Source organism: Thermobia domestica, chromosome 4 (assembly GCF_964235325.1).
Source record: "Thermobia domestica chromosome 4, izTheDome1.hap1.1, whole genome shotgun sequence".
Taxonomy (NCBI): Eukaryota; Metazoa; Arthropoda; class Insecta; order Zygentoma; family Lepismatidae; genus Thermobia; species Thermobia domestica.
The window spans coordinates 278,066,821-278,205,773 of record NC_137457.1 but is presented as its reverse complement, the minus strand read 5'-3'; the positions used below and the strand labels follow the sequence as shown (position 1 = coordinate 278,205,773).

Sequence of the window (138,953 nt, the reverse complement as noted above, 5' to 3'; positions counted from 1 at the left end):
CGTTATGAAGTTTCCACCATTCCCCATTCCCGTTCCTCTTGGTCCGAATATTTCTCTCGGGATCTTGTTCTCAAATACTTTCAATCTATGCTCTGTACTCAGTAAGCGTATGATTATCGTTTTATACATTTTAAGCTTCAAATCCCTCGACAGAATTCGCGACGACAAGAGATTTTGAACTGAATAATAACACGAATTCCCTGTTTTTAGTCGACATTTAATTTCTTCGTGAATATGATTTTCGTCTGTTAATATTGATCCTAGATGTTTGAAAGTATCCACTTTATCAAAAGTATTATTTAATATTTTAACACATAAATAATTTGCCGTATTACGGTCCCGACGCACTTCCATGTATTTAGTTTTCTCTGCATTTACTTCTAAACTCATGTCCATGCAAACGTGTCTAATAAGACCTCTGCATTTCTTTTTTATTTTTCTCATATCAACCCCTACTAAACTTACATAATCAGCGTACGCATAACCTGGTGAACACCGTTCAGCTCTAGGCCCTGGTTGCTATCCTTCATCTTCCTTATAGCGTATTCCAGGACAAAGTTGAATAATAATGACGACAACACATCTTCTTGTTTCAGGCCATTCTTAACGTGAAAGCTCGTGGCCAAAACTTTTCCTACCCGGACTTTACTTTGGGATTCATTTAAACATGCCTTAATTAATCTAATTAGCTTTTTCGGTATTCCAAATTCTGTAAGAACGTTGTACAATGTTTCTCTCCTAACCGAGTTATAAGCCTTTCTAAAATCAATAAATAGTTGATGTACCGGACTACTGTATTCCCGTTTATTTTCGAGTATTTGGCGAATGGTAAATATTTGGTCGATAGTTGATCGATTTCGTCTAAATCCACACTGATAATCTCCAAACATTTCATCTGCGTATGGGCTCATTCTTGCTAATAGAATGTTTGAAAGGATTTTATAGGATGTTAACAGAAGAGAGATGCCTCGATAATTATTACAGTCAGTTTTGTCGCCTTTCTTGTGAATTGGAACAATGATTGATTCTTCCCACTCTTGTGGCAATTCTTCCTTGTTGTAGATAAGGAGAATGAGTTTGTGTATCTTGTTCCACAATTTTTTGCCTCCAGCTAAAATTAACTTAGCCGGAATTTCGTTTGCACCCGAGATTTGTGTTTCTTTAATTTCTTTATAGCGAGTTTTACTTCTATTCGATTGGGTTCTGGAATATATGATTCTGCCGTGTGTATCTTTCTTTCTCCACGCACATTAGTTTTTGGCTGCGTGTTAAGCAAATCGTCAAAGAAATCTTTCCATCTATTTAAAATGCTATCTGTATCAGTGAGAACTGTTCCATCAGCTTTCTTTCATATATAAGAACGAGGTTGATAGCCTTTCTTAAATTCGTTGACCCCTTTATACATGTCCCGAATGTTTTTATTTTTACTATCTTCAAGTTCCTAAATTTTAGCTTTCAAAATATCGCGTTTTTTTTGTTCTAAAAGTTTTGGAAGTTCCTCGCCTGATGTCTACGAAATTTTGTGTAGTTACTTCATTCGGATTTTGTAGCCAACGTAATTTTGCCTGTTTTCCCTTCTCTGCTAGTTCGAACCATGGTTTGTTCCTACGTATTATTTCCGCGTGTCCCAATTTTTCTTTTGAGAGAGGATGTTTCGTAAGCAAAGAAAAGAATTCAATTGCTGGAATATTTTTCTCTCTAATCTTAAGGTTACATCTGTTAAGTAAAGAGTATGACATGCGTCAGATTTCTGAAACGATTCCTGTAATGTTATTGAGATTATAATCATTTTGCTCAAAGAGTAGTGTTGCGTCACACATAATTGATATTCTTTCTTCATAGTTTTGGGGAAGTCGTCATTTATATTATTATATTACTATAAAACAATTTTAACGTGGATCTTTGTGGATGCCTAATTAGAAACATACCAATTATAAATATGCATGTATTCAGATTTCAGAATGTTTTCACGGCAGTGATTTGTAATACTGATATGTACTACTACTTCATCTACATCACCTAATATATAATATACTCTACAACAGTTGATCAGATTCATCTACCGTAATATGAGTTTCATCTCCCTTATCTAGAATAAGCCTCAAATCTGCCCACCTTCCAATGTTGAAGACAACCAATGGCGTATTTAGGATTTTCTTTTGAGGGCTATGCCCAATACAAGGAAGGAAGTGGGCAATTGCCCACCTGAGTTTGAGAATTAAATATATTTTAATTTATGCATAAATTGAAGTTATAATGACAAGAATTACAGATCGATAAATCCTATATGATATGACACAAAAATTTAAAAGTGAATCTAACCCTTTATTCTATTCATACAAGAAAAAGAAAGCATCCTCTTGGCCGTCCTAATTTCCCGGGCTAATTATTCCCCCGTTTTGATTTTCTTTAATTCAAACATTTCCTTCTTTTAAAAATAACTAAACGATATAATTGTTCCTTTGTTATAATAACTAAAGTCCTGTCATGTTGATATCCGCGCATGTTGGTGTGGAACACTAGTTTCGCTTATCAACTCCTCTTAGTTTTGGTGTTACTGATGACGGCCAACTTGAATCACAACTGACAACGGTCGATAAAGTATGATAGGCGAAATGAAAGTAGTAACGTCAAGAAAAAGAAACAGAAAAATAGAAAGGATGACAGAAAGAACAATTAAGGACGCGGTTCTTACATGGAATGAAATTTGACAAATACAGTATTATTTCTAAACAAAAAGCATAAGAAAATGGAAAGTCAATGACATTCTTAGAAATGGTAAGAAGGATTATTGTTGTACGTGGAATGCGTAAAACTAACAAATTATTTCGAGGGGAGAATGAGCCCGATAGCCTCCTAAATTCGTCACTGAAGACAATTCTGCTCCCCTGATCCTTCACAGCATTGTTTTTGAACTTCATAAATATTTTGAACATCGCTTATATATATATATATATATATATATATATATATATATATATATATATATATATATATATACGGGACCATCTTACCCGTCCCCCCCAATGTTGAAGACAGATTTGCGCCTTTGGTATCTGACGATTGTGAATCACCAGTATTATCACAGTACTACGTACTTCCACCCCCTCCCTGTCTATTGACAGTCTTCAAAAATTTGCCATCAATAGGCAACAAAGAAAATGGACTAAAGTCAAGAGACAAACAGATAGAGGTAAAAGTAAAGTGGTCTCCTTTCAAAGTGGTTGATGCTAGCATAGCGTCTACAATTCTTAGTCCTCACATTGTACAGTATTCCTTTAAATCATTCCACAAGACCAAATGTTTCTAACTTTAAAGAAAGTTTCAATATGGGCAATATATATATTTGCCCATACTGGCAAATATATCGGGTGTTGCAAAATAAGTGTTACAACTCTTGGGAGGTGAATCCTGCCACAGAGACAAGAAAAAAAGTTCTCTTGAACTTTCGGCTATCGGACATAGTTTCAGATCTACAAGGTGCCGAAAGCGTGGGAAAATGACTTTCGGACGCCAATAGTTCGGAAACTATCCAACGTAAAGAGGGCGGGTAAAAAATTCACTGAAGAAGTCAAACCTGCTGTATTGAATTTTGCATGTTTCACAATCCTACCATGCACGCGCAAGGGATTCCCCAAAGGAACGTAGGGAGTCCCGGATAATGTGCTAAATAAAAGTTGGTCTAAATGGATATGAATTGATGGGGTTTCTACCAGGTAGCAATAATTCGTTTGTATTAAGTCGATATCTGGAACAAATACAAAATGGCGAACACCTTCATGCTCGTTGTGTGTGGTTGCATAATCGCCAGGTACGGATGCTGGCCAACAGTGAAGTTCTGAGTATGAAGTGTAGCGAATTTTTGCTCAAATGCTCTAGAAAGACATCTGGAGTGTCGGTAGAGCACAACAGATGGAGCAGGGTGATTCACATGTGTGGAACACGTAACGAAAATTGCCCAGAAATGCACTCATATTCAGTAAACGTGAGTTCAAAGCGTCGGAAAGGTAAGGATTAGCGTCAAGAACATGAAAACCAATTCACCAATAATGTTCCGCAATATGATGTGCACGGTTGCATACCAATAAGGATGCAACAACTGAGGCCAAGTTGAAATTGTGCAAGGGGACTCACTAAAAAACTGGGTAAACTAAATGAATGTCTCTAGTGGGATCACATAATCGATATTGAAATGCGAACAATTTTTGTGTTGACATCGATATGTAGCTAGTGGAGAAATGTTAACATATGCCACTACTGCTGGGACACCGTCCCACGTGGGAAAAATAGCGTGGGCTGCCAGTAGGACTGGAAACTGCGACCACGCGAGCGAAAGCGAGCGCTCTAGCCCTGAGGCTCGATGAAGCCTGACTTTCTCTGTATACATTTCTTTGAGGAGTACCCACTTTGTTTGGCAAGCGCTCTTGTACAGCCTCCCGACATGCTTGTGTGTTACATTTTGTTACTCCTACTGCACAGTTGTAAACAATCAGAGCTTTAAGACGTTTCTTCCTATTTCTCATGTCGTTTTATTTTCCATGTGTATGGTGTTCCAACTGTAGTGTTACATGTGCCAAATCGGTTCATTTTCGTCTTTCTCTTGGCATGTGTACTTTGTGTAAGATACATTTCTGGAGGTATTTTGATATCGAATACGTCATATGTCCCAGAAGACGTGAGACATGATACAAGTGTGTTATTTTCACGCTCTATCACAATTTGAACCATGGATTAAGAGATTTCTTTCCATATGTGTCGACTGTGGGACAATGTACCTAACAAAGTGGGACATTGATACAATCTAGTTCTAGTTACGTTCTACCAAAAAGTGCACCAGATGTAATAGCAGAATGTACAACGTTATTTTCCTAGTTTTCGCATGTGAGACGGTGTCCCAGCAGTAGTGGCACATGTTGACATTTGTCCATTAGCTACATGTCGATATCAACACACACATTGGCCACATTTCAATATCGATCATGCGATCCCACTAGAGACATTCATTTAGCTTACCTAGTTTCTTAGTGAGTCTCTTTGCACAATTTCAACTTGGCCTCAGTTGTTGCATCCTTATTGGTATGCAACAGTGCACATCATATTGCGTCGGTTTGAGGAAATATTATTGGTGAATTGGTTTTCATGTTCTTAACGCTAATCCTTACCTTTCAGACGCTCTGAACTCACGTTTACTGAGTATGGGTGCATTTCTGGCCATTTTTCGTTGCGTGTTCCATACATGTGAATCACCCTGCTCCACCTGTTGTGCTCTACCGACACTCCAGATGTCTCTCTAGAGCATTTGAGTACAAATTCGCAACACTTAATATCCAGAACTTCACTGTTGCCCATCATCCGTACCTGGCGATTATGCAACCACACACAACGAGCATGAAGGTGTCCACCATTTTGTATTTGTTCCAGATATCGACTTAATACAAACGAATTATTGTTACCTGTTAGAAATCCCATCAATTCATATCCATTTAGACCAACTTTCATTTAGCACATTATCCGGGACTCCCTACCTTCCTTTGGGGAATCCCTTGCGCGTGCATGGTAGGATTGTGAAACATGCAAAATTCAATACAGCAGGTATGACTTCTTCAGTGAATTTTTTACCCGCCCTCTTTACGTTGGATAGTTTCCGAACTATTGGCGTCCGAAAGTCATTTTCCCACGCTTTCGGCACCTTGTAGATCTGAAACTATGCCCGATAGCCGAAAGTTCAAGAGAACTTTTTTTCTTGTCTCAGTGACAGGATTCACCTCCCAAGAGTTGTAACACTTATTTTGCAACACCCGATATATATTTAGTATTTCTGAGCACTAAGTGAAACTTATATAAAATATAACTAAAAATACGCTTTTATAATATAACGAAATACTTTAGTTTGTATAATATTTACCTGTACCGTGGGCAAAAAGTGCTCATAAATATGTAATATACTTAGTAGAATGTTCATTTTAAATTAACAGAAAAGAAGAATGTTTTTAATATATGTAAGAGATTATTATGGGATAGTTGTGGCTATGTACATGTTATGTGTTGACCTAGTCAAGTGAATTTATGTATTTCACGGTTTTAAAAAGGAATATTTAAGACATATCAAGCAATAAAGGTGAGGCTAATGATCTTTGAATATCTGAGTTGATTCTTGCATAAAGAAAAGTTATTATCGCTTCGTAACTTATACTTTACCAGACGGACCAGGTTGACGACGCTTTTCTATAGAGTCGTTATAAAAATTTGGTTTACCAAACCCGGGACTTTTGAAAATTCAGTTCCCGAAGAAGGAAAGTAGGGCTGAATTTACTTGGATATTACCATTTATGAATACGAACTTAACCGTATTACGAAGCGGTAAGGTCATCAAACGAAAAATGGATAGTGAAATAGTGCAACAGGAATCTAATACCAGTAATCCAGGTGAAATTAGTGCAACACCAAGTTTGTCATCTGAGGATCGACTTTTGTTAGCTGTGCAGCGACAAATTATGCAAATGACGACTGAGATAAAACAAACCATGGAACAGAAGTTCTATGAAGCTAACCAGACCATGGAAAAGAAGATAGAACTGAAATTTAACGAAGCTAGCAAGCAGTATGAAGAATTAAGTAAACGAATAGAACGGATAGAACTGAAATCAGACGATACGAAACAAACAATCGTCCAGGTGATGAACGACATATCCTCGCAGTTTGAAGAGAAGTTAAAAAGGTTAGCCGATGAGTGTCAAGAAAAGCACGATCATCAAAATCATGAAATCTGTGCTGTAAAAAAGGATTTAACGTTAATAGAATCTTCCGTTAAACATCAAAAGATCCAGTTGGCTACTATGCAGGAAGAAATTAAAACGTTACAGGCTAGAGACACCATTTATCGCAATAATCTGGGCAGTGATCGCTTCGAGTTTCCCCAATCACCGGATATAAATACGCCTTCGCCGGAATCTGAGGAGGATATTATATTAGAGGAAAATTGTCCGAAGATCACTGATGAACGAAATATAAATGGTATCATGACACAGCACGCTACGGACCGGAACAATCACACCACAAGAACGAGGAGTGAGAAAAGAAAGGTAAAGCTAAGTGTCAAGATGAGCGAAATCAAAGCCATGAGTAAATTTAGTGGTAAGTGCAATGAAAATGCTAGTTCTTTCTTAGAGAAATTCCAAGACGAATGTAATATAATGTCTATCGACCGATCACAATACATGAAATTAATACCCCATGTATTACTCCCACCTTGTTCCTTATGGTTTAAGGCAATACGTGATCACATTAGTACATATGAGGAATTTAAAGCGGCATTGATCGCGAATTACGAAAATGACTTTTTGCTGGCAAACAGAGATGCCACTCTTAGAAATCAACATTTCAATCCTCGATTGCACAAATCTATTGTAGAGTTTGTTATAAATGTCTATAATGAATTAAAGGTTGTTAATCCCTTGCAATCGGAATCAAGAATAATTGCATCGATTCGCAATTTGCTTCCATTTAAATTACAGCAGATCTTATTTTCCACACAGTGTATGAGTTTCAGTCATTTATTAATGCTTGTACAATGCTACGAAACTCAATACCATGCTATGAATCTAACACAATCAGGAATGGGTAAAAATAAGAATAATTCAGATCATTTGGTCCCTGTTCGGAATTTGAATATCCGAAGTGTGAATAATAATGAACCGAACCTAAGACGAGTATACTCTAGCAATCAAAATGAACAAAATAGACAAGGTTATGTAGGGAATCCGCCTAACCTAATTAATCGTAATAATTCCTATGTTAGACCATATAGTCAAAATAGGTTTAAAAATAGACGAAATGTATGGAGAAATTCCACCAACGCAGCGAACTACGTGGATAGAAGTAATGGAAGGATAAGAGATGGCACTTCACATCAAGATCCAGGTATTGAAGTAATTTCTGTACAAAACAATAATACAGGACATAATCATGATTGTGCTGTACAGTGTACCCTATTGGAACCCTACTCGAGTATGAATTTAAACTAATTGCGGCTGATATGGTAGGGGTTAAACCCATGTCAGCTGTAGGTTCTCATGAGCATTTATCTAAAAAATTTAAGCGATAATTTCTATGAACATTTATCTTCCAATTTACCGGTTCATGCTAATTATGAAAATGATCTTTCCTATGATTCAAACGTAGGTTATGTTTAATTTTTATTCTTTCTTATTAATGTGAAGAATCATAATTCAATTTATAATTAGTTAAAGGCAAAAAAATTACTTTATATCAGATTGATTTGTGTTTAATTGTCAAAGATTATGTTAAGAATAAGATCCATTCTATAAAATCCATTATTCAATAACTACCTTGAATGAAATTCTTCTTTATTTATGACATCTTAGTGCTACTATGTATACATTACAATTGCAACATCTAACTTATTTGTTATACAATGCGCCCGAAAAGAATAAATATTATTTGTCACATCATCGTTTGTAATAATGATCGAAACTAGTAATCTTGATAATTTGTGTTTCACCCTCGTTAATTATATTTCAAAGCGACGATGTTTTTAATGATAAAGAATAAATAATAATGTAATAAAAGAGAAATATTAATGAAATCAAAGATTTATTGTAAATGTATTTATGTGAATGATAATAACTAATATTTTATATATATATGAGGGTTAACCAAAAAATAATGAAGATATATACGAGGTGTGATCAAAATATAAAGAACATATGTAATGTACGAACATTAATCTAATCAGACCAGTGGTTCTTGAATATAAAAGCCAAGCCTACTCATGACTTTTATATTCAGTCCCTTTGGCGGGCGACATTTTCTATAACGAAATACTTTAGTTTGTATAATATTTACCTGTACCGTGGGCAAAAAGTGCTCATAAATATGTAATATACTTAGTAGAATGTTCATTTTAAATTAACAGAAAAGAAGAATGTTTTTAATATATGTAAGAGATTATTATGGGATAGTTGTGGCTATGTACATGTTATGTGTTGACCTAGTCAAGTGAATTTATGTATTTCACGGTTTTAAAAAGGAATATTTAAGACATATCAAGCAATAAAGGTGAGGCTAATGATCTTTGAATATCTGAGTTGATTCTTGCATAAAGAAAAGTTATTATCGCTTCGTAACTTATACTTTACCAGACGGACCAGGTTGACGACGCTTTTCTATAGAGTCGTTATAATAATCACTCCAGGCTCAAATATGCCCTAAAACTGAAATACACTTCAAATATGCGTTTACGATACATGATTTAATAAAAACAGTATTTTCATATTTACAGAAGTCAGAAATGTATTATATTTAATTAGACATTTAAAAAGATACCATGATTTAAAAAAATATGACGTCACGGAAATCCAAGCTTTACTTACTACTTTCCCATTAATTGCATTATGAGGAACGTTATAAACTAAATTTTCCATTTATATCATCCACGAATAACAAACTATGTGTGATTTTTCGATTTTGGAAATCTATTCGCAACTTTGGTAGTATAATTGTTCTATTGCTTTCTTTCGAGTCATGTTGTAGTACTTTTTTTTTTTCTTACTTCTTCAAAAATCGTACAAGACATAATTGATTCCGAGAATGCAGTCACCTGACAATAGTTAAGCTATTTAGCGCCTGTCTATTCCATCTGTGCTCTCGGAAAATATGTAAACTATACTTCGGCTCCACCCCGCCACCCTCTGGCGGATGAAACCTTCCCTTTGCTTAGGGAAAAGAAGTTCCCAATTTGTCATTCAGTCGTTTGGTCTTGACGAATGAAGATCGTGGGCTACTTAGAGTGGCTAACAAGACAGAGCACAGCGAAGTCCGTGAAATAATTCATTGTGGCAATGCTTCCGCATCCAACAATTGAAAGATCTCCTTCCATTTTCGAGTGAGGTACGGGAAATCACATATCAACAGCAGCGCCAGCAAGGGCATAGTTGAAATAGAAAAACTCTAACAACAGTTTATTCTCCTGAATCTTTAAATGTGATCTAAATATACAAAGAGTCTTTCAATTAACACTGACAAACTTTGGGAGGAGATTCCTCATATGAAAATAAAGTAAAAATCTACACAGTGACAAGTGCTTTCATTTGGAAATACAGCTCACTAAACCTCTGTCTCAAACATGAGACAATAACTACAATTCGGAAAAGAAGTATCAGAATAAAATCGGATAAAAAGGGAAAATCCACTTAGTCGTGGATTCCATTGGCTTCTTTACAATGAAATGGGAGTTTTACATAAAAGTATTATTTATGTAACGAATCATTTACCAGAAAATAGTGAAAAAATCATATCAATTAACTCTGCTAAGACAGTAAAGAGGATCGCACACTAGAAGTTTCAGTTTCGTCCTGTAGATGTCAACCGCTGGAGGGCATTTGCTGCCAGCTAACGGTGAAATATGTAACTTCTACTACCTTTGTTTCAATACTGCAAAATGAGTTATGGATAACTACCATTAAATACACCGTTACCCATGAAGACGTTAACGGATTGAATCCACTAACGAACCCAACCGAGATAATCGCTCTAGCTTATTACAACAAACAAAAACAAACAAAAAACAGAATTCAAGAGTTATCGTGTGAAGTAACACGGACGTACTAACATTACAACAGAAGTCCCAGTTGCTGTGACCCTAATAAGGTATACTATAAGCACTTTCGCTAAACTCTTCATCTGATGGAAGGAGACAGGAATAACGAAATATAAAAATCTGAGAAGCGTCGAGGTGGGCGTCATGTTGAAATACAATATCAAGAAGTTACGTGGTGATGTTACCCACCGTGCTGTTGTTATATAGCTCGTATGCTTAATCCAATTTTCAACTTACCTGAGGCCTATTTCTCAAAACTACTAGTCTTGTAATATTTTATTTATATCTATTTAAATGCATATATATATTTAAATTAAGCATAAAATGTCGTGAAGCAGATATACTACAATAATAGTAGAAGTATATCCTAAATGCTAATTCTGATACCTCTAATTTATCTTGATTCTATGATATATATACAGTTGTTAAATATTTTATTTTGAAAAGTGTTATATTGTGAAGAAGGCGAAATGTAAACATGTATACGTATTTCATAATTTAAAATGTTAAATTATAATTTAAATGGTCCAATTATATTTGGAACAGAAAAAAATCATCCCGGTATCTCAGTGTTCACACAGGATAGGATTAAGTAAGTGTCACTACCGATAGTGACATTTAGCCACCCTGTCTCGAAAGAGTTAATCGAAAAATTCAACGTATCTTATCCTCCCTTGACGTGAGATCTTTATAGTTAGAACGTAGACTTTAAAATTAAGAAAAGAAAATGAAAGTGAACAAACGTTTAAAGATTAAAATGCATGTATATTTGTTCAAGATATAGGCACAAATGTGAGAGAGTAATGATTTCTTTTGTCGCTATCTTTAGACGTGATTTTGAGAGTGAAGCCGGCCTGGGATCGATAGGGACTTTTAGTATGTTTTAAGGTTTAGTTTGAACTACCAATACTGTGAAATTCAGCTTTCATTTAATTAGTCCGACACAGAAACATATCTTTCCTGGGCTATAGAGATAGTTAATGAATCTTTAGAACCAAAAATGTGTATCCTTTTTCTTATTTCATAATTTCACTCCTGAAAAATATATATAGTGTTTACACTGTTTACAGTGGATTCGAACCTTCAACCTACGATTTATCACTTCCTTTATTTCCACAAATTTTGCTTGGATTTTTTTTTCTTTCTTTCTCATTAATATCGTTCTGTTGATAGTTCAAGTAGATAGACTATGAGTACAGCTTCCAGTTCGTCAAAACCTGGGTCCATTTATATATGAATGATTCCATTTCAAATCGTCCAGGATGGTCCACACGACTGTCTCAGATTTAGTTTATTTTTTAAAATAAGAAACTACATACAAAATTATTAGACCCCTATTTTTTCTTTTTGCTGAAAAAATTTTTTTCTTCGATATACAGCCTTCCAAAATGGCTGCCCTCCTCTCGGATTGCTTGAAAAACTGAAAAACATGTCAAATTAAAAGTTCTATTGTAGAGAAACGAGTGTACTTAGTAACATAATCGCAATAGCAGGAAGAGTACAAAGTTGTATGTTTCGGTGGAGGGCCAAAATTCGTCTATTGGTCCAATAGGAATCGCGCAATTCACTCGCAATGTTGCCAACTTTGGTGAAATTTTTGCTAACTTCAAACATTTTTTTTCTGTCCTCACGAGCAATATCAACCATCTGCTTCTAGCATCGAAATCTACTCCATAAGGTCTCTTGAAAATATAAAGGACTTACGTTTCTGATTATTACATTCCACGTTATAGTATGATGAAAAGCTGAAAATTTCATTAAGACGTCATGTTTGGACGCCATTTTCTCAAAAACTCCACCTTTCAAAAATCGGATTTTTTTACAACTATTGGAGAAGTACCTAAGTATTTAATATCCGTTAACCGTTCATGCGGCTACAGCCCCTAACATTCGCAATTAATTATTGAAATTTCGATTTTTGTACTTGAAATGTAAATATTTCCTATGAGCATTTGTCCTATACACAAGGCGAATTGAAAGGGAGTATGAAAATTTTGAGAGATGAATCCTGACTCAAATCCAGTAGAAAAGTTTCTATAAACATAAGTCGAATTCCGCTTCGTTTTCGAGTTACAGGGTTCCCAACTCGGGACAAAATCGGCTCGCGACAATGGAAAATAAAATATATATTTCGCGTTAAAGCAGAAACTGTGTGTTAAAGTTAAGATGAAGTTTAGGAAGTTGATTTGTATCAATATGATAATTTTTACGTGCGTTGCAATTCGGTTGGCAGTGTTGCCAACTTGGTAGAATTTTTACTTGTTTCCAAATGACACTACGTGGTTTTTTATTTGATATTTGGTATTCATTAATGATTGTAAACATCACATGAAGCACAGTTTTCCCCACATCACCAGTTTTCGACAACTTACATGTGTTTCATTAAAAGGTTTTATCTCGTGCGTTATTGATAGTTTGCTACATTGAGTGTGAATTTTACTTATGTTTACTGCATGTCAAGTAAATGCCATGGCACTTATATTAAACTTTCTGTATGAGCCGCAAATGAAAATGAAAAAGCAACATATGGTAGACATGTAGGTCTCATGGAATATAGGCAGCCTTTACAGAAATTTTGCTGTCGGCCCCGCGGCGATTCTCTTGTTAAAAAGAAAAAAAGATAACTCGCCAGGGACGTAGCAACGGGTGGATTCTCGAGTCTAAACTCCTAGAAATAATAACTTTTCTGCAAACTGTGTCTGATCTTAAGGGCGATTTTAGAAATTTTATTACAATTTGTCCTCATATTGAATTTGGTACCACCGAAGAAGCTTTCGATCCCCCCGAAATAAATTCCTGTGTACGTCCCTGGATAGGATGACTCACATGTTACCAGGAAAGAGTAGAATCTTTTCAAATATTCTTGCTGTTATCCTGCTGATTTCGATATATTTTTCATAAGTTGCTCCTTAGTTTAGCGTGCATGAAGCTAACTGGGCAAGGTCATGCTTTCGGGAAACTCGAATTTGCAGTAAAACAAGAAACAAAATCGTGTGAAACAGATGGTTAATCATTGTAGTCTATTTTCTGCTTCTATATCGGTCTTTTTCATAGTTCTAGATTAAAAATATAAATCATATAATACATTTGCGACTTAAAATTACCGTATTTTCTCTGTATGATATATATATATATATATATATATATATATATATTATCTACACGTACAGGAATTAAAATTATGCGTTCAGTAATATTATCGTTTAATTTCCAGCCCTATGTGCGACAAAAATCCAGAGAAAATGAGAAAGACATAAAGGAAACTCGTAAAGGTAGGATCTAGGTTGATCTTTTCTTTTTTTCTTTTTCTTTTTTTTTTCAGGCCATCTAGGTTTTTATGACCAGAACTGTACCACAACCCAAAATTTAATAGTTATCTTCTGACAATGCTATGAATTTAAACATGGTACAGAACCATGATATGTGCGCATATTCTGATGCCCATAGCAATATCAGCCTTTTATTCAAATTTTTAGCTTGAAACCTGATAGGTAATTATTAAAATCAATTGATATATATCAATACTAAACCTCAGCAATTTAGTCGCGACTCAATCTAAAATCATTGGTTGATCACACTCATTTGAACTGTATTATTGACTCTGATTAATAATTTTACAAAACGATGCAAAAATATTGTCATTGCAAAACTTTTCAAACTAAAAAAAAAAAAAAAAAAAATTAAACTAAAATTTTTAAATAAAAATTTTCAAAATAAAAAATTCAAACAAATTTTAAAGAAAAAATTTTCAAACTAAAAGTTACAGTGAGTGCACGCTTTCTAAAAAAAAAATAAATAAATAAAAATTTCAGTGGGTGCAAAAATTTTCAAGCAAATCTTGAACTATAAAATTTCAAAAAAGTTTTTCAATCATGAAATATCAAACAAAAATTTTTAAACTAAAAACATCAATAAGTGCAAACATTTTGAAACATTAATTTAAACCAAAAAATTTCAGACGAAAAGTTTGGAAAACAATATTATCCAAACAAAAATTTATAGAAATGTTCAAACGAAAGTTTTCTGCAACTACTATTTTTTTTTTTTTTAACACACTGTCAAGTAAAAATATTGCGATAAGAAAAATGTTTAACAGTCAACTATCAAACTTTATCTGGCTTTTAAATATTCAATTAACAAAATAAACTTTTTAATTATTTGACTACACCAATGATTAGACTATGAATCTCGACCATAAATCCTAATGTTCAAAGTGTGAAATTGATATACCAATTTAATCGCTGTACCACTTTGCCACCACTTCCCTTAGCCACTTCAAGTGGGCATATCGGGCACAAAAATAAAGTTCAGTACGAGACACAGGGAACAGAAACTACCGTAATCATAACACGAAGACTCAGCAGAACTGAGGAATAAGTCACAGCAATAGCTTTTACTTAAATGCCACTAGAGTACCAGAATTTTCTTTCTTGCTTTACAACAATCAACACCAGTAAGCTTACATAAAAAGGATGCCGCGGCTCTGTTGCAAACAGCTTGCTGACTATCATTCAGCTCTGAGAAATGTTGTGATATACCAGTACAAATGTGACAAACAATGGCTTGCTTTATAGCAGGGATGGCCAAGGTATCGACCCCGATCTACTTGTCTACCGGCAAGTTATGAGGGGTAGCCCGCGATGGAGTGTAAAAAAAAAATGAAATTTTTTTTAAAAAATAACGTCTCACAATTATGCCCTTTACGCTAAAAGAGACGGATGATTAATCAAAGTGAATGGTTGTGCAGCTAAATTCCATCGGAAATTGAACTTGAGACCACGTGCACCAAGCAGTGGTCTCTGTCATACTGTCCGTATTGAATCACTGTTACTGCTTTATGATTCTCTTTAGCAGGCTAGTGAACAGATGTAGTAAACCACCAGTGATTACTAGAATGCCAAGTAGCTCTAAAATGGCCACCCCTCGTTTACAGTTACCATCGATTTTCTTTACCACCAGTACAGAATAGTCATCTTATTTGTATTTTAAAATATTAATGCTTTTGGATAATATATGCAAATGTATTGATTTAAATCATACCTGTTAGGAATGACCCTTTTAATTTTTGTAAGAAAAAAATACGAGGACTATCCAGAAAGTATCAGACATTTTGGCCCATCACGGCTGTGGAAAGGGCTAGAGTCGCCATCTTGTTGTCAGAACGTTACCACACTCAGTATGCATCCAGCTGTGGTAGCATGAGGACTGTGAAGCTCTTACTGTGCTTTCCGTGACGTGTTAGAATGTGCGCCGCAATATAAAATCTCGCCTCTTGTAAGATGCAAGGTGCGTTCTGTGATTAGGTTTTTGTTGGTAGAAAGTCAGAACCCAAAATTGAAATCCATCGAAAACTTAGCGCGAAGGTGTTTTTTCACGATAACGCACAGCCAAGCGTACCCAAGAGCTCTTTGATGGTTTTGGATGGGAGATGTTCGATCACCCACCATATAGCCCGGATTTGGCGCTGAGCGACTACCACTTCTTCCTAGCGATGAAGACATGGCTCGCTACACAACACTTTGGTACTGACACTGAATTGCATGCCGGTGTAAGCCAGTGGTTGAAATTGCACGGGGCAGATTTCTACTGCGACGGTATTGAAAAACTAGTGTTACGGTATGATAAGTGCCTTAATTTGCAAGGCGATTATGTGGAAAAATAGCTTAAGAGTGTACCTTTCAAATTAATGCAATTCAGTTTGTTCATTCTGTTACTTATTAATTTCAAAACGTCTGTTACTTTTCGGATAGCCCTCGTAACAATGACAGTGTACAATAGAATAACTGACTAACTCACTCTATGGCCTATGGAACCCGGAGGTTCAATGCCGCGTTCACAAAAGCTCTCCACTGATTTCTATCCTTAGCTAACTGCATCCAGTTTCTACTTTGTATTCCAATCTCTGCGGGATCCATCTTAATATTGTCTTCCCATCTGCGCCTAGGTCTTCCTAATGGTCGTTTTCCGATGGGTCTTCCAGTCAAGACTTTGAAAGCGTTTCTACTTTCTTCCATTCTAGCTACTTGACCTGCCCACCTAAGCCTCCTAGACTTTACGACCCTAACAATGTTGGGTAAACCGTATAAATTATATAGTTCCTCGTTATGAAGTTTCCGTAATTCCCCATTCCCGTTCTTCTTAGGTCCGAATATTCGTCTCAGGTTCTTGTTCTCAAATACTTTCAGTCTATGTTCTTCCCTCAGAGTAAGCGACCATGTTTCGCAACCATACAGAACAACAGGCATGATTATCGTTTTATATATTTTAAGCTTCAAATTCCTCAACAAAATTCGCGACAACAAGAGATTTTGAACAGAATAGTAACACGAATTCCCTGCTTTTAGTCGACATTTAATTTCTTCTGACACAATAAGAATAACTGACAGTTAAATTAAAAAATAGGGACGTTCTCACTTCCCAACAACAGTTGAAAAAAAGCCGGAACTAAGATCAAAATCAAATGACTGTCCCAACTAAATCAGGACGTACGGTCTCTTAACGATTACTAAGAAGTTTTTGAACATATACGATTTCATTAATGAAAAAGATTTTAACACAAAAATGCATGTTAAGTGAGATACAATAACACACTGAGCAAGGCTGTGATAATATGTAAAAAAAAAAAACAGTATCACGTAATAGTTTCAACACAATAACTGTGTCTTCATCAGATTATTGCTCAGTGTGTTATTGTGTATTAGTACAAAATGGAAACAAGGCCTGATAGAATAGTAAATGAGACACTAAAAATTCACCAAAACGTAATATTTTTTCTTTATTATTATATGTTATTCCTCATTATAAGCTGCATTTAACATAATATTACAACAAACTTTTACAAGCAGTTCTGCACATATTTTAATTATTACTATTTATCTTCACACTAATCAACACACGAAAATGCTATTCAACAAATGCAATCTTTTTTTTTCTTTTTTTTTTCAAACATATGTATACAGCTACAACAAATAAAACAGAAAAATTAATAATACCGAATACAAAGAAACAATTCATTCACTTCACAAGCTGTTCACTCAAAAATCACGCCATTTTTCTTTTCATTAATGCAAAACGAAAATCATGATTAAAATTTCAAGCATACATTGTCCAAGAACTAGAAACTACTACCACCAAAATAGATTTTTGAGTTGATTTTAACGTTCCTTTCAGCAGCGAGGCTACATGATACGGGACCTACTGATTGACGTGGAATCCGAACCACATGAACTCCCGCCGAGAATCGAACCCAGGTCTCCCACGCCAAAGGCGCGTACGCTAACCGATTAGCCACGAAGGAGCTGTACTATCAAAATGGAGTGGCAAAGTTCTCTGTAATGGTGCTTAGTTGAGAAATGGGTCAGAGCATGTTATGACGTTAATGAGCCAAAGTACGTTAATGATATATTTCTCCTGAGTAAAGAAAACGTCCGTTGGAACGCTATTACACTTGCATGCTATTCTGTCAAGGCACAAACTTCCTGATACTGCTGGAAGTCAAGTGTATCTTATATGGAAGAATAATAATTGACGTGCGCAAATAAACATTTATGTACTGAAATAATAATTATTGAGCGAATGGAAAACATTGTAATAATTAATTGATTACTCACCCAAATAATGTTCCTTCCATTTATATATCTTTTTCCAATATTTCAAATGCTTCGCTGGGGCATGTTTTGTCAGAACTACAAGGCTTAAGGTTTTATTTTATTATTTTTTTAATGCACGGTTTTCATATTGTTCATGTATCTCAACAGTGGTAAAATAATGAATATTGCACAATATATTTTGTGAATACTAGTTGTTTATCTATTTGCAGAGAGAAATTATTCTATTTATAAATTATGAAATGAAATGAAAGTTAAGTTTTACGTCTCACAGTAATGCCGGCTGGGTTAAAGGAGACGGTGATGATGAGAAATGAATGAAAATGGTGAAATGAAGAAAGTGAGAGGAAACGGGAGAATCCCGAGGAAACCCACACACACAGCGTTTGTCAACCACCAAGCTCACTTGGTGCGAGCTGGGATCGAACCCAGGACCCCACGCACAGAGGTGAGTTCATAAGCTATGTAACAACTGATATGTGTAAATTTAACCTTAGTGCATTAACTTAATTTCTAAAAACCTGTTAATTTTTAAGGATCCTCTCAACTAAAATCGCCTTAAACATGAACATTCATATATATCCAACTAACCGACAACTATTTCGAATTTCTGTGTGCACAATGTAGCCAGATCAAATAGTGCTTCCCAATTTTGGTAATCATCTGTAAACTATTTCTGTAATTCTGACTGTTTTTTGTATCTACACTTAAAAGACGTAATAAAGTTATTTCTAGTCATTAAGTTTATTTTTGTCGACATAATTCGTAATAATACAATAGTCTTTATTCAGATTTCCTTTTTCAGTGTTTAGCAACGCTTTTTTTTTTCGCCATAATGTAATACGCTTCGAATATATTTCTTTCGATACTCGAAGTAAGCACAGTGTAAAATTTTCACATTCTGCACTGAATGTTTAGTGTTTTGGAGATGTTTTGACAAACCGGATACAGCTTAGGGACTTCCTTATGTGTTCTATCCTGTGTGCTATCAATGTTTCTTTTTTTTTTTTTCATCCTAATGTAGGTGACGTCGCACGCCCGAGCGAAACATTTGAAATATTGGAAAAAGTATAATTGGAAGAGGTATTATTTACGTAAGCAGTCAATTAATTGTTATAATTACTTAGTTATTATGTAGCTGGTATCCTTAATCTTAATTTTCAGCCTATTATTTCACACCAGCTCAACACTTGTACCATTTATAACTACAGGAATAAGAAACTGATAAATCTTGCCTCTGCTCCATTTCCTTAGTGGCTTCATTTAGTTAAGCAAGTACAACTCAGTTAAAAAACCTGCGTCTTCGTAGAATAATTAAACAAAACAAGATTTCTTTAGTAACGCCAAATTTCTATTAAACTTGTTGGGTTTCATTGCACACTCTATTATATAGCTCTTTACTAGTTCTTGGATGATGTTCCCTCGGTTTTAATTTCGCTTTTAGTTTTATTTACTTTTTTTAAGAAAAGTGGCGTGAATTTTATTTTGGCAATTAAAATTGGACGTAATATTCAAACATTCTTGAAAAAACAGGAAACTTATTGGAACGTTCTACATTTGATTTCAAACTAGCATGACTTTATCTAATGGATACATACCTTCAGATAAATACATTTTTAAGCATAATTTTCGAGTGCATGGCTCGATTCACCTGAGGCTTTGTTTAATTTAACAAAAAATATATTTCAGACTAATACTAGACTAACATAATGGACCAACTTGTTCACGAAATATAAACAACAAGAGAGTAAACACAATTTTGAACATCATTATGCCAGTTGATATATGCACATCAGTGGATGGAGAGCATAAGCAGCTGGATACACCTTATTTGTGCTTTAACATTATGATGAATTTAGGTTAATAATCTACCCAAAAGGATCATTTCACTTACTTGAAATTCTGTTTCAGAAAATTCCTTGAACTTTCAAGCTTTCGGCTCTCCCCTGAAGCCTTGTTCATGAAGGATAAAAACAGAATTGGAACCCTGACTACTGCTAGCGTACGCTAGCCATATAACAATGTACAAGTTCAGAAGGAAAGGTGACAAAATATATATATATATAATAAAGGAATGGAGTTACCAGGGTAGAGCAGTACAGAAATACCTTGTTGACTGCTGGCGACTACGTGTGAAATGGCAGTCGTGACACAAGGTTTCTGCATTGTTTTATCCTGGTTATGTTTTAAACTAATTGGGACATGAACATCAATTACATCATAAGAATAATTGACTTTAAGACGTGTCTGCTTACAATTAAGAAAAATCTCTTAATAGTTAGCTATTTATAGTAGGCAGAATTTTGATACACAGGAAATTGTGCCAAAATTTACGGACAGGCTTAACTATGTCTAATTACTACTTATGCTGGTCATGCACTGGTTTGCAAATATTGTATCCTCGTCCTTTGCCTTTAATTATCTCTATCTAATTTAGTTAACAATCATCATCTCATACACATTATTTTGCAAGTCTTCTCTTATATAACATATATACCCCCCCCCCCCCCCTCCAAAGTCGACTAATAACCACTAACGATAACCACATTTCTTTCAATTATTATGCAGACATATTTCATATAGAGAAACACTACCGGAATCAAAAACAAACTAAGCGTAACTAAGCACAACAGTTTCGATCACAAATTAATTGACACAACGTTGAACAGCAAAAGTAAAGACATCATTATTCTTGCCGAATCCCTCTATGAAAAGTTTCGAAACCATTGTGCACGGGAAGAAATCAGAGCTATTTCTTTGCTCCCCCCCCCCTCCCTTCGAGAGATATTCTTTTTATAAAAGGAATCCTTTTATCTCTTATTATCCGATACAAATACGATGCTTGTAATGCATCTTTGCTTATGCTATGTTTTACTGTGCAAGAGTCATGTAAATTCGTATCATTTTATTTTATGAAGAGGTTACCGCGAAAGCTAGAAACGCAATATGACAATAACAGAGATTAACCACGATTTCTAATATTCACTCTTTTGTGTGTTGGTGAATGTTAAAATAAGTTACGTTAAAACATGCACGAAAAAAAAAAAAAACTACTTGAAATATCAAAATATTTATTTATTTTTTTATTTTTATTTTATTTATTTATTTATTTTTTTAAATTTTGCATTAATTTTACTCTTTTCTTCCTTTCGGCTCTTAACTAAATCACTGATCCCTTTCTGCGAAAATTACAAACAGCGATACAGACATTTCTCTTGGCCATTTTGATCTTAAAACACATTTTCCTTTCCTGTTTCCTTAAAGTGCAATTCCGATACTCACAAGCTTAATGACAAAAATTCTAAAACCAAGGATGTATTCCGATAGGGAAAATTAGATCATTAATTTACTACACATATTAATACATCTATATTCAATTTTCCACTTTACATGGATCAGAATGAGATTTTTTCATAGGTTTATATAATAAAATTAGCCTATTATTAAGTTACAACTTGTGCATTGATCGGAGAAGCAAGGGAGGAAGGCTTTATCCTCATTCTCCACTTTCAATATGCAGCATAACAACTGATGACATTTTCAACAAATGCTGCATTTCCAAGATACACAGTAATATATACTGGTATATAGAACAAAAAGAAGCCCTAACCATTTTCTGCAGCACACCATCACACTTAACTAGTAGATATAACATTATGCACTTTAATTTCCTTAAAACAGTAACAATAATAATAATAATTAAAGGAATGTACAAATCTCTAATGTTACTAATTAATCATACAAACCCATTACCGACAATGTATTTAATACAAACGCAAACAACACGCAAACAGTGATAAATATTTATACTGTATTTACGATCTAAAAATGACTATCTGTATAATGTACAATATTTTTAACATACACACAATATACAATATTTCTGTTAACCAGACTAGGTTAAAATAATCCACTTATACACACGCATTATTATATATATATTATTTTACAGGCACTCTCATCAAAATAAAATACTTTCTTTTTTTTTTTGGAATAACATATCACAAATCAATACCTCCTCCAGATATGTGTAAACGTGCCAACAACATACTCTGTTTCTTGTTAACAACAAATGCAAGCAATATTAATACTGATAAAGGAAGATCACAGAGATGATAGCTATTAAAGAGTCCATTCTGAGAAGTAAACAATAATAAAAAAAAAAAAAGTTATTAAAGTCTACAAACAATAAATATTACGCGCTAGCAGTTTCAGTTAAAATTATCTGGATGTTCAGCAGTCGTGGGCAAATAAAAAGAATCAACAACTAAAAATTTTATGTAACGTGTACCAGTAACTCAATCAACAACAGTGCTTCAGTGTAGCATCAAAGAAACTGTTTTCATATCGTTATGTTCTCATTTCATTTAGTTTCTATTTTCTTAATTTTGATTACTAAAAACCATAATCACCCCATAAATCCAACATAAATTTAACTTTCCCGTTTAAAATTCCTGATGGATGCTCTTTGTGGTGGGCGAACACCGTGCGTGTGGCTTTTGTCGGAGCTTTCCCGTTTCCTCCCACTTTCATCATTCCATCATTTATTCATTCCTATCATCATCGTCTCCTTTAGCCTACTCGGCATAACCATGGAATATAAACTAAAAGATTTCGTTTCTTTTTCGTGATAAATGTTATAGGATGCATAGCTTTGCGGGACTCCAATCTCTCTTTGCTTGCCAGGAGCACTGAGAATCGTAACCCACACTCACTCAGCTTGCCTGGAGCTCTGTGGGAATCCTTCCATGGTTGCCTGGGCCTTGGGACACCTATTTACCCTATTTAGTGGATTTTGTATTGGTCTTATGACCACAATTATAGTGATTCTGTGTTATATTTTTTATAACAGAAATTTTTGTAATACATGGTTGCAAGAGAGAACCGAATACCGTGTACAAATTGCTCCATTTTCTACCTAAACAAGGTTAATTTTACAATATTTAAAAAGACAAAGACATCTTACTTTAACAACTCTATATTAAATTATGATACGTATAGTTTAGAAGGTATCTCTCGCTCCTTCTTTACTGTGTAATATTCTGCTACGATGCTAAACTCCTTATATGAAGGGATTCTTCACTCTGGAAATTCGCATAACCATAAAATGAAAGCTCGTACCAACGGATTACCAGTTTAACTGGAGCATATTTCAAGTACTTCAAATGATTGTAAGCACTTTTCTATCTAGTAACTGTGTTTCCAGAAAAGCATTTCAACATTTCTGTTGTATATAACTTGGAAGTGTAGAATGATAGTGGTATGGATTTTAATTTTATCTGAGTTATAGGACTTTCCCGAATGAAAAATCCCTTCATCATGTTAACTATAACAGTGTAGCAGAATACGCGGATCAGAAAAGACTCGAAACTGCAAGTGTTATAATTCAACACAGGGAAGTTAAGGTAGAATATATTTGTCTTTCTAAAAGTTCTTCAAATTACCATGACGAACTTCAATGACCAATACTATTACAGTGAAGTAATATATCAATTCTCAGCAACAACTTTCAACATAGAGCGCCCTGACGCTCTACGGTTCTGGTCTTTTATGTGGAAGGGCCGGGTTCGATCCTACTAGATAGGAATACACATCAGTGACGACGCTACAGGGGGCAAAGGTGCGGTCCCCCGGTGGCATCGTCCCCCAAATGCCCCTCAGAGATGATGTATTGTAAGGTAGCTCAAATACTAACATTTTCGGTATACAAAAAAGTAGCTATTCCTCCCCCAATAAAGTACCTGCCTCTCCGCTTCCCCTCCCCCCAAATTAACGCTGGAGTCGTCACTGGTACACATGGTTCGAATCATACATTAAAATTTTTCAGGAGATAACCCTGAAAAAACGCACGAGTACGATGCTGTCTACCACAAACTCGCATGACTGAGGAATGAACAAAGGATCCCTCACTCCAGAGGACAACAAAAGTATATATTTATATGTTCGGAATGAATTTTTGTAACGCACTTCTCTATAATACAGAAAGCAAGCTTCTGTAACTTACCAAAAACTACGCTGATATTAAAACCATGTGTTTGGAGTTTAATGTTCTTTTTCAGCAATCAATCCATATGGGACACAGACTTACAGCTTAATGTAAATGTATTCTACCATGAGACAAAACAAGTTATCCCACGAGAATGCTACTAGTATTGTTTTTTTTTTTTTTTTTTTATTACTATGAAGGAGATTTCATTCCGAAGTTATTCAGAAAAAAAAAGTATGTAAAAAGCGTATATACTGTATTTGCCGACATATAAAAAGCGCCCAATTTTTGGCAGGAAATATATGCGAAATTAATAATGCTTAACTAAATGAAGAATCCCCCACGTTTCTGTGAATGTCTATAGCGTAATGTATGTGTGTCCAGAGAAAGTATAATATTATGGAACGATAAAATAAAGCAACTATATTCAAAGTACATTTACCAATCACTGAACTGAACGTAGCTGGAATATTGTTGCACATCGTACGGAAACGTAGAACATCAAACAACACACAATCGGAAGAACTTATTAAGACTAGAATACACTAAATCACTATTGGTATATACGATGCATTCAAAGAAGAAAAGTTGTAATGCACCGCTATGATATAGCTGAGCTAACGCATTATAGAACATCTTTAAAGAATGTTGGATAGGAATACCGTGCTGTATCGAATGATATACAAATTTAAATTCTACCGGAAATTTATAAAATTTTCGAATCGAAATTAGTAAATAAAATATATTAGATACAAAAAGATGGACTGTTAATGATATAGTAAAGAAGACAGTTTTGTGATTTGATCGGCAATGTATATCCATAGAAATATGACTGTAAATGTATAGAATCCCGAATCAAACGTCGAAAAATTAATTCAATTGTATTAGTATTTATGTTTTATATTTTATGTTTTGTGATCTTAACGTAAAGAAATTAATAATCAGATGAGCAACGCGCAATTTCATAGAAATAAAGCGTCATTTGAAATTCTGGATGACGTCTATATATTTAAATATATTTGAGAAGCTACTTTTTAGTTTACTAGAACAGCCCTCGACGAATTATTCACTATAATGATAATAATAATAATATAATGAAATAGGAAAATTGGATACAAATATAAGTACATGAGGTGATGATATTTGATGAATATGTATTAGTTATAGTATGTAATTTGGAGGAAAAGGCTGTTAAGAAGGTGCAGAATAACTCTCAATTCAACCATTATATAGATATTCGTATGTTGCTTTCCTAAATACTGCATCATCTACTTGGTAATGCACAGATTGATTATTATTGATTGAGTTTATATACATCTGGCAGAAAGGCGAAAGTTATGTTTTTCCGTGGAAGTTTCTCTATCAGTACCCGAGCCTCAAAACAATTAATCTGGAAAATTGTGAAATACTCTTTTAATGCAGCTAGAGGGAAGGCGAGAGTGGTTCATTTGAAAGTTACTTATGGACATTTCAGATATATGCTTTCACTAGCTGAAAATACCAATTCTTCGCATGGGAGCTGTATTTGGAAGTCAACGCCTGTGGGAATATCACTATTCATTTCAGCGACCGCAAAAACTATAGATTTGACACTAATATCGGTAATTTTGGATTATTTTTAAATGTCTCGGTAGCATCTCTCCCGCACGTGATCCCCGGCCGGCATACAATGGCAGCTGAATCTGAAAGCCATCGCTAATGGAAGTGTCACCATTGATCTCAGCGACCTCGAAAACTATGAATTTGATACTAATATCGGTCATTTTGGATTATTTTTACATGTCTTGGTATCCCCCGGCCCGTAGCCAAATGGGGTGAATTTGGAAGTTAATGCGATCGGAGTTTCCGCGAAAACTATGAATTTGACACTAATATCGATCATTTTCTACTACTTTTACATGTCCCGGTAAACGTTCCCCCCTCCTGAGATCCCCCTGATTCGAATTTTGAAAAAAAAAAAAGAAAAACGCTTCGTCTTGATCTGGGGCCTGGGCCAAGGTACCCGTGACCAAAATTTGGTCACTCTCAGAGTCCACTCGTCTGGTCTCCAGGCCGCACAGAGACAAACACACAGACAAACAAAGTCTGTTTGGTCTCTAGGCCGCACACAGACTGAAAGAGACATAGACAAACAAACTCTTTATTTTATTTATATCAGATAGATTAACAATATTGAAACGAGAATTTCAGTGTCGAATTCAAGCATAACTGACACTTTTCCTCGACTGCTGAACACCCTGACTATAAATCAATACGAAAAATTTTATTTCGTACACGTTTTGTTGTTGAAATACTTCAATCCACAGAAGAACGGGACTTCATCGATCCATCAAAAGAGAAAAACATATAATTTATTCAGGCAAGTAAGCTTTTTCTTATTTATTACTCATGATAGATCTTAACGAGATTTTTTGAATGTAAAACAAGAGATTACTAAATCGAAAATCCGGCACAAATCTATTGACATTAGTGCATAAGCAAAAAATAAGTAAGATCCCATTCTACCTGTCTTGTGTGCATTTGTGTAGATTCATATGCCTCATACCAACTACATTATCAATAAAAGCACATTAAAAAAATAACACATGATAATCTTCCATGTAATAAAACAAAAACTACCATTACTAAGGACTTTACATTAGTACGGCACATTATCTCAATATGGTGTAAATACACTTCTAAATGCAACACTATCTTAATATGATGTATAACTTTAGAAAATATATGTATATATTTCTAGTATTTCCATAATCCAATTCACATTATTCTTCTTTTTTAAAAAAAGTAATAATTCACAAAAAATGTCAAATTATATACAGGATGCCGTCATAAATCAAGGCAATTTTAGGATTATATATATATATTTCTAATTCTGTACGCCGTACAATCATAGCACAATTGGAAGATTTATTAAACATAACTCTAAACTATAACTCTTTGGCATTAGAGTTCCCGAAAAGTTATATCTGGTCTTAATCATTCTGACAGAATTACGTAATTCTAAGTTATTAGGGAAACTTCAAGTTAAATAATAATAATAATAATATACAGGGTGACTTTTTTAAAACTCATGAATTTCATTTCGGTCTAGAATTTCTAGCTGAAGTCCGATTTTCATGTGGTTTATGGCAAATGATCACGCAAGGATGGGAAATGTATGGAACTTTGTTTACTGGTTTAAATTCATCCGGGATAATATTGGCCAGGTCTAAAGAAAATGAGCAAATATTCGCCAGTGTACCTTACAACTGGAATGAGATTTTGGATTTTTGAAGCAACATTGCAGAATACAAATTAAGTGTTAGTGAGGATACAAATTAAGTGTTAGTGGTAGCACCCATAAATCACATGTTGAATAACTATAGCCAGATTCTTGCGACAAACGATACAGAGATTTCTTGGGGGGCCTAACGTGTCGATAACTGACATCTTCCACAACACCCGCCTGCGTGGTCCGATGCTTCCATATCTCACTTAGAAGCGATCCTGTTTCTCCCAATTTATTCACCAGCGACCATATTAGGTTCCTGTCTGGGGCAGAACGTGAGGCAAATTTGTTTCTAAATGCCTTTTGCGTGGCAACAATAGATTTCGTTCTCGAAAAACATTTAACGATAAACTCATGGTGCTCCAAAGGGTATGCTACTCCCACTGTGTCCTATCATACTCACACAGTAGCACAGAACTGTACAGCACAAGTCTCAATACAACGGCCTAGTTTTCTGTTTCTTATTGGCAGCCATCTAACGAAGAAAACTCAAATCTGCACACTGCACCGCATCTCATTCCAATTGAAGGTACACTGGCGAATATTTGCTGTTTTTCTTGAGGCATGACGAATATTACCCCGGATGAATTTAAACTAGTGAACATAGTTCCATACATTTCCCATCCTTCCTTGATCATTTGCTACAAACGGAATGAAAATCGTATCTCAGAAATTCTAGACTGAAATAAAATCTATGAGCTTTTAAAAAATCACCCTGTATTTTAATATAAAGAACTGGCGAATGCATCGCTCAATTAAGAAAAGGCAATATAACTTTTTTTTAAAAATCTACAAAATAGATTGATTGATTGATTTTGTAGTTTAGCGTCCCTTTCAGCAGCGAGGCTATATGAGACGTGGACCTACTGATTAACGTGGAATCCGAACCACATGAGCTCCTGCCGGGAATCGAACCCGGGTCTCCCACGCCATCTACAAAATAGAGTTATTTGGAGGGGTATACAGAGAAAGATAATAAAAAGAAATGCATTACCGTTGCAATTCCAATTTTATGAGACATCCTGTACAATTATAATGCACACGAATGAACTTCTTGGTAACTAGGCACTTTAAATACATATTTTGACCACGATAAAAATGAACAACCTATATTAAAAAAAAAATTACAACCTGATTACTACATGTACATGTCTACATATTTAAATTAGATTATCATCATTGCAGTTCTTAATAACTGTGCCAGAAATACATTACAATTTTACAAAGTTTCATAAAAAATTAAACAGGAATAAATTAGCGAGATCACCAATAATATCTACTGTTATTTATTTATACAGAGTATTTCGCGATTTTTCCCTAATACAGATTTTTCGTACCATAAAAAGAAAAAAGTTAACTTTACTGAGATTAATTATGTAGAGCTGCAGATCTGAAAATATTACGTCAAGAATATAAACATATAATATGCTTCACAAGGAAATGGAAAATATTTTGGTTGATAGTAGTGTAGATTCTGAGTAAATATGTCCATATGAATTTATATGCGTGCGCACAAGGGCTATAATGAGAAATTTTCTCCATTGCAAGGGACGCTTTATGCTCAACTATCGCAACTTGTGGATAAGTAAAATGGTAACAAGAATTTTAAGAAAATGACCCAAAAATGGATGATTGAAAAAAAAAAAAATCCTGGCCAATAATTAGTTTTTGGATCAGGAGCCACAAAATTTTTGAACGGCCCCTAAATCGAATTTTCGTATTTTCTACGGAATAAGCACATCATACTGAGTTAACTGATAGTTTGGGTTTGGCTACACTATATGTAGTTTTCCAGATATAAGACCTACAATAAAATTTTTGATTGAAATATACTGGATCTAGATTCAAGTGCTACGCTCAAAAATTCATTTTAAACCGTTCAGTCGTTTTGCCGTAAACAGATGCCATACAACGTCAATTTCATTTTTACGAAGATTAATTATCAGGGCGATCACTGATAACTTTATTTTTTTTAAAAAAAATCGTTAATATTGTTTCATAATTTACGTTACTTAAGAACTTACAAAAATTTATATTAATTGAAATTGGAAGATAAGTTTTTAATACTTTGTTTTGTGTCTATGTGTAATTGATATTGATATGAAACCGATAAAATACAGAAATATTGATTTATATTTCCACTGAAAGAATTAAATAATAACTCGGACAAGAATTCTTAATGTTTTCACCGTTTTAATATACCAACATTGTTGCAATAATAATATACACTCACTTCGCAAAAAGTTTAGGGAAATGGAATACGTACAAAGAACGAATTAATTAATTTAACTTGTTTAATTAAGAGATCGTCGATCGTACCTCACCACACATTTGAAAAGAACTATATTTTTCACATTGGTGGTATGCCAAGTTACTTTGGGTCAATAAGTTTTTGTGTTTCGTGCATCAAAAAATGTTGCATAAAAAAACAATATTTAATTTATTGTTTTTATTAACTTTCACAATAATTCTTTACTCATCAAACAAATGTATCAATGAATTTAATGAAAACCCGGCACATGTCTATATAAACATATTTTACTCAGAAAAATTCCTACCATCTATCGACATCTTTATTGTTCGTCCTGAAACCTTATCCTCACAAGAGACTCAAGCAGCATTAATTCACTTCATAGGAAAGGAAGAAAGAAAGAAATAATAAATATATATCTAAATCACATAGAACCTATCTTCTATAGTACTAGCATCATGATCGTCAATATAAAATAGATATAAAGGGTCTACCTGGTGTCTGTTTTAAAAAAAGGCATAAGTTTTGCAATGGTAGGGTAGGACATATAAAACATATTTTGATGTATATAATTATTATAAAATTATAAATAAACATAAAATACAAAATAAGAGCACTTCAATTTGCGAGTTATTTTTACTCTTGTACTTGAATTTACTATTGTATTTATAATTCAAAATATGTGACGAGTTGTAACATTCACGTATGAAGTTACAAAAAGGTTATTAAATCGACCATAAATGAAATACAGTTTGCGATTTCTCGCTGAGGTGGTAAACTTTGTAGTGTTCATGTATTTTTCAGTAACTATCAAATATAATAAATTAACGCTTCCGCTAACTAACGCTATGGCCTACGGAACCGAAAGATTTAATGCTGCATTTAAGTCTCCACTGATTTTTGTCCTTAGTCAACTGGATTCAGTTTCTACTTTGAAATGCTATTTTTGCGATATCTATCTTAATATTATCCTCCCATTTACGCCTAGGTATTTCTAATGATCCTTACCTGATTGGGTTTCCATTTAAAATTTTAAGTGTTCCTACTTTCTTCCATTCTAGCTACATGATCTGCAAACCTGAATCTCCTAGACTAAATCATGACCTGACTACATTACTATATGACCTGATTCTAACAATGTTAGATAAATGGTATAAAATACGCAGTTCCTCATTATGAAGTTTCCACCATTTCCCATTCCCGTTCTTCATGGGTCCGAAAAATTGCCTCAAGAAAAATGAAATGAAATCTTTGAGTTTTACGTCCCACGGATATGCCGGTTAGGCTAAAGGAGGCGGTGATGATGAGTAATGATTGAAATGGTGGAATGAAGAAAGTGGGAGGAAACGGGAGAACCCGAGGAAACCCACGACACGGTGTTTGTCCACCACAAAGTTCACTTGGCGGGGGCTGGGATCGAATCCGGGACCCCAAGCACCAGAGGTGAACGCTCTATCACTGAGCCACCGCGGCCCCTAAATTGCCGCAAGATTTCACTTTCAAATACTTTCAGTCTGCGTTCAGTATGCGGCCATATTTCGCAACTATACAGCACAACAGGCATATTTTACGCTTTAAATTCTTCGAAGAATTCGCAATGACGAAAAAGTTCGGACTGAATAATAACATGAATTCCCTGCTTTCAGTCGATACCTAACTTCTTCGTGGATATGGTTTCGAAACATACAGAACTTTGACACCTATTTTTCTCAGAAATAGCATTACTCAGAATCGGTTAAAATTATTACGAAGATCCTATTCTGCTTCAAAAATGGTTATTTTGCAACTAGGTAGCTCAGGCTAAGGCTCACTATGCTCAATGAGGTTCGCGGTCGCCAATTTCAACCAGGCTCGATACCTTCAATACGGCTCACGCCAGCTCGTTCTCCCGCTCACTAAGGTCTTGGGTTTGTTATACTAAATGAGGCTTGAACTCGGTCGTGGTTGCGCTCACTAATCATGCTGATACTCGAGCTCGCTCGGACTCGGAATCTAGCTAGCTATCAATTTCAGAGGTTTGCGCTCAAAGTTTTTTTTAGAAATTATTGAGTCCGAGCCAGGATACCGAGTTTGGACATTTCTTTCCTGCTTACGTACTTAAGGAGGCGAAGAGATAGTTGATTCCTCCAGCCAGACAGTCTAATATTTCTCATGGTTACCAAATTACGTTCAAATAAAGCAAAAAAGTTTCTCTAGCCCCATTTTACCCCAGTATTTCAACCACTTGATGAAGCCCAATAAAGCTGAATATTAATTTTTAACAGGTGGACCCTTTATATATTTTAACTTAAACTACAGTCCTTGCAAACTCTACACTCCATATTGTACATTTTTAAATGTATAATTTAAATAACAAAAAAGTAATAAATACAGTAAATGTATATTACAAAAAAATACCTTATTAACAAATACCGTAAGCTCAAAAAGACGTTATTTAAAAGAAAATACATACTAATTTATAATTTCATATTGATTCATCGAAACACTTTTACCACAAAAATTCATTAATACTAGGAATAAAGTTGTACCATAATTTTACTATTTGATTAATAAATACACCTATAGACTACATTAAAACCAACGACAATGGAGACTTTCCACCATTTCAACCCTCGCATTTACTCAAATGCTGTAAACAAAACAATTTCTAACATTTTTTTTAAAAGGTATTCCATAACGAAATTTTACTGCTAGAATAACTGCAGGGATTAAGCTGAAGCTTAGATTTTTCCCGTATTGTTTGCGTTACCAGATCCTTTGGCAAAAAAGGCTTAAGACTCCGTAGGATTGGACTGAAACCACCCGGCAACAAGAAATGTTAAGACAGAAATATGAGGAAAAAAAAAACTGTTACTCACTACAAACCAAAGTATTCCTTTAAGTAGTACTTTCGGGAAACCCGGTTTCCATCTTCAGCTTAAACCAGTTCGAAGTGAATTTAAAATCATGGAAAAGAAATACGAATGAGTAAAAAATGGTTAAAAAGGAATTTAAAAAAAAATTGTGAAGCACACAACTTCTTGTCACACAAAGGTCAACATGTTACTGAACATTATTTTTTAGCAGGTAACATGTGTTGAACTTTGTGTGACAAGAAGTCGTGTACTTTACATATTTTTTATTCCGTTTTAACCATTTTTTTAAAAAAATCCATTCATATTTCTTTTCTGTTTTTAAATTCACTTCGAACTGGTTTAAGCTGAAGATGGAAACCGGGTTTCCCGAAAGTGCTACTTAAAGAATACTTTGGTTTCAAGGGCGCCATCAGGGGGAAGCAAGGTGGGGCGCTAACCTTCCCCCTAAGAGGAAATCGTACTTCGGAATATCGAAAGCCCAATAGAATTTTTACATTAGTTATAGTAAAATTTGAAACCTCACTTATATTTGCCCCCTTCCCCCCTGGAAACCACAGTATGGGCGCTCTTGTTTGGTTTGCGGTAAATACTAGCTTTTTTACTTATATTTCTTTCTAAATATAATCACCGTTCGCAATACACAGTGATAAGAAATGTTAAAATTTATCATATTTATTGAACAAAAATGTACTTACAAAGATGAGAGTACTCTATTTAATTTCCAATTGTAGGCTCAAAAATGCGAACCTGTTTCCATGGTAAATATTTTTAGTTTCATTTATAACTTAAAAAAGAATCGTAGAACGAAACCTGTGCTTTAAAATCTCTCAATTACAGGATACTAGGTCAACATTGAAAATCGTCCTTTTCTTTGCATGGATCAAATTCGGGACCACACGCACCAAAGGCAATGACCACTAACCATTTCGCCCACATAGAAGCACAGTAATAATAGCAAATATAAAATTAAATTCCCTACTTATAAGATAACACAGGAATATTTGGTTTCTGGAAGAACGGGAACTCAATACCAACTCTTGCTTGCCGGGCGGTCGATCTACCAGTGACACGACCTTTCTTTCTGTAGTTTGACCTTTCGTTACTTCGAATTTTTCTGATTTCAAGCTTTAGTTGACCCCTGCTATATTCATATAATCTAATCTAAGTAATATAGTCATCTGCAACACCTTTTTGAATTTCTTTTATTAACATCTTTGAAATTGATGAGATGATTTGAGTAAATGTTACTGCAGCCTAAAAACAATTTCTTCAAATTACACCACACAATACTCAAATCAGTTCTTCATTTCGAAGTTTTTAGCATTAAATTATAAAATATCATTTCTGACGATACACATGCGTAACAGAATCAAAAATAATAATAAGCACTACGTTATTTCTGAGACACAATGTATCAGTACTTACGAATTCTGATTGGCTAAAAACTTACGTTATAAATACAAAAGTAAAAGAAATAATTAGAAAAATCACGATTTTTAAAACATACTTCAAAACAAGGTGCCGGTTGCATACCTCAAAAAAGAGAAAAAAAAGCAATAATAATAATAATAATAATAATAATAATAATAATAATAATAATAATAATAATAATAATAATAATAATATCCTTAAGAGCATTTTGTACGTTAAAACGCAAAGAATCCACAAATAAATGTATTATTTTCAGGGCTTGAAAAATCTTGCTTGCAAGTACTCGCCAGCCAAAAATGTACTAACCAGACCATTTTGCAATCACAGTGTTTATACAAATAAACAAAAATAATTTTGCGACGCAATAAACACATCAATACATTTTTTTATTTTGTTTATTGGTATGTCTCTTACAAATTAAAAAAAAAAAGTGATACCTGCTATTTATTCCTGAATTCACGTTTTTGATTAATCCGACTTTACTCACCAAATGAAAAAAAAAAAAGTACTCCTCACTGGCGAGAAGACGAGTGGATTTCTCAAGCCCTGATTATTTTAATAGTATTTTTTTTTCTTTTCAGAAAAAGGCATTCAGCCTATTTTAATATTTTCTTCTTCTTTTCAGAAATAGGCATTTAACCTTTCTTCTTGAATATAACGACATTGAACGTTATCCTTCTAAAAGGGTGAGACTCTATCACGTAATTCTACAATTTTTAATAACGACAAAGTGTGGACGTATAAACGACAAAACTAGATACCAACTTTCGTGAATAAGTATCCTTTTCACCCTATATAATATTATCTAATTATATATTATGTTTAGAATCCTAATTAATACTGTTAAGAAAAATCCAAGAGATACATATTGTTTAATTCAGTTTGTAATTCTTTACTACAATATCCTACAAATAAACTAAGTCTGTTGTACAAATTGAAATTGGAAGTTTCAAAATAAACCAGTTTCATTTGTGCCGTGTCAAAACCTAACTAAGCACATAGCCAAAATCCTTATACAGTGAGTATCAAAAGTTACTGTCCCATTAATGAAACATACATTGCTAGTAAATTTTCTACACATGGAACACGTTTTCTGTTTTCTATAGAAAACACGTTATTTCACAAATTAAAATTCAGGAAAAAAGAGTAAATGTTGAAACAAGTTTCCTGAAATTATACCTCAAAATGCTTTATAGAAACAGGTCAGAACTTTTACTGCCAACTGTTTACAATACAACGCAAGAACTGGTGAACAACACGACGATCTTTGATTTCAAGAAAGAAGAAGAAAAAACGGAAATGGAAAAACAATAAATATGGCTATAGCTGTATGCCTCCACAGATATCTACACTCAGCAAGTTGCCAAGTTATCAGGTTTTACTGAAATGTGGGAAGAGGAGGCGCAAGTACATACGGGGAAAAATGTATAGGAGAAATGGCGCGGGTACATACTAAAAAGGTAAGAAGGCGCAGGTATCTAGAAAAAAAAGACTTACGTGCATAGAATAAAAATGGGGAAGTGATGGCGCATGCACATAAAAAAAGAAGACAAGGCGCAGGTACATAGAATATAGCAGAGAAGAGATGGCGCAGGTACACAGAAACAGAGTACAAACTTAAAAACAAACAATAATGTCATATAAATCAAGTCCACAATATTTTCCTTAAGAATAACTACTCAGTTACGCATACGCTTTCCGCAACCTATCTTACTGGCTACGACTCTCCAAGTGCCTTTATATTTTGTACTATTTTTGTGCAAAATATTCCATACAAATATAAATACTCTCTTATATACACTTCTTATAAATGTTATCACTGTTAAACTCACTGAAATTCAAGTACTTCACTCTGTTGCCGCAAAGTGCGAGCAGCTGTGTTGCTCGTTCTCTCTTCGGAATGTGGTCGCGCAGGAAACGTCTCGGATTTTCTGTAATATCAAATAAAAGAACACTTGAGATAAAATAATATGAAAATAACCCCTAGATGTCCTTATTTTACTAGTGTGTTATTTTAATAAATATGTTATTACACTATAAATGATGAGAATTTATATATTGTGAATACATACAGGGTGTTTCAAAACAAAACCGACAACGTTTGCGAGGTGATTCTTGACATCAAGATAAAACAAAAAAAAAGTATAGGCCGACCTGAGTGCACAAATGATTCCTTTCGGAGTTATATGCTACCGAAAACATGAAAAAATTAACTTTAAAGGTCCATAGCTCCAAAACTATGAGACTTACCGTAGTCGGGTCACGACTTCACTTAGCAACTAATGTGTGCGCTATTCAAAAATACATCGTTTCAGAATCCTGCCGTACTTCCACAACAATTTTTATAAAGATAGTTATTGAGTACTTTAAAATATATGTCCGTAGCCAAACTCTCTCTATAAAAATTGTTGTGTGAGTACCGCAGGATTCTGTAACATGTATTTTTGGATAGCACACATACTAGTTCCTAAGTGAATCTTGGCCTGACTACGGTAGGTCCCATAGTATTGGAGCTATGGACCTTTAAAGTTCACTTTTTCATGTTTTCGGCAGCCTACAACTCCGAAAGGAATCATTTGTGCACCTAAGTTGATCTATACTTTTCCTCCTATGTTGGTGTCAGGAATCAAATTCCAAACGTTGTTGGTATTGTTTTGAAACGTTCTGTATATGTAAATGAAATAGGTAATCTATAATTATAATTATACTTAAAACGAGATCAAGCTAGAAACATTCTACATCTGACTCTTAATTAATGCACAAAGGGAAATATTCCTATTTAATTCTTAGGGCACATTCCTATTTAATTAAGTGCTTGATGAGCAGTAATACAGAACTTTTAACCCTTTTAAATTCTTGCCTTTTTCGGCATTTTTCTTGAGTCTCAGATAAGCAGCGACAGTGTCATCCCTATTTACCCTAGGATCATGATTCATACCTCGTTTTTCTCCGAATGGAACAGCCTTTCAAACGGTACCAGTTACATGTCCCTATAATGTACCAGAAGGGAATTATTTGAAAGAAAATCGGGATTTTTTGACAAAAAAAAAAAACTTCTTCAAAGTTTGAGGCCCCCTGGGGCTCTACCGGGTCTGCGCACAAACCTCCAAAAATTTGGAAAAATACTACGTAGTGTACTAATTACTTGTGACAAATTCGAATTTCCTGTCTTGAATAGTAAGGGCGGGAAAATTTTTTACCCATGTTGAGAGAGCATCAAAAAAAGGCCCAAAAATTCCCTAAAAACAACCTACAAATTAAAAAAAAAAAATTCTGACACGTCCCTAATGATCGTAAAATTATGGTTCATACATCGTTTTGTTCAGGATGGAGTAGCCGTTCAGATGGTATCATCCGCATGTCCCTAGGACGTCCCTAAGGAGGTTACAAGTGAGGAAAATAGGGATTTTTGCTGAAAAAATCCCTCTTTTCCTGGTTTGAAGCCCTCTGGCGCGGCCCTGGGTAAACATAGAGATCCAGAAATCACTTTCGAAAATACTACTTCGTGTACTAATTGCTTGTGCCAAATACCAATCTCCTATCATCAACACTAAGGACTGGAAAAATATTTTCCTCTTCTGCGAATATTCCCAGAATGTCCCAGAATACCCTATATAAATTTCAAAAATTTCTTGACACGTCCCTAAGTATCGTAGGATCACGATTCATACACCATTCTCTTCAGAATAGACCAGGCTTCCAGATTGTATTACCCTCATGTTCCTCGAACATCCCTAAGGAGGGAAAATAGGGATGTTTGCTGAAAAATCCCTTTTTCCCGTTTTGGGGCCCTGTGGCACGGTCCTGGGTTAACACAGAGATCTGCAAATCCCTTTAAAAATATTACGTATGGTACTAATTACTTGTGCGAAATACCAATCTTCTATCTTCAATACTAAGGGCGGGAAAAATAGTTTCCTCTTCTGCGAACATTTCCGAAATTTACCAAGGATACTATACAAACTTCAAAAATTTCCTGACACGTCCCTAATTATCGTAGGATGATGATTCTTACGTCGCTCTCTTCAGAATCGAGAAGGCTTTCAGAAAGTATCGCTCAAACGTCGCTGAGCGGAGCAAGAATCGCAAAAGTGGGATTTTTGGTCCAAAAATATTCCTTTTTTACCCTTTTGTCCCTCTGAACCCCCCTTATATGTTGACGAAGAGATCCGAAAAAATTCTCATAAAAACTAATGAGTCCACTGATTGCTTATCGAAAATGTTAGGATTCTAGGATTAAAGGAAAGCTCACCAAAAAATGTTGAAATTAGACCTCAGTAAAAAAAGGGAATTTGTAAATTAATGACGTCATACCCCCCTATGTTCTGACGCTCGGAAGAGTATAGACCATTCCAAGGCTTTCTTGAATGCCTCCTCTCTTGGAAAATTAAAATAAACCGGAACTAAATAGCATTCTTAGTTCTCTTTTAATCGAATCTTTAAGACACTACAATATTGGTCGAGAACGACCGAAAAAGCTTAAAAGGGTTAACCTAAGCTTTCTCTATACATATTGACATAGATCCAAATGAAATACTCAGCAGTATTAGTGGTAGCACAATAAATGAAATTATATACAATATTCAGATTGTCGCGTCACTGAGACTAAACAATCTATTATAGACTTTGTCACCACAACATAATCAGAATAGGTAAGGAAAAGTAAAGAGGAGAATTTACATTATCCAGAAGAGTGATCTGCCATCTTTAAAGCCTTGTTAACAAATTATGATAATCGTTGTCGTATATAAATACCAAAATAACAAGCCGAAGATCGAGACAATGCTGATAAAGTTCATGATGATATTATTTAAAAAAAAATGAGACTTTATATATTCAACTGGCAAAGCACTTTCCCTTCCGAAAGTTGTTTACACTTCCTTGTTTCAAGGCTGATGTAAGTCTTCTGACGTTTACAAAGATTCTAAAGTTTTCAGTCATATTTAAATTAAGTATTCAGAGATACAAAAAAGTTTTTTTAATATATCAGATTATAAAGTATTCATATTTTAATTAAACAAGACACTAGTATAATCTTCTGTTATTCAAGTTCATTTTCCCTCTAACTTAACCCCTATAATAAACTTCTAGGCTTCTACATTAAGCCTAATCTAGAAACATAATTAATTCTGCCTTTAACTTTTATTCCTAGTTTACAAATCTATTTCCTAGATTCCTTTGTATCTACTACCAAAAAGCACAGGGTGGCCCAAAAGTAGGTATACAGTCCCGTACTGACCGGCTCATGGTATTTTATATAATTTATTTATTGCTATCCATAAAGATAGTGACTTAGTTCCTTTCTTTATTTGTTCTTAATCTCTTTTCACTCATATATTAAGCTTAGAACAGAATAAAATAAACTAATTATTTTAATATACTAAAATGTCATACTTGATCAATGCAGGGCTATATACCTACTTTTGGGCCACTGTATAATGTAACCCTTTCCTTCGAAAGTTTCAACTACTACCATTTTCGATTAACAAAAACAAGACTGCTTTCCTCATTACACAATATGTATTTCATACTTGTTAAGAAAACATAATAATAAATATATTTTTACTATTTAATTGCCATGTTGAGTGAGTGAGTGAATAAGTATGACTGGGTCCGCGTATTCTCATTCTATGCCTCTAATATCCATTATAATATAATCCATAATTGAGTCGCTCCACATCTCCAAGATTCCGTACTCTTCAGTTAAGCCTAATCAATTGTATAAACCCAATCACACATTTTGATCAGGATATATCTGTTGCTGTTTGCTTCGAATTCCCTAGTAACATTTATTATTTCAATAATATATCAACTAATTTACAAATATAATATATTACGTAATTTGTGACATTCCTTCTAAATCCATAAAATAAAAAAATAAAATCCAAATTATCAAACTATCTTGCTACACATACAATTTAACTTGATTATTTGCACAGGCTATCCCCTAACAACGCACAATCAAATATAGGTATGTGCCCTTACTCCGTTAACACAACGAGTCCACATGATAACAGCCTCATTCCATGCAAGACTAATTCCCAACAATACTGTATCTCCTTTCAACATTGTCTTTTCATTAAGTAACTCCAACAATATCATTTTGGGATAAAATTTCCGTAACCTTTACAAGTTTTCCACGAAAACACACACACACATTCACGTCAAAATACTTAGTACTGTGATCTCCTCAACAGCTAAATTTATTAATAACACAGGTCTGAAAAAATAAAACAATGCTAAGCTGTTTCGCTTTAGTTAACTGATTCGTATGTGTTGGGGTGCGCTCTATAAAACTCTATCAACTGCCAAAAATGTCTCTACACAAAAACCAATTTACAAACACTACATAACTAATCTAAAACATTAAAATCAATCACACATTTAAAACTTATATCTTTTATTCACGCCTAAAATTTCTAAATTTAATTAATTATATAACTAGACTATCAAAAATATATTTAAAAAAATAATTATATTTAAAATACAAAATTTCTCACAATATACCCCAATTAAAATAAACCTTAAGCATAACCACATTGTGGAAGACGCGTTAAACTTACGCCTTTACAAACCACAATATTGAGAATATGGAACTCACTATTTAGAAAATTACGAGTAAAATGCAGTAATTCAAATGAAAAAGTAACATCTAACTAACTTATTTCTACAGGAGCCACATCCCAAAATGATAAGGTAGAAACAGTGTAATTAATGGAAATGCTATTACCATGCAATCTACAGTAAGAAGAGGTAATTATATAAACCCTCTAACATGCAAATTCACGAGCTGTCGGTACAAAGAAAATAATACAAATATACGATTTAAAAAAATCACAGCCTATTTTTAGAATAATACTGATTCTATTGCACATTTAATTTTCTAACACCCTTCCCTTAACATATGGGTACATAATTATAATGATTACATTAAAAAAATTAAAAAACATTATGCTTGTAATCAATCGTGTGTGTGCTAAGAATTTTCAATTTGGAACAAATTTCTATATTTTAGACAACTGTTAAACATTAATTCTGTTCACTTTTGTAACATTATATATGGAGCAATCCAAATGAAATCGACCAATGATGGTTGCTGACAAAATTTAGTTTTTATTAATTTTTTACGTAAGTTTGTGCCACATTCAGGGAGTTAAAAACGGGCATTCATTTTTTTCTTGGACGCGCAGGTTTGTTCGTATCGGCCATTTTGCATAGGCGCCTCAGCATATTTTGAACTTTTCAGAGGATTCCGTTAAACGCTTTAACGTTTTATGCTTTAAAGATGAGTTTTCTCACATTTTCACAAAATAGACAGTAGTTATTCAGTAACAAGTGGATAAAATTGCATCACTGAGACTTACGTAGTTTCTGAGCTATAAGTTTTTTTCTTCAGTGGGACTTAATATCATGAAGCGCCATGAGGGGTGGATATAAACTTTGTAGCAAATGTCAAAATAACACGACAGTAATGTTTAGTGGGTAAAGTATGCATAATTTATGAATTATATCCTGTAGAAAAAAATGAAACGGCTCTGTTATTTCTTTTCTGCCTATAGCGCTGTTAAGACGTCAGTGAGGTAAACAGTTGACTAATTTGTGTACAGAGTTTGGCACTGATACTGAAAGTACGAGCTGTAGAAGTTGTGAACTCTCTGGGTGTGAGTTTCCGGAGAATCTTAGTGATTGGCACTCACACTCAGTCATTCGTAGATAGTTTAAAAGAGGTTCTTGGACCATGGAGATCGTTATTTTCCTGACTGATGTCTTTAATTCTCATAATCCACAATTTTTCGTCGTAAATACAGGCTACGGTATCATTAGGTGCAAATGACAACATGCTATGTTCTAGAAGTACTGAAGTACTGCAATCAGTAAATTCATCTAATTGTGAATATTCATAACGTCTGATTTGTGTTTGCGTCAGAGGTACAAATCTATGATATGATCTGGCATTGATAATTCTTTTACAAGTAGTAAATGTCGAATTTCTTGCTGTTTGACTGCACTTTTTCTGATGAAACATAGATAAATTGTATGCCTGAGATATTAACAACACAAAACCTGTACATTTGTTCAGCTGTTAAAATCGCGAATTTCACATCATTGCAACAACTTATAACTCAGAAACTACTCAAGTCTTCGTGATGCAATTTTACTCACTTGTTACTGAACAACTATCGTCTATTTTGTGCAAATTTGAGATTCTTCACTTCTGTCCTTCCTGAGATATTGGATGGTGAAAATACACGATTTTCAAAAATTCGCAAGGTTTAAAAATTCCCAAAAAATCAAATATATGGTTCTCAGATCTGAAACTTATTTGGGATGTTGTCTATTATTTAGTCTCTATGTAGACAAAAAACTGAAGGTAAGTCTCATTTAATTCGTTTCGAAATGTACATTCCAAAATGGCCATTTCTAGGTTTCCAAACTCAATGTTCAGAGCTTTTTCTTTCGACGTTCTGTGTACGTCCCAATGTGCGCAGAACAGAGAATGTTGTCCCATTAACTTTCATACGATTTTGGTTTGAACTCATTATCTTTAAAACCTAAAAAGTTACATCATTTAACGGAATCCTCTGAAAAGTTCAAAATACGCTCAGGCGCATATACAAAATGGCCGCTACAAGCAAACCTGCGCGGCTAAAAAGTAAATGAATACCCGTTTTCAACTCCCCGAATGTGGCACAATCTTAGGTAAAAAAAAATTAAAAAATAAATAAATTTTGTCAGCAACCTTTGACCTGGAAATTATTCGATTTATTTCATTTGGATTGCCCCATATGCTATCGATACTATTGAATCAAAATTTTTCAAGATGATTTAAATTTTAGAGCCGACAATGAACAAGATGAGTACAAACTTCGGGAGTATTTAATACATCCTCAAATTATACAAAAGTGAACGATATAGGAGGGGAAATTTCACAAGACAAGTGAACTCGTGGACTTTCTTTTAAATGCCTCTCATATACTTAATAGTATTTACTTACCTCTTTATATATATATATATATTCTTTTGCAGTTTCATTCATGGAAATCTAATATATATATATCTTTTACTTTAATGCTTGCAATTCGAAAACTAACATCACTATTTTCTCTTTACATTCAAATTGTAACACTTAAATTTCCCATAATGATAATTTAATGTAGCTGTTTTATTTTATATTTATATTTAGTATGAATCATAAAATTTTAAATAACTTTTGAAAAAAAAATTCTATTTATGATGTTTTCCTCTTAGGCCATAATTACTGGTTCGTCTATACCCCACTGAACAGATGCCCGAAGAGTAGTGTGGCCCTCACCACCATTCGCGCGCCAATCCAATGCAGTACAGAACAACCACAATGGCTTAAAAGGATTAACTCAAATTCTGACCAGACAAGTTTTGTTTCTAAAATTAACGAACATTTATTGCATCTGACTATTTAAAAAAAATGTTGTGTCATTAATTCCAAGATCTTGCTGAAGCGACACCCAACATCGAAACCTTTAAGCTTTACTTAAATGAAGACTATCATTAATTTTATTTATAGTACTTCAACTTGAAGACAATATTAATCAATCAACTGTATGTACCAATATGTACTGGTTTCGATTTGACCAAATAAAAATTTAAATATTTGTATATCTTTTATTGTAACTTCATATTCTTTAAATAACAACAATACTCCTTTACCTCTTAAGGAGTCATTTTCAAGAACGGATAACAAGATTACTTTAAGAAATTGAAAAAGGAAAATAACTCTTTGTTACCACTAACCATAGTATATAGTTTACAGTTGAGGTTAACTCCATATCTCACCAGGCGTGCCCATACTTATAATCTCCAATCAATAAACACATAACACACACAAAAAAATGTTACTATTATTTTCCCTATAATTCAGCATATTTGAAATACTGAATACATTCCCTTTACGGAGGGCAAAGGCTTGATATCTATATCTCATTTCATTTAAGAATATTTATTTAGTTATCCGCAATACCGTGCATGACATTAATATCAAAGCAATACAACATACAATAAGAAAGAAATCTACCTAACTAATCTAATCTAACCTAACCTATAGCTATCCTACTTCTACCTCATTTAGTACGGATATTGAAACCACATTTCATATTTAAGAGGGCGGATAACTTGCACATTATATATATATAAATTCACATCATACGAAATTCACACAATATTAAAAGAAATCAGACACATAAATAAATTGCACGCTGGAGTTGCCTCAACATCTATTTACGCTATCAGGAATAACAAATTTGTTTTTCAATAGATTCTCGAAAGTATGCAAATGAGGTTTTGATTATACAGCATAATTCAATTTCTGTGGAATTTTGAATTTATATGTTAACCGTATCACAACAACAACGTTCATGAAAGAAGAAAAAAAAAAAAAAAAACCTAACTTAAAGTGACTATGGAATCAGTACCGTCAACAGTATTAATATATATCAAATAACATGCTTTTAAGATGTCAACATCAAGACGATGTGCAGAGCTTTCACTATCTGGTCTCATAGCAGCAGCTAATTATAAGACTCGAAGTTCATGACTATTAGATTTTGTCATTACTCATTTCCTTCCCCTCTAAAGACTGTCTGAAATTGTGTGACTTAGCGATCCGCTTAACAACTCTTCATCATCATCATATACATAATGGAAAAATGACTATTGTCTCTGGTTAACAATTTTGAATTTAGTCATCAAAACAATGTCTCTGATACCCCAAAGTCACTAATACTTCAAGTGGTTTAAAGAGAAGTTCTCATGCAACTTCTAGAAGTCAACAAAATGGAGGATATAGTCACTAACCTGTATCCTGAGATGCTCACACAGTACTAAAATTTACCACCTGGTTGACTATCTGGTTGGTTCCAATATTACCTGAGCATCTCCTTGTCTCCAAATTACCTTGAATAGCACCAAGAAAACATCTTGGACGGTTTCCATCTCTTTTGATCAACCTCTAGTTGAATTGCCATGTTAAAGATAGGCCGTTCCCAGAGGAAACATTTTTAGTCACAATTTATATCTCACAAGAGCCCTATTTTTGCCTAATTATGTGCCAGGTTAGTCAAATTTCAGGTTTTGACAGGGTTTACGGTCCAAAATTTCCTTTTAGATGCACATTTTCCTTTTATATTTTAGAAGGGCTCTTGTGCTCTTTTCCTGTTATATTTTATATATGATCTTCTGTACACCTTACACACCCTCTCTTGACAACACTAGATTTAACTATAATAAGTATTGATATTTAATTTTTTTGTCTCGTAAAATATAAAATCAGTTTTAACAAAAAGAAAAGAGAATTTATTTATTTATTTCCGCATATTCCATTATTCTTTTTCTTCTATATTGAGTATTTAATGTGGCTGTTCCCACTTTGAGACATAACAACATGGCAAACGTTTGTTTACATTTCAAAAAGACGCACAATTCATGCAAGGTCAGACTTCAAAACCCCAGACCAGGTAAGCTTGTCATGGAACACATTAAGGTGTTCGTACTTTTATGAGAATAATGGCAGTTATGCTAAATATAATTTGAATCTCTATAAAGATAAACAATAAATTCTATCTTTCTTCCGGTCAAACATTAGGCCTAAAATTATGTAAACAAAAATAACCTATAACGTTTTTTCGTACATTAATGCCGAATAACTTTTGGATTTAAAACAATTTCATTATTATTGACTACAATCGTAATAATAAATAGGTTATCTCATGTCATCGTAGTATAATTCCGTAATATTAACAAGATAAATATAGTGACTTAAATATAGTGACTGCAAAGCACACCATCTGAGCCGTCATGCTACATCCCTTACGTTGTGTAGCTATCAATGTTATATTGTCGGTACTGATTTACAATATGCTAGTCAGCAGTGATACATATTATAATAAAAATAACCTACCGATAAAATGTACAAGGAATACTGTAATATAGAATTTTATCTAATGTTACCGGTAGTGAAAAACATACCGTAACAAAATTCTTAGCTTATGTTCTTCAGAAAATAAAATGGCCATCATCATGCCTACGAGAAGGATGTTACGTCACAGTATTCCAGTCAAATCTACTTACAATTAATTACCAACTGCACGAGTAAGCAATAGATTTCGCATCACCAGAGCAATTAGACAGATTCTATCAGCTGATACAGAAGGATCCAGATCGTCTACAGCATAGACAATAAATCAAAATAGCTTTCACCAAGATCTGATATAATGATATATTGAAGAAAATTAAACCAATCTAGTTTATTTATAGATCTAAGATTCTAGCCTTTATAAAGAATCGAGGCATTCTCAAATAAGCTCACTTATTATTATTCTTCATTACAGTGCTCGATGTCACAATACTGTTCCTGTAACGAGCATATCCGAACGGTGAAAACGGGAAATTCTCAAACACCCTACATATTTTCGTAACCCAAGAACCATTCAAAGGACATTTCCACTCCAAAAACGACACCCTGAAAGCAGTAGAGCACTCCTTCGGAAACATCAAAAAACGTGGAAAGACTACTCATAGAGGAGTGTATCAAGTGGTGATAATTATACGGCCTGGCAGAGGATTACACGGAAGGAATGTTAAGATTATAAATGGTTTACATGTTGCCACTACTTCCGTTTCAATGAAACCAATGGTAGCCAACACAGACAGGTTTCACTGTACTGTTCTTGAAATGCAATTTAAGCTCTACATTCCCATGCACGATTAATTTTGAAAATGTATGTATTTTACCGTAACTTTTGTATTGCAATAAAGTTACAAACAATATTAAAGAAAAAAAATACCTTAAAGCGGTTGTTCTATCACAGGGTCTGTCCACCAACTTGGATTCTCCTCCACTCTCAGGACTAGACATTCCAAGGAGCTGATTAGCCCAGGTAAGTGTGTGGTACGACGGTCCTTCGCCACCAAGTTCAGCGGGTAGAATATCTTTGTTTACAAAGTTGTGAAGAGTACTTAAATTGTTCCCATGTAGAAATATCTGAAGAAAGAAAATTGAAACGGAATATAAGGATCAAATACTAGAAGGAAAAATGAAATATTAATATTACTAAATCACATCAGACACAACCAACTGAAATAGGCGCCGACATAAGTTCAAACATAGAGGATCTCAATGAGAGTTAGAAAACTGGCATAGTCGAGAATATGCATGAAACAAAATACAACACTTAATTAAATTCTTTATAACACCGTAAAGAAAAATCTACTCTTTGACAAAATCTTGGTTAAAATTTAATTTAAAAGTTGAAAAATGTGTTTGCTTCTTTAGCAGAAATAATCGTCAGATTAAAATAATCTTTATTGTCGTCAAGTAGCAATCGTTAAAAAACAACTGCATAAGCTTGATACCGGCTGTAACAAGCGGAAGTTATTTTTTATTTTATTCATTTATTTTTTATAAAGTCATGATTAAAGTTTTAATACATTGAATTTTACGTAAATTATATACTCTGTGTATTTTTTTTTAATTGTTTCTTCTTATCTGACACAGTAGGATTATTTTCCACTTTTATGAGAGTAATGAAATCATACTAGAACATTATTGTAACATTGAGGTGACTGAGTTCCATACAGTAAATATTAGAAGGAAGGGTTTAGAGGTTACGATCCCCGGGCTGCAGTGCCTCAAAAGGCTACAAAGAATGGTTGGGTTAAGAGGAGCATAGTACAACTAAAAGATGACTTTATGTGTGAACTGCCAACACTCGATCAACTTGTCTAAGAGGTTGTAATAACAGCAATGGTTGCACAACTTTCTCAAAGCTCTCAGAAATAAGAAAAGAACTAAACCTACATCTATTACACTTAATACAACCAAAATACTGTCTTTTCTCCATATTTTATTAGTCCAACTCTCACTCCAATAACTCTTAGTTACTCCATTGTTAATGTCAGTACATCCGATTAAATACTGACTATTTTGCCTATGTATTTATTTATCCAAACAACAAATGGTTTCAAGAGTTGTTCTTCCTCCCGTCATTAGTTCCTCGACGAACGATGAACACCAAAGTCCAAGGACTCCGATTGCTAATTGTCCATGTCTAGTATTACATTTTATAACACAAGACATGATATGAAATATAGTTGGGAGTTTACTACAAGGGTCGTTCACGGTTGACCGGGATTTTCGTGCGAAAATAATCGATGAATAGCCGGATCATGATGAAACTTGCGGGTTACGTAATGCATTCCTTCTCGAGTAACTAGCACCCGGCATGACGCACTTGGCGCATCCGCAGCAGTTGCAGCGAACATGGCAGCAAGCAGTGTGTCTGTGGCTGTGGAGCAGCGGTGTGTAATCAAATTTCTTGTGAAGGAGAAAGTTAAACCAGCTGAGATTTTCAGAAGATTGCAAGCACACTATGGTGAACAAACGATGTCATGGACATGAGTGTACGAATGGTGTGAACAGTTTCGCGAAGGACGGAAGCTGGTGACAAATGCACACATTCGCCTGACTGCAGTCACATCAGTGAATATCGCACGTGTTGAGCAAATGATTAATGACCAAGATTACTCCACATTGTTGAGTAGTGCTGTACGAAAGTCCATTCGCAAGAAAAGACCTGGGATGTTGTCTGGAAATGCCATTCTTCTCCAGGAAAATACCCGCCTTCACACGGCCAATGTTACAACAACTCTGGCCGAAATGCGCTGGGAAGTTCTGTCCCATCCTCCCTACAGTCCAGATTTAGACCCCACTGATTATCATTTGTTTGCACCCCTTAAAGATCATCTGGGAGGGAAGAAATTCACGACAGATGAAGCACTGCGGAACGAGGTTCTCCAGTAGCTACAACAACAACAACCAAGTTCTTTCTATGCCAAAGGAATCAGGGACCTGCCACAACGATGGCAACGGTGCCTCGACGCGCATGGAGAATACTTTGAAAAGCTTATATAGTTTGGTGCTTCTTGTGTTATCTGTTTCCTCTGAAGAAATAGAAGTGCCGGTCAACCTTGAACGACCCTTGAACATTACGGATGAGTGATATATGTTATGAACTTTTGGTATACCATTTACACCTGTCTTAAAACACAATGACACGTGTTATACATAGCGAATTGTTATAAATAAGAACGCGTATGATAATTAAAGAAAGTAAACTGTGACTTTACAAACAATATTTGGTTTCTTGATATTTAGTGAAAGAAAAGAAAGAAGAAAAAAACAGCTGATTTGCTCAAATACAATACAGATGGAATATTGTTATTCTTATTATGACGTGTTGCATGGCCAGACATGGGAAATATACAAAGGAATTTCGGTAAACCAACTCCTTAAAAATAAACCAGTACCCTTGCAGAATAGGGTTCACTAACTAAATAGTTAAAGAAAATAATTCACAATAAAAAGTCAAGTCTCGATTCAAGTATACTATAATAGCCAGCTACACTCTTCCTGCTACGAATGGGGTGAAAAAAATGTTAAACCACAGATTTTTATTAGCGAACCGGATAAAGCATACTCGCGGAGACCTAAGAACCGTCATTTGGCCACCACTGCTCTAGAACAACTTATTATTGATAAAAATACAGAGGTTGATTCACTTATATTATGCCGAATTTCAATGTGCCACTTACCAAGGTATGTCGTGTTTCCACTACCGGTTGTGTTCAAATTATAGGCCACCTCTACTGCCTACTTGCCGGTATTGGAGTGTCCATTGCAGAAGACTGCGTTGCAGCTCGACAATGGGTATGGTGTCCCACTCCTCTTTAAAAGCTTTTTTTAGGCCGGTGACGGTACTGACTCGACGATAGAACAGGTCCTGATTGAGAAGTCCGAAAGCACAATAGTCTATTGGGCTGGCATCTGGACAGGGATGTCAGAGAAAGGGATTGCCGAAATTCCAATTTCCTGTTCCATATGGCGATAGAATTCCAGCGACGTTTTAGGCGTATGCCTGGATACCTTGTCTTGGTGTAGTTCAACCTGGTTCACGTCTTGACCGTACAATGCTGGGATTTTATGCTGGTAAATTTCAGTCAGGACGTGAGTCTGGTAGTACACAGCATTGGTTGACGTTATGCTCCATCTTTCGGAGATGCAATTTGCCAAGTACGAGAAACCGGCCACAATTATGAACCGTTTTGGTAAACGGTTCTAGCTGCTGACTCTGTGGCGCACATTTCTATAATACGGTTCACAGTGGCACCACCTTCACGAAAGTTACACACCTGACACATTTTTACGACGCACGACATCGTGAACTAAAAGTCGGAAAGGGCCATAATGAACCCCTCCCAGAATCTCAGTTTCGGCGGCATCAAAGTAAGCTTAACCGCACTGCTCTACTACGTGACTAACGAGCAGCGTTGCCAGATTACAGAAACAAATTTATCGTCACAATAACTAAAAATTATCGAATATCAGAAGAAATTATCGTATTTTTCGTGCCCACACAAAGTATATATATATATATATATATATATATACCGGGTGCACCATTTATAATGTCCCACCTTTATAACAGAGGAACCAAGAGAGAGAGAGAAGCGAAACTTTGCACAAAGAAACTACAGGAAGGGGGACATCTATCCATATATTGGGTACCATCACCAGGTGAACAGTGTTGCCAATCCAATATAAAGTTATGATTTTTTAAATGGAATGACCTAAATTTAATTTCATAATTCGAATCGGCAATGAAAACAGAGACGAAAGAGATGACACTCGCAGATCAGTGTTGCATACGTTTTGAGAAATAACGTTAAACGTGTGTCAAATTTAAACGCCTTTAACACACATAAGGAATGAAGTAGTAACTATTTATCCACATTAAATTAAACACTGGAAAGAACTCTTTAAAATGACTTCAAGTTTAGAAGGATCAGTTAAACAGTGTTGCCACAACAGAAGAGAGAAAAGTTGAGTTTGGAAATAGTGCAATAACTTGGAAAAGGTCCATAGTACAGTATGGTTTAAAATTCATAGAGCAAATCAGTATGTCATAAGAAGTATTGTCGCGTTTATTTGAGATCGATAAGTCAAGTACTTACCAAGATATTCGGTACTCTGTAAAAGCTGAGAATTTTGTGCTGTACAAGATGGTAACGCTGTTTCAAAATTCCCTTTTTTCCCTCTGCGTTAAGAAAGTAATAATCTGTGACTTAAGTTATATTCTGGACCTGCCGAACTAAAGTAAACAATTTAAAATAAGGAAATAATATTTTTTCTGTTTCATGAATTTTATAGTGTGTGTTACGAATAATTGTTTTTTTATCATTATAAACATATATTTATTTTATTTTATTTCTTTCTCTTGAATATAAGTTAGAAAAGACAATAAAACGTAGATATTAATAGTTCCCAATTTTAATTGAAAATACATAGGCTAAGTTCAGTTAAATGGTAGCAAAATTTTTCAGATTATCCAATATTTATACGTACTGTCCAATCTTAGGGGAACATACACAACGTATTTTGTATTTCATTCACCACGAAATTAAGTACAAATAATTTAGAAATTGTTCTTTAAGATGTGAGTTGCATTTATGGATTCATAGGTGTCGATTCCCTTATGAGGACTCAAACGTTATGAGTAAAAATACAGCACGTAGATATATGCCATAAAAGCTATAGTGGAACAAACATCAAACACCTGTGTTGGGTGCTCATTAAAAACAAAAAAATGAAATGAAATCTTTGAGTTTTACGTCCCACGCTTATGCCGGTTAGGCTAAAGGAGACGGTGATAATGAGAGATGAGTGAAATGGTGGAATGAAGAAAGTGGGAGGAAACGGGAGAACCCCGAGAAAACCCACGAGCACGGTGTTTGTCCACCACAAAGTTCACTTGGCGGGGGCTGGGATCGAACCCGGGACCCCAAGCACCTCATTAAAAACAAGAAATGTATCTGATCGGTTAAGAAACTTGTACCTGGTGGGTCCATGAACGGTTGGATCCGTAGTGTGCTGGCAAGTAAATGAGTACAGTATTTAAAAAAGTGATCAAATCTATGCTGGATGGTCACAAAGAGCAAGGAAGTATTGAACCAAGTCAGGGCAGGGCGAAACTAGTGGAAAGTCAAGGTTTCTATAGGGATCAGGCGCGTTAGCAAAGGTGGGTACGCTTGTAAACATACTGTGTAAATAATATTCCATAGTAGTTCTGCAAATTATATGCGACATCGTATTCCTTAGCGCAGCTTAATTTTCTGTATAACGTCCCACGTTTATGCCATTTAGGCTAAGGTGGACAATGATTAAGGCAAGTGACTGATGATAGAAGAATTAATGGGATGAGAATGTGAGAGAAAGCGAGAGTACTTGACAACCCCATAGACACGATGTTATCCACCACATACTTACTGGACCGGAAATCGTATCAGGGACCGCACACACCAAAGGAAAGCGTTCTACCACTGAGCAACCGAGCCCGTGAAGCTTAACTTTAAGAAGGCATAACCACACAAATTTCCTATTATAATTCAATCAAAATCTTTTTCTTTTTGTACAATGCTTCTCAATGATTGAATACAGATTTATGATATACTGCACTATGATATGTCTGAAAAGCGATTATTCTCGGAAAAATACGTACAAACTTTTGCATGTCACTAGAAACTATCATTTCATCTATTTGAAAGAACGAAGTTGGAAACTCACACGGGCTTTTGTCCGTATATGGAGGAGGGATATCAGCGACAGTGTGTATGCGCGTAAATGAAGACAAGGGAGAAAAAAAGCACCATCCTGTGCTACATGGTAATTATGGTGTAACATATTCTTGGAGTTCAGGATAAGCAAACGTGGGACTGTGTCCGTAGAAAACAAAAACGTCACCAGTGAAAGTAAAAGCGAAATGCTTATTTTCGCTTTGTGTTGAAGCAAACCGTTACAAAATGAGAGGGTACAGGCAGGGGCGTAAGCAGGGGGTGGGTCCGGACCCCCCGAAATCCCGACTTCTTTGTAAATGTAGTCTACTTTTAGGGGCAATTTTATAAATTTTGATATATAGTTTAGCCTCAAATTGTATTTGGACCCCCAAAACGCTTTAGACCCTTCCCGAAATAAATTCCTGCGTATGTCGCTGGGTCCAGGTATAATTACGAGGGTAATTTTTAAAGTTTTGTACACAGCCCATGCACGACCGTTTGAGTGGTTGGATCCAGTTCACTTTTAGGTTAGTTGTGGGTCAGAGTTTTGGCTTGACGATTGTTTCTGTATTTTCTGGTTTGCGTAGCTGTGTTGTGAGAAATTCAGTGGTGAACCCGACTGAGGTTGGGTTACACATGATGAGCGTTCCTATATCAAAATCGAAACCCTATGTGGAAAGAATCCAACTGAAATTTACAATGCTTCGCGGGAGGTTTGTGGAAATAGTGTAGTGGATCATAGCACAGTATTACGGTGCTCAGCTCGTTTTCGTGAAGGTCGTGTAAGCACTGCGGGCACCCCAAGAAGTGAAAGCCCTTCAACTGCAACAGACTACACCTCTGATATAATTGTGAATGACATTTTGAGAGAGGATCGACAAAAACATGTAAGAAAATTGCATATGAGGCCAAAATATCTGTCACTTTAGTTTACAGAATCATTACTGAGAAGTTGATGATAAAGATGAAATGGCTTCCGCATGACCTGAGTAAAGAGCAGAAAGTGTGTCGCAAAAGAATCGCAGAAAAATTGCTTCAACTTTATCAAACAGAAGGAAATCAGTTTTTACGAAGAACTGTTGCAATTCATGAAACCTGGATACGAGAATTTGAACTAGAAATGAAGTTTCAGTCGTCACAATAAAACAGTTCAGACTCTTCACTCCCGAAGAAATTCCGCCGGCAACAATCAAAGGTTTAACTCACGATGATCTTCGCGTGTGATACAATAGAGTGTCACAGGGGACGTCTGTAACAGGCGTATACTACAAACTGTTTCTGCAAAATTTTTTGTTCCGGAAAATTCGTGAAAGAAATCCTGATATGCTTGCAGTTGGTGTCCTCATTCTGAACGATAATGCAAGGCCGCATACTGCTCTACAAGTAAGGGTGACACTTAACAAGTATGGATGGGAAATACTTCTCTTCCCAATATAGTCCTGATTTGAGCCCACCAGACTTTGATTTTTTCCCCAAATTAAAATGACCACTCTGTGGAAAACGTTTTGATTTGATTGAAGCAGCTTTAAGTGAGGTAATCCAAGTGATCAAACACCTCAACAATGAAGGTGTCCTATCCAGAATACAGAATTTACAAATATTGGGAAGCTGTCGTAAACAAGTATGGAGATTGTATTGAAGGACTGTAAAGGTATTTTGTACAATAAATTATTTACTTCCATAATATCTTTCAGTCTGCAGGACTTTTGAAATGACTATCGTACAATATATTGTAAAAAAATATTCCGAACAGTTGCTAGGACATAATATTGTACGTAACGGTACATATAAACACTAAATGCAAACATTAGAAACTATTGGTATAACAAATAACAGTATATGAGTCTAATTTCGTAACAATGTTCGCAAAATTTGCGGATCGCAAACGAACGCAAATAATAAAATAAATATTTATAATTGCATAGGGCTACCAAGTATAGCAAAAAATCCAAACTTTACATTTCGTTAACACAATGCACTGCAGAATGAAGCAGTATAAAACATTTTAAGACATTCATTAATTACGACCCAGGTGCTGCGTATGTAAAAGAAAACTTGAACCAAGGTGACCAGAATTTTCACTTACGAAAACGGGATGCATACGAATCGGCTACGGGGAGGGGGGAATATCTTACTTCCAGATTGCATTTTGGGACTCAGCAGTGTTCTAAATTTACAAAATACACAAGTAAGAGTGATAACACACTGTTTCTAACTTTACGTGTACCACACAACAAATAATGGTTATCGATTGCAAGTTCTACCTAACAATTCTTTTAACTAGTTGAACATTCAGAATTCCCACTCAGTTTCACTTGAACCACGAACACTCAATTCCCATTTGAAAATTCAGAAGTAGTAGACTTGGCTGAACCTTGGAAACGAGTCTTGGTACGGAAGAGAGTGGAATTTCCATTGACGATTTATATTTTGAATAATAATTACGGGACACCTAGGTCATTTTTACTTAGAAACGGGACATTTAGGCGTTCCATTCGAGAATCAGAAAAAACGGGACAACGGTTGGAACAAAGGAACTGTCCCGGCTAAAACGGGACATCTGGTCAACTTGTACTAGACTCGGTTGAAACTTGGAAACGAGTCTTAGTACGGAAGAGAGTAGAATTTCCATTGACGATTTATATTTTGAATAATAATTATGGGACACTTAGGTCTTTTTTACTTAGAAACGGGACATTTCGGCGTCCCGTTCGAGAATCAGAAAAAAACGGGACAACGGTTGAAAAAAGGGACTGTCCCGGCTAAAACGGAACGTCTGGTCACCTTGACTTGAACCTGTGATTTTTGTGATATTAATGCACAATTAACACATTTTCACGTTTGGTGAAGTATCATAGAACGAGTTTACCAAATGTATATTTTGCTAAGCTAACCAAAGCCAACCTACTTATCCTAACTCATATTTTATGTTCAAGGACAAAAGGAAAGAAAAATAAAACACCTAAATAAAATTTTAGTAAACCCCATCAGCACTATATTATAGAAGTAAAACATATCACGCATTGGGTGATATCAATAAAAATAAGTAACTACTCCTGAGAAGTCCTGCTCGAGAATCGGAGTAACTACACCTGGAGTAATCTCCTCCCTCAATTTCGTATCAATAAAACAAGCCACTACTCAGGTCTAGTCTGCTCCAGATTTATGAACGTTTACTCGCGCTTCCTCTGCACGTAGCACTGAGTCGTATCAATAAAAGAAGTGATTACTAATTTCTCCCATTCATCGCGCAGTCATTTCGTTGTTTTTAACCTATGGCGTGTATCTTAAAAGCCATGAAACGGGCAAGTAGCAACGATAGCTTCAATCAAAGTGCATTTGTGGATATTCTAAAAGAGTTTCCAGTGGTACTTTCAAAGTCACAGCTACCAGAAAGTAAACGAAGGAAAGCCGAAAGTTTGAAGGTAATTACACTGAAATGCAACGAAATATCGAATACATCTACGACTGAGACACAAATTCAAAAGAGAATCTTTAATATTCGAGCGAGAATAAAACAAAAATAAAAAAGAAGAAAAAAAACGGGAAAGAAGAAAGTAATATTGAAACCATGCGAATGAACCTATTTGAGCTGACGGATGTTGATTGGAATCCAGCAATATTAAGATTAACACGACAAGCGCATACCACGTGTTGTCCAAGGTCTTTGTAGATTGTTTGGCTTTAAGAACGAAATCAGACACTTGGCTCCTTTGTTTTCTTTTTAATAAAGTCCAGCCACCCACTTCATAAATCACGTCCATCTGATTGCGTTTTCCACACCATACGTGTCCCATTCTCATGTATACACCCTTTCTATCAACGTTGAATTGAGTTGATTATTAGTTTAACGTCCTTTTCAGTAGCGTGCCTATATGAGACAGAACCCACTGATTAACGTGGAATCCAAACCACATGAGCTCCTGCCGGGAATCGAACGCGGGTCTCCTATGTCAAAGGCATGTACGCTAACCGCTTAGCCACGAAATAGCTCTTCCTATTAACGTATTACTCTCCAAAATACTAGGTTTCTTTAATGCCACTTGTGTATAGTCAAGTGCTCCGATAGCACCCGGAAATGTATATTGTTCTTGCCACTCTGCCTTTGCTGTTTGTATATTACGCACACTTCCGGAAACAATCCATTTTCAGGTAGCCATAGACAGTACTTTGAGCCACACCAAGAATCCCCTGACATTCCGACCTTGAATCCCGGATCACTCACGTAACTCAAGAAAACCAAGGGCACCGATTTCTCTGTAAATTGGGGGGGGGGGCATTCAGATGTAGAAGGTATATATATCAGGTTTTTAAGACAAATTGCACTCTAATTATGCCAAATATTGTATATTCATAAATACAATAGGGGGCCCACATGAGCTTTGGAGGGCCCGGGTCTCCTGGCCCCCACAGGATCGGCGCCCTTGAAGAAAACCCGCATCTTTTCATCATTACGTAGTCCACCACCCCGAATTTCGGTTGATTCTCCTTATAAAATGTTGTGCTAATCACTACATTTTCTTCCATAAACTTATAATGCTTTTTGTAATCTCCATTTCCAACATTTCTATGCAGTTTATAAGTTTTTTACGTAGTAAAACAATCATATACTCTGCCATATTTCGCACGGAGTCACCTATTTAGCTTGCTCCACAAATTTGGAGAAGTTACTAGCATCACAGAGGAGTCTTTGATTTTTATTGATATCAAACGCGTAGTAGTTACTCGGCTCGAGAACAGAGGTGTGGTTACTCTAGAGGGGCGGGGCTTCTCCGAGGTCAGCCGAGACGACTAGTGCTCAGTTCTCTTTTTATTGATACCAATGCGAGTAACTACTTCAAAATTGGGCGTAATGAGTAACTTCTCCGTTTTATTGATATCACCCATTGTTGTGCGTGAGCCTGTGTATAGTACATTGTCAGTCAGTCTTACAACTTGCATTTTGGTAAATTTATTTACCTTTGAATTTATAATAAATATAGTTCTGGTTTACTTTTGGTGCACCAAATTTTGAAAGATTTACAGGAAAAATTCCGTACTTCGTATGAAAAGACACATTTATAAAGAACAATTTCTGCAAACGATAGAGTTAAATACAAAGTAATACACCTGTATTTTATGTTTACAAGTGTAGGTTACTAGTGTAAAATCCTTATGAGTACTTTACTACGGATAAAATAAGAGAGTGCATATAAATGATGGTTGTATCAGAAACTATATTCCACAGGTGCTGTATTTGTGTACAGTGTACAGAAGTTGTATTTTATGTTTACAAGTGGAACGCTACAAGTATGAAACCGTGACAAGTATTATTGAAACTCATATCTGCCAAAATCCACTCGTTTTCACTATCCTCATTTTTGCATATACCAACCATCGCTGACGCACCTTGTCCCTTCGGATGCACCACCTCCCGTGACTCGGTTAGATAGCATTCGTGCTTTTTAGTGGCCTACTAACACATGTTCTTTCTTGTTTTTTTCATTGCAGTTTCTATGTATACATCCGGACGCCGTATTTACACGCAAATCCTAGCAGAATTTTAATTTTTCAACAATTGATTATGATAGTCCCCTTGAAATTTAACTATGCAATTTGAGATGTTTTCGTGTCGGCCAGCGCAAATTATTTAGTAAACAATAAGAAGGAATTTGTGAAAGAATTCTAATTTTTGAACAATTATTTCGAGTGGTGCGGCAAAAGTAAACCTGAACGAGAAATATTCCTAAAAATGTGCTTAAAACATTATGTCGAGCTTCACACGAAAGGCAGTAGCGCGTTTCAAACTTATTCGATGAATTGTAACTACACATTCAATAAATGAGCTGACAAATACAGAAGATAACGTGCAGTTTGACAAGCTGGCTTGAAAGTAGAAATTTAAAAAAAGTACATGACTTTTATAGTACATATAATTATGTATTTACAGAAAAATGTCTATTTCATTGGTGCATATAGGGTACAACTCATACAGCTAACCTTTACAGAGATTTATAATATGGTAGCAAAATAATAATAAATAAAAATAAGTACTCAAGGCCAATGACTTTAAAATTTTAGGTTTCTAAGTGAGAGTTCATATGTACTAAGTATACCACACAAAGAAATTTCTTTCTTGAACTGATGTATAATGCGAAAGACTTGGGGAACTATTCCGTTATGGATTGCGTCAACGCAAAGCAATATTTACCATTTTGTTAGTGATCATCGGCACAGCAGTTATAATGATTTCTTGTATGTACAATTTCTTGAACATTGCTTCCGAATAATCCCCTTAGACGTATGTTAGCAAACGAAGGAAGTTGGTAATCATCTTGGTTACACCCACTTGCCTACACCCACAAGCTACAACACAGCCAACGAAATTGTGCTTGGAAACCATCTTTTGTATTGCTTCAATTGCAACACATTGTTACTTATTTCATTAATTCGTGTTTAAAAAAGAAATGGTAACAGGTCGGTAATATTTACAGATGGATGATATTGAATTGTTTCGATATTACCCTCCTAAAGTTGCACGAGAATAAGTATATTCATCGCACGAAATAGTTATTAGGTAACTCTTGTAAACGTATTTCTACCATTTTGTTGAAATGTGAATTCGTATTACTAACTCAAGAACAATTTATATCCACATTCCGTTTAATTAGTCCCTTCAAGAACTCAAATGGGTTTCATTTCATTGTATGTCCATTCATTAATGTTTCATTTCGTTTTAATCATTTCTTCACGTTTTCTCCAACGGTGAGGGAAAAAAGGGAATTTTGAAACAGCGTTACCATCTTGTACAGCACAAAATTCTCAGCTTTTACAGAGTACCGAATATCTTGGTAAGTACTTGACTTATCGATCTCAAATAAACGCGACAATACTCCTTATGACATACTGATTTGCTCTATGAATTTTAAACCATACTGTACTATGGACCTTTTCCAAGTTATTGCACTATTTCCAAACTCAACTTTTCTCTCTTCTGTTGTGGCAACACTGTTTAACTGATCCTTCTAAACTTGAAGTCATTTTAAAGAGTTCTTTCCAGTGTTTAATTTAATGTGGATAAATAGTTACTACTTCATTCCTTATGTGTGTTAAAGGCGTTTAAATTTGACACACGTTTAACGTTATTTCTCAAAACGTATGCAACACTGATCTGCGAGTGTCATCTCTTTCGTCTCTGTTTTCATTGCCGATTCGAATTATGAAATTAAATTTAGGTCATTCCATTTAAAAAATCATAACTTTATATTGGATTGGCAACACTGTTCACCTGGTGATGGTACCCAATATATGGATAGATGTCCCCCTTCCTGTAGTTTCTTTGTGCAAAGTTTCGCTTCTCTCTCTCTCTTGGTTCCTCTGTTATAAAGGTGGGACATTATAAATGGTGCACCCGGTATATGTGTGTGTGTGTGTGTGTGTGTGTGTGAGTGTGTGTGCGCGTGTCTGTGTGTGTATGTATGTATATATGTTCCACACATGACTTATAAAGCTGTATAATGGGAGAGCAAAGTGAAAAAGCAGTTAGGATCATCAATTCGCTTGTTCTCCTCGCCCACCAAAAAAAGAGAACCGAGTTTCACTGTGATTTTATAGTAATCTTGCTGACCTGGGATTTGTCCGCTGAAGCGGTTTGGGATTCAAAAAGGAAAATGTCATTTTGTTTGCTCTTTCGTTTTACAGTCGATATTTTTGTTCCTGTCCATCTCCGTACAAACAACTGTTCTTCCTTATGCACAAAGAAAATACCAGTGGAAAATGTATATTCTATTCAACCCTAAAATTATCGTACGTTCTATAATTATTATTTTCTACCAACCGGAGCTCAAAATTATCGTATGTTTTGATAATTATCGTATAGTCTGGCAACGCTGCTAACGAGATATTCTTGCCTGCCTCGTAATAATATCACAGCTACGGTTGCGCATGCGCGATACAGTTGCACATTGACTTCAACTCAATATAAATGAATCAACCTCTGTAAATTAATTCAAATTCTTACCTTCTCTTTAGTTTTTTCCTTAAGGAATGGTTTAATCACAGTCAATATTGCCTCCACATACCACGGCTGATTGATGAAATGGATACCCTTAAACCGTGCTGGGAAGCAATCCTGAAGGCCCTCGATTATAAGTTTTAACACTTTTGGATTGAGGTTAGTACTCTGGCGAAACGAGAACTCGCTCCAGTCCACTATAATCACAAACCCTTTCTTTTGGTTCTCAACTTTTTCAATCAGTTTCTCCAGCGACAAAAGAATCGCTTTATAGATAGTCGTAAGTGAGTAAAGACAGTGGTCCCAGTTCGACGTAAAAACGAGTAAAACACAACGTCCATGTTTGTCCGGCTGTGGCAGAACACCTGGAAACCCGTCACGCAAAGCCTGCTGAATGGAGCTTTCATGTGCGTTGAATTTCACAAACAAATGCTTGTGCTTCTGGCGATACAAATAATAGTTACACAAAAGATTAAAACTTTCTTCCACGTTGAATTTTCTTGCATGTAAGAATCGCAGAATAAATTCATCATCGTTTCGTAAAAAACCTGCAACAATATATGCAAGACAAGATTCATTACATATACAAGAAAATATCTAGAATCAAAATTACTGTAACCAAAAAACCGTAGTTGATATTACATCCTAAAATTCTACAATGTTAATAGCGTTTAACGAAAAAAAAAAAATCTAAAAATAAGCCATACACCAATAGATATCATTGAATCAATCGGAATCCCCACGTGCACACAGATTCTGACCTTTCTCCAACCCTGAACTTTCTCAAATTGCTCTGTCTCCACCTGGTTTTCAGGTTTTGTGGCGACCAGGTGGCGACTGTGATTGGCTGAGAGTAGCTGCAAGATCGAGCCTATGGCTGGCGAGGCTCCATCAGTTTTATTTTCCTCTGAAATTACATGCGGCATTACAAAATTATTTAGATTACATAGAATATGGGCAAAAGGTAGAAAACTCGACAAATTTTCGTTTAAAACAAACGAATGTATGAGTACTGTTTTAGGATAATACAAGATGGCCGCAAAAACAGCTGTCAAAAATTCTATTACGAAGATGTTAATGGTAGTATTGTATTTCAGACAATCGCAGCTCGCCACCTGGTTGCCAGAAGAACAAAACCTGGAAGCCAGGTAGAAGCGGGACAGTTCATGAAACTTGAGGTTTGGAGCAGGGTCAGTATGCGCGTGCGTGGAAATTCCGATTGATTTGAATAAAATGATATGGTCGAGTGTAAATCCTCATGAGCAGTTTTCAAGAAGAAAAAAATTTTTTTTGTAAACCTAAAAATTGATCCTATACAATAACCACGCCACCTATTAAGTTGGAACTGATACTGGAGTAAACACTTTCCGAGCTTTCCATTATGACGCTAGCAAGATGACACTACACAGTATTATTAATCAAAATATAGCCAAAAATTATGATTAACTCTCAAACTTTAATTTTTGCTTACTATAATACTGTCCCCGTGTAGCGTAGTCGCTTACGCTCCTGCCTTTTGGTGCGAGCAGTCCCGAGTTCGATTGCCGGTGGGGACATTCGCTCCAAAAAGGTGTACCAGTTTTTTGCAGTTTAGCCAACCTGAGGGAGATTTTCCTACGATTTTCCTCATTCACTCTAGGCAAATGCCAGGATGGTGCCTAATATAATAGTCGCAGGCCGCTTTCTTCCCCATTTCTTTCTTCCTCGGGCAATGTGATGGCCGAGGGACGTCATCTCTCATATGTGTGACGGGCTAACATGGCCATAGATGCCGAACATCCAGAAATCTAATCCCTAATCCTCACTCTAATATTGTTCAAAGATGATACATATACCAATCGACAAACCACATCGAGCTAAACAATATGAGATGAAGCAGGACAAATTCTTATACGTAGTTTTCGAGACAATCTAGAAAAACTAATTTTTATGACCAATAATTTATATATATTTTTTAAAATTCTGTTCAAACATTAGTTATTTATTTAGTTACTGTATAATTAATGTTAAGCAGCAGATTGTGTCTAATGTTGGTCACTCAATACTCCTAACAGTGACAAAATACTCTTCTAACAGTGATTCATGTACTACTTATAAATGAAATCTTTCAGTTTCATGTCCCACGACTATGTCGAGTACGCTAAAGTAAACGGTGATGATGACAATGAATGAAATGGTGGAATGAAAAGTTGGAGGAAAAGGAAGAACCCCGAGGAAACCCATGTACACAGTGTTTGTTTACTACAAAACCCACGTGGCGCAAGCTGAGAGCCAAATACTTATAAGATCAAAATTTTCCAGTGTTATCTTCACAAATGATGGCTCATGGACATAATACAGTATTAAGGTCATGTAACTACCCGCAAGAAACGTTCTTGTTAGAAATGAAACGAAACGAAATCTCTGAGTTTAACGTCCCACGAATATGCCTTTTAGGCTAAGGGAGACGATGATTAAAACAAGTGAATCATGATGGAAGAATTGGTGGAATGAGGAAATGAGAGGAAACGGGAGTACCCCGGGAAAACCCACGGACACGATGTTGTTCACCACAAACTTACTTGGCCGGGATCGAACCAGGGACCCCACGCAACAGAAATAAGCGCTCTACCACTGAGCCACCCTGCACCATATCGTTCTTGTTGTTACGGGATGAAACAATATAAAAACGTACAGTTTAACTGGCCGAAAAGTGTAACGAAAATTGGCATTAGCCAGAGTTGTTAGGCTGACTGTCGATTATTATTCTTTTCTCTGTGTTAGTGATGGTTTATCGAAAAATTAGTCCTATGGTGGTGTAAAGATTTCAGTAATTATTTTATCTGGCAGTTAGAGATAAAAGGCTTAACTTTCCAAGTAAGGAGAAATTAACCTCATTAAAAAGACCAATAGCAATTAGGAGACTTGGAAGTTATCTACAGGCCACAAGCAAAGTTTCATGCTAAATAGTTTCGCTCTTTTATTCACTGATTCAGTCATTCTTAATTAATCAAGGAAAAGTCAGAAAATAAACAAGCCGAAGTGAATCGAACTTAGATGCTCCCGGTGTGCAAAGCTATTGGAACTCAGTCTCTGTTTGCAAATCGAACCTGTCCCTGACCGAAGTCGACCACCACGTATAGAGGTATTTATTTCTAAAACGATGGGCCACTTGCCCACCAAATTTGATTCAGATGCGGCCAGCAGTTACCGAGAAATAAAGTATCATATAAAACTAAAGCACAGACAACTATTTATAAATTCTGACAAATCTGCTTTCCCATAGAAATAATTGTGAGTTGGATTTCTTTCCTTTATAACTTGAGTTGTTTTCCCACTTCCAGTATCCAGACTTTGAATAACTAAATCGATAGATTATTCATCTGTGCACGAAAACACAAAATTATCCCACATCACTTAATCCTGAATGGGTTAAATATGTGACTGTTACCATCGCTTGTTTAAAAAAAAAAAAAAAAACTGAAACCTAATGGTCGTTGGTTGCCCAGATCGAAATTAAGATTTGTATGCTATGTAGCAAGAAGAAGTTTTAGTTAACTAGTGTATTTTTCAAATAGTTTTTTATTTCTTAAGTAACTAACTGTCTTCACGATGTAGAAAGTTATCGGCATAAATTCGACTTCTATGTTAGCTTGAATTTCGCTACAGGATAAAGAAAAACATAGTGAGTTTACATGGACTTTAAATACTAGCAGGTGGCGCATGAATAGTTTAATTATTTCGTGTTAAATTTAAAACAACACACAAACACCTTTTGCAGTCACTGGAAAAATACGGATAGTCAAGGTCACGGAAACTTATCGTTACGCGTGCGTAGTAAGCAAGCTTATCGCAATCCTGCATTGTAAGGAAAGGATTGGCTGAACACGCATATTTGTCAGTTTAGTGAACGGAAGTCGTTTTCTATGCAGAAACATGAAGCGTTACAGCAACACAATGCAGATTAAGAGCCCATTTCAGATATCGATGGACATCTGAAATGAATACTATTCTTCGTTTGTTTCGAAAAGTTTCAGGCAGAAGAAAGTGTGAAAGAAGAGAGACGACCTCGAAATGCTCCTGTGCACTCGCCAGAAAGCATCACCACTCTTCGAGTTGCAATGCAATGTAGTCCTGATAAGTCAACTCGGCGTGCTGCGCTGCAAATGGGAATATCTCGTCGTCGAAAATGTTTCTCTATAAAATAGCTGTACTTCATAAGTTATCACCAAATGACAAAATGTTGAGAGGTGATTTGGAATTCCTTTCAACAGCGAGGTTATATGAGACGGGACCTACTGTTTAATGTGGAATTCGAACTATATGAGCTCCGCCGGGAATCCAACTCGGGTCTCTCACACCAACGACAAAAGGAGAAGCCTATAGTTTGCACAATGGTGTAAAAGCAAGGATGAGATTATGAACAACACTTGATTTCCTGATAAGATCAATTTCCACAGTGTTTGTAAACAGAACATCGGGTTTTAGACAACAGAAGCTTTGCAAGGTTGTGCACAAAAAGAATCAGCATAGAGCGAAAATTACAGTATGGGCAGCTTCGTCAAGTCATGGACTGATCAGGCCTGTGTTGTTTGATAATACTGTAAATTCTGAACGATATTTGGAAATGCTTTGAAATGATTTTGTTCCACAGCTACCCACAACTGGTCTTCCTACTGGAACTCAGTGGCTTCAAATAAGACGACGGAACTAACCCCACACCGCCAACACTGTGTTGAATTTTCTGAATATGGCGTTCGGTGATCGAGTAATTTCTAATCGCTATCCTGACCGTAACAATAAAGGTTATTTTGGGCTACATGTGAGCCCTGATCTAAATCTCTGTGACTTTTTTCTATGGGAGTATTTAAAGGACTGATTCTTCGGCTAAACACCCAGAAGGTTTTTGAAATTCGAGCTCACATAGTGCAGTTATGTACTCAAATACCTGAAGACATGTATCGCAGAGTAATAAGAAACATTTGTAGCCGCCTTGATGAGGTTATTTGATGTGAAGGTGCCCACATTGAATATGTGATGCATTGACACTTTTCCATGAATGTATTAATAGTAACCAGTTAGTAGTAATCTAATCATTTTTATTTCATTACTAAAGGTAACAACTAAAACTTAAATATGTCATTTTTATTCGTACGCCACCCCGTATAAATAGTCCTACTCTGAACAGTGAGTACCATTTGAGTTTACATGAACTTTAGATATGAACAATCTTACGTTGTAAAAGCGTAGTAAGTAGCTTTTTGAGTTTACATGAACTTTAAACATGAGTTGTCTTACCTTGTGTCAGATTTTTTCTAATTCACTCAAATGGTTTCAGTGTTCGCCGACATTTTTATCGATGACAGCTAAGTGTTGCTAAACTGAAAGCATGCATTAAGGTTTCTCGCTCCCTATGGAATCCTTCTGATAGAAAAGTAGAAAATATGTATTGCACAGTTTATAAATATTATAATTAATTTTAGTTCTTTATCCTTTCTGTAAAAGTAAAAGAAGAAGGAAACTACAGATAACTGTAAATCACTTTCCATAACTGAAACGAAATCGGCTTATTGGAAAAAGTCATTCTACTAAATCCATTCTATTTACTTATAGAAGCTGATAGCGCACATATTCATAAGAAAAGCGTCTCACCTTGTGCCTCCATGTTTATTACTCTAATTGAATAATTTCTTCCTCTCTGGGAACGTCATCAGCACTATATTTATTAGTGTCACTGGATCCTTACTTTTACATTTCCTATTGTACGTTTGGTTTTGATAAACTACACAAGCCAAAATAAGTGATCAATCGCCTTACACTTACAATTCACAAAATTTTCGAATTATTAAATCTGCCAGTGGAATTACGTTCACAGCAGCCAAATATAAATTGAGGAACAACCACATACAGCGTAAATTAAAGACATATTGTGGAATTCCACATAAATTATCAATGAGAACAATGATTTTGTAAAAACAGTGAATTGATGGAATATACAGGGACAAATATTATGGCGATCAAAAATCAAAATTAAGTCACTGAATACTTTGCATTAATTGGTCTTTAAAGAAAACAAACTCACAATGGGAGATGTAAAAGTAAGGATTCAGTGATGCAACAAAAATGGAGCTGATGACGTTCCCAGAGAGGAAGGAAACATTCAATTAAAGTAATAAGCACAAGGTGAAGCACTTTTCTTAAATTCATTACCTCTAATGGAATAATTCCTTCCTCAGATTTTCACGTCCACGATGGGCAAATATTTAAATTCAGTGGTTAACATTAAATGCAGCATACTTCTTAAAAGAAAGTGATTTTGCTTTAGTTGTGAAAAGTGATTAACAATTATCTGGCATTTCGCTCCATTTTTACTAATACAGAAAGGATAAAGAACTAGCATTAGTGATAACTCTTATGAACTAAGCAACACACAATTTCGACGGAACGATTTTTACTACTATTATTTTTATACATGTGTATATAATTTGGAGAAATGACGTTATCTACTTTTCTCTCAGCAGGGAGGAACCTTAACATATCCCTTCAGTTTATCAACTTTCAGATGTTCTTGAACAAAATATCAGTAAACACTGAAATAGCCTGAATCATAAAAATTCACTATATAAGGTAAAACTATTCATATTTGAGTTATGTATTCTACAGCATCTATCAGCAATTATATATAAATCTTCTTATGTCAATATTAATTGATTTTCAATTAAAATGCACATACTTCAGATTTAAAAATGCCCGCGCTTGGATGAATTTCTAAATGTGCTTTCTACACTACACTAATTTGAGGATACTGAATCCAATGTAACTAATTTAAAGAGTATTGTCCATGGATACCTAGAAAAATGATCTCGAATTTGGAATCTTTGGTACTGCTTATGTCAATAATAAAATTGCCCACGCTTGAATACATTTCTTATTGCACTTGTTGTACTAATTGCAGGACCCTGAATCCAACTATTTTCAAACATATCGACTCGTCCATGGAGCCACAAGAGAACTTATCTCAAAATTGGGATACTTATATTTCTTTTTATCCCAGATGTGAGATCACTTTTCTAGGAATTCTATGGACATTAATTCAAAGTTGGGATATTTATTTATATCCCAAATTTGAGATCACTTTTTTTTTTTAAACCTCATGGACTCGTACGTTTAAAAGTAGTCCTATTGAATTCAGTGTCCTAAAAATTAGTATAAAAACTGAAATTAGAAACGAATTCAAAAGCGGACGCTTTTACTTCTGGCATAAGAAGTACTTCAGACATCCTAATTTTGAGGTTATATTTCTCGTGACCCCATAAATGGAGGATATGTGTCACGGATTACGTTAAACTCATTTATTAAACTTTTGTCCGTGATTGTACTTTTAATTTAATACTCTTCAACATGATTTGCAAAGGACAGTGAAAGGAAACTTTGGATATTTAAAAACTCATTTAAGAACTTCTTCCGTAAAAATTGCTTTGTAATTCTGTCTTTGAATTTGCTTCCACCAGAGTCAAGTCATCGGGTAAGTTCGTTCCATGATGATAGGATATTTCTGTAGGTACACGTACCTATTTTTTCACCACAAGTACAGTAAATGCATGACCTCAGCACTAGTCGAAGAACAAAACGACTTCGACTCCCTAAAGTCGTGGCATTAGTCCCTAAAGTCGTTAGTTATACCACAAGCAAGACTTTGTATCCAACCAGGGAGTCGATCTGGATACTGAAGTGTGTCGTCTACAGAACTTGAATTAGATAAGTCTACACCAACGAACTTAAGGTATGTACTCACTTCATATTTGTCAATGCATAGTCATGATACGGTACACTTGGAACATTGCAACAGACACGAATAAACATAAATTACACCCACTAAAACAATTCCTCAAAATTCTATTCTTTCATTTCACCATAAACAGAATGTTCAGGAATATTGGTGTCGATCTCTAGATTTCTAATAAAAAAAATTAGTTATTGCTATGACTATATCTCTCGCGTAAGCTCCTTAATATGTTAAGTACAAATTACTTACAGCAAAACCTCATATGTTTGAAAACAATTTCATTGGATTTAGCATCGTCTACGTAATATAAAAATCGCAGTTAGAAATGTATCCAAGTGTTGATAGTTTTACTATTGGCATAAGCAATACTCCCAAATTTGAGATCATTTATTTTTCGCCACCCCATTGACGGATATGTCTGAAAATAGTTTCCATTGGATTCAGCATTTTCAAATTAGTACAAAAAACACAATTAGAAATTTATCCAAGAATGGGCATTTTTTACAAGTGGCATGATAGTTATAGTACGCGACAGAACATAACCAATTTTTTCCTCGAAGGTCAAGATCTAAGGGTTTACTTGTCCCTACCATAAATTCTTCATTGTAACTAGATTCCGGTGTTGCCGCTCCAACTCAGGTAGAACTTTATTCAGCTCTCAGTACCGGCTCCGGCGTAAAAACTATATTATTATAATTATTATTATTAATAGGAGAGAAAATTACTTGTTGAATGACCTGTACGTATTTTATCCTATTTTAAATGGTTATTCTTGTTTTATTTATCAGCTTATTGGTTTGCAACACTCAATAAGGAGAATAGTTCCAGCCTTCATTGTTTACCCTGGCGACAGGGAGAGCGGCTAAGCTTTTGTAATACCGGCAACATCAAACTGGTTGACAAACCTCAAATGCCCGCTAACAACTATTTGATGGTTTTACTGCTGATAAGAAAACTTAAGGTTTAGTTTTGAAAACAACTATAGTTCTTTTACCCGCTATATGCCACCACAGAAAAGTTCAGCTACAGATTACGTCGTTAAAAAATAAGTTCAATAATTTAACCTTCCATCAGTATTTTAGTAACCTTCCACCTTTAATTTTTACCTATGTCTGGACGTGTGTGAATCAGATCCCGAACAGCCTGTATAGCTTGTTTTGTGTCCAGCACTACTTCTTTCTTCTCCGAGGACAGATTAAGATTCTTCATATGCCAATTGTATTCCACATATTCAGCCATGCTCTTCTCTCAGATCTCCGTCCTGCAAAGGAAGACTGAAGATAACCACTATGTAATATTCTGTAAAGCACGCAATTTTTATTACCTTACTTTCATTGTATCCTATTCATGAATCAAATTATTAAATTTTCGATTTCGTTGTGCTTTTACTTTCCTCAAAGTCTATAACCAGGAATAAATAAATAAGGGTTTGCTGAATTTTAGATTAGCTACAAAGTAGAAACAATATGTAGTCTAAGATAATACGTATCCTTAAATGCTAATTTAATGGTTGAACAGAAATACTTTAAACGATATAAGGTCTAAGATAATACCTTACCTTAAATGCTAATTTTCATTGTCAGGAATACTTGAGATCATAGGATAGCGTTATAAAACCATGACCCTCCGCCTTTACTAAACATAGAAAGGAGGTAAGAAATTGTAATTGAGAGGATTTTTGTGTGTGATCTTTTAGGTGCGTAAGCTTGGGAGTAAAATTTTGCTTAATACGAGAAATTTTGGGTACTGTATCACCAGACCAGGGGCGGATCCAGGGGGAAGCGATCGCTCCCCCCAAAAAAAAGGAAACTTTCCTATTTTATATATAGGCCCTATATAAATAAAACCCATCCCAAAGTTTGGAGCCCTTAAAAGTAGCAGTATGACAACCCACCGCCCCCCCCCCCCCAGAACTCGGTCCTGGATCCGCCCCTGCGCCAGACCAATTTTAAGAATAAGGAAGAGTGAGTGAAAGGCAGGCGAGGGGAATAGTTGAAGTTAAAAAGTTTGTTGTTGTAAGGTGTTTTTGATGTTGTAAGCGGCATGTGGAGGCGGAAGAGATTATTTGGCGGAGTGGTACACTTGTTACGATTTAGTGGCGAAAAAGGCAAATGTGGAAATGGCGTGTATGTCAAGGTTCTGACATGGGTATTGTGTTCCAGTTTTTTAAAATTATACAAAAATATTGAATGTCTAAACTTAATCAACCTAACTTGCTAGGTGGCCACTGCTGCGGTATATTTCTGCCCAAAGTACAGAAGTTGTGAGCGTTACAGCATGAAACCATGACAAGTGCTATTGAAACTCGTATTATAGCCAAAACCCGTTTTCACTACCCTCGCTTACACGCGTACCCAGCAGCTTCGCCTTACCCTGACTCGATTAGGATGGCATTCGCGCTTTCTAATGGTTTTCTAGCATACGTTAGTTTGTGTTTCTTGCACTGTAGTTTTTATGCCATACATCCCGACGCCGTATTTATACGAAAATAGTACTTTTCTATTCCAAATTATAAAATTTTACGCGCCACTGTTCTGAAGGTAACTGATTATAACTCGAACTAATCTAATCTAACAAAATGCAGTACATTACGGTACTTTTTTTTTCGCTTTTCGTGTGGTGCGGCGATATAGCATAAATGCTGAATCTCCGGACCAATTTTAAGAAATTTAGGGGTCTATTGGAGAATTCATTTAAGTTTGTGAGGAAGAATGAGTGAAAGTCAGGTAAGGGGAATAGTAAAAGTTAAGAAAATGGTTGTATTTTTTGGTTGTTTTTGATGTTATAAGCGGCACTGTATGTGGAGGCGGGTGGACTATTTCTCGGAGGTACACTTGTTTTACTATTCGGATCCATAGACTGGAAAAAGGGCAAGAAAAATTTGGGAAAGTCTTTAATTTGCCCATACTCACAATCTTAAATAAATTCTCCAATTGACCCGGTAAATTTCCTAAAATTGGTCCGGTGATACAGCAGTTAACCCCTGAAATTATATGTAGAAGCTGGTATTACTTGCAAGAAGCTGAAGGTTTCAATGTTTCAGGACCATGGTAGTCGTGTTTTAAAAGGTAACGTGACTTTTTTTTTTTTTTTTCTTTGTAGGTTTGAAACTAGAGGGGCATCTCTAACCTTAAGCCATACTTTTTGTGCTAGGTTATGCTCAATCTGCACTTCCTACTCTATCACCAATTATAACCTCTTCTCTTCTTAGTTTTTAAATCAATAGTTCTGATCAAATCAATCTACAATTATAGAATCCGATCCTAGTACATTCAAATTTCAAAGAAATAAATATACCTGAATAATCACTCGAAAACTATAATATTCCGACAATCATAATTTAAAATGTCTTTCTGCTGTCATACCTTTAAATGCACATTTTGTTCGTAAGTTTCTTTTAAATACTTGCGTCTTGCATCCACAAAATTTATCAACACGACAATCGAGACGGTGACTTACTGACGGTGGAAGTCAGAATTGAGCAAATTTCTTCTCCGAATACGAAAAGCGAAATTGGAGGGTTAAGGGCCCCATTCAGTAGCAGTTTGCGTTAATACAATGCAAGATTTGCATTATACAGTAGTTTCTGATAGTTGGAATATCAATTACAATTATTTGCTGCATTATGTGCGTTTTCTTCGATCCACAAATTTTGAGAAGTATAAAACAAGATTCCAGTAGCTTTGCTACTTTTTTCATAATCTCGTAATTCAAAATTTCTAATGCATATTTTGCGTTGTGATGTGTTCCGCAAATTTTGCGAAGACTGAGACGGAATTATGCCCTATGTGTCTCAGATAATATGGAACGAATTGGTAATAGATTTTGATATCTTTACATATAATATTCTTTTCTCATTAGCAATGTAGAATATATTTCTAGACTTCCAAAATATGCTATGCGTGTCAAAAGTCTTATAGAACGACTTTGTCCGTCCGGCTGTCTGTCAACAGATATCACAGTGAAAACAGTAGAAGTTATTCGGAAGCGTTTTTTTTTCTTTTCTGCAATTAATTCAAAGTCCCAAGAATAGGTTTCATTTCCTACATCAACCCTCTATTGAAACCGGAAGTGGTTCAAATTAACTATTTTCATGTGAAACGTTTATCATCATATAATGAAAATGGTAACAGATAGCAAGAAGCTGTTTCTTACAACCGACTCATCATCTCAAAACAACATAACTCAAGTGTTCACAACACTGGCAAAACCGGAAGTGGTTCAAATTTAGTATTACTTCCAGTTTCAATACTGACCTCCATAGAGCAAAAACGGTAAACGATATCAAGATCCAATGTTTGCAATCGATTCAACTCCCTAGGAATAGGTTATATCCTTTCCAATAACCCTTTATTCAACCCGGGAATAACCCTTTATTCAAATTTACCATTTCAGGTTTCAATATTTATCACTATATAACCAAAATAGTAACATATAGCGATAAACAATTTTATGCAATCTATTCAGGGTCTCAAAAGAATACAATACCCGTCACACTCTTATCAAAACTAGAAGTGCCGGAACTTGAAATTTACTAGTATGTCCGGTTTCAATACTGATTTTTCTAGAGCAAAAACAGTAAGAGATATAGAAACGCAGTTTTTGCAATCGATTCAGCTTGCCAAGCATAGCTTTAATCTTTACCGTCAATCCTCTATTCAAACCGGATGTGGTTCAAATTAATAATCTCTTTTGATAATTTGTACTAATAATTAATAATTTCAACATTTATTACAATAGAACATAGACTGTAACAGATAGTGGCAAACTTATTTTTGCAATCGATACAGCGTCTCAAGAGTATATCATCACCACTCGAAGCACTAGGGTAACTGTCCCAATAATTGACAGTATAAGAACAGTGTTTGACAAATTGCAAGTTTCTTCACCCTTTAAATGAGCCTGGCTTACTGATCTCTCGTAGAGGTACGAAGGCATCCTTCCTTCATCTATATAGACCATCATAAAAATAATAGACTAATAATTATTATTTTTTACAATATGTATACGAAAAGTTGATCATTGTACCAGTAATTGACACCAAGATTTGTGAGATTCACCAGTAATTGACATCTCCTAATATCTTATTCTAATGAACCATATAATTTTCTACCAACTTATCAAGCTGATTTATAAGTTTCCACCTGGATAAACATGTTTATTTCTTTCGCTAATATAGCTACTATAGTACTAGTTTGCACTATCCATCGATTTTCTGTTTTCTTTGGAGAACTACTACTTAGAGGCAAATATTAACAGTGGTGTGGGATTAACAACACTGCAAAGGAAGAAAAGGTGGCAGCATTTACTTGTACCTAGTCCCGCAGTCTTGTAGCGTCGGAAAAAGGACGACAGTGTCAATTACTGGTACACTGTCAATTATTGGGACAGTTACCCTATATCGAGATTGAATTTAATAGTACTTCTGGTTTCAATACTGATTTTCATAGAGTAAAAACCGTAACAAATATCGAGATTTTTCAATCGATTCAGGATCCCAAGAATCGATTCTATCTCCTCCCTTGATCCTTTATTCAAACAGGAAGTGATTGATATTAAGGTTTTTGGTTTCATCTTTTATTGCCATAGAACAAAAAACAATAGGCCTAACGGATAGCGAATAGTGATTTTTTTTATATGAATTCAGCGTCCGAGGAATAGGTTCTTTGATCTTATTCCTCTATTGCATTGGTTTCCAACCTAGAGGTGTGAAGAGCAAGCAAAGGGGGCGCAAACAATGACAAAAATAAAATGTGAAATTGTGAATAAAACACAACTTGAATAAGCATTTATACTTAAGCGAACTTCAAAACTCCACATCTTTGACATTGTCTTTCCTATTCCTATTTAAGATTTTTATTTTTTATTAAAAACTAAACAATTATGGAAATTATTATTATTATTATTATTATTATTATTATTATTATTATTATTATTATTATTATTATTATTATTATTATTATTATTATTATTATTATTATTATTATTATTTTACAAAATTATCAAAAATGAGTACAAACTGCTATTTCAGTATGGATAGATGGTCTTCAAAAACTTATCAAATAAGGGCAAAGAAAAATTTCAGTGTGATCGCTGACATTGCTTTTCCTTCACAAGTTTCTTGATAATCGGTGATAAGTTTCACAAAACACGCCTGAGATCACTTTCCACTTCCAAACAACAGTTCTGATACTTTGATTTTATTGTAGTCAGTGTCGGAAATTCTGATTCACATATTTAAATTGTCGAGAACTGAACAATAACTTTGAAGACTTCTTTTGCTACTCTTGGATAAAAAAAACAGGAAACAAACCGAAAATAATTCTAAAGATGTTGACTGAAACAGTTCTTTGTCACCTGAATCGCATTTCAATTCAATTGCTTTCTTCTGAATTTCATGTGAAAGTAAATTCACGTCAATTGTAAAAGGTGTTCTTGCTAATTTACACCGCCAATCTTCTTCACATAAATCAGGAAAATATCTCTTGAATTTATTATAGATTGAGTTTACGGCTGAGTTGATATTCTCTTCAGAAGATGAAATCACACATTTTTGTCGAGAAGTTCATTTAATCGAGAAAAAGAATAAAACTTAGGCGTAGAAGCATTCAGATGGTGTCTTCATAATATGATCTCTCCATGAAAGCTCTTGTCGCGTCATAAGAAGTTAGTATGTTCGTGTTTCTACCTTGGAGTTTGAGATTGAGATTATTTGATGTTTGAAAAACGTTAGCAAGATATGAAATATTTCCACACTTTCCCTACCCTTAGAACAGTGTTCGAGGTGGAAAAAAGCAGTGGCGGTATGTTTTATTATGATTTTAACTCAACATACCGGCCATTTAGATATTGTCTTGACACTTAAAAACCAGAGACGGTATGTCCTCATTACTGAAAAACCAGAGGCGGTATGGTATGCCACCGCATACATTCTCACTTCGACCACTGACTTAGGAGAAATATTTCCACATCTGACTTAAGCTCGTACAGCCTACTTAAGTATTACCTTTCGACAACCAACGAACTCCCGTATAGAAAAGTAAAGCTTCATGTTCAGTATTGAGGCAGGGGCGTCGTTTAGGGGGGCAGGGAGGGGCATTTGCCCCCCCCCCTGAGTTTGAGATGTATATAGATTTTATCAATAGAATAGTAGTAAATCAGTGAAAAACGCGAAATTTTACTTATATCAAGGGGTCTTGCCCCCCCCCCCAAGCAAAATCTGAAATGACGCTCCTGTATTGAGGTCGTCACACAAAACTTAAAAGAGACGAGTATTCAAGGCACTTGATTTCACACAATTAACAACTTTAATAGATAATGATAATGCCTGCTTTAGGTTTTCTGGTAAACTTTTTTGCAGCTAAGACTTGTCTATTGTAGTATTTCTGTCCTTTGTCAGCTTTATAAATCTAGATCGGGAACCTAACATTGCTGGAGTTAGAACACCAATTCCTATTACTCTGTTCCAAGACAATTTCAGCTCTAAAATTACTGATAGCAGAAGAAACGTCAGAACCTTTGGATGACGTCTCCAAACTTTTAGAAAACAATATTTATTTCATTAACCTATTTTCATTTACAAACTGATAGTACACTATTAAATGACAATACTGAGATATGTCCGCTGTAATTGATTTATTTAAAAACTTTTTCAAATACCTGAACTCTTAAATCCAAGGCCATTTCATTAATTCTTCGTTTTACAGTATCATCTGAAAATGATATTTTGTCTTTTTTTCTTTCCCAAGTACAATTTGGTTGCCTTCAGTATGCAGTGATTAATAAGAGACTCACAAGGGAAGGTCACGAACTGGCTCCGCTGAGATCTGAAAAGACACAATTGTGTTTGCATTTAATATGTTATAACTAGACGAATCCCAAAGTTATACGTGTCACCGGTCGGGATATCTTGAGTTAGAACATATTTCGTAGTGTAAAAGCTATTAGCTGGCAGAATAATTTTAACTGGGTCATTTGTTCGAAAACAGTTGGGTAGATGAAAAATTCGGGTAGATGGTAGATGGGTAGATGGAAAAAGTATCCCATCATTTTTAAGGACAAACGTTTTGGGGCAAAAAAGTTTGCCCCAGGATTCCCCGCAGAGTCCCAGACGAGGTATAACTCAAAAGTTTCAAATGGCAATAGGGGTTAGGTAGTACATCATTTGAAAGCTGTTGCAAAATGAAAGATGACGAAACAAGTCTCGACTCTCTACGACAATCCCATGCAAAATGGAGGCGGGTCAAAATGTAAACAAAAACATAATTGAAAAGTCCATGACCACCCCTATAAATCGGAAATGGTGAAACAAATGTGAAAACAAGAAAGCACCTGTGGCATTATTTTTAAAGTACAACTATTTAAAGTAAAAACGTCTTGTTCCAGGGTCCCTGAAGATTCCCAGGGAGTTGTAACTCAAAATTTTCAAATGACAAGGAAGGTTACTACGTCCATATAGTATTGAACGGGCATTATTATGTACACGATAAGTAATTGTAAAATAATTCCACCTATACTTTCAGAAAACAATAATAGAACTAGATTTATATATATATATATATATATATATATATATATATATATATATAATAAAGACTTTTATTGTCGTTAAGCTATACATAGCAATAGACAACGTCAAAATGTGATACAATATTGATACGTAAGTATAAATAAATAATGATCTATAACTAAATTAATGATGAAATGACATTACAAAATAAATTACAATAACAATATACATTTAAAATTATACTCTGAAAAAAAAGCAAAGTAAGCCGATCTGACATAGTTATCAGGAACATGATTTTTTTAGTTGTTTTAGCAGATATATTACTCTTGAGAGTCTTCCAGAAATATAATTAACATGCTGTTCCCACGATAACTTGTTGTCAATATACAGACTGTCCCATAATTCGTGTGTAAACTTTAATTTCATAGTACTCAGCACTCGTAAGAGCTAGAACTGTGAAATTTGCAGGCAATTTAGAGGAAGGTCAGAAGATTTGTCTGATAGCAAAACGAAGTCTTGGGTGCTAGAGTCTGCGGAGTTACAGGGTCAAAGGTCAAAATGCGATTTTTTCCTTATGGGATTTCAATGTTAAATAGTAGTCTCACATGCCATTCTTTTGAATATCCATCTCAGGTAGCAAAAATTGGTATATCGACATAAATTTTAATCCGAAACAATGTGATAACGAGAAATTTGCGCAATCGTGACCCCGTGACCTCTACCATGTCATCTGTGACCTTTGCGGAGAAAGCTCCCTTTTCAACAGCTTATTGTGCACGATTAATTCAGTTGAAGATAATGTTAAAAAGCATATGCATAAAGGATTTATCTAAGATCCTTTTTAGCAACTCGAAGAGGTCAGCAATATCATCAGAGGTCAAAGGTCATGCAGTTAAAATGTCATGTTTGATGTGTTAGCAAGTATGAAACTGCGACGTTAGAAAACTGATTTGAGCTACCATAGAACACATGCATAAAGGTCCTTCCAATTGGTGTCTATGGGCATAGGAAAAAGGTCAACAATTTCATAAAAGGTCAAAGGTCACATGGTTAAAATACCATGTTTGATGTGTTAGAAAGTATGGAACTGCGACATTTAAAAAATATTTCAGGTACCATAGAGCACATGTAGAAAGGTCCTTCCAAAGGATGTGTATGGGCACAGGTAAAAGGTAAACAATGTCATTAAAGGTCAAAGGTCACGGAGTTAAAATTTCATGTTTGATGTATTAGCAAGTATGAAACTGTGCTGTTGGAAATAAGGATTTTAGCTGCCATGGAACACATGCAGAAAAGTCCTTCCAACGGGTGCACATGACCATACTGAAAAGGTCATATTGCTATATGGTGAAGAAGCCTAATTTTGTAATTCAGGTACTGCAAGGAATGGTAGCTATCTGTTTGTTTGATATTGAAAACAATGAATAGAACATGGCATGAGTTCCACGTTTTGTTAATTACTTATCCTTGCAAGACTGCATTCGAAATGTCTTTTTCTTATTGAAACATATTAATAGCTATTTAATACACAGAAATATTTGAAATATTGTCTTACCTGTTCAGATTGCAATTTATTTCATGTGATCTCTGAAATGTGCTAAACATAAGTTCACTCTGTGAACAAGGGTCTTTGTGAAGATGTTTTCAAGAGTGTCCGGAGTTATCTGTTCAACGGCACGCTGTATCGATTGTCGATGTTCTTCAAGTGTTGCTGAAGGAGTTTTGTAAACTTCTTGCTTAAGAAAGACCCACGGAAAGAAGTCACATGGGGTTAGATCAGGACTTCTAACTCGCCACTCAACATCGAACCCATACTTATTAAACGGTTTCCAAACCTCCCTCTTAAAATTTGTAATGTCGCCCTAGTACGATGTGCTGGAGCACCATCCTGTTAAAACCACATATCATTGTGTGGATCAAGATTTAAGCGATCAAGTTCAGGGAGAAGAAATTCTCGCAACATATTTTGATATGTAAGTTGACTAACGTTTCGGAGAAAAACGACCCTATTACATCAGTTGCTGTTAGTCCCATCCATACTACAATACCCCTTTGATCTGCACAGCGTTCAATTTTTTTCCACCGGTGGACTGGGTCCCCAGAACAGTGCATGTGACAAAGACACAGTTCCATTAAAAAAAGACTTAGCTTCATCTGACATTATAATCTGAAATAAAAACATGGGGGTTTTATTTGATTTGTCTATCAACCAGTTACTAAATAAAATTCTGGCATGCAAATCATCATCTTGTAATTTATGTACAATCTTCATCCTGTACGCCTTAACTTCAAGCACACGCAATATCTTACTCAGCGAACTTCTTTTGACGTTGAGTGCCACACTCCGGCGACGAACTGATTTTCTCGGTGAACTAAGTACAGAATGAACCACTTTGCGTATAGTGTCCTCGCAAGAGTTCCTTACAGGCGGTCCTGCCTTTCGTTGTCTGAGAAAGATGTTCCTTCCTAAAACAGTTATTTTGAAACTGCTTGTAAAGACGAATAATTTGGCTATTGCTTACTTTCACATCCCACTGTGAAAGCGTCTTTCCTTGCGTTTTTGTAGCCGACTTCCTACTAAGAACGTAACACTCAAGCAAATTGGCACGTTGTTCCTTTGGTAGAGTATCCATTGTGACTCACACAATTACACACGCACACTTCCAAAAACGTAGGCCTATGGGTATAGGGAAAATAAGAAATACAACAGTTTTTATTTTCTTACACAATACAAGACAGACAAGATTCACTAACTCATTTAATATTAAGCTCAACTCAATACTCTACTGCCACACTGTCTTTGTCCAACTAGATTATCATTCAAGTAACACCAAACCGCCCTTGTGAATGAAACAGACTGATTACTTGACGTGAGCCCAAAACATAAACAGACCGCGTTTATGCTTCAATCACGGAAGGGTATAAATAAACGATAAGATTGCGTCCCTTCATATATGGGAAAGCAATTTATTCCCAGTGGAGTTACTCTTATTTTCTTCTCAATTTCCTGGGTAAACGTCAAGTCAATATAAAGGTTGCCATATTTATTTAACATGAGATTACGGGACATCTTTGTTCTCCCCCCAAACTCCTCAACACAATGCATTGTTTGGAAACAGTTTATTTTCAATGCATTATCCTATTTGATATGGATACAAAGAAATAACGAACAATCTAGTAGTACAGTCTGTACTTAGGATTTTTTAGAACTCTTGAATGATTTGCATTTACTTTTTTAGAACTCTTGAATGATTTGCATTTACATGTGATATTTTCATTGGAATATGCTATCCAAATAATATCCTTTTTATAATCTAGGAAATGAAAGAAAATCGTGCACCTGCTATGTCCTAGAATGTCCTGCACACAATAATGACTTTCTAAAATTACATATTCTTGTTATTTAAAAAGAATAGGTTTTCCGAGAGCCGAAAAAACTGAGCCGAGAGTGTACTTTCAAACATTATAAGAATCCAGTTTAACATTTCGCATAGTTTAATACTACCAATATACGAACAACAAACCTTTCGTGATCTTTGACCCCTTACGACTATCCCGAGTTTCATTTTTGGTTGAAACGAAACCTTCAATAACTATTTAACGCATGTTTTCAGTGGCATCAGTGATTGGATTAATGTTGTACTATAAGATGTTGAAAGCAGAAGGATTCCCACCCCATTTTCCTAATAAAATATTCCTAGTTTTAAATATCATACCAACTAAATTAGTTTTCAAACATTGCCGTCTCATGCTTGCCAATGTACAAACTATGAACTTCATATTTCGTTACCTTTGACCTTTTATGACATTGTTGACCTTTTCTTATGCATGTATTCTATGCCTACCTTTCTGAATGTCTTCTATGGCAAGTCAAATCATTTTTCAAACGTCGCAATTTCATACTAGCTAGCAAATCAACTATGATGTTTTAACTATGTGATCTTTCAACTCTTATAACATTGTTGAGCTTTTTCTATGCCCATAAACACCTCTCGGAAGGACCTTTCTGAATGTGTCCTATGGGAGCTCACATTCTTTCTAACGTCACAGTTTTATACTTACTAACACATCAAACATGATATTTTAACTGGGTGACCTTTGACCTTTAATGACATTGTTTACCTTTTTCGTATGCCCATACACACTAATCGGAAGGACCTTTCTGCATATTTTCTATGGCAGCTCAAATCCTTATTTCCAACATCACGGTTTCATAATTGCTAATACATCAAACACGAAATTTTAACTCCGTGACCTTTGACCTTTAATGACATTGTTTACCTTTTACCTGTGCCCATACACATCCATTGGAAGGAGCTTTCTGCATGTGCACTATGGCACCTGGAATATTTTTTTAAAAGTTGCAGTTCCATACTTTCTAACACATCAAACATGATATTTTAACTATGTGACCTTTGACCTTCTATGAAATTGTTGACCTTTTTCTATGTCCATACACACTCCTTGGAAGGGCCTTTATGCATGTGTGGGATACGGACAAAATCTCGCGGCCGAAACATCGCAGCCCAAAATCTCGCCGGCCAAAACCTCGCGGGACAAAATCTCGCCGGGCCAAAACCTCGCGGGACAAAATCTCGCCGGGCCAAAACCTCGCCGCCCAAAACCTCGTGGGACAAAATCTCGCCGGGCCAAAACCTCGCATCCAAAATTTCGCCGGGCCAAAACCTTGCCACCCAAAACCTCGCCGCGAATGAAACTTTTCTTTAAAATTTATCCAATGAGTTTCTTAATATGCAATTCCACATTACAAATAATAATAATAATAATAATAATAATAATAATAATAATAATAATAATAATAATAATAATAATAATAATATACAAAAAACATCGTGTGCGTGGGCTTTCTCGGGTTATTCCCGTTTCCTCCCACTTTCTTTATTCGATCATTTCCTTCATCCTGGTCATATACGTCTCCTTTAACCTACAGGACATAATCAAGGGACGTCGTAAAAACTCATATATTATTTCATACTTTCATAAATATTATTAGATTTTTTCTTCAAATTTTAAGTTTTTGAATGCTCCAAAGTTCACGAAACTAACCCCGTTAGTTGTCATTACTTTCCTTATGCAGACTTTCTTTAACTATAACCAGTTTAAAAACATCCTGTCGCCCTATCTTTACATTGAAATCCTCTAATACAGAAATAGAATTTTCATATGGTATCGCGGGACTTGGTCAAATACCCGTGATACTTTTTCTGAAACAGCGTCTTTTATACCGTCATCCTTATCATCTGTTGGAACATTTACATTTTGGTCAGGCGAGATTTTGGGTATGGCGATATTTTGGCCCCGCGAGATTTTGTCCCACGACGTTTTGGGCGGCGAGGTTTTGGCCAGGCGAGGTTTTGGCCCGGCGAGATTTTGGTCCGCGAGGTTGTCGCCGCGAGGTTTTGTACCCAAACCGCATGTGTTCTATAGTAGCTCAAATCATTACTTCCAACGTCACAGTTTCTTACTTGTTAACACATCAAACATGACATTTTAACTGCGTGACCTTTGACCTCTGATATTGCTGACCTCTTCGAGTTGCTAAAAAGGATCTTAGATAAATCCTTTATGCATATGCTTTTTAACATTATCTTCAACTGAATTAATCGTGTACAATAAGCTGTTGAAAAGGGAGCTTTCTCCGCAAAGGTCACAGATGACCTGTTAGAGGTCACGGGGTCACGATTGCGCAAATTTCTCGTTATTACATTGTTTTGGATTAAAATTTATGTCGATATACCAATTTTTGCTACCTGAGATGGATATTCAAAAGAATGGCATGTGAGACTACTATTTAACATTGAAATCCCATAAGGAAAAAATCGCATTTTGACCTTTGACCCTGTAACTCCGCAGACTCTAGCACCCAAGACTTCGTTTTGCTATCAGACAAATCTTCTGACCTTCCTCTAAATTGCCTGCAAATTTCACAGTTCTAGCTCTTACGAGTGCTGAGTACTATGAATTTAAAGTTTACACACGAATTATGGGACAGTCTGTATATACCTAGGAACTTCACACATGTTGAGTTATTCTCAGCAGGCACTTCTTTTAGACTAAAAGTCATATGTTGAGTTTTATTCTCGTTAAGTAAAAAACCATTAGCCTTAAACCAAATCACAACCTGATCCCATGTATTTTCAGTTATAGAATTAAGTGTACTAAGATCAGGACTAGTATTTAGGAAGGTCGTATCGTCAGCATATAGTAGAGAGTAAGCAGATAAAAAGTAAGGTAGATCATTTATCATTAGTAAAAATAGAAGTGGCCCAAGTACTGAACCTTGGGGTACTCCGTATTTAACTGATACAATACCAGATTTATTGTTATTTACAAAAACACTTTGTTTACGGTTTTCTAAGTAAGATTTGAATAATCTAAAACTTAAACCCTTGATACCGTAGTACTCTAATTTTTTAAGGAGTATTGTGTGTTCAACACAATCAAAGGCTTTGCTTAAATCACAAAAAGTTGCCTGAACAAAATCCTTGTTTTCAAAGTCTCTATATAAGAAAGAGTAGAGATGAAGTTAAAATCAAATGTTCATGCTGCATCAATCATTTCCCTCTTAAACAAATATAGTGTTATTAAGAAAGTGTGTAAATGTACTGTGCGTTAAGTGAGGAAGTTCTTTGGAGGTCCGTACTCGGTGGACCCCCTTCCCCGTGGATGCGGCCCTGATTCTAAAGTCGCAGAGAGGTTCAGCCAAAAACCATGTATGGCCAATGATCAAAAAGGACAGAAGAGAGGTGTAAAGTATGAGGTTTATGAAGAGGGCGCCAGATAAGCAAGGTTGGGAACCACTGCTCTATTACAACCAGTAGTAATAATAATCAGTGTTTCTTCCAGACCTGTTACACCTATTACGTCCATATAACCTTGCTGCTCAAAGGAACCCTAAACTCAAAAAAGCACATAATCAAGAACACAACAATCTAGGCTCTCTTCCCCGTAACAGCTTGCTCAAAACTTCGGAGACGCAACGCAAAGCAAAATAGGTATAAAAAGTTTTGGTGGTGACGTGGGTGTCCCTATCATGCTAAAATTAAGGGGAAGAATAAGATTATAGAATGTTTTTAGAATCAACTAAATTTATATCAAAATCGTGAGCTAATGGGATTATTAGAATAATTGAGTAGTAGCGAGTCCCGATTTCTATATAACTCATCATAATTTTCCTTCATCACTGTAAAAGCACTTGTCTTGTCAGTGGCGTACGCCAGAAAAAGGAGATTCTCAATTTGACATACCGTCACTGGAAAGTGCTGCTAATATACCTTTAGTGCATCTATTTTTATAGGCTACACAGTAATTGACGAATAGCTTTGCACATCAAAGATTTTAAGTTGGCAAGACCGACATTTTTGTTATCTTTTTCGATTAAAAGATTCATTCAATCAAACATTTTCTTACAGGCCTTATATCCGGAAAACAACATATAGTGTAGCCAAATCCAAACTATCAGTTAACTCAGTATAATGTGCTTATTCGGTAGAAAATACGAACATTCGATTTAGGGGCCATTCAAAAATTTTGAGGCCCCTGATTCAAAAACTAATTATTGGCCAAGATCGCAATCTTTTGATCAATTTTTAGGTTTCCTCAAATTCTTGTTCTATCTTTTGTTTTTAAAATGAGATGTCTACAAAATAAGTTCACTCCTTGCTCCTATAAAAGAACTCGTGTTGGTTGTAAATAAGTAGTGTTGCCACGAGACGAGACAGAACCCTTTTAGGCGAGACACGAGACGAGACAGACTACTTGTCCCGTCTCGAGAACGAGACGAGACACGATACGAGACGGGACGTCTCATGAAATGTCTCGTCTTGTGTCTCGAAAATCAAAACGCTGGCGGGAATGGCCAAGATTGAAATTGCCAGTGGACATATAGATTGCAAAAGGAAAATCCCCTTTGTGAGAAAACGTGTTGAAAAGCCTTCATAGAAAACTGTCCTCTGTCTATTGAATGAAACAATCGTGATATGTGAGCTTCCAGGAATAACATCCTTAATGTCTTGTCCCCAATTCCCCTTGCTGTAAACTGAGGAATTCTCTATTTTTTTCATTTCTGGCTGGAATGATGACAAATAAAATCAAAGACAGGGAAGATTTTTACAAGGTCAAGAAACCGAACTACCACCACCATCTATTCAATTTGAAAACTGGGTAAGGTCTACACTCATTACAGGCTGTAGTTGAAAGTTCTGGCTGAGATGGCGGAAGAGAACAGAACAGACTACACTTGTCTTTATTCTCTGGTGGCGGTATTCTTTTTGCTATACGAACCGAAAACGGCAATTGAAGTATGTCATCTTGCAACTAAAATTTTGTCTTCTCTCTCTCTCTCTCTCTGTCACACACGCACACACACACACACGCATACACATAAAAACACACTTTTACCATTTTACCAATCGCTTGCTTATTATACAGCAGTCATGTTGTAAAATTCACCTCTTCGTTTGGAAGGCGGTCGAAGGACAAAGAAAGCAAAGATATTATCGACGAACCCTTCAAATTGTTTGCTTTCAGCATATTTATGATACTAATATTAACACTTTAGGTGAAGAGGTTTTACAGGGGGACCTTCGTTTTGTTACGCGGAAATGTTTAATCTGACCAGAGTGCGAAATTGCCCTCTGCTTCCATGTTGAGAGGAGGGAAATACTTGCCTTTTGTAGAGAATAATATTCATTAGGACCTAAATTATCTTCAGAAATGGATTCTTGCAGAGTACAAAGAACATTTGGTATAATATTCATGGAACTTCTTGAAAGCAGAAAATATCATGAGAATGATCAAAATTCGAACATTGAAGAACATAATTAACCGAAAAGAAATAGGATACCCAAACCATATTTTTAAACCTGCTATAAAATGTATATCCTATATTTTTACTAATTCCTTACTCCCATGAAAGTATCCTGGGGAGGATATTCTCTCCAATTTTTTCAGACTGAAATCCTTTTATCCCGTACTATTCTCCTCCCTGACACAATACGAAAAAACAAATGCTGTTAAAATCCATACATATGACCCTTCGGGACTCAACCCTGGGCCTTCAAGCCGATGGTCTATCGCCGCAGACCGCTCGGCTTGGTATGAAGATATACGTTGTATGATTGCGAATAGATCACGACAATATAAGAAACTTTAATCCAAAATGGCCACCCAAAAATCAGCTTTTTTTAGACCACTAGCTAATCTGGGTGTACTGTCATGAGTTTGTTACACAAACGGGGAAACCACCACATAGTAGCACACACCCCGCGGTTATGGGAACAGATTTGAACCATGGAGGTGAAGACTGGCCCCAAGCATTCTTTCGTCCGATGTGTCGTTCAGCTCCCATTATACTATGGCACTTTAAGTAGAGCTTACTGTGCAATAACATATAAAAATTCAATCAAATACTTTCCATTACTCAATAATATTATTTGGTTCCGAGCTTTTTTTTTTTTTTGTTAATAATAATTGCAACAAATCTAAACATGCTAAAATGGAAAGTAGCTTTTCGATTGGTATGGGTTAACACTGTGAAACCTAAAGGCTGGAATATATGAAATCAAAGTGTACACACATATCTATCTCTGTGTGTATATATATATATATATATATATATATATATATATATATATATATATATACAGACACTATAAAGCAAGTGGGCTGATGTATACGATAGTGTCGGGGATGGTGACACCTTTACATCGCACTTTCCTTGTCGTGTAAACATTATTTGACATTAGTGTCTTTATCTTCGGCGTACCTATGAGCAATTTACTGTATATTCGTGTATTGAAACTGGTGAAACAAATTTCAATATTTCAGAATGTTAAAAAAAAAAAAAAAAAAAAAAGACGCCAGGGTCGAGAAGCCTCAGACAACTAACAGCAGAGATATATTATCTTGTAAACTATTTGTCCTTCCCTTGTGAGTTTATTTGAATTTATTTTTAAGACCTTTAGGCAACTTTGGCCCACCCCGAATGGATGATGATGGGAAAATTAGTGGAATGAAGAAAGTGGTAGGATACTAGACAACTTCGAGAAAAAACACACATTCGAAAAATGAAATGAAATCTTTGAGTTTTACGTCCCACGATTATGCCAGTTAGGCTAAAGGAGACAGTGATGATGAGTAATGAATGAAATGGTGGAATGAAGAAAGTGGGAGGAAACGGGAGAACCCACGCACACGGTGTTTGTCCTCCATAAAGTTCACTTGGCGGGGGCTGGGATCGAACCCGAGACCCCAAGCACCAGAGGTGAACGCTCTACCACTGAGCCACCGCGGTCCCCACACACATTTAATGTTTGTCCACCACAAAGCTCACATGGCACTATCCGAGATCGAACCGAGTACCACATACACCAGAGGTGAAGACTTCACGGTGTAGCTACCGTGACATTTCTTGTCTTGTGTGTTCTGGGTAATATTTGTAACTTAGTTGTATCTTGATTAGCATGGTGCAGCCTGCTACATTTTACTTTGGTTTGCTTATTGTTTTACATTAAGCGTTTTATATTTTATAGTGCCATTTGTGTCATATTCAATTGTTTCTTTCTTATGTATGTGTGTTTCTTGTTTTAATGCATATCATTGTCGTATTTTGAGCAAAGGTGGATTTAGGGTTGTCTGCTGTGGAGGCGGATCTTCCGGGGGTCTGAAATACCCCTCAGTCGAGTGGGGGAGTTCGCGAGTTCTCCCGCGGAAAATTGTTTAAAAATTGTTAATATAAAAACTAGGTTTTTGATCATTTTTCATGTATAGTTCTTTATAATACAACATAAGGAGATATATTTTTTTTATTTTTCTCAGAAAGTTGGCGGCGGGGGGCAAAGCCTCTCCGTACCCCCACGTAACCACGAAAAAACTCTTTCATGGTTATGTAAATGAAATGCAATCTTTTGGGCAGCGTACGCTCATTGTCTTTCAACATTTACGTACACGGTATATCGAGTAAAAACAGTAATAAAACACCGCCTCTGCTTTTTGTCTACTTCGAACACTGCTAGTGACACTATCATAGTACGTAAGGTTTTAATGTTGATGTCGGTATTACCCCAATAACCTGTCGGTCTTCCCCATAAAGTTGGGGAAGTCCGACACTTCTTCATCGTTCATTTCAATTGTAGCTCCATAGCCACACATTGCTTTTGTGTAACATGTGTAACATGTAACCTGTTTCAAAATTCCTCTTTCAGTGTCATAGGATGGGTAATCACCACCATACACAAGTTTCACTTCATTATGAAGTTGCCGGGAACTGCAACCAAGCCCGTAGCCAGCCCGAAAATGTAGGGAGGGCCCGGTAAAAGATAGAAGGGCCCGATATAACCATATTATGATTCATCATCTTATTATAATTCATTTGCAAGGCTACCGAGAAAATTTTAGACCAATAAAAATTTAGGGGATCCGGCCCTCTATCTCCCCGTGGATACGGGCCTGGCTGTAACCTTTGAAATGCAAAAACTTAATCACAGTACGAACTTCGTACTTTCTCCATCTTGTATCCAGTGTTTCTTCCAGACACATTTTTTGGGGGCTCTGTCGTACGGAGCTCTGAGAGTACCCTACCGGAGAAGGCCAAAATAATAATAATAGATAGAATAATACCGTGTGAAAATAATATGTGCCCCTCCGAACACTGAGTGTGCCCCCTGGAACATTTAATTCTGAAAGAAATACTCCTTTATCTTACTGATAACTAGCGCCACTGTAAAGGAAGTAAATAAAATACATGAATAATTTTGACTGAATCTTCTAATAGAGTCTAATGTCTACATAGATTTTGAAATATTTCCCTTTAACATAATTTCCGTTTAATGAAGATTTCGTTGAAGAAAGACTTTACTGTAATTTCCTAAGATATTTAAAGAGAAAAATATCCATAACCTGATAAAAAAAACATGGATCTTTTTTGGAAATATGAGTCATTATTTTTGGCTGATTCACTTTTTCCCAGTCGAAGACTCATCGCATACCATAAAAATCGAAAACAGTTTCTAATTACAATACAACTACCTAAAAAAAACGAAGAATCGCTTGGTTTAAAATATTCAATTAAGTGAAATAAGAACGTGAAAGGAAAATATTAATTATTATTTCCTCATAGAATTGGTGCTGTTAAACCTGTTTGTCTATAAATAGGTTATTATATACTTAGCTTACCGAGAGAAGCAATCAAACTTTCATTAAGTGTTTCTTGTTACGAGTTTTAGTGGAGAATTCCCGCACTTCATATGTGATTGGGAACGCAATAGTAGTTCCGGTAACTTTGAGATGAAAGGTTTTCCCAAGTATTTTTCCTTTCTTGTTGCAAAACCCAGTCTATTCTTTGCTTACATCTTGTGTATACACAACACACCTATGAGGATGTTAACATTTTATTGTTGTGTCGGTATTTCACCGTTGACTTTTCCTCTGAACTAATATTGTTATAGCTGTTCGCCTCCATCTTCTAGCTTTGCACTTTCAGGAAAACGTGCTGTACAGCGTATATTGTAATATACAGTTTATCCAAAATTATTTTGTATTAACTTTACTTACAAGTAAAGGGTCCAAATGGATGAATCAAGTTGTGGAATGAGATATAGTGCGCCTGATAGAGGATGTAAAAATATTTGTATGTGCAAAGTTATAGCGGCTGAGTGCCATAAGAAACAGAGGGGGAGGGGTCATAGTTGGTGGGAGAAGGGCTATGTTATGTTATAGAAATACATCAAATAAACCGTTGAATCGTAAAAATAGTGAAAAATTGACTAACTTGGAGATAATAAAAAATTTCCGAAATTTCTCGTATATATTACATCTATATATCAGGAATATTTTTCCCCTCTCGTAAACAAGCTTGATTCGAACCCTAACACTAAAACAGTTTCAGATCTAAGACTTGTGTGAACTAGTATTGCCCATGAGACTCTTAAATTTCTTGTCTCGTCTCGAAAACTAGACGAAAATTGTATTATTTCTCGTCTCGTCTCGAATTTACGAGAAGAAGTCAAAAAGTAAAAGGAGTTGCAATTTCCCACACTAGGCTTTGGTAACACTGCTAGTATCCAGCGCTGAATTAGTGTCGTTTGCAACACTTCTATGCAAGGTGTCACTCTTAATCCCGCGTTAGTCGTTGGAGTGTAGCAGACTGTTAAACATGGCACCTCCATTGTCGATCTGCACCAAGGAGGAAATGACATTGATTCGCTTTTTGTTTTGCGGAAGGTATTAAACCTGAGGAAATTATTCGTCGAATGCAAGCGCAGTATGGTGACAGCTGTTTTTCGCGAAGCAAGATCTACGAATGGATAAATAGAGCGTTTCAAGCGTAGAAGAATTTTTTTATGCAGTACAAAATTGGCTACAGGTGCAATCGAAAAACTTTTTTTTTTTTAACGGAATCAAAAAACTTGTGAAACGTTGGAAAAAGTGCGCTGAAATGCACGGAAATTATGTACAAAAGCAATGTACGTTTCAGTTTTCTATCATTAGAATAAATGTACGGTACCTTTTCTCAAAAGACCCCAGGGGCGGATCCAGGTGATGGCGATCGCGATCGCCCCCCCCCAGAGGAGGAAACTTTCTTATTATATATATATATATATATATATATATATATATATATATATATATATATATATATATATATATATATATATATATATATATAATATATAACCCATCTCAGAGTTTGGAGCTCTTAAAAGTAGCTCTAGGTAGCAGTATTACGACCCACCGCTCTCCCCAGAAGTTCGTCCTGGATCCGCCCCTGAAAGTCCCTTCAGTTTTTTACTTCCCTTCGTAAAAACGCTCTAAAATTTTACACAACTGTCTACTACGAGTACAACGATAAAATTTCACTAAAGCACAACCACTAATGACTGAAGACAGGGTTTTTACTGAGACTTAACTCTGACCTTAAACATGTTATTAATATTATTCAACTTTCGCTTTTTTTTCTTTTTGCCTCTCTTATTGATCCCCGAACGTTCGCCGCAGTGGCGGCTTTAGCGGGTAGGCAAGGGCCTACCCAGAAAGTTTGAAAAATATATAAACGCTAAAAGATATAATAAAGAGTAAATATATTTTCCACTATTTATATTAATGGTAGATAAGCATCAGCCACTACTCTAAAAGTAATTTCCTATTAATCTATCAATATGAATCTATAAACGAAGGAGCGGGCCTACCCAAAATTAAAATCCTAAAGCCGCCCCTGTTTCGCCCCCTAAAAACGTGTGCTCCTACACAGGGCCGGCCTTAGGTGGTGCGGGGCCCGATTGGGAACATTTTCAGGGGCCCCAGGTTTACAAATAACTTGCACCAAGATCTGTAGAACATATAGGCCTATATATATAATCTAGAACTAGCAATATTAGTATATTATATATGGAAAGGACATAGTCATAATATACTTGTTTTAGAGAAAACTTTGAAAACTCCCCCTACCCCCGAAACTTAAGGAAGTTATTAAAATAAAACCTAAAATTACGTTTTAAGTCCCCACATTACAAAACACTGAGGGTCCCCATAACTCTCCAAAACTTTAAAGTTGTTTAAAGAAATTCTAAAATTGCGTTTTAGTTTCCCCATTGCCGAAAACTTCCCGGAGGATAACCCCCGGCCCCATCCCGAAATGAAATCCCGGCCACGCTACTGTGCATATATTATAGTAAATATTTATATCGTACTATTAATAGAATTTCATACTAATCTATTAAATACAATGGTGTATCAGCAAGCCAATGTAACAAGTTTTGACATGTATTCAGAAGAATTGAACACGTCTCGAAAATATAGGTGACGTAACGACCCCTTGTCCCACCCTGCGGGCGGACATGCATACAACAATAATTACTTTAAGATGTGTTTTAAAAATTTAGGAAAAGCTACCAACAATCCTAATACTGTGGCAGATATAAGAGAATGACGTGTTAAATGCGTCATAATAACTATAAATACCATAGTTTCTTTATCAATTTGGCATGACACGAATTGACTTTCGAAAGTTATTTTGCAATTTAAAGTCAAAATAATAGGCCCTACTTATACTGTGTAATAACACGACTGAATAAAACATAATACCTGCGTATAATTTCTTATTAAATTTTATATTTGTAAGACGTAATGAAATGCACATTGATATAAATTCGTTGGTTCAAAGATTTCTTTGTAATGATGAGATGATCACAAACCTTAAGCAACTGATGGAAGGTGGATGACATATTTTCCATTGGAATATTTTAGTTAGAAGAAAAACCTTCATAAGCAGCCACCTATTCAGTACGCACTAGTATACAGTCGGTTTTCCTGACGATAATAATAATAATAATAATAATAATAATAATAATAATAATAATAATAATAATAATAATAATAATAATAATAATAATAATAATAATAATAATAATAATAATAATAACAATAATAATAAACATCTACTAGATTTTTTGCAGGAGAGGCCAAAGTTTGTCCTATAGTTTTGTTTAGACAAAGGACATGCAAAGAAGTACTGAGGCCAGTGCTGCCAGACACGGCAAGCAAAATTACACACATCTTCCGTCCAAATTGCACAATTTTACACACAAGCTGGAAGACAGTGCACACAACATTACACAATACATAACTACCTAACTATATGTATATTATGTCTAATAACGTACATACCTATACGTACACTCATGTCCAAAATGATTGTTGCATATCTATAACAGGCTTGTTGAGCGAATATATTTGGATAATGAATATCGCAGGGTACATTTAACACTCTTACTATGTGTATAATCGGCAGAGATATGTATGTGGTAAATTTCATGTCAAAAGATCTGTAAATAAGAACAATATAACGAAAAAACTTTTCTTGTCCATTTAGCAACATTTTGATGTACTCATTCTAATTTTCGTATTTATAATTTTACTTTCAACCATGCGCGCCGACTACGTGGGTGCTCCAGGACTCCGGCACCCACATAAATAATCTTGTGGGTGCGGCGCACTTACAAGATTTTTAGCTTGAACCCGGGTTTGAACCAGTTTCTCTTGCGTTTAAATCAGTCGTGTTACCGACTGAGCTAGGGCATCCCCAACGTATCCTTATAATACCGGAATATTTTACTTTCTCACAGCATAGGCCTTTATGACAATATTCATAAAATATTTTAACTAAAAGTAAATCAATCAAACATCGAGACTTCCCTGAAAACATATAGGCTAATATGACCCGCCATTGATATGCATCCACATAAATCTTGGAAAGTCTGCGCCATTGCTTTCGACGTACTTAATGTTTTTAATTGTACAGTACATCGGCCACACTGTCGTTCATCTGTTTGCAAAATGGCATTTTCTTCACAAGTGGTGAGAAGACAAGACTTCTTACCACCTCCGGCTCATGTTTTGCCCAACATCAAGGGTCAACATTCATTCACATTGCTTGCTTGAACAAAGCGTCTTTGTTGTGGATGTCATGACACCCGCCTATGAAAAACAAGAAGTGAGGTACCAAGGAAGCAAGATAGGTTTTATCATACTGTAGAGAAAATAACAAGAGATTAACAATAGTAGAGAAAATAACAAGAGATTAGCGATAGTAGAGAAAATAACAAGAGATTAACAATAATAACAAATAACTTGTTATTTTCTCTGTGGTTTTATTGCGCTGGCCTGGAGTCAGGCGTTGGAGCTCGTAGCTTTTAGAAGGCAATTTTCATGAAAAAAAAATGGCGGAAATAATGAATATCTGAATGAAAGGAACTTCGTAAAAATCATCAATGATCAAAATTTTTAATTGTGCCAAATTACATACAAAATGCACACAGATTGGCATTACACACAAAATGCACAAACAGGCCAAAATTGCACACATTTTGTGCATTTACACACACATTGGCAACGCTGACTGAGGCTGATTTATTTGATACCATCTCGATATTCAGGGTAGTATCATATGACATAATCAGTAAGAATGCCAGGAACTTCTACTTAGGGTGTGCACCCAGAATAATGATACACATTTTTACACATGTTATATATATTGGGGGAGTCTTAGGGGTGTTGGGGGTGTGCAGAATCTCCCTGGACATAATATCTATTTTTTGCAACGGAAGTTGTAAACGTAAAAGAATAAAGAAACTAATGCAGCATTAAATTCAGAAAATATCTGCTTACGCCCCGAAACTTAAAACGAGCTATTCATTTACTTCTTAGGGAGAGGCGTTAGCTACTTGTTAGCAAGAGGCCAATGGTACCATAACAACTTGCCCGGGGGCCCCGTGAGAGAATGGCATATATTAATTATATGTATTAGGGGTATAATTTAGTATAGGTACCACAACACACTTGTTTGCTCTGGGGCCTAATATGGTGTTAAAACGGCACTGGACAGTAGAGTAGACGGGACTAGCGCGGGGCCCGATTGGGAGCAATCGGTCCAATCGGCTTAAGGCTGGCTCTGCTCCTACGCCTGATTTCAGTATTGGTGCATTTGTATATATTAATATTTATAGTCAAACCAATACTGTTAAAACAAAGAGCAAAAATGTGTACTAAAAATATTTATTAGCCTACTATTCAATGATGATGCCAGGGGAGAGCGGGGGAAATTCACTCGAGGCCAGGGGCGTCATTTTAGATTTCGCTTGAGGAGAGCAAGAACCCCACAGACATAAGAATTTTATGTTTTGTACTAGTATATCAGTAGATAATCGATTAAAGTATATGTATTTCTCAAACTCTTGGGTGGAGCAATTACCCCGTTCTGCCCCCTAAATGACGCCCCTGCTCGAGGCATATCTCCGATTAGTGTTGACATGAGACGAGACGAGAAAGTAGGTTTCGAAATTTTATCTACAAATTCGGTTTCTAAGTGCCTTGTACTACTATTCGTAATTACTTTCATTGATTCAACTCATTTGATTGGTTTCATATGATAAAAAAAAAAGAACAATAAATAAAATACCACAACTACCATTAGTAATCAGAAACGAAAGTAACATAAAAAAACTTGAGCGACCGTGACAGGACTCGAACCTGCAATCTTCGGATCCGAAGTCCGACGCCTTATCCATTAGGCCACACGGTCAACACGTACAAATCTCTCCGGAATGGTAGATGAGGTTGGTTTAGTCGCTCTTCTGTGTGACGTAACAAGTCGCGAAATCAATATTACAATTTGTGATAGTTGTAATTTTCGTTTTCCGCTCTAAAAATTAAGTTATCAATTATAGCAAATAATTTTTATTGTAGTAAGAACCTCACATGTAAGAATACCACAAGTGTGGGTTGCCGGTATCTGCTTTAGTACGCATGCCGCGCCAATAACAGCATTAGATATCTGAATACTCATTTATAACTGTAGTTTTAAATTATCTTTCCCCGAAATAAACCACCAACTACCACTACTGCAAATAGTATAGCTACTGTACTTGTTTAAGTTTGCAACTGTCCCATCTTCTTGTTAGGTGTTAAGCGCCAAAACTTGAAGGTTAAACCGAAGACATTCGCAAAGGGGGTAGGGGCTATACAGTGTAGAATTCAGGCATGTTCAAGGAGGGGAGGGCTGAGCATTCTCTAGAATGTATATGCAAGCACCCCTCTAGATTATCTATACTTATGCATTGAAATATTTGTAGTTTTCTGTTTATTTATTTTATTTTATTTTATTTTATTTTATTTTTTTTTTTTTTTGGAAATAAGTCTTAAAATCATTTTTTTTTTAAAGATTAGTTTCTTCTTTTGCCCAACCTGATTGTTCTAAGTAACAAACCGCGTTCTCGTATAAAGTCGAAGTTAAATAAATAAATACATAAATAAATAACTTGGAAATTAGATACAGACGCACACAACGTTTTATACTGCAGATCCGTAGCCAGAGAGGTGCTAGAATGGGCAATGTCCCCTCTAAAATAGAACGTTGTAGAAAATTTGTAAATTAACTGAAAACTAGATTTTATGTTCTTGAAATTTAATTTACGAAATTAAATTCCATTACTGCAATTTACTCATTTCTACGTAAAATGTTCTTCTTGCTAGATGCACAAATTTTTTGCCATTGGCCTTTTCTATTTCAAGAATTTCAAGCACATTTACCAGAGGCGTCATGGGCGTCTCTGGCGGGGGGGACGGGGGGGACGCGTCCCCCCCAATATTTTGAGTGACATAATCTAAAATTCCGCTGAGATACTAGCAGTTAGATCATTTCCTTTGATGTCCCCCCCAAATTTTACATGCCAGAGACGCCAATGAGAGGCGTCATTCAATTGTCCCCCTGAATTTAGTTTCTAGGCACCCAGTACTTTAATGAAAAAAGGATTTAAGCTATTATTTATATATTTTTGAAAGTTTATACTGAACTCATGATATACCTATCATAGTCTGGGGTTCTGGCTGCCCCCTCCCAGTTTTTATCTTCTAGGTCCGCCACCGTATGTATATACATTTTAATCCATAGATAATAATATACCAATGAAAAACCTGAAAATCTACTGACATCTAGCCCCCCCTTCCGAAACAAAATCTGAAATGAGGCTGCTGCCAAGTACTTTATTTGTACACCATAACAAGCATTCAAAACTAGGGCCAACCTACCAGAGGCGGATCCAGGGGGGGAGATCGGGGCAATTGCCCCTCCCCCCAGAAGATGAAACTTTCTTATTTTATATATATAAATAAAACCCATCCCAAAGTTTAGAGCCCTTAAAAGTTGTAGTATGACAACCCACCGCCTCCCCAGAAGTCGGTCCTGGATCCGCCCCTGCAACCTACTTTTCAAAGAATACCTGCATTACAGTGGCGTATTTACGATTTTGTTTCAGGGGGTGCTTTGCTAACTTTCGGGAGGAGCTTTGCCTGAAAATGTGAAAATCCAGCAAGATATTTCATATACTTTACTATAGTAAGTAAGATTTCGGGGGAGCTTCAGCCCGGAAACCTCCCCTAAATACGCCACTCCTCCATCAAGTTCCACAACATTAGCTGCGAACATAAATAAGTTAGTCTTATTAATTTTGACAAGTGGTAAATTGAATGCAAGCAATGAATAAAACGTAAAATTTTAAAAATGTTTTTGTACTTATCGCCTAAAGTTGCTGAGATTGTTCACATTTATAAGGGAAGGAATATTTCAATTTTAATGATAATTAACAAACAAAATACATTACAATGCGACTTCTATTAATTATGGAAAACTCGGTTTCAATTATATTAAGAGCTATATAGTATTACTTTCTCAGTTTTTTTCTTATTAATAAATACTCATACACAAACAGGCCCGTATCCACTGGGGTCTAGGGGAGCCGAGACCCCTAAATTTTTATTGCCCCCCTAGACATTTCATGATAGGCTTGCAAATGAAGTATAATATGGTGATGAACTATACCTGTACTATGGTGATTAACTATACTATGGTTGGATCTGCCCCCCCCCCCCTAACTACTACCGAGGCCCATCTACATTTTTGGGCTGGCTACTGTCCTGTACACAAGAGGTTAGTTCCCAGTATTTTTATCATTACTGGACATTAATTAAATGAAACCTACAGAAAATGAGACAAAACTGATGAAAAAAAGAAGCTACGAAGCTTTTGTTTAGTGTAAATGCAATGTGAATGTAACAGCTAAACTTACTTTTTAATATAATTTGTATGATTATGACCAATCTTAATAATATTTGCCAAAGGAGCTACGACTTTGTTACAGCATTCCATAAATAATAAATTCATAAACAGGCCCATCGAGAGCCAACTCGGGCTTTAGGGTTGAGTTATCATCGGGCCCAGTATAAAAACTGACAAATTACGATATCTCATACATTTACTAGTTACTTTATACTAATTACATTCAATAATATACTAATTACATTACTAGAGTTACACTTCGTAGTTCACAAAACAGCCTTTCTTGCCTTCCTGCTAACAAATGTATCTACGATATCACTAAATTTTAACTTGCGGGCTAAAGTAGACTCAATTATAAGAGTTCGCAAATCGAATACTCTTTGTTGAGACATCGGGATGACCGAAGGACATTTTTTTGCTCTTGCGAGTTCATTAAACAATCTTTCAGCCTCCGCCACGGACACTGGTAGAGTACAAAAAATACGAAGAGCAATAGTAACATTCGGTAAAATGTTGACTGGTTTTTGGTCAAGAGCTGTACGTTCGTACTTTTCCCTCAAGTTCATCATAGCTCAATGTTAGATACTTCCATAAGAAATCGAATTTCGTGTTTAGATCATGTATTGCCTTATAGCGGACGACACTAACTAATCTTGTGAGTAACGCTTGATTATTGAATCCTCTTGAATACTGCCCATAAAGTTTAAATGATATTAAGAATAATAATAACATCACCTGGGAGGTGGTATCTCAGGGAGAAAGCTTGTGTAATGAAATTTGCCATTTACGAATGGTATGTACAGATTTTCTTTCTTCTTTTCTTTCTTCTGACCTTAAGACTCCTAACTCTATAATACGTAAACAAACTAAAAAGTCCAAAAATGAAAAAATCGATAGATTTGATTAACCTGAATAAAATTATATGGATGAGTATGAATCCTCATGAGTAGTTTTCGAGAAAATCTACAAAAAACGAGTTTTTGTAAACTCCAAAAATGTATGGTGTTCGATAATCACTCTCCTATTACGATGAAACTAATCCTGATGTGTATACCAATCAAGATTTTTTATTATGACGTGAGCAAGACAACAGTATGGTTAATGAGATAACTGTCTTTAATTATATGATCAACTTTTAAACTTTATTTTTTGTTATATATAATGTTGTCCAACGATAAGACATATATATCAATCGATAAATAACATCAAGATGAATAAAATGGCATGCATAAAGGTGAATTATCATGCGTAATTTTTGAGAAAATCGCGAGAAACCGATCTTTATGGATTTTAAAATGTATGTCCGTTCAAAATCTGATGCATTTAATAGTTTATATTCTATTTTGCTGCAATGTTGGTGCTCGTGCAGTTTTGAAGCAACACATTTTGGAATGTTTACAGGTAAAATTCAATACTTAGCATGAAAAGTCACATTTATAAGGAACAAATTTCTGCAGACGACAGAATTAAATACAGAGTAATACAGCTGTAATTTAGATTAACAAGTGTAGGGTTACTAGTATAAAATCATTACAAGTGCTTTACGACGGATAAAATAAGTGAGTTCATATGAAAGATGACTGTATTAGATGTTATTTTCTACCAACGGTATATTTCTGCACAGTATACAAAACCTGTACTCTATGTTTACAAGTGGAGCGTTATTAGTATGAAACCATGACAAGTGCTATTGAAACTTGTATCATTGCAAAAAAAAAAAAAAAAATTCTTTTCACTCGCACCGGTTACGCCCATACACACAATCGCCCATACGCCCGCTGACACTCCTACGCTACCGCGACAGCCCACTAACTTCGCCCTTCTCTGACTCGGTTAGATAGCATTCGTACTTTTTAATGGAGACCTAGCACAGGTTGATTTGTGTTTTTTTGCACTGTCATTTTTATGCCATATACCTGGAAGCCGTATATATACGCAAACCGTAAAAGAATTTTAAATTTTCAACTTATTACTTCTGATGGCCCCCTTGAATTTTATCTATGGCAAATGAGGTAGTTTTATGTCGCCCAGTGCAAACCTTTTAGAGGACAATAACAAGGAAATTTGTGAAAGAATTATAATGTTTCAACAATTCTTTCTAGTGGTGTACCAAAAGTAAATCAGAACGAGAAAATTTCCTTATTATTATATTTATGCACTGTTTCAGAGTACCAGATTCTTTCTGTTTTCTCCTAACAATGAAATAAATACCACTTGAATACAAGTATAAAATGAGACACAATTAATAAGATTGTAAGGAAAATATTTAATTCAACAGAAATTATCTTATGTTGGTCTCTTGGAAGTGATAAAAAAAATATTCTACAATAATATCAGCGAAAGAAAAAAATGTCCAAAGATCACACATGTACCAAGATATATGTATCAAAATAGAAGAAAATGGTATGTGTCAGTATAAAAAATCATTCGTAGTTGTCGATAAGAATTGAGAAAAGTAAATTATTTTGTAAAACCTAAAACTTGATGCTGAACGAAAACAACACCGCCCATCAAAGTGAGACTGAAGATTAAGTATACCCTCATATGAAGGTCTTCATTATCACATTAATAGAACTCGGAAGTTGAAGATCTAAAAATTGCCTAAAAAGGACCTATGGAAAGACCTAAAAATATATATTTTTTTTTTAAAAAAAAGGACCTAAAAACTGTAAAAAAAAAAAAAGGACATAAAAATCAGACCCAATTTAATTAGAATTACGTATTTAATGAATATAATGCTCAAGAAATACAAGTTTCTGGTAGTATAGGGTCTACAATATACAGTTGAAAGACACTTTATCAATAAAATGATTTGCTTTGTCGTTTAATTTGCAGTATTGATTCTGTTATCCAAGTTAAATCCTATATTCTGAACACTTTTCGAGGACAACTAGAAGCCGGACACTTTTGGAGAAGTCCAGGACACGAAATTGGCCCGTAACACTCTGAAATTATAACTGATCTGTGTCAGTTCGCACGTAATAAAAAATATTTCAATATTTTATGCTTTAAATTGTAGGTAAAGAACAAAATTACTTCCCCGCCAGATATGAATTCGGCAGCCTTGAGCAGCAAGACGTTCTAAAATAAATTTTTATTAGGCCTTTTCTAGGAGTGGCTCAAGGGAAAATTTTCACCTGGGCAAGAGATTTGTTGCTCCTTTCCCAGTCCTAACCTATGGTTTACATTTTATTACAGTGATTTTAATAATTTAGAAGCTATTTTTCAGAAGGAGGTAGGGCGTGTTCTAATCCGATTCTGAGTTGCAACACAGACTCAAGCAGCCAGTGACGTATTCAAAAATTTTGTTTTGGGGAGGATATGCACTACACAGGTCACAAAATCTCCATTTGCAGATGCGAGAAAATGATAAAAAAAAAAAAAAAGTAATTCGAGAGGGTTTTCAGACCAATAGTCCTCCTAAATACACCACTCCAAACAGCCGTTATGGTCTGCGCGAAGTTGAGTTTTAAACATACAACACATGCCATAGTGCGACGAAATTCCCTTTTTTCCGTGGTGGAAAAAGATGAGCAATTGTTCAGAAAAAAGTACAAAACTTTTTAATTTTTTGTTCCTTTCCCCCTGACGACGGCGTCCCAGGCAACCGCCCACCCTTTGGGCTGCCCTGGCCTTTCCGTACAAGACATTATCCGCCTTATGCAGAGTCGTTTAGACGCATGATTAGAGTCATACTAAAGGTCTAACTACAGCAGGAAACATATGTTAGTCGAACTCTTTAGTATGGCACTAACCACGACTCTGCATAAAGCCCTATATGTATAGATTAAGACAATTTGAAGAAATCTGTAGTTGTTTAAATATGCAAATCTAGTCGTTGAAGAATGTCTAATCTTCTGAATTTTCTTTACTAAAGAAAATGGGCCTTATGCAGAGTCGTTTGGAGGATGATTAGTGCCATACTAAAGAGTTCGACTAACATAAATTTTCTGCAGTAGTCAGGTCTTTAGTATGATGCTAATCATACGTCAAAAGGACTCTGCATAGGGCGGAATATGTTTAAGAGTTGGTGGTGATTCGAGTTAATGACCACTAAATTAATTGTCGAAAGATGAAGTGCAAAAAAAAAAAAACGTTAAGACCTATAAAAAGCTTTTTAAAAAGACAAATAAACAAAACACGCCGAAAAAGGCAAAAACGGACAAATAAAATCCACCATTTTCTGGCCTACAATGACCCAAAATGAGCATATATTATGTTAAGCCTCGTCTTCGGGAACTCGTAAAAAAGAGGATTTTTCCTCAACTTCCGGGCCCTAGACATTAACGAGACAACAGTACGTAGCGTGTGGTTAACAAGATACGACACAAAAATTACGATTAACTATTAACACCTTGACTGCCACCATTTCTATTAACCGTTATCACCTGTGTACCACGGACAACAGACCGTCAGTAATACTTTGTTTTTACCTTTGTTTTAGCCACACAAATGTCTAATTTTCTTTGTGTGTGGATTTGCATATACACGACGTGAACATTAAAATTTGACTTCTATGCCATATATATTTAATTGCATACATACCTATAGAACGAACGCGACAGAAGTGCAATATATTGTTTTTATACCGAAAATCATACACGTGGCGCTGCAAGGGAGAGCCGTGTGCATGGAATTCCCTACATTAACGTGTCGACATCAACGGTAGTTAACGTGTTAAACTTTATTTTGTATTTGACTGAAATGCAGTTCAAAAGTAAGATATACATGATTTGATAGATCACATCGATCTTAACAAAATAATACACCTAAAGATTAAATATGATGCGTGGTTTCCAAGAAAAACGAACTTTTGTGCCACTAATATATATATATATATATATATATATATATATATATATATATATATATATATATATATATATATATATATATATATATATATATATATTCTTCACTTCCAATGATAATTAACAGTTCTGCTGGAACAGATTGTTAATAGCTATTTTTATCCACTGTAAATACGTATAAAAATAAACTGTTGCATATCAAATCATATCTTTCCTAACAGTGATTCGGGAATTCCTAGTAATGATACATATAATCCTAATAGCTACAAAACATATTACTTTAATATCTTGCAATACTTGGTTATGTTGATCCGATTTCCACCAGTGTCCATGAATCTTTTCTAAAAGCAGACACTATGGATAAAAATTTACAGAGAAATAAAATTTTCGTTATGTAGATAGTTAGAATTTCATATCTACCACTTCAGTTGGTTTAAAAGTACATAGTATGTATGAAATGCAATATACACGTTATAAAACAACACAAATACATAAACAGTGTATTCACAATAATAAATAATTAGTACCATTCACAGAATAACACAATTGAAATAGAGATAAATATATAGCATGAAATATATAAACTTTAAAAGATATTAGATAAGAAAGAATAACATATCACCAAGGAGGTAGCATATCACAGAGAAAGATTATGTAACTTAACGGACTATTACACATGGAATAGTCAAATTTTCTTTGTTCTCATAATCAATTACAACATTACTATTAATACGATTTTGTGTTAGAGTAAGAAAGTAGATACTTTACAGTGTATTTTTCTCCAATTACGTATTAAGTTTCTGAGTTGTACTGCAGAAATATGATTTGAGTTTTTTTTTAGATCTAATTCATGAGATAAGGTAATGATCAAATGACCTCCTAAGAAGCAAATATATTTTTTGAATAATAACAAAGTGTAGTTTAAGACTTCTAACTATTTGGTATGTTTAAAATCAGAAGAAAATCCCGTATTCATGAAACCATCGCAGAGTAAGTATTGGAAATTCAACAATACTATGAGCATTTAACGAAATAAACGTCCAAAGATGAAATATAAACCCTCGATAGATTTCTTTCACTGAAGAAAGTGATATGATTACTCTAAATCCTTATGCCTAGTTTTCTAGAAAATCGATAAAAAAAACAGTTACTGTATGCTGTACGATTATCAAGCCAATTGTCAAATTGAAACTGATCTTGAAATATACACTAACCAAGAATTTCTTTACGGCACTAGCAAAAGGACAGTATATAATATGATTAATGAGATGTAGCCCGAAGTCATTATACCGTATACTCTTAACCTTAATTTATGTTTAATTATGATATTGTGTGAAGATAAGACATATGTTAGTCGATAAATCACATTGATACACATACTACTTGTGAACTTGTAGTGATATATGACTTGTAAACTTTAGTGCGATTTTGTTCGTATGACACACTCTAAAAACGATATAGTTTGAACAACCAGAAGTATGATTGATGTAATAATATGGCTCCATCAATACTTATAGCTGGAAGCTCAATATGATATGGTTAAAAATACAGCTGAATCAGCAAAATGTATTGCTGTCGCAGTAAGTTTTATAATGAAACCAATTATATCAATTATAGTAGTTGTAATTATATGGATTTAGGATTTAGATTTCTGGGCTTTCGGCATCTAAGGCCATTCAGCCCTTCACGATTTGAGGGATGACGTCCCTCGGCGAGCACACAATCCGGGGAAAGAGAAGAAAGAAAGGCTTGGGGAAGGAAGAAAGCGGCCTGGGACTGATAAGTTAGGCACCACCCCGGCATTTGCCTAGTGTGAATGAGGAAAACCTCATTCAGGGTGTTACACTTTTTCGACCGAGTGACCCCACTGGGAATCGAAACCGGAACCGCTCGCACCGAAGACGAGAGCGCTAGCAACTAGCTACACGGGGCCACTACTTGTAATTATAAAATATTGTAATGGTCTTGGTATTTCCAATTATGTGGTAGTTCTACAGACCATCACAATATTTTATAATTACAAGTATAATAATTGACATAATTGTTACGATCATAAGCGACAGCAATACAATTTGTTGATCCAGCTGTATTTTTAACCATATCATATTGAGCTCCCAGCTATAAGTATTATTGAAGCCATATTATTGCATCAATCATACTTCTGGTTGTTCCAACTATACCGTTTATAGAGTGCAACATCCACGAATATGACAACTTACTTATATCAACTATAAAGAAAAGGCTTAAATATTCTAATAACTTTAATTATACAATGCCCATTATACAATAGTGAGTGACATTAGCGACTAGAATGAATGAATGCGCATTCAATGTATGTACCTGATAAAGGTAAATAAACAATACATCATGCTGTATGTAGAAAAAACTTTAGAAAATTAAAAGCAAGAGAAGATTAAGATTAATTTTAATTAAAATGAAGACATTAGTGTTTTCTGAACTTATAATTCACATATCATATAACCGATAGAAGTTGGTTGAAGTACAATGAGTTAGAGATATTGGCGAACTAAATACGTGGATGCATGCAGATGTTGATTAAAACTGAATTTTATTATATATAGGATTTCTTTTTTTCTATTTTCCAGATATCATATTGTCACGTTATTCTAAATGTGGATATCTTCACACAAATACTAGAAGTATTGAATTTTCAAATACTATTTACCAATTCTTTAATGTTCCTGTCCATAATTATATTCAACTATCGAAAGATATTATTCTCTTTAAAGATTGATTTAGTAAATATAAAATTTGTAATATGAATAAACATTTCGTTTATTAATTCATCCAGATTTTGTTCTTATAAAACAAAATGATATGTTAAAAGTATTTGAATTTATATACTATTTATTTATAGAAGGTTTCTTTTATGTGGCGAAGTTAAGGCTGCAAACATTCAAACATTCAACCACGTGCTTACATTTTTTATGAAATACTTTAAAACACAAATAACACAATTACCAGAGAAAAGAATTTTAACCCACACGTTCTTTAATACATATAATATGATACTAAGTGAGAAAAATGGCTAAATGCTACAAATAATATACTTACGTAGAGAGGATAGATCTAAAATAAAAATTATATATGTAAAACATTAAAATGAGTATTATATATCGCTAAAAATGAACAGATAAACATTATAATCAGATATTTTTTTTAAAAAAAACTAAGGCGTACATTACAAAGTATCAACAAGAATAGATTGTTAGTTGGGATCCTTTTACTAGAATATTTATAGAAATATAATGATATGTATAGATAGTATGTAACCTTAAGAATTGAGACATCTTGAAGGTTTTAGGAAAGTTGTTAAATTATGCCAAGTGTCCATAAAGGTACTTTTGTGTCAAGACTTCCTGCAACAGAAAGAACTATTGAGACTGACAATATCAACAACTTGAGTTCGCAGTCAGATGCGCGAAGAATGTTAAACAAATGCAGATTGAATGACACCGCTGGACTTGTTTACGTTTTATTGTTTACTACAACGATCACACAAATGACGTAAGCTCATCCGTTATCTTTATATCGTATATAGGGGATATTTGTTTCATGCCTACGCTGAAGACTGAATAGCCTAGTGGTTAGCGTTCTTGCCTACTATTCTAAGTACTCAGGAAGTGAAGCGGGTTCGAATCTTGTTCAGGCCGACCACTCTGACTGAGGCTCCGCGGTTTTATCTGTAGCTCTCCCTTACACAAAGGAGACTATAGATTACACAGAGGACCCTCAGTCAGAATGGTCGGCCTAAACCCCGTCCACTTCTGGAGTACTGGATTAGTGGCAGTGACGCTTACTAGTGGGCTATTCAGTCTTGCTGCCGGGAACCAGAATACAAATAATGGGGATCACTGATCCACAGCATTTTTGCAACAAACATCGTCGAAGCTGAAACCTAAAACATCAATGAATTAAAGTGTCAATACTTAATATCATGTATGATTTTAACTGAATTACCAATTAAATTATTATAATAAACATTTGATCTTTAAAAATAATGTAAATATATTCTTGTTATAATTGTTAGAGTTCAACAGGTTTGTGTGACAGATTTGTTCCTTTCTAAGTTACAAGATTCTGTTCGTTATATATAGTATGTTATACATTTCTTTATGATTAAAAGTATTTCCTGTGTATACCGTTGATAACGTATGGAATATGTTTTTAGTAAGGAGAATGAAAGGAATCATATTATATATATTGGATATTACTCGTATATGAAATAATACTTGAATATTGATTTTCTACAATTATTAACGCATGTTAAAATAAATACTACACACAAATATTTTTAAGATAATTAAATATTTAAAGCAATAAATCGGATTATCAAATTGAGCAAAATATAATCCATTATAAAACAATAAATATCAAGTTTCACCGACTTTTTGTAGAATTTAAATTTTAATTTAGAACCAATAAATGCTGCTCATACGACACCAATGATTACTATAGAAGTTCACTCTTTCAACCAAGGCTTTCAAGATTTAAATACGAAGTAGAAATCGACTTGCATTTCAATTTTAAACAGAAACGTCTTATAAGGTTTCATTACATGTATATCAATTAAACAATAAATAATGTAGTATGAATAGTAAATTGTTTAGACGTGTCCTGAAAGCAACACTTGTATAAAATTATGGGGACGAGCATTCAATTTCCTTCACTAAATGTATAAGTTAGCAATTATGTACAATATATAATATATACAAAATTGTATATATTATCATAGAGAATATATATACGTATGTGCGTGTGAGAGGTATGTGTCAATAGTTTCATATGCATCATAATAACTGTATGAAATATTCAATTGTCAAATTCAAATATTGATAGTATGCAGTTTTGAATTTGTGTGTGCACTTTATTTTCCTTACATTTCTCTTGAAGAATAATTGAAAATGTTAACAACCGAATCAAGGGAAAATAAAGACAAATGAGTAAGCGTTGTTGATACTATGCTTTTGTTTCTCAAAATTATTAGAGGAATACATTCGTATAATAATTGTATTCTTTCAAGTTCTTTAAGTTTTATAGTACCATGATTTTAATCAATATTTAGTACAACAATCGTTTACACAACGATCAATTAAAATAAAGAACTCATAAACTCATGTGTTAGTCTCCGTAGTAGCCGTGAATAGATCAGATCCCATTTTATGCACACTTCGTGATTCTTAGTTTCCAAGACATTGTTATCAGTATTTGCTATTTCGTATAATCAACTAAAACAATTATTTAAAGAATATTTAATTTAACTATTTTATTAACATATTACTACTGGCTGAGTAAATGTTTATGAGCTACTTCTATCTTAACCATTTCACTTGCCAACATGATTTCCATTTACTAAACCATATGTAAAGCTTCAACATATATCAAATTAATTATACGCATATGTAAATTCGACTTTACTGTATTAAAATAACATGTTATTTTTTGTCATTTCTGAATATTTTAATCTCTGTGAAGGTGTATGTATAAATTAGCTTCTTTTGCCTATTACATGAATTTAAATTTTTGGTGACTGATGGTTATCAAATTAAAGAAAAATCATATTGTTTTGCAAACGTTGTCTAAAATCATTCACAGATCAAGATCTAAGAATGTTTGTTCTTAATTGTTAGAAAATACATGACCGAAAATCACTGTTAAAAATTCTAGATGTAACGAAGAAAAACTGATACTTGAATTACTAATGTTGGGTATTATCGGATTTTTATTTACAGCACTGTAGAATCTGAGGTCTTAGATAATATGTAAGTTCATGCAAATTTGACTATTGTAAATTTTGTATATAATAGTACAGTTTCATGTTTATTGCTTTCCAAGCTACATTATATTTTATTTGAATCATTAAATAAATTATTACAATAAAATCTTCGTTACTTTTAAAAATAATATGAATTCATTCTTATTATAATTGTAAGAATTCAGTCACTTTCGTTGGAGTTTGGTCTATTCTGTCTGATATATAATGTTTATTTTAAAATGTTTGTTTTATTTTTTCTTTGGTTGTATTTACAATATATGCCTTAATATTGCATAGACTATATCTTAACTAAGGGCTAGTGAACAAAGTATATATTTTTAATTCATAATATCTCTTACGGTATGCATTAAAGGCGCGTACCTCAATCCTACTCGGGTACATATATTATACTTAGTTGGAATAAAGTTTAGTGTCCCGCTCAACATCAAGATTATAGGAGACGTGGATCTACAGTCTAATGTGGGATCTGAAACACATAATTATACACCGGATATCGAATCTGGATCTCTTGCAACGAAGACATGTATAAATTTAGTAATAGCAGACGAATAGTTGTGAATTGGTAAACATTCAAAAGCTCAAATATTTGTCCTAATAAATAAAATTCGTACTAACAAATCAATCTATAAAAGATAACATTTAATTGTCTATAGTCTGCATTCACCATACAGTTAGTTGTCTACCGATTTATTAATAAATATTTTTATTTATGTATTTATTTTTCTTACTTTCTGTCTTGTATATTTAGCATAATACAATTTATAGCAGAGGTGAGATAAGATGGTGATAGATAAGTAAGAATTATATTATGCTATGTATTTTTTAGATTTATAATTGAAATGAACTGGTTTAACAATATGATTCTTACAAGATTTTTAAGTTTTATAGTGTTACAATTTTTATTCAATACTACTACAAAGGATATTTTATACAAGAAGTAACTGAAAATAAGGAACTCATAAGATAATATCTGTACCAATCATATATATATATATATATATATATATATATATATATATATATATATATATATATATATATATATATATATATATATTAAAGATTAATACAAAATTTATACAATTTCACATATATTAACAATATCATCAAGTGAAGAAGTTTGTAATGCAGACATTCTCATATACACTAATAGATGGTAGCATCATTTCTACGTTTGACAGGTTAAATGCTAATTACAAAGTTCAGTCATTTGCCATCTATTGGTGACAGCTACAGATAACTAAGTTTGTACTTTATAGAATTCGGGAAAGTAGTTTGCAAATATGCTACAAGGTGGAAGCACATATTACCATCCCTTCTGCTTTGAGGATGAATATTCATACAATGACTCGCCACTTGCAGACTTTCCATTTACTTAGTTTCAACTCATGCCGAGAGATAGCACTAGTTGTATCTATCATACGCATTCGCCGGTCAGCTTGACTATACAATTTATTTACGGACTCACGTATTATCTATTATTTGTTGAATCTAAATGTCAGCAGAAAACGTTATTCTTTTACCTACCCTGTAAAACATATTTGTTGTATAATTTAATATTGGTTCATTTTCTAGTTTTTGGAGCTCTATTCTTATTTAATTTTATATTACTTTACATCAAGGTATCTTTTTAATTCACTTAAACATTTAATAAAGAAGTTAAAATAGAAAGTAGTCTCAAATTAATCTTTGTGTGCGGCCTTTGTGATCAAAACACATGGATTAAATGATGTAATCTTATAACATCCAAAAAATTGAACAATAATTGCATACCACTGATTTTGCAAGTTACAGTGTGCAGGAACATCATAAGTGATTAAGAAAACAGAGCCATATTACATATGATTCAGAAATATCAGATATCTAAAAGTGAAATGTTATTGTGTACAGTTATATTTTAACTTCTCTGTTACTTTTTAAAACACTGAATATATTGTGATAGTTCAAAATTCACGATAAGCCTGCTGAGCTTTCATTGCTTGTTTCGTAAAGAACCCTGAGCTTCTTCCAGAACTACCTGAAATCATAAATGTTTGTGAATAACCATTATATTGTTTCATAGATTGTTTAAGAAAGTTTGAGTTATTTAGAATTACTACACTTAGATGCTAAAAATGACAATATATTACAATTCATTAGTACTTTATATCGCAAGTGGGTATCGAAGTTACTTTTTGAAGATAATACAAAATACAACTTCAGTTACAATAAATGAAAAATTGTATTTGAATTTTTTAAAGATTATATACCTTAAAATCTTTTTTCCCGTATACGACATTTCGCACAGCTTATATAACAGGTTTCGAAAGGAAACGGAGGGGAGAACTGGTACTACTGCTCCTAAACTACTGTTCATAACTTTGAATGAGTGAAAACTGTTAACTCTAAAATAGTATTGCGCTGTAAAATCTGACGAATGAACATTTTATATTATTGCATTATTACATAAATTTACTTTGAAGTGTAAAATATCTATGAAAATATATCTGTTTAGTGGTTTAATATCCTATTTTAGCATCAAAGTTGTGTGATATATAAATAAACAGTATATTATGAAATTCACGCTACATATAATCTACTCCTATTGAGAAATAAATATTTATTCCTTGTATGTAATTTCCCTATTCTATATTATCAAGAGTAGTAGCTATAGCATTCAAGTTGCGGTCAATATTTTGCGGAACACTCTTCTTATGTCCTCTTTCCGTGCGTTGTCCATGCAGAAATTATGAGAAATGAATGAAAGATATGTAAAGACACATTCCCGTGTTTGAAACGTAATGTGGAGAAATATTATAAGTATATTATTAAATGAGGCTTCAAACATACACATTTTATGTTTATTCAGTGGTTTGAAATAAATACTTAGAATATATTGTAAAATATGATTATGAAAATTCTATTTTATTAGGGTGTGAAATGTACTGTTCCCTTTAGATAGAGGAAAAGCATAAACTTTAATGAACATACTTGTATATCGATGAAAGTTATCAAGAAATATAGAGAAGAGCAAGATTATAAGGATTTCAATAATATCTACGTTATTTCTTTAGTTTACAGGAAGAAACATAAGTGAACAATCGTTGTGTGTGTGTGTTTCCTAGGGATTGTAACGTTTCCTCACTTTTGTCGTTCCTTCATTATCATTCATCTCATCATTATCGTCTTCCTTACTCTCGGTGTATACGATAAACTCCAAAAGCAGAAATAACATGATACCAAATCTTAGTTTGATATATCATATAACAGACACATAACTGGTTCAACTTCATTTATAAGAGTAAATACAAATTATTTATAGTATTGTATCCTTTACAGTAATTACAATTTTATTTATTTTAGAGATAATTATAACTTTAAATAGAGATAAATGGCTATTAATCAGTTGGATAATAATCATATATTTGGATGTTAATAATTTTTTTCTAGTCACATACAGAGAATCACTATGGCATCCGTCTGTAAACCTCACTATCTGTGAACGTTTATCAATAAGAAAAGGGTTGAATTACTTGGAGTGAAATTGACAGGAAGCTGATTGCTGCTCTATTTAGCTAATTGTTGGTTTATTAACTGAGACTCGAATTAGTCAAAAACAACGTTCTTGGAAATGTGAAAAGGTAAGAAGTAATAGGTGATCAAAGATTATTCTTCAAATAAATATGTTCGAATGAATCTCAATAAATACCAGTATGTTATGATTTCATTAGTGTACTGACTGGAACAGCACAGCGACGAATCGTTAACAATACTAAAATGTATTGTGCTTTGTTGTATCATGATATTCGGATATACGTATTGTTGTGTTAATAGGAGTAGTTTTAATAAATTTGTGTTAAAAATAGTTGAAAACAAACCAGATATTTATGGATATTATTTGCAGAGTATGAATATTGACTCTGACAAAATTTGGCAACTATTTAGTAATTTTCTTTGGAAAGAAAGCGTTGTTTATATTTATTTGAATATTAGTATATGCTTTAACTTATGTGACTATTTTGTGTACATATTTGTCTTAAAATTTTGTTATTATCCTATTTTGTAAAAGAGTATTTTTTATTCATTTGTTAATATTGTTTATAGATTTCGTTCGCATGCATTTGTATATATTTATCTTTTCATCTGTAAGCCTATCTTCTGTATTTATCTTTTTCTACTCATATATTTTATTTTGCACATCAGCTCGTACAACTTTAAATGTTATTCACTTAACATTAGCCTTTCAATGGGTTAACAATTTACAATTAAGCATTTTAGTTTGAAGAGTTAACATTTCTTACTTAATACTGTAAATAATGTTACTAATGAGACAACATTTATAGAAATTCAGTGAGATAATTCGGGCGAAAAACATTAGTGTATAATAAAAGGTATATCACTAATATAAAAAACTACTGTCACTAAGATTATAGAAGTATAAGCACTTTTGCGTATGAAAGAAACGAATACTGATACAATCGATAGGCGATTGATCAAAATGTCAAAATTTAATACTGTACTATATGGTAGGTCCCGGTCTGACCGACTTATGCCCGCAACAGTAATAATTTAACATCTTGTTCTATGATCAGTATGGTAAGCTGATTTAGTATTACTATTATTACTATATGATAGTAATGCTATTTCTAAAACTATTATTATTATTGTTTTTACCGCCAAGTAAAATACATATTTCTTTTGACCATTAAAATATAGCAGTGTCTACTGTGTGAGTACAAAAATATAAAAATATTAAGTAAGGGCTTCAGTACGCATCAATTACTGTCAACGCAACGCAAAATTTGCATTTTTTCATGAATTAAAGGGCGTCTTACAGAAACGAATTTCCCCTGCACATTGGCAAATAATATATCGTTTGATGAGATGTTGTACAAAATTAATGTCACATCTCAACTACAGCATGTCCTAATCATCTCTTTAAAAGCTGGAAAGAAAACAACATACATTAGATTCTCATAAATAGTACTAGAGATTATTTTCGTAAGTGCTAAATTTATAGATGACGAGGCAACTTTATCAACTGATTTATGCGAACCAGATGAATGATACCATTATATATTAAAAGAAGTAAATGGAAAAACAAAATTTATATTGAGGTTATCTGTGTTGCCTACGTACACCTTGGGTATAATTCAATAGTGATGTCTTCTAACACATATTATAATACATAAGAAAGTATGCTGTTTAGACAGTTTACAACAATAAATAATGTTGTTCTTTTAATGTGTGTCTATAGCATGTTTTAATAGTATACCAATCCTACACTATGCACGTATCATGTAAATTTAAGTCACTAGCTTTGTTAAAGATTAAATATATAAATTTTAAAACTAGTAATCTATTTGCGTGTCCATATGGACACGCTGGAAGTTATGGGTTAATATATATATACTTATTTGGTCAAAAAATTAATAATAAAATTAAGTAATAAACCAAATACAGCACAGTTTCGAAATATCCAAGTTGATTATATAAGCACCATTTTACAACGCGAAATTGTAAATATTTATTATATTTAAGAGAATCTATAGTGAAATTTATACCACGTATTAGGATTTTTAGCAAATTTGGAGTGTTTTAATAAACTATTTTTGTTAAAGCAATTACAAAATTTATTAAGTGTTTTCATTTTTTAAATACCATTGATACAGAGAATGTGAATTAGCAATTTAACTTATTGATATTGAATCTCTTTATAGAATTTTATGTTGTTGAAAAGTAAGAAGCGTAGTGGGAGTTTAACAACGTTCGGCATAATGTAAATACAATAAAATGGTCCTAAAATTGACTCTTGTGGTATTTCTAAATCTATTTTATCAAAATAATAGCATGCGATTATATATCACACATGATCTTATGGGATGCCACCACTTCAATATTTTTCCCAGTTCAGTTAAACTATACATTGCTATTTTGTATAATTAATCATTCTTCTGGCTTTGAAAAATGTTACCATTAAAATATAATAATTTCAGAAAGTTGTTTTAATTCTGAAAGGTGCTGCTGCGCATAAAGATTTTTCTGTGTAGTTTCGGATTACATGTTGTTAAGCTATGATGTGATATATATATATATATATATGTGTGTGTGTGTGTGTGTGTTTTCATCATGACATGACATAAACACTAAAAATGTCAACATGCAATTAAAGCTGGTTTCAACATTCTAATTGCTCTATTCAAAGATACTTTTGACCGATGTTTTCCTAGGAGCACGTCGGTAGTGTAAATGGTAAACACGTGCAGGTATGAAAACTCTTTTCTTTTTAAAGTAGTCTGTTTACTATGATATGTAAGAGGATGAGATTTTTAACATAAGAAGATAATATTATATAGTATTTAAGATATTATTTTCTTGTAGGATAACTAGATTATGTTGCATAATTTTAAATATCTTTACAAAAATAAACTATTCAGTATAAACAAATTATTTATATATGTTGTAAATCTCCACTAAAAATGACAAGGCCAATACCAAGGAGATTATCAATAATTTAACTTTATCTTCCTAAATGTTAAAGTGTTTCGAATAAGCTTATACGTCATTTCCTAAAATCTTGTTTCCACCGTGGATTACAAACATATTGCAGAATTAAGACCAACAACTATACAAAATGTTAGAGTTTCATTGGTAGCTTTTAAGTATTATTTCCATCAGACAGCAAATGAAGCGTCACGACGGTAAGGCGCTGCAGACGTCATTTAAACATACTGCTAATACGCCAGATTGTCCGTCGCGAAGCCCAAGACGGCGTGGTCTACTGGTTAGCGTACGTTCCTGCAAGTGTGGCACTCGGGAAGTCGAGTAGGTTCGAGTCCCGCTTCGGCCAATTAAATGCAAGAAAAAATTTCCAGAACAAGATCACTGGAAAGCATTGGCCAAAGTGGTGATTCGAACTCACTCGACCTCTCCAGCACCGCACATGTACGGAACAATGTTAACACAGTGGACCAAACCGTCTTGCTCCCGTAGATTATAAAGTTTTTCTGTCAATAATTCAAATATTGCTTCACTGTGATCTGTCTTGATTTCATAATAATTATTGTGTAGAAATGGCATATTGTGATTATTCCTAAAAATCGGCGTACATGATACATTGAACAATAATGTCGTTTGTATTACTTTGTTTAGTGATCCATCTTTGATCGAAGTTTCTTTGTCGAGACATTTTTTGTTATGTTTTCAACGATGTTGATGCCATCACATTGATTTAAATGAAGAATTATTTTTCTGTTTCCTTTGAAATGAACTAGGACACTTTAATGTTGTGATTTCTTGTACTATAAGTATAGTTAAATCTGTTGATTTTTTTCTTAATCAATTTACGTTATATAATGCAAATGTAATACTATTTATATTAAATTTGATTATTAAATATTAAATTCACATTATATGAAATTAATTTTTACAAACTATGAAATATTGAAATAGATTTTAAGAACAAGTCGGTAAAATCAAACATTTAAAACTTCATTTCAATTCTAAGAAAATAGAAATATGAATCGTATATAAATTAGTGAACTAAGAAAACACAGATAACGCAGTTATTCAATACCGTTATATTATCGGTATTTTATGGATATTATAACTTTCTAAAATCATCTCTGGGCATTATCGAGTGAAATGAGTCTTTAATATTACTCTTGTTATGCTTTGTTTTCTCGAAAGAGGTTTGAAAGGTAAAATTTACAGGGGCATCTTAGTCATACCTTACTCTTTCACAGTGTTACGAGAGACACTGCTTTCCTGCCGACCATAAAACTCTTGGATGAGTAACTTGAAAATTGTTTGTCTTCGTATCAGAGATTAAGTTCTTATAAGATGTTCACATTAAAAACTCACTGCCGTTTTTGTCTATATTGTTGTGATGTGCTGCTTATGTTAAGCTTTAGGAAAGTACTTTATACACTGCAAAAATTGGATCGTGTTCAATTAGCTCAATTTTTCTGTCACTATTTCAATACCTAGGCCAACATCTTTGCTATGAGCAAAGGTTTACGCGATATATTTGACATTTAAGATCTAAACAAAATAATGAACAAAGTATATTTCCTGTAATCCTTCACGAAAATGGTTTTGTGAGCGTATGAATTTTCTGACAACATTAGAAACCATTGAGCATAGAAACATGGCAAGACGTAAAAGATTACAGGAAATGTAATACATTGTTCATTACTTGATATAAATGTCATATATGCCGCATAAAGTTTTCACATAGGAAAAAGTAACAACTAATAGAATCCTCGCTATCAGTTACTAGACATTTATGACCCTAGGAAAGTGATGACTTTGGTGTTGAAATAATACGGTTACAGTCGTAGACAAATTAAGATATTTTAGCACCATCATTTTTATGAGTGTAGGTTCGTTGATTTTCTTTAGTCTGAAAATTTTGCTGATCTCATGAATTCATACTCTTATACCAAGTATAGTGGAATTACAAACTAAACCAACTTTCCTCATCTGCAGTAAACCAGATAAAAAAACTGGAATATCAATCAATCAAACGTTGCCACAATTACAAGGAATTAACATCTCCCTATTGTTACAAGATACACCAAAAAGACTATCTTACACTTGCATTCAATCATGTTATTCTTGTTGACCTTAAACCTTAAAACCTTTCAGTGGCGTAGCAGCTGCCCCCGCAACCCCCGCAGGGCGGGGGGGCCCCGACGTATAGGGGGCCCCGAAGACTTGCGATGAATAAAGATTTAAAGAAGTAGAACTTCAATCTTACTTCTATCGGCTTTACAACTAGGGCCCCTTCTCTATACTTTGCGGGGGGGCCCGCAAAAGTATGCTACGCCACTGAAACCCTTACTCTTGAGATCTTTATCTAGTTTATTTATAAATCTTTTCGTCACCAGCAACCTTTAACACATTTGCGCACAATGCTGCTGCATCTTTCGCATGGGCCTTCCACCAGTTCCGCTAAACAAAAGTGATAGGTGGTTTAAGTATTTCCTAGAACCGACTATCTTATCTGGATCTACCGTCATAGGAAGGCAAAAAATAATAAAGAAAATATTCCTATCTATCATTTATCTTCAATTTAACATAACTATCGGTTATATGAATCCCAACATGTTTTATGTATTGAAAAGTCTACAGGTGCCAATCTTCTTTAAATAACTCATATATATATATATATATATATATATATATATATATATATATATATATATATATATAATGGATTTCCCAAAAGTAATGCTAAAAAATGAAACCACAGATTCCTGGCACCACAACAGTAAAAAGTTTATATGACCTATAGTCCGGAAGTGGACAGGGCCGGAGCTAGACAGCTTCGAATGTATGGGGAAAGAAACCTCGCACTTAGGGGAAGGAACTTGTCGACTTTCAAAACCGCATTGAAGGTATTGAAGATGCGTGTGAACAGTTACGGAACACACTAATGTTGATGGAGTGCATTCGAAACTCACGATTAGCACGTTGCTTAGACGTGGGAGTACAGCACTCTGAACATCTTCTGTAGGTACGTACGTTTATTGTTATGACGTATGACCTAGTAGTTTGTAGGCTACTATGTGTAAGATGCTACGTTACAAATAAAATATGCCATTGTGTATTCTGCCTGTTATTTCATTACATTACACGACTAGTTATATACTAGTTCTTATTTCTACCCTTTATCTGCAAGTTTCTATCTGGCATACCACTTTCCATTGCCCTCTGATATTATGCAACCACGCTAAGTGTCTTTGCTTTGACTCCCATGTGTGCGTACAATCGTGCCACGGATAACAACTTTTTCTGTATAGTTTCCATCTTTACTCCACCCTTTCAATACCCCTGTCGTACAGACATTCAGTGAGTCCCTAAATGACGTACAGAGAATCTCTGGTGCAGTTATGTAACATGCGTTTAACATGTCAAGTCAAGATGATCTTTATGTATTTATGAACCCTCTTCCTAGCTCCTATCATTATTCTGCTGGCAGATGTGAAGTTCCTTTCCCCCCACATTCGAAGCTTAGCTCCGTCCCTGTTCACTTCTGGACTATAGGTCATATAACTTTTTTATTGTTGTGGTGCCAGGAATCAGTGGTTTCATTGTTTACCATTACTTTTGAGACACCCTATAAAACTTAACGTGAGATCCGAGCCACATGAAAACCTGGAGACAATCCTATAGTAGATAAGTTAGCGTGGTAAGTCTTTTATATATAGTGGTTGTATTTCTAAAAATAAAGGTGCCAATACGCTGGACCTCAGCTTCATAATGGTTAAAAGTTGCATAACTTTCAGTGTATTATTATTTTTAGATTAATTATTATTATTATTATTATTATTATTATTATTATTATTATTATTATTATTATTATTATTATTATTATTATTATTATTATTAACAATAATAATTATAATGTCCATAATGCAGTCTTGTAACTAAAAACTCTTACGTACATATATATAAAGATGGTTTTAAAATGTCTCTTATATCTTAATTTTCTAATACAATAATCGTAATGAATCAGTATTTCTTAGTGATTTGTTTCTTGTTTTTTTTCTCTCTCTTTTTGTAAACAGACGAAGGTAAGCTGCTACTGTTTGTACCACAAATACTGAATTTCAGTAACAACACACGTACAGTACATTATTTATATAATGTTCTTGAGAATACTAATAATGCTACCAAAATGTTCTGCAAACCTGTTCTAAATTTAGGGATAAACTTTACGGGGAAAGGTCTAGGGGATATTTCGCTTAATCTTCTTTCTAAACAATTAATTGGATACATTAAAATGGGAACTGAGCAAAGGTTCCTCTGCGGAAAAAGTACAAAGGTGAAGTCTCAACAGAATTTTTATACTGGCTTTCAGTTTAGTCGAACTTTAGTAACATACAAATTTGTTGGGATTATTTCGTTATGGCGATCAGTCTTTTTTTAAAAAAATAATCTGATTGGTTCAGAACCTTTATGGTTTATATCAGGGTTTCTCAACCTGGGAGTCGTGACCCCTAGTTGGGTCGCGGGAGGGTTTCATGGAAGCCGCAAAGATAAGCGGAAGAGATAAATATAATTAGAACAGGGATGCAAATAACCACTCGCCCGGGGCGAATGGGTTATCGGTGCGGGCGAGTTTTTATATCATTATTAAAATATGGAAGAAAAGTAAATGATTTATATTGTGGGATGTGGGTTAGTAGCTTTTTTTTTCTTGGGCTAGCAAAATTTTGTTGCTTATTCGCATCCCTGATTTAGAATCTAATACTGGAAAATATTTTTAAATATTTTGTTCTAATAGGCATTTTTTTTTTTTATTTTTGTACGCACTGTTACGAAAAGCAAAAATAGGTCTAATACTAATCATTTTCAACAGGTGCAGAATTGTTTAAAAATCAAACCAAAAATTATAAGAGGGTCGCTGCCAATAGGATGTCATAAAATGCGGTCGTGAAAGAAATTAAGTTGAGGACCACTGGCTTATATTATCGAACGAAAAAGGAATTTAAAAAACTGAGGCGCGAGGACGCGCCAGCGAGCAAAGGACAAAAGGGTCCAAATATTTATATTCACTGAATTTACTGACTTACAAGAAGTAACAAAAAAATTCGCAACTCTTTCTCTAGAGAGAAAGAAAAGGAAAACAATAAAAACTGATTTTCAATAAAAACTATATATTTATAAATTGGTATTTTCGAAGTTTCTGGTTAACTCCTTTTTAAGACAGAAGAAGAAATATTCCGTTCTAATTAAAAAGATGCCTGTACGTCGTACCGTTGCGTACCACCAGAAATTAGAGACCTGCACGGGCCGGGCCTGGCCCGAAGCCCGGCCCGGCCCGCGGGCCGACTATGCTATTTCTTTGGGCCGGGCCGGGCTTGGGCTGGCCGACACTGATTTCTCTTCAGGTCGGGCCGGGCTGGGGCCGATTAATTGCAATTGTTTAATAATTATTGACTTTCGTTAAACGATAATTGGAATAAAGCCAAACGTTGAAGAAGTGTGTCCGTGAAAAATGTTACAAAGGATGTAATAGCTATTTACAGTTTGAGTTGGTTAGCGGCTCCACTTTCACTATAGAGGATTGCAGGCATTATGCGGTAAATTGAGCTCTGACATTGACCTTCACTGAACTCAAAATATAACAAGAAGGGGTGGGAATGTTTTGCCTGTCGCTAGACAATATTGCCATCTTCACTTTATGCTAAAAATCAATTAAGTTAGTTTTTTGTTACAGGGAATGGAGTTTTTGTTCTCTCGATAACAGGCAAAGTTCTAGGAGGCAATGGTACCATTCGGGAGGCAAGCGTCAGGTTGTGAACCAGAGTTTAGAAAATGTTTCTGAGGGTTAGGTCATATTTAGAACTAAATTTTGAGAAAGTTTGTGGCTCGAGCTAATTTTTTTTAAAAAAAAAATTATCGAGCCTGAGTCGGGCCAAAAACTTAAAATTTATCGGGCCCAGGCCGGGCTTGGGCCAATAATTTTAAAAAACTTATCGGGCCGGGTCGGGCCGAAAATCTTCAAAACTTTTCGGGCCCGGGCTGGGCCGGGCCTAGGTACGTTCGGGCCGGATTGGGCTCGGGCCGAAAAATTCGGCCCGTGCAGGTCTCTACCAGAAATAAAAGACTATATATACAGAAAAAATAATAACAATACACTAAAAGTTATGAAACTTTTAACCATTATGAACCTGAGGCCCAGCGATATCGGCACCTTTATTTTTGTGTGCCGAATTGATATGAAAATGTGGTATCAATTTTCTAATGTAAGAACAATTCAAGGAGGAATATCACAATGATCTTCTCTGCGACTTCTGTTATTTTCAATATTTATGAAGGATTTGCGGGAATTAATAATTTATACTGATATTCTCATGTTATGTTAACTTAAAACTTACAAGGTTATCACAACGTAGATAATAACGTAGAACTAATAATGACGTTAGATAATCTTCAAAGTTCCTTAGTTCTAGTAACCAATTAGGCTAACAAAAAATGTCTGTCAATATAAATAAAATAAAAGTAATGTCATACAAGGGAAAAACAATGAAATGGCGACTACATATGTAAGCAGTGTAAATCTAATAAAAGTTTAAAATATAACAGACTTAGGAATAACATTTGACGAAAAACACTTGTTTGATGAACACATAAAGTTAACATGGTATGAAGAATATAATATGGTATGAAGAATATAATATGGTATGAAGAATATGGTATGGTATGGAGAATATAGTATGGAATGAAGAATATAATATGATATGAAGAATATGGTATGAAGAATATAATATGGCATGAAGATTTTAGGATAGGACATCGTAGTCTAGTAGTTAAAGCGTTGGACTCACGTCTATGTGGTTCCGGGTTCGATTCACGGCCGGTGCTTCCCAGTGTCGTGAGGCAAACTGGGGAGTCACGTGAAAGACGTGACGACCACTACGTCTAGAAAGCTTGTGATATGCCAGTTAGTGACAGTGCGACGTAGCACGCTGACCACGTGCTCGTATCTAGTTTGGACGTAGTTAGGCCGGTCGCTGACAGGTGGCGTTGGAGCGCCTCAGGTCCTTAAGATGGGTTTTTACGCCAAGTGGTTTCGTGGTATGAAGCTTTTATTATATCGTTTAACTCAATATAAGAATTTAAGCATATTGATACGACACACGTATATTTCCTTGTAGAAGAATTTACGAGTTATATCAAAGTATACTACAGATATATACCTAAGTTATAACATGCTACTCGCAAACAAACAGGATCGTAGTTAAAAATATAACCTAAGTTTTATTTTCAACTATAACCCAAGGTCTCCAGAATAAGAGACCAGAAGGAGTAAATCAGTATTCGAATCTAAGACTGTTGAAGTGTATCTATAATATTGAAATATAGTTCAGGGGTGTACACAGATATTTCTTTAATGGAGAATCCATTATTTAGAAAGTGCATGAACAATTTTATCACAGCATATATATATATATATATATATATATATATATATATATATATATATATATATATATATATATATATATATATATATATATATATATATAACAGTGCACAAATATAAAAATGCATATGTAACACTCAACCCTTAAACAGCCAACAGACTAGAATAACATATTGCGATTTTTTTTAACATATCAAATAATGATATTTCATTTCGCATATCAGAATTTCAACTTGTATTCGCCACTAAATATGGTCTCTGAATTTTTGGAACAATGATATTAAGTCAAAAGCCTGAAGAAATTCCTTTAAGAGAACAGTCTACCACTTTCTTGTAGTAGAAAAAATAATTGTAATATTGTTAAGATCTAGAATTACATAGTCATGAAAAGTACTATTATCACAAATAAATTATCATAGTAATCAATTATTATTACACAAAAATATAAAGTTGTTCACAGATAAGGTCGTCCCTGTCATGCGACCATGAATAGAAATTTACTATCGTGTAGAGATAAAACCATTTTAGTTACAGAGAATTAGAGGTGAGGTAATGGGACTAGAAATTAGGAACTGGAGATTCACAGTAGATATAAAAGTAGAAGTCTTATCCAAGAATATCGGAGGTGGCGCCATCTATCTCAAATATTCGATATATTAGCAACTCTGATAAACAAATTCAATAGGAGATTCATAATGTCACAACCGGATACAAAAGAAATTCTTAAAATTGTTACGTTTTAAAATTGAGTACAATTTTTACCGCTTTTACTTTGTACAAACAACGGGTAGTAGACACATGTTAAATGACTAAACCCTACTTTAAAAGAAAATGCGTGGAAACACACTAGTTCAAAATATTTTACTAAAGGTTTCCGGTTTGGAAATAAAATAAATTATGTATGCTAACAATTTTAATAGGTTTAATTTAGGTAAAAAATAAAATAAAATAATTCATTAATAGCAAATACTTTAACAATATACTGTAATGTTAGGGTTAGTACAAAGTATTATACCTAGGTAGTAACAAAACTCAAATACTATATGTCTGACAAATTTGAAATGGGGATGAGCAAAAGCCAGTTTTTATTAAAATCAGTAAGTAGACATTTCAGTTTTCTTCACAAACTGGTTTTTCCACCAGAATCGTTTTCTTCAAAACAGCTTTGGATTTTTATTGAGGTCAGCGTGATTTTCACCGATTCACCGAAGGCAGTATCTGTTGGTGCTCTTGTGATAAGAGCTACTCATTTCCAAACAAGTTAAAGAAGAAAAAAGGTTTTAATAGAAACCTAAACTGGTTTTGAATAAAACTGGTTTTCTTTGAAAGTTTCCGAAAACCCGGTTTTTGTGCCCACTACTACTTAGAAATTGTAAGGAAAGAAGTCAGAATTTTCTTATTTGTATTCCCAATGTTCTCGAACCCCTAGATAATTCTTTAATTTCATACAGTGGTGTGCTTGATTGATCGCTATTACTAGTACCGCAAATACATTATTATTATTATTATTATTATTATTATTATTATTATTATTATTATTATTATTATTATTATTATTATTATTATTATTATTACTGTAGTTCTTGCGCCCGAGCCTTCGGCCCGCTGTACAATATAGATTAAAATTACTGAAAATTCTGATTGTTTATGTTTAACAAACTTATTTGTTTATTGAGTTTGCCCACAAATCAACATGCGGTTCCATCAATATTAATGCTCTAATGTAAATAGGATACTTGTTAGACTTTCAAACTATGCTTTGCATAAGTGTCTGAAGGCTTGTAAAACGTCTTTGTTCGTCCGTCTGTCTGTACAGGCATCAGAGCAAAAACGGTCAGAGATATCGAGAAGCGGCTTTTTGCCATCGATTCAGTGTCGCAAGATCAGGTTCCACCTTCTCCGGTTGCTCTATATTCAAACCGGAAGTAGTTCAAATCAATCATTTCTGATTTCAACATTTAATCGTCATAGAACGAAAACGGTAATAGATAGTGAAAAGCATTTTTCTTTTTTTGCAAACGATTCACCATCTCAAGACATGTCATTACTATCCACAACATTCTACTGAAACCGGAAGTGGTTTAAATTTACTAATACTTCCGGTTTCAATACTGATTTCTGTGTAGCAAAAACGGTAAATGTTATCAAGATGCGGTTTCAATGTCTCAAGACTATCCATAATGCTGTACCAAAACCGGAAAGATTTCAAATGTAATATTATTTCCGGTTTCAACGTTTATCTCCATAGAACGAAAATGATAACAAATGGCAGGAAGCGTTTTACTTATTCATTCATTCATTTATTATTTCTTTCTTGCAATCGATTCAGCGTTCCAAGCATAGGTTTCATCTTCTCTGTTAGCCGTCTGTTCAAACCGGAAGTGCTTGAAATAAAGGATTTTTAGTATCAATCTGTATCTCCATAGAATAAAAGCAGTAAGAGATGGCGTGTAATGGCTTTTAGATATGGACTCAGCGTCCGAGGAACAGGTTCTATCTTTGATCTTATTACTCCTTTGCAACCAATACTTATAGATGCACTACTTCAAATTTGAGTATTAAATTTACATGCAGTTTGAAAGTCTTATTTTCACACTGTGAAACGATACTTGATTGTTCTATTTTGAAATATTTTAATTAGAACAATGCACTTTTTAAATTGCAATTAAATCGTCACAATAATTTTAAATCGGCAATATTGCCTCCACGCTAACGACATTTCTTGGCGTAAGACAAGCAGGCGGTGATAGTTACAAGCGTAATTGTTTACTATTAAGAATTAGCGTCACGTGCAGACATGTTTGTCTTTTATAAATAGGATTGTCATTATTATTATTATTATTATGTTTGTAGCGCACAAATTAAATATTCAAACGCTATTTTTCATCAATGTAGGCGTAAGATTAGTCACATGAGAAAATCCTGCTTCAATAATTCCTCAGCAATTCCATGTATCTAATGCATTTTCACAAATGCATTATAAATAGTTATAACAAATATTCGAAGTGCAAAAGATTATATGTTACCTGTATGCTCATACTGTAACTAACATGTTGAATATAAAGAGAATGGCAGGTTAGATGATCTATTAATTCAGGGGTATAGAAGCAAAACCTGTTAAGTCCATTTTTCAATTTTGTCAGGGGAAAAAACAAGTGGGACACCCTTAGTTTCAGTATTGTTGAACATTTTTTTGTTTAGTGGTAGATTTCACACATCTGCATTAAGTAGTACTATGAACGGTCCCGGGTTCGATTCCCGGTGGGGACACTCGGTCGAAAAAGTGTGATACGCTTTCTCAGGCCAGCCACCCTGAATGGGGTTTTCCTCATTCACACAAGGCAAATGCCGGGGTGGTACCTAACTTATCGGTCCCAGGCCGCTTTCTTCCTTCCCCCACCCTTTCTTCCTTCCCTTTCCCCGGATTGTGTGCTCGCCGAGGGACGTCATCCCTCAAACATAACGGGCTAAATGGCCTTAGATGCCGAAAGCCCAGATATCTAAATCTAAATCCCACTTTTGATCAGTTTTGTATAGCTTTCCCAAAATAAATACATTTTTGTTGGACTTAACGTGTTTTGATTCCAAATTTTCAATTTGTTTGCAATTTTCATCATGTTTCGCAATGTGATGACACTTTTGCATGGAAAATAAGAAAACAAAATACTCCAGGATATAGAGAACGTTTCATACTCACTTATAGGTTACGAAACAAGAAAATGAATACGTTTGTGAACTCGTATTTGTTAGAAAAATGAAAGTCTCTAGCCTAACCGGCATAAGCGTGGGACGTAAAAATCAAGGATGTTATAAAATAGAGGATCTGCCCATACAACAAAATCGTGAAGCCATACGTCACAGCTTGGCCACACCTACTCTGCCCACTCCGAGCCACTAAGATCGCAATGTTTCGAGCCAACAATCATGGCGGAAACGAGAGTAGCCAATCAGACACTCAGAGCTTAGATGATGCTCGGTTGTTTTCTGGCTTCATTGAGTTCATATGATGAAGATACGTATAGGCAGATCCTCTATTTTATAACATCCTTGGTAAAAATCAAAAATCAAAGAAAGTCGCTTTCAAAAAAACGTCTTTATCTTCCAAGGCTTCGGTACAATTATTCATCATCTTCTTTCCTTCCTGGTCCACGAGGTACGTTTTCATAAAAGGATAAATCATTGTCATTTTGTCAGTTTTCTCCAAAAGGCTTCTTTAGCAGCATATCAACATCATCTAGCTTCTTTCTGTTTACTGGCACTCTTTTTTTTTATGTCCTTTGGAACAATAGCGGGAGCTTGATACCCTTTCTTCACTACTGATTTGAAAACTCGTTCTCGCTGTTGTAATGAACTTCTGCTGCAATCTGAAATTGCTTATTCACTTTTTTCTTTATTGTGATTCGTTTGGAACTTGAAATCTTGAAGCGAACATTTCCTGTACCCTTCATTGTTTTCTGTACAGCGGTTTTCCAATCTTGGACAAGGACATCTTTTCCAAGACTCTTTACAGTGAAGTACTTCTCAAGTATACGTAGATAATCATCAGAACGAATGATTTCTTGCATTTTACGCACATCAGTCTCAAAATTTCGAAACACTCTGTCTGGAGGAATGTATGAGTGTCCAGCAACTGGAAAATATATTTCCACAGTTCAGTTGACATACTTTCTAGAGCATCGGTAGCAATTAACTTCATCGTATTATTGTTAGGTTCTTATTTTGTCCTCTGCATCTGTCGCAAATGCCGGCACTATCTTCGATACCCTCTGGATTATTAACTAGGTGATTCAACCGTAGAAGACTGATGAAGCAATCTCATTAGACCCATTACCATATTCACACACAGATTGGCTTATAGTACCTGTTCCAACATGCACCGAGTCAGGCACAGTGAACACTAAAAATAGACACAAGTGCATTCACAAGCAAAACATGCTCAATCCATTCATTGTGATTGGTTGGTGGATGTAGTATTCTTTGCTTTAAAATAAGAGACCTTTACACATGGATATAGCAGATTTTGCTTCAAAAGATCAACTTCAGCATTGAATTTCAATGGAAAATATTAAGATTTGGTAATCAACGTGTTGGGATTTGGTTCATTTCCGAACGAGCAATAAATTGCAATGAAAAACTCAATTTGTCGAAATTTGGATTTAGCAAATTTTGCTTCTATACCCCTGAATTATGTCATGCTAGAATTATGATATTGGAGTGATATTAACTTCCTCTGTCATAACTTACATAAATTATTTTGAATATGACACTTACCAATGAAATTTAAATTGTCTATCATACTTCTCATTTCTGAGTTAATTCGATGATGTCAAATTATCAAGTGAATAGATGCAGAATGTATAAGTTGCCAACATACAGGAGGTTCGGTGTTGCTAGCTACTATCTTGGATTTCACTATCGAAATTGTTAGTCTCAAAATCCTTGTCAGCATTCCAGTTGATGACAAATTTGATCATTAAATAATGCTCAAAGGCAGGTAGGATCTTAGCTATTTCGTACAATGCTCATGCAGAAACTTTTATTTATTTATTTATTTATTTTTAACTGTTGAGCTGGATATAATGAGTAAAGGTAACCCAGAATATTCTCTAAGCTTTCCCAATTTAAAAACGCCATTGTATTATTATTATTATTATTATTATTATTATTATTATTATTATTATTATTATTATTATTATTATTATAGTAAAAATTTCTCCACCAAAGAAATCATCTTTGAACTTTCAGAATTCAGGGAACCCTTGGTTACGAAATTAATCTATTCTATAACGTTGTTCGTGAACTGAAATTATTTTTCACACTGAAATTCATGCAAGGTATTTTTCTGTATATATTTTTATTTTTTTTTTAAATGAAGAATCTAGAATGAAAATAAACTTATTATTTTTAAACACAAATGAGTAACACTAAATTAAATAGGGCTAAAATAAAACGAAAAGTGCAGAACAGACATAATCTTTGTTGAACACAAGAGTCTGACAAATAGTGTTTACGACAAATGCATGAAATCAGTATTGAACGCATAGGATTGTAGATATCCAGGCGTGTGTTTGTGTTCTACCCCGAAATATCGTTCGTGAATCGAGAGAAAATTGCTCACTGAACTTGCTCGTGAACCGTTGGTTCACTATACACTTACTTGCAGACATTATCTCTGTACTGCTGAAACATCGGAACATTTTTATAGCGTTATTTCATTCGTAATTATATGAAAAAATGTGTTTCTAAACATTTTATTTCTTGTGCAAAATGCCAGTAGTATAAAGATACATGTGTTCGTTAAAAAAGCATTTACGACATTTTAATTTACGTCTAACTACTCTCTTTTGTTTTTCGTAATTGTAGCAAATAATGACATCTTTCCTTAACTTTTTACAGTTTTGAAATTTTGTTTCATATAATAGTAATGAAAAAAGTAATAAAAAACATGATTGTTAAAATGTATAGCACAGACCAAGTTTTATTATTGCAATGTCGTTAGTATTGGCTATCTATAATCTTTAAACGACATAGCCTCTGACGTCATGTAGCTGTAAGTTCGCAAATGACTTTCTCGATGACAGTATTCCACGTCCTGTTTTTTAAGATTACTGAATGATTTTGTCGTTAAATGACATCAATTCTGAACGTTATATGTACAGGGTAACGTAAATCACATTCCATATTATTAATACAACCTGGAAGTTTAGTCATTTATTTAGTGTTAAATAAGCAGGCAAAGTGCCATTTAAAGTATGGCAAATATGCACTAAAAGCAGGGCCGTGCCGTGAAAAATCAGCGCCCGGGGCGAGAGTATACGACGGCGCCCCCATACATATATTCCAAGCATTTTTTCCTATCTTTTTTCCTTTTTTCTCCCAAATTTTTCGCCTCCTTTACTTCGGCGCCCGGGGCCCGTTGCCCCGTTCCTCCCCACGGCACGGCCCTGACTAAAAGGCAAAATAAAAGTATCAGCTACTTTCTACTTTCAGTAACTGAGGTGTACATAAATGAAACTATTGTAGATGGATTCATTCTAAGAACATGCTTTTCACCATTAAGAACATCAAGAATTAAAAAAAAAAAAAAGTCCTCGTGAGCAGTCAAAACACGTTTGCACTTCTCTTTTTACTAGGAACTTATATTAGCTGGTCAACTGCTTCCTGAAAGATCTGTAAGGATGTAGCAAAAGATTCGCCTCTTTTCTCTGATTTCGTAGTCGTCTCTGGCAATTTAGAACTTACCATAACACACTGGAATGAATACAAGATCACTACTGAGATCTGAAAAGTATAAAAATTCTTTCACCTCAGAAACTGAAGCTGCATTGTCTTTTAATAAATGTTCCATCACAACACAGTTTCATGGTTATTTGCACAGTACACAGGAGTTGAAATCCAGGTCCCCCATTTTGGGACAATCTGCTGTCGGGGTACAGAAATGTCGGGTGCTACTTTCTTAAAAATTGGATATTGAGAAGGAAACTTCAAAAATAATTTTTGGTCCTTGAAATTGGCTTGTTTTAGGGTACAACAGTTTTCTCTCTTCAGCAATTCTATGTGACTCATGAACTAGACGTGTGAGGGGAGTCATTTTCGAGGAATAATACTTTAAACGCCCTCGCAGCCTTCTTCATACATGAAGCTGCATCAGCAATGAAAAGAAGTCATGTTCCTTCTGGCCAGAGGAGAACGAGGGAATTTGTGAATAACTGAGCTATTGATGAACCATTAGCCTTTTCGAGTTTCTCTGATGTCGGAAGAGATGACAAGGATAAGAATGGTTTCACGGATCCAATCTTGGCTAGGTATCTACATCTAGAGACGGTAGTTTCATCTATCGAATCGAAATCATCTTCCCACCAACTTCGTCTTGAAGCTTTACCAGAGTTTGTTCATAGCAAACATTTAAATACATTTTCTTAGCGTAGATTCTGACGGTCTAATTTGTTTCCTATATTTTTCTACATAAATTCTTTTCCAGCTTAAACAGAGGAGTTCTTTCTGTTATAAACACCTTGCATATTTCAAGAGAAAACCGTCATTTCCTACTGGATGAAGAAATAGAGGGCGTTTATTTATTTATTTATTTTTTTCTTCAACATCCGTTAAGTCGCCGGAGGAGATGCAATTCGACTTCTCCAGGTGAAGGACATAATTCATCGTCGAATTATTAAGGATTAAAACGGGAGCTTTAAAGTGATTGCTGTGTGCACAAGAGCTACAGCGAGTTTAAGGAAAGACTTACCGACGTGCATGCCGAGAATAACCAGGACAGGAAATCTGGCGGAAGACGACCTGTGTACTACAAGTAGCCCTCCATCACTCAGTTTGAATTTTAGCAAGGTGACCACGTCCCGTTTTAGCCGGGACAGTCCCTTTTTTCCAACCGTTGTCCCGTTTTTTCTGATTCTCGAACGGGACGCCTAAATGTCCCGTTTTTAAGTAAAAATGACCTAGGTGTCCCGTAATTATTATTCAAAATATAAATCGTCAATGCAAATTCTCCCTTCTGTACTAACACTCGTTGCCAAGGTTCAGCCGTGAAGTTCTGAATTTTCAAATGGAAATTGAGTGTTCGTGGTTCAAGTGAGAATTGAATGGGAATTCAACTAGTTAAAAGAATTGTTGGGTACAACTTGCAATCGGGAACCATTATTTGTTGTGTGGTACACGCGAAGTTAGAAACGGTGTGTTATCACTCTTACTTGTGTATTTTGTAAATTGAGAACACCGCTGAGTCCCAAAATGCAATCTGGAAGTCAGTTCTCCCCCCCCCCTAGCCGATTCGTATGCGTCCCCTTTTCGCAAGTGAAAATTCTGGTCACCTTGATTTTAGGAAATACTTTTCCAGCTTTTTATTTGACAAAAAATTTGATAAGTACTCGACAAATGATTCTTGAAACGATAATGTTATGTAATTATATTAATTATATGGCAATAAGGACAATAGTCCGGTACCTTATGATAACAAAAGCTTGTGGCCAGACTTGTTTAAACTTTTTTTATTTATGCTGTAAAAGATATAATAAGTGAGGAAGCCTTAGTTAATGGAAGAGTATTTTTAATTTCTGTGAAATGGATTATAAGTATCAAGGAAATACAAAGTTTGAAAGGAATAAAAATAGTTTAATTTATTAAAATAATTATCATGGTAAGTTTTGGTAGATAACGAACTGGGACCGCAAAATTTAATTATGTACAGTATTTGTGTGTTACATTATATACATCTTCACTATTAGCAGTGCAAGTGTGATACTATTTTGCATAGGTATTGTACGATTTTGCAAGTGCGCTGTGTCGTGTTTTCAACAAAAGAATATTTAATTTAGGCTTGAAAATTCGTTTCTTCAACAGCAAGACCAGCAGTGTCATTTCAGGTTTATGTTTGGGGGAGGGGGGTAAAATCCTAGATGCCAATAGATTTTCAGGTTTTTATTGATATATTATTATTTTATTGATTCAAATGTAAACAAATGTCAAATTCACGGGGGTAATTGCCTTCCCTTGAGCTCCAAATAACGCCCCTGAGCAGCACACCAGTCAGAAATGTAGAACTGTTGTGCCTAATGCGGAACTTATGGTCATATTATTACTAATTTCAGATTTAGTAAAAGAGTGAAGTTGAGATGAAATATATTCTTGGAATGTGGAATCCATACCGAAAACAATTTATTGTTTCCTAATATTGCTTTCAGTCTATCGAAATTAATATTAGAACTACGGAAAAACTGGGAAAGTACTTCCTAAAATCCAAGGTAACTAGTTGGATAATGGAAAGCGGGTACTTTGTACCCATCGTCCGTTCTCTTTATTCTAATTATTCACTAAGGAATAAACATATAACATTCTTATTAATACATTTTAAAAAAACGCAGTAGGAGTCTTATATATATTTAAGAGCAAAAACTTAAATTTCTAAATATGGACATTTCGTACCCCCTCCCTCTCTTCCTTGGTTCTGATAAGGTTAAGCAGAATGAGTGACACAAATTTAAATGCCCGAAGATATGTCGAGTATGAAAACCGTTCCCTTTTGGATCGCAAGAAATGTGAGTATCTTAATCCTGGATTACTTGTTGTTGTTGTTGTTGTTTCAACGTGGTTACTAAACATTCGTAAATTTTACTACTCAAGCTTTTTTCTTTTGGTATTAGGCCCTATATTATTATTTTTTTAAAAAAATCTGAAAATGTGCTTGTTTATAAACAACAAGATTATATTCTTTAGAATACTTTATTTAAAAAATACAGATAAAATCTAGGTTATGTATATAACTGTATACTTGAATTACAAATATTACGTCAGAAGAAAAGAATTACTTACATATGTGAGCAAATTGTTTTATTACTATTACGACTTCATAATTAAAAAAAAAAAAATAAGTACAAAGTAACTAACAGACCTAACATTGTGCATATAAACTTAATATGAAGTTATTAGGATCGTTGAAAAGTGTCATTCATCTGTTTCTGTTTCACTGCTTGATCCTTCTGTTTCATAATAATCTGCGTCGGCATCCGTATCGTCCGTATCTTCTACATAATCTTCTCCCTTATCACATTTTCCTTTAAGTAATGTTCTATCATCAGCATCACTATCGTCATCGTCAGAAGTTGAATTATTCAAAGCTCATTTTATTCCTTCAGTTTCACGTTCTACCTCAGCCATATTTTCCCCTACAACATGGACATGCAATAATTAAAGTATTATGAAACCATAAAATCTCTCGCTGAGGTTATAAATTATAAATCAGTTGAGGATGCTCCAAGAGCATTGCCAGAACGAACTTAAAAAGAATGAAGAGATGGAGCGGGAAGGATAACTGTGATTGTTCCTACATGTAATTAAGTAAATATTTTTTATCCGCGGCTTCTTCTCTTCCTGGCAAAAAAATTTGAAAAATATCATCTCTCTATGACTTACGGTTCCCGACATATGGCTCCTTAAATCTCCGGAAATCGGAACTATTTTTTGGCCAATATCTGGGGAACGTTAAGTTATAAAGAGATTATATTGGTGTTGATCAATACCTAAGAGGATCGTAAATATTTTGGTACCAAATAGTAACTGGTGACCACCAGTTAATATTGGTACCAAATTTTTAACCAACTTCTTAGGTATCGATCAACATCAATATCATCTCTCCATAACTTATGGTTCCAGAGATATGGCTCCTTAAATCTCCCAAAATCGGCCATTTTTTGGCCAATATCTCGGGAATTGTAAGAGTGACACGAAAAATTCCATCATTTTCTCAGCTAGTTTTTGATACTCTATCGAATGGAGGGCCCAAAATTGACAAAATCTCAAATAACAAACAGACATAGAGAATTCAATAACGAACTTCGTACAGTAACAGTTTGTTGAAAATAGCCAAAGTAAACTTCTAAAGAATCGCTCAAGAATGTAACGTAGTTACAAAACCTTCGTAAAAATTACGAATAGACGTTCAGCACAAGTGTAACAGAAGCGACAGACAAAACTCTTAAACTAGAACTGGTCTCTGCAATAGGAGTTACGAAGGTACTGTTGAGAGGAGCCCGTGGATGCATATTTTGATAGATACGATAATGTGTTGGTCATGCTGTTTCGTAAAATTTACGACGGATTTGTAATTAAGGGTTAAGTAAGAAGCTTTCTGAAAGTAGTAAATAATACAACTTCTAGGTTCAATATTGGTTGCTACATACTAATAATTGTAGGAGATAACGAGGAGCCTTTTGATGTGTATGTGGTATTCGATGAAAAATATCTCATATTATCCCTCTTTTTAGCGAGAAATGACAGTTCTATTACTTCTGGTTTCAATATCGAATTCGCATAATTTGGGATTCACAATGTAAAGCGAGACTCATTTGTTTTAAGCTTCCTTTTTCTGTTTTATTTTTAGATTAAAAAAGACATTTATTTAATGAATTATGATACTGTATGAATGTTGTATGAACACTGGCAGGCACATGAAAAAGCAATGCCATCTGTATGAAAATATCATAATTATGGATTATATTAAAATATGGATTGTTTTATAAAATTCTGTATTTATCCACCATAGTTTTCCTCTTTTTTTTTTCGTTTTCCTCATATTAAAAAAAAAAGTTTTAACATTCCCTGCCTAGCGAGTAGTCGACAATACATACTGCTGCCATCTGTTAGCGAAGCGGCAAACTACGTGAAATTTACATTATCACATACTAGATGGCGTAAAATGTCTTCTAGTAGTAAACTTTCCACGTATTTTAAATATTTTTAAATAAGCTAACCTATCATATGTCTGTAGTAAAATTTGGAGCTCTTTATTTGAATGTTTGTGTCCAGCACTCATTTCGCAAAATTCTCATTCACTTGCACGTAAGGAGCCTACTCTTAAAAATCATAATTCTTAATCACCCATTTTGAAAATAACATATATATAGTCTATTTATCCATATTTTCAATTACTTCTTTTTTTTCATTAAAAACAAAATCATAATCCACCAACTTAGGATCCACTTAATTAAATAAAAAAAAAATAATCACTCAGGATGAAAATTTAAGTAATCTAAAGCAGTGATGGCAAAGTACTGCCCGCAAGCTAGATGTGGCTCACCACATGATTCCTAATCTGACAATCGAAAACAAAAATTAGGGAAAATAAATCTGGATTATTTTCTTTTCCTCCCTTTTGTGTTTAGCTTAGTGACTATAGATTAATTTATTTACCTTTTCAAGAATGCAAATTTCAGTGTTCTTGTTTTTTATTAAATTCCTAATTAGTACCTATTGGACCATCTCATTTTTTTTCTTTTGTCCCCTTTTACGAAAAGTTAGCCCATCACTGAGCTAGGGAATTGTGCCTACCACTATAACTGTACAGCTTAGGCCTATTCATGTAACTCAAAATTCTACCTATCCAATAGGCCTAGGATCAGGAAAGAATAGAAATGCATTTGATCTGAGACAGTTTTTAGACTTTCAAATGTGCTATGCACATAGATGTTTTACTTTTTTAGTTTTTATTCTCATGTACTCTAAATTATTTGTTAACTGTAGTTCATCAACTCATTGAAACAATATTTCATCTGATTTTTTTTTAATACACTTAAAACCCAAAATGAAAATGTTGTAATGAGTGGCTTTATAATTACCTTGTTGCACACCCATGTGAAAAGATCTAGCTACGTCAATACTGAGCATAAGTATGGAAAGCGTTCTAGAACGGTTATATTTGTCCGTCTGTCAACAGATATAATAGCTTAAGCTGTAAGCAACGTTTTTTGATATGGTTTCAGTGTCGAAAGAATGGATTCCATTTTTATCCTTTTACCCCTTATTCAAACTGAAAGTGGCGGAACCATTTCTGGTTTCAACATTGATCACCATAGACTAAAAACGGAAATAGATAGCGATAAGTGGTTTTCCAACATGGTTTCAGTGCCATCTCTACTTTTATTCCTCTACTAAACCCAGCAGTTGTAAATATCTGCTACCACTTCCGGCTTCAATTTCTTCCCCTTGGAACAAAACGGTAGAAGTGGTGAGCCAAGAACCTTACATTTTACATCTCGTTTGCATTTTTCTCTAAATATTGGACTTTTAAAAAAAGGCGGGACAAAATCTCGTTAAAAACGGGATTTCTGGTCACTCTAGTATACGGTAATGAAATATAGGAAAGGCAAATGTGAACGTCGAAGACAAAGAGTTTGAATATTGAATTGAGTGTATTTTGAAAGCAATAACTTTGTATTCGTGAAATACTAAAAATTTCAGTAGTCTCTCCTATTTTCTTCAGTAGCTTCTAGCACTGCTACGTGAGACTTAATTGCGTATCTCCTAAACCTGCCACTATCTGGGAAGAGGACAACGATATTACTTTAGAACGGAGAGTAGTGACACTGAATTATCAAGCACTTGAACACGTGTTCTATTCCAGGCTGCTTTCTACAGAAAATAAATTCCGGATGATACTTTCCCATATTGGATTTTGCCTCCCATTGTAATAGGAAAAAAAAAAAAAAAAAAAGCGGAAGTGCTTTCTAAAATCAGTGCCGGTCTGGCTAGGTTGGCTGCTCGGCGATCGCCGAGGGCCCGAGAGCGTTTGGGAGGGCCCGGACGCATAGAAAAATAAATATTCAAAACTTAACAAAATAACTTAATTATCAGATGTTTAGAATACAAAAACAGAATTAACTACTGATAATTTTAAAACACAACAACATAGTTTAATGTAATGCTTGAAAACCAGTTAAAAAACAACCAGTACCAGATTTACACACATAACAAGCTATAGCTTGAGGTGCCCCTCTTGTAGGGGCCCCCAAAATATTAAAAAAGTAAGTTGGATATAATGACATTTCTTCCTATCTAACTTTTAATTTTCAGTTCACAATTCATACGGTATCTTCTCTAATAACATTACCTAGATATAGTACCGAAAACTATTTATCTGTTATACTATTTCCCTTCGGACTTTATATTTGCCGCACTTTCCTTTGTGACAGTTTTCATAGATTTATTGTTCCTTTCTTTTCGTATTTTTCACAGGTTTTCCTAAAATTCTCTAACATTAACATTGTATTAATTACCGACAAAAACGAGTGAAATAGTTTTCTAAACATTTTTATTTTCTAATTTGAAGATATTTTCCTATGTGTGTTCTCTGAATGTATAACTTCTTTAAAACAGTCATCAAAGCTTATTTTAGGAATGGGGAAATTTATATAGAAGGTGATTTTCCAGAAAAAAGAATTCCCAAGGTGAAGAAAATGCCTTGTGAACAAGTTTCTGACGAGACCAGAAATACAAAGCACTATACTTTAACATTCTCGATTATGCAAGTAAAAGTATAGAAGAACGGTTTGTACCCAACAAGACTCTACTGATTGATTGTTCCTGGTTAGACCCAAAAAGGTACAAGGATATAGTTGCAATGGAGGTAGAAGATTTTCCAGATGATTGCTTGCAAACTGTTTCTCAATTAGCAAACGTGAATAGAAGTGAGTTGTTGTTAGAACTGAAACAGTTTGCAAGCTAGTATCGCAATTTGAGTGCAGATTTTAGTGACAAGTCTGAAGAACCAGAAGAGAAAGAAGTGTGTAAATTTGTGAGAATTACAAGTAATGATGGTGATTCAGATGAAAGTGTGACAAAAAAAAAAAAAAAAAGTCTGAAACCCAATGTGGTACTAAAAGGAAATGTTTCAGATGTCTCTCAGGTGCATTTCCCATTCTCTATGAACTATCGTCACAGTCTGGATTATTTAGTAATTTATATAGGCCTACTGTATTTAAATATATAATGACCATTCCATCCACTCAGATGACTTGTGAACGAGTTTTTACGAAATTGAAAATTGTAAAAAACAGACTCAGATATTCTTTAAGCGAAAACTTACTATTTCCTTTAATGCTGATAGGGACTTATTTATAAATTTGGACAAAAATACAGTCATTGATGAAATTGCGGTGACAAGAGAAGTTTTGAAAAGAAAATTAATGTATTAATATGTTCCTGATACTTTGTAATTCCTGTTTGTGTCTGAGTCATTTTCAATTTTACAATTATGTGCTTTATGATATTGTAATCAGTTATTAGTAGTAATCAATAATTTGCCTGTTTGTATTAATATAAATCTAGAATAAGCTTCACTATGTTAGTGCATACCAATATTTTCGTCCTTTAACAGTTATGTGGTCATATAAATGTAATACACCTTAAATATTTGTCATTAGTTCTCATAGAATAAAAAAAAAATGTTTATAACTATACGGGTTTCGCATAATTTTGCCATATCAACACATTTCTCTTTATTTCACTCATAGCCTCATTACATCATATAATACAATGCTGAACTGACGCCGAAACCTATATAATGATTTATATCTACGTTATATTGCTTAAGTATGTTTTATCTTGTCATTTATCGTAACATAGATAGATTTAAAATACTTCAGGAACTTTTTTTTTTTTCATAAACAAACCTTTAATCATTGTTGTAAGTACCGAAGATACGCTGATATCTTCCTGAAGTTTCTCGATCAGGAGGGCCACAACCAACTTTAGCCGAGGGCCCGTGATTGCTCCAGACGGCACTGGGTAAAATCATCATTCAGAACTTATTTTCTGTAAAAAGCAACCAAGGGTAGAACACATGTACAGATGCTTGATAATTCAGTGTCACTCTGTTTTTCTCTTGTATAGTTCTAAAGTAATATCGTCCTCTTCCGGGTGTCATAAGGTGAGAAGATATACAAAATACACAATGGGCCTTATGAGATGTTGTGACGCGAGATTAGTGCCATACTAAAGCGTTCGACTAACGTATGTTTCCTGCAGTAGTCAGGCTTTTAATATGACGCTAATCATACGTCAAAACGACTCTGCATAAGGCCCAATGAGTTTAGCATAGTGGTTCAAGAAGTTGAAGAAAGTAGCAGAGACCAGGGGAAGGCGTTGTACCTGTGAACACTTTTAGAGTCTTCGAAATTTTGGTGCTAATATTCAGCACTTTTCCCCCAATTTTTGTCGTATATTTGAAGTGTCATCTCTTTGCTATCAGATAGGATGATTTTTAAACGTGTTACATAATTACAGTAACTTTTATAGGATATAATAAGAAAACATCCGTTTTGTTCACAGGTACATTATGGGCATGTACCATTGAACAAACCCTCTTGTACCTTTGAACAAATTGATGATTACAATGTTTCTGAGGCAATAATATTAAAAGAAGCCACAAATATTAATAGTTATAAATTGTAATAAAAGGTTTAGCTATAAACAGTTCCCCAGAATTGAAATTTTATTAATTAAATTAAAAATTGAAGAGAAGTTCTAACAAAAACTTTTGAACAATAAAGTTGAGCATATACAGCTCTTTTAACATAACCTTATATGT

At 34.7% G+C, this 138,953-nt stretch overlaps 1 protein-coding gene and 1 non-coding gene across 5 annotated transcripts; both read right to left on the bottom strand.

The window, feature by feature from the left end:
- Window positions 1-19,679: 19,679 nt before the first annotated feature.
- Window positions 19,680-71,898, bottom strand: LOC145684081 (clavesin-1-like). Of its 4 annotated transcripts, none has more exons than XM_081755953.1 (5): window positions 71,782-71,898; window positions 69,523-69,690; window positions 60,658-61,199; window positions 46,835-47,031; window positions 19,680-35,947 (listed from the first exon to the last, which is right to left on the bottom strand). In XM_081755953.1, exons 2-5 carry the CDS (start codon window positions 69,653-69,655, stop codon window positions 35,845-35,847), a joined length of 975 nt encoding a protein of 324 aa, XP_081612079.1. In that variant the 5' UTR covers window positions 69,656-69,690; window positions 71,782-71,898; the 3' UTR covers window positions 19,680-35,844. The 4 variants fall into 4 exon arrangements, with proteins under 4 accessions (XP_081612079.1, XP_081612078.1, XP_081612080.1 ...); XM_081755952.1 differs by having other exon boundaries at window positions 69,523-69,677; XM_081755954.1 differs by having other exon boundaries at window positions 69,523-69,677; window positions 71,714-71,868.
- A 23,051-nt stretch (window positions 71,899-94,949) lies between these two features.
- Window positions 94,950-95,022, bottom strand: TRNAR-UCG (transfer RNA arginine (anticodon UCG)). The gene has a single exon. It is a non-coding gene; the product is annotated as a tRNA-Arg (tRNA).
- Between the last annotated feature and the right edge of the window lie 43,931 nt (window positions 95,023-138,953).

Bases quoted from the DNA above. Each gene is read 5' to 3' on its own strand.
- LOC145684081 (XM_081755953.1), bottom strand. From the start codon at position 69,655: ATGGCTGAATATGTGGAATACAATTGGCATATGAAGAATCTTAATCTG. The intron at 61,200-69,522 runs GTAAAAATTAAA...ATATTGTTGCAG, and splicing joins TCACACACGTCCAGACATAG to GTTTTTTACGAAACGATGAT. The intron at 47,032-60,657 runs GTAAGAATTTGA...TTCTTTCTTCAG, and splicing joins AGGAAAAAACTAAAGAGAAG to ATATTTCTACATGGGAACAA.